Source organism: Vombatus ursinus, unplaced genomic scaffold (assembly GCF_900497805.2).
Source record: "Vombatus ursinus unplaced genomic scaffold, bare-nosed wombat genome assembly UNPS02014798.1, whole genome shotgun sequence".
Taxonomy (NCBI): domain Eukaryota; kingdom Metazoa; phylum Chordata; class Mammalia; order Diprotodontia; family Vombatidae; genus Vombatus; species Vombatus ursinus.
In genome coordinates, this window is record NW_020954576.1 from 79658264 (window position 1) to 79802442 (window position 144179).

The 144179-nt window shown below is 40.5% G+C and overlaps 1 protein-coding gene across 1 annotated transcript; it reads left to right on the top strand.

Annotated features, from left to right (window-relative positions):
* The first annotated feature begins 58735 nt into the window (after positions 1 to 58735).
* Positions 58736 to 100593, top strand: LOC114049695 (Golgi resident protein GCP60-like). The gene is made up of 8 exons (XM_027871030.1): positions 58736 to 59079; positions 78965 to 79106; positions 79926 to 80066; positions 86605 to 86763; positions 88484 to 88658; positions 93487 to 93673; positions 94817 to 95101; positions 98137 to 100593. Exons 1-8 carry the CDS (start codon positions 58767 to 58769, stop codon positions 98340 to 98342), a joined length of 1608 nt encoding a protein of 535 aa, XP_027726831.1. The 5' UTR covers positions 58736 to 58766; the 3' UTR covers positions 98343 to 100593.
* Positions 100594 to 144179: the final 43586 nt, after the last annotated feature.

The window sequence follows — 144179 nt, forward strand, 5'->3', positions numbered from 1 at the left end:
TTTTGTTTTCTCTTTCTTGTGGTTCCTCCTATTGGTTCTAATTCTTCCTTACAACATCACTAATGTAAAAATATGTTTAGTAGGAATGTATATGTATTGCCTATATCAGATTGTGGGCCATCTTGGGGAGGGAGGGGGAGAATAATTTAAAACTGAAAGCTTATGGACTGATTGTTGATAAATCAAAATAAATCAATAAAAAAATAATTAAAAAACCACTAGATTAAAAAAAAACCCACCAGATTCTAAGTTTGGGAAGAGTATTTCTTTGAAAATAAAGAAATCTCCTATTCTTGGAGTACACAAAGGCCACCTTGATGAATTCATTGGGAATGGCCCTCAAATTTAGGGAAATGAGATTTCCTCTGTAGCAGGGTAGGACAGGGCAGACATGGTGGTTAAGAGGATTCAAATGTGGTCCAAATTCACTGTGGTATAGACTAAAAATATACTATTTTAATGGCTGGAGTTTTTGTTTCTTTTTTAAATGAACTCTCCTGGGGTGACCCTAAAAAACTTGGACATTTCAATATATGAAAAGCAACAAAAAAGAGAATTATATATGAAACTGTGAATGCGTTAGTTTGATTTTTTAAATGAGTATATATTAAATTTAATAACCAATAGTAACATAACTGTCCTGTTTGACTACATCCCCTTATGAACTTCTGCTCTCTTCTGTGTATTTTTAAATGTTTCATTGGTTCATTTTTCTTTTTGTATCTTTGTCACTACCCACCAACTCCCCACTCCCACCCCAGATAGAAGTTTTCCTTTGTAACAAATAAACATAGCCAAGCAAAACAAATCAACACAGTGGCCGTGTCTGAATGTGTGTCTGTTGCTCTGGTCCAAGGGATTTTAACTTTTTTGTGTGTCATAAACTCTGGTGGCAATCCGCTGAAGCCCATGGACACTTCAGAATAATTTTTTAAATGCATAAAATAAAATATATGAGATTACAAAGGAAAACAATTATATTGAAATATAGTTATGAAAAAATGATCTTAAGTTATTGGATCTCAGGTTAAGATTTTCTGCTCCAGCCCATCATCTCTCTACCTGAATGTGGGAGGCATGCTTGAGCTTCTGTCGCCGAAGCCATGATTGATTGCTGCTTTGGTGGGAGCTCTGATGTAGAAATGAACTGTTCTGTTCCCCCTAGTATTAAGAATAATTTGAACTGTTTTGCGCTTTTAAGAGAGGCATGGGATTAGTAGAAAGAATTGTAGTCTTGGAGACCTGTAGCTCAGACTCTAAGAATTACTCTGTGTGGCCCTTGGCAATCCACTGCATCTCTCCCAGCCTTGGTCTCTTCATCTGTAGAACAACAGTGATAATACTTAGACTACTTACCATCATCAACCTTACCCCATCATTGTGAGGAAAGCCCTTTGTAAACCATAAAGGCATAGAAGGTGATGTCACTTAAAGATAGAAAAGAGAAGCAGTATTCCTATCTATGTCCAAGGATTCTGCTCAGTGCTCTGAAATGCTAGGAATATGCTTGTTCAGCTTTTAGGAACTTGCTGGGGCCAAACAGGTCTCTTTTTTTGAATTTTTAAAGCTTTTTTCTTTCTTTTTTTTTTTAACTAAGCTAATTATGTCAAACCCTTATTTTTAATTGCTTGTAGTTCTTGACTGTAATTGTTGTTTGGTTTTTTGTTTGTTTGGGGTTTTTCTAGGCACAATTCTCTTTTGCTATTTATAACCCAAAGCAAAGAATCAGAGATTTAGGACTTGAAGGGCTCAGTCTGGTCTGAGCTCTTCATTTTATAAACGAAGAAACTGAAGTCCAGACAGATTGGTTGATGTCCTTCATTCTCGAAGAAGACCAAAATGACATCACAACATAGGGGTCAAGATACGGTGTGTCTGACTGTGGCTGATTAGACCAATATGAGCTCAGAAGGCTCTACCATAGGTGGGGCATGAACATTTGGGGTGGAGAGGTCACTAAATTTGCACATCTCATGTGGTTTGTTTTTTTTTTTTTGAGCTACTGCAGTTCTGCTTTGCTCGTAGAATACAACTCTTTCTTTAATGGTGACACACTGTGATGGACAGTCCTGTGCCAGTGTCTCCCATGTTGTGCAGTTGATTCCAAAGCTCTTCAGGGAGATCTTGAGAGTGGGCTTGTATCACTTCTTCTGACCTCCATATAAGTTCCTGCCTTATATGAGTTCTCCATAAAATAATCTTTTCGGCAAACATATGTTTTGCATTTGAACAACGTGGCCAGCCCATTGGAGTTGTGCTCTCTGCTATAGAGTTTGAACGCTTGGCAGTTCATCTCAAGAAAGGGCCTCTGTGTCTAGTACCTTATCATGCCAGGTGATCTTCAGAATCTTCCTAAGACAATTCAAATGGAAGTGATTCAGTTTCCTGTCATGGCATTGATAGACTGGTGTACAACAATGAGGTCAGCACAACAGCTCTGTAGACCTTCAGTTTGGTATGCAGCCTAATATTTCTCTCCCACACTTTCCTTTGGAGCCTCCCTAACACTAAGCTAGCTCTGGCATCAACCTCATTATCTATCCCTGGAAAGTATTCTGCCAAGGTAAGTTAATTTATCTACAGCATTCAAAATTTTTCCGTAAGCTATAACTGATTGTTCCACATATGGATGGTGTGGTGCTGGTTGGTGGAGAACCTCTGTTTCCTTGGTGTTAATTGTCAGGCCAGAATTAGCACAAGCAACAGAGAGTTAATCCATGCTCTGTGGCACCTCAGTGTCAGAGGCTGCGTTGAGTACACAATCATCTGTGAACAAAAAGTCAGCACCAACTCTCCTTACACTTTAGTCGTGGCTTGTAGTCTTTTTAAATAATCTAAATAATTTACCATCAGTGGAGTAGCTGACCTTGATGCTGTTTTCATCCTCATTAAAGGCAACCAACAACATTGCTGAAAACCTCATACCAAGAAGCACAGGAGCAAGCACACAGCCCTGCTTCACTCCATTGGTGACTTGGAAATGCAAGAGTGTCATCCATTATCCAGAACCCAGGCGAGTATGCCTTTGTGAAACTCGTCCAATACTGATGGACTTCTCTGGGCAACCATATTTTGCTACTATCTTCCACAAGCCCTCAGAACTGACAGTATCAGACGCCTTGGTCAGATCCACAAACATTCTTTTCTTTCTCTTGTCTCTCATTTGGTGACCCTCAGCTCCCAATTGCCATCTCTATATAGATGACTCCCAGACCCATTTATCCAGCCCAAATCTCTCTCCTGAACTCCAGTCTTATGTCAAAAACTATCTACTGTACATTTTGAATTAAAGGTCCCATATGCATTTCAAACTCAACATGTTCAAAAGAGAACTTATTATCTTTTCCCCAAAACCCATCCGTCTTCCAAACTTCACTAATATTGTCATGGCCATAACCATCTTCCTAGTCACCCAGTCTCACAATCTAGGTGTCATTCTTCACTCCTTATACCCCACATATCCAATAACTTTCTATTTCTACCTCTATATCTCCCTGATTCCTTCCCTTCTTTCCACTTACATAACTACCACCCAAAGTCAAGACCTCAGTAACTCTCACCTGTACTATTCCAGTAGCCCCTAAATTGGTCTCCCCACTTTTAACCTTTCTTCACTAATTCATCTTCCACACAGCTGCCGAAGTGATTTTCCTCAAACACATGTTACTCTCCTGTTGTTTGCAAGAATGAACCCCAAAATCTGAAATAGTTTTAGAAAAAAATTTATTAGGTCATTTGGGAGAGAGGGAGTTGTAAAGAGGCTCTCTCCTGAGGTCTTTATGAAGTTATATTATACAGAATTCAGACAAGGTCATAAGGACATTTGCTTGACTGACCTCACATAGGCAGTAGGTAGTCTCCAAGAGAAGGACTGTTTGAGAGGTGTATCAGTCTACTCTGGGGAATCCAAAGCACATGCTTTGTTTTGTTTTTGTTTTGTTTTTGTTGTTTTGCTAGGCAATGGGGTTAAGTGACTTGCCCAGCGTCACACAGCTAGTAAGCGTCAAGTGTCTGAGGCTGGATTTGAACTCAGGTCCTCCTGACTCCAAGGCCAGAGCTCTATCCACTGTGCCACCTAGCTGCCCCCCAAAGCACATGCTTTGGATGGACCTAAAATAAGACCTGAAGGGACCCAGTACAAGCATTGGGTGGGATCTAAGCATTCCTCACAACCAACCACCTTCTGTAGAGCACGTCTGAAGTCAACCTGACCTGGACAGTAAGCTTTTTGGGTTAGACAATTTTCTAACCGCGTGAAGCTAGGTTCAAACAATATTAATATATGATAAATAATAATTCATACTCCTTACTCAGTAAATTCCAGTGGCTCTTTATTGCCTCCAGTAGTAGATAGAAACTTCTCTGTTTGGCATTTAAATCTCTTCACAACCTGTATCCTTCCTTCTTTTCCAGGTTTTTTTACCTGTTGCTCTCGTCCAGACACTCGATGGTCCATCCATCCTGGCCTATTTGCAGATCTGCATAAAGGATGCTCCATTTTCCATCATTGTTCTCCATTCTTGGAATTCATTCCTTCCTCACTTCTACTTTTGGGAAGCCCTGGTTTTCTTCAAGTGCCACGTTTTACATGAAACCTGTCCTGATCCTCCCAGTTCCTTGTGCAATTATTCCCCAGTCTCCTTTGAATTCATTTTTTTGGATATTCTGTTTATATATGTACATCTTGTCTGTCCCATTAGAATATATGATCCTTGAAGGCAGGTACTGTTTCATTTCTGTCTCCCTAGTACTTGGCACATGGTGTGTGCTTACTAAATATTCGTTGATTGATTCATTGACTGATTGAATGAAGACACAAGAGCTATAGTGCAGAAGAAGATATGCGATCCACCAACATGGGGGCCAAGGGACCAATAAGTGGATTGCTTTATTATCCCAAAACAGAAGTCCTTCAGTGCTGCATTGAGTGCCACTGAAATTGGCCAGGGAAGCTCAGCTCAACCCCATGCGTGCTCCAAAGGATGCCCCCCTCCCCCCAGCCCAGGCATATTCCCCTTTGTGCTTCCCAGTGTCTTCCAATACGACCCCTGCTACACAAAGATCAATAAGGCAAGGTGTCGTTCAGTGATGAAGGAGCTTACAATCTAGAAGATGGGAATCAACTGTAGCTCTACTCTTTACCTAAATGCCTTTCAGGTGGAAAGAGAAATGAAGCACAGGTTGGTATAGTAAAGAAGAAGGCAGACCATGAGCTTGTTTGATTGGTTGATTTGAGAGAGACTTTAGGAATGGAAAAAGAGCTGAAAGGACATTTTAGATGAAGGGTTGGAGGACAGCAAAAGTAGGAATTCTAAAGAAGTATGCATATGGGGGAATAGTTTCATAGATTTAGACGTGAAAGATCTCAGAGAACATCGTATCCAATCCCCTCAGAAACTGAGTCCCAGAGAAGAGAAGGGACTTGCTCAAGGTCACATAAGCACTAAACAAAAGAGTCAGCATTTGAATTCAAGTCCTCAGACCTGAGTTTCCTATCTTCCCCACTTCACCCAAGACTTTTCTCTCTATGCCATGCCACCCTTATATAATCTCTAGGTCATTTTGGTTGTACGTGTTTGGGTTATAATGTGAGATAAAAGAGAATGTTACAAGTTGGCCTGGACCATTGGACTAAGAAGTTTGCACTTTGTTCTATCAACAATGGAGAATCACTGGAACCTTTTGAGCAGGGGCACGGCCGATGAAAAGAGCATAATATTTTGTTTCCTCCTTTAGGAAGATTAATTGGATGGCAGCTTATAAGGTGGATTGGCAGAGAGAAAATCAGAAAGCAGTCAAGGGAAGATTTTTTTCCCCCACGCTGGAGGAGCTATCTGTATATTTGAAGGAAAGGGGGAGAGGAGCTAGTGAAGAAACCAAAGATTTTGGAGGATGAAGGAGCAAGTTTTCTCAAATTTCCTTTTTGATCATAGATTTAAGACTGGAAAGGACACTTAGCGCCCTTCCCCCCATTTTATAGATGAGGAAACTGAGACCTAGAGAAGTACCCAAGATAATAAGCAGCAGAGCTTCAAGGGCACCTAGATAGCCCAGGGAATACAGCGCCGGGCCTGGAGTCAGGAAACTTCATCTCCACGAGTTCAAATCCAGCCTCAGATACTTACTAGCTGTGTGACCCTGGGCAAGTCACTCAACCTATGTCTACCTCATTTTCCTCAACTGTCAAATGAGCTAGAGAAGGGAATGGCAAACCACTCCTCTCCAATATTTCTGCCAAGAAAACCTCAAATGGAGTCATGAAGAATTGGATATGACTGAAAATGACTGAACAACAACAAAAGTAGTAGAGCTGGGATTCAAACCTAGGTTTGAAGGTTCTCAAGTCTGGCACTTTTCCCACAATACCATGCTGCTGCCTCTGAGAAGGGGTGAGAGCCACTGGTGAAAGGGTTTTGGCTTTTTAAGGCTAATCCTCCAACTGGTCTTGACCTTCACCATCACCCCCAACCCACATAAAAATCCTTCATGGTTGTTCAGCTTTTCCTCTGCACTCTGTCTTCTGCAAAAGCTTTTCCTAATGGCTCCTCAGTACTTCCCTAGGGGCCTCATGCAACACTATCGCCTTTTGAGGTCTCTAGCTCTAGGTGGTACAGTGAATAGAATCACCGGGTCTGGAGTCAGAAAGACCTGAGTTCAAATTCAGCCTTAGATGCGTACTAGCTGTGTGACCCTGGGCAAGTCACTTAACCTCTATTGGCCTTAGTTTCCTCAACTGTAAAATGAGGATAGTAAAAGCACCTATCTCTCAGGGTTGTCATAAAGATAAAATGAGATCATATTGGTAAAGTTCTTAGCACAGTGCCTGACACACAGTAGGCGCTCCATAAATGCTTCTTCCTTTCCTTTCTTCCACTTGCTAGATCATGTTTATTGCTGAATTTCTTCTTAAAGAGGCATTGGGAAGTCCAGGGGCAGCAGGCTGTAGGAGAATCCAAGCAGGTAGACAAATGTGTTTCCAAGATTTGTCACCATCTTTGTTACCCTCTTTCATGTGCCTTCCACGTCCTTCCTAAAATACTGATCAAGCCACTGAAAAAAATGCAAATAGGGCCAAGGAAAGATCTCTAGGACACCCCACTAAAGAGCTCCTTCCCATCTGAACCATTCTGAGTCTGGCTAATCAACCAGTTTTGAATCTACTCAATTGTACTATCAGCTTCAACCTTTTTCTTCCCAAAGAAAGAAAGTTCCCTCTCTGTCTGTCTCTCTCTGTCTCTCTCTTTCCATGTATCTCTGTGTATGTATCTCGCAGTGTCTCTTTCCCTGTCTCTCTCCCTCCCTATAGACTCTGGAAAAACAGTAGGGAGTAGTGGATAGAGGACTGAACTTGAAATGAGGATGACCAGAGTTTGAATCTTACCTCAGGCACTTACTAGTTGTGTGACCCTGAGCAAGTCTGTGTTTGCCTCAGTTTCCTCATCTGTAAAATGGGGATCATAATAGCACCTACCTCCCAGGGTTATGATGAACAAATGAGATAATTGCAAAGTGCCTGGCAAGTAATATCAATGTTAGCTATTGTTATCTCAGGCATTTATTAGCTGGGTGACCCTCAGGAGACACTCACCCTCTCTGCTCCCAAGTTTGCTCATCTGTAGAACTGAGAGGGCTGGATTTGATCCTGTGGCCAAGATCCAACGGCCAAGGGGTTATGTTTAAGAAACAAGCCTCTCCTGTTTCCTCCTTTTCAAGAAACTGGGGGAATAAATTTCTTTCTCCCTTTATTCTTGGTGTCGAACAATGTGTTTGTGTGGGCACCCACTAAGACATTGCTCTCACCTGCCTGGTGGTCTCCCTACCCCCCTGGCCTTTTTTTCTAGACTATAATTTTAACTTTTTTCCCTTCCTGGTAATATACCTTAATTATCTCTTCATGCTCTGATGATGCTTTATCGGTTTTCAGGAAAGTCCCTCCACATCCCACCCAGAAAAACATGCACACGTGTGCACACACGCATACATACACATACACACACACACACACACACACACACACGAGTCCCTCTAGGTTTGTTTTTTTCAATCACTTGATTTCTTCCTCATCACTTTCATAATTTTCATGAAGAAGTTCTTGTAGGGGCAGAAAAGGAGAGTGGAAAAGAATTTGGGACTTGGGCAATGGTCCCTTAAATTAGAGAGCTCCTCTATTTGAAGCTATGGCAGTAACAAAGTCAAAGGTCATGGCTGATCTGGGCCAAGATAATAGCATGGAGAAGTAAGCATATCAAGAAAGGGTAAGCTGCCTTCTACCTCTCCTCTAACCCGAGGTATCTGGGCCACATCAGCAGATGCACCAGTCTCTAGGTAGAGGTGGAGGTCAGGGAACAGCTGCTGTCTCCCTCCTCAATTTTCCCATCAGTGAGGGGGCATAGACATCCCAGCCTCAGGGAAAGCTGAAGCATGTGGGTGGGCCACCTCTTGACTACAAAACTGAAAATGACATCTAGTCCAACACATACCTGAAAAAGAATCCTCTCTGCAATATCCCTGGCAAGTTACCATCTTGCATTTGCTTATATACCTCCAGTTACGGGGAACTCACTACCTCCAGGGGAAGCCCCTTCCACTTTTGAGCCGAGTCTTAAAAGAATGGAGAAATTCAGAAGGCAGAGATGAAAAGGGACAGCATTCCAGGCATGAGGAACAGCCAATGCAAAGGCATGGAGTCAGGAAATGGAATGTCATGTATGAAAAGCAGCAAGGAGGCCAATGTTAGCTAGATACTCAAAAAGGAGTGGAGTGTAAAAAAACTGGAAAGGCAGGAAGGGGCCAGATTTTGAAGGGCTTTAAAATCCAAGTAGGATTTTATGTGTAATAGGGAATCATCGGTGTTTATTGAGTAAAGGGGTGACATGGTCGGTCTTGTGCTTTAGGAAGATCACTTTGGCAGTTGAGTAGAGGTTGAACCAGAGTGGGGAGAGACTTGATGAAGACTTACCAGCAGGCTATTGGAATAGTCCAAGTGTGAGGTGATGAGGGCACCAGAGTGATGACTACGCAAATAGAAAGAAGGGGACATATACAAGAAATACCCTGAAGGTGGAAACAACAAGATGGCAACAGATTGGATATAGGGAGTGAGAGAGAATTAAAGAAGAGAATAACACTGAGGTTGTGAGCCTGGATGATTGGAGATGTGGTAATGTTCTCAACAGTGACAGGGAAGTTGAGAGGAAGGGAGGGTTTTGGGGAAAAGATTGTGAGTTCTGTTTTGGTCATGTTGAATTTGAAATGTCTACAAAATGGTGGAACTCTGAACTAGTCCAACCGGTCTGGAGAACAATATAGAACTATGCTCAAAAGACCATAAAACTGCAGACCCGTTGACCCAGCAAAGGTCCATGCTTCAAGGAGATCAAAGAAAAAGGAAAAGAACCTATATGTAAAAAAATATTTATAGCAGCCCTTTTCATGGTGGTGAAGAATTGGAAACTGAGAGGATGTTCATCAATTGGGGAATGGCTGAAAGAGTTATAGCACGTGAATGTGATGGAATACTATTGTGCTGTAAGACATGATGAAGGGAATGGTTTCAGAAAAAGGCCTGGGAAGACTTATGTGAACTGATGCTAAGTGCAGTGAGCAGAACCAGGAGAACAATGTACATGTTAACAGCAACAGTATAAAGATAACCGACTGTGAAAGATTTGGTAACTGACCAATACAATGATTCACCACAACTCCAAAGGACTCATGATGAAAAAATCCTATCCACCTCCAGATAGACGACTGAAGTACTCAGAATGCAGAATGAAGCACATTTTCCCCTTGATTTTTCTTGCTGTATTTCCCTAGAACATGACTAATGCAGAAATATTTTTGAGTGGATTCATATATATAATGGGTATGATATTTCTTGCCTTCTCAATGGGGAGAGGAAGGGATGAGGGAAAGAGAGAATTTGGAACTGAAAATAAAAATTTTAAAAATATTTATTGGGTATTTTTTTAAAAATGAGAGATATCTATAGGACATTCAGTTTGAGATGACCAGTAAATAATTGATAATATAAGACTAGGAAGTCAGGAGAGACGTTAGGGCTGGATAAATAGATTTGAAAATCTCTTGCATAGAAACAATAATTGAATCCATGGAAGCTGATAAGATCACCAAGCTAATATAAAGAGAGGAGAGGGCTAAAGGTAGATAATTGGAGGACAACCACAGTTAGTAGGATGACCCTGCAAAAAAGATTAAGAAGGAGCAGTCAGATGGGTAGGAGGAAAACCAAGAGAAAGCAATGTCACAAACACCTAGAGAGAAGAGAGAATCCAGGGTAAGAGGACAATCACTGTCAAAGACTGGAGAGGTCAAGAAGGATGAGAACTGAGAACATTAGATTTGGCCTTTTAAGATTAGATTAAGAGATCACTGGTAACTTTGGGGAGAACGACAAAACAGTTGAATGATGATGTTGGAAACCAGACCTACAGAGGGTTTAGAAAAAATTGAGAGGAAAGAAAATGGAGGCACTGATCACAGATGACTTTCTCCAGGAATTTAGCTATGAAAGAGAAGAGAGATACAGGACAATAGCTAGCAGACATGATGGGATCAAGTGATAGTTTTTTAAGTATAATGTCAGGTGTTATGTGGCTCATAATGAGACAAGAATATCTTCCTCCTCCCCTTCTCCAAGGGAGACTGATTCCTGCTAGGAAGGGAACAAGAGGTTGGGGTCAGAGGCTGAAAAGAGGAGGGTACTTGGGCTAGAATTATATCTATCTAATCCTCTAAATATTGTTAGTCTAAGGGAAATAACTTTAAGGTCCAAACCAAATTCTCAATAGTAATCTATCAATTATATTATATTATTATAATATGCTATATTATATTAAAAGTAATATCTATAGTATTCTTTAAAGGGGAAAGTTGGGCCCCATGCTTTAAATCCCAGGCTTGCCTCCCTTCCCACCAAATAGCAGTTCCATAATGAACACACATAACAAATAGCAAATAAACCCATTTATCTAAGTTGATAGCAAAACAGAAATTAGAGAAAGCATATATATGAGAATACACACCAGACCACATAGATTTAAGGACCTCTCTTCCATTGGGAATAAGGTAACAAAGCTCAACCAAGAGAGAGAGGGTCCCAGATCTCACCCAAAAGAAAAATTCTCCGGAGTCTCTAGTGTAGCAGTTGGTGACGGGGACATAAAAGAGATTGTCAGCTCCTCTCATGTTGGCTTCTTACCAGAGTCTTTCTCTCCTGTCAGTGATCTGAAGAGAGGTTGGCATCACAGGTCTGATGTCTTGAAGCTGGAAGCCAGAAGAAGCTAGGATCTCTTCTCTCTAGCTCTCACCAACTCTGCCTCACCTGTCACCCAGGGACATACCAAGCTCAGGTTACATAAAGATGAAGGAGACACGGATATGTTTACAGTCAACAGGTCAATCATTCACTAGATAGGGAGAGACTGAAGATTACTGAGAGAGGGGGAAAGACAGAGGGGACAATCTGCTGGAGGAGAAAGGATGGGATAGGATCATTTGTGTGCATAAGGGTTTGGCCTTGGCAAGGAGAAGGGCTGCCTCATTGTGAAAGTGGTGGAGGAGATAAGGAAGGAAAACATCTAAGTGATGAGAGACGAGGAGGGGAGAAGAGGGAGTTTTTGGTGAGTGGACTCAGTTTTTTGATAAAATACGAGACAAAGTTCTCAGATGAGAGGCTGGGAGAAGAGGTGTTATGGGAAGCTTAATGAGGGATGAAAAGATTTGGAAAAACTGCTGCGGGTGAGTGGGGTACTGAATTGATTTGGGAGGTATGAAAGGATTGCCTTGCTACAGTAAGGGGCCAATTGAGATTATGTAAACTTAATTTTTAGTGGACCTGGTTCACATAGTTTCATGATTTTTCAGTAACATATGAATAGGAATGAAAGCACTCTATCTTACTCTACAAAAACAATTAGATTTCTTCAGTTCCTTCTAGCTCTAAATCTAAAATCCTATGAATTCTGTCTTATTCCCTCCTTCCCCTATTTATGTCAGTCATTTTGTTCTTTCTTCAGAAAAGGGTCCCCTTCAGCATTCCCTTTATCTGGTACACCTAAGGTCTGATGTCTAAAGAAAAGTAGTTATGGTTCTTGGATCACGAAGTTTCATTTTGTTAGGTGACTGTGTCCATGGCGGGAAGGGAGGGATAGGGAAAGGAATGCCAGACAAAGTCGCAATAAGAAAATAAGGATAAGAGGAGAGTGGAGGTGAACATACAGATAAGTCATTACATCTGACCCTTGCCCTCAAGGAACTTATAATCTAGTTGTTAAGACAAAACTCTCACAATGGAAACAGTGGCAGGAAATCTAACTTGTGGCCAGTACTAAGGTTGAGACAAGCATTCAGATGCAGGGGAGCATGCAAGCTCTGGAAGGATTGTCTCACTTTTGTCTTTGTACCCTCATCACCAGCACAGTGCTTAGCATAGAGAAAACATTTAATTAAATGCTTGTAGATTGATTGATTGATTGATTCCACTAGTAACTCTTCTTGAACATAGTCAAGATTGCATTTGGTTCTGGTTCTATCTTCAATACAGAGAGGAACTTCCAGGTTGGGTCATAGGACAGGTGCTCACTGGCTTGCATCCTCACACTTTCCTCCTCCATGCATCAGCTGATTCTCATCCTGTCCAGAAAAGAAAATTGTTAGAAAGATTGCCTTTATGTCAAGGCTAAAATTGTCACTCTGTAACTTTCACCCAATTATTCCTCATTCTGCCCTCTGAAGACCAGTAGAACAAATTAATCCTTCTATATGACAGTCAAAATTTCTAAAACTTGAAGATAGATATCCTATCTCTCCTGTTCCCTCAGTCTCGAGGCTAAACATCCCCAGTTCCTTCAAAGGATTTTCCTATGGCATGTTATCGCATACTCTCATCCTCCTCTGCAAGAAATTCACACCAGTTTCTCAAAGCTAAATGAAGGGTTCCTTGAAGGGAGCCCAGATGCTCTGGGCATAGTCTGACCAGGGCAGAGTAGAGAGAGACCATCACCTCCCTCATCTTGCACTCCAGACTTTTATGAATGTTGCCTAAGACCACAGGCAAGAATCAGACAAGTCTATGACAATTCTTGTTCTTCTTTGGGGTGTTGAAACATTTCTAATTGGTGATAATAAATAAGTAAATAAAGTATATAAAGTAAATATATAAACATATCATTATTATATTACTATTAATATATATATTTATATATAAATATAGAATATTATAAATATATAAATATATATAAAATAAATAAGTAAATAAAGAAAATAAAGAAAAAGAAAAAGAAAAAATTTTTAATAGGAAAACATCAGTGGGATTTAATCTACATGGATGTATAATAGCTAGGTAGTACAATACACATAGAGTGTGGACTTGGAATCAAGAAGACTTGAGTTTGAATCTTGCCTCAGACACACATTAGCTGTGTGACTACAGGCAAGTCACTTAGATAGAAGTATCTGCCTCAGTTTCCTCAACTGTAAAATGGGGATAATAATAAATACTTTCTGATGGCTAGGTGGCTTAGTGGATAGTGGACCAAGCCTAGAGTCAGAAAGACCAGAGATCAAATCCGGCTTCAGAAACTTAATTCAGACTATTCACTGGAAGGTCAAATACTGAAGCTTAAATACATAAGGAGAAGATAGGACTCGCTGGACAAGACCCTGGTGCTGGGGAGGATTGAAGGCGAAAGCAGAAGAAGATGGCAGAGAATAAGATGAATAGTGTCACGGAAGCAACAAACATGAACCTGGACAGACTTCGAGAGGTAGTGGAAGAGAGAAGGGCCTGGCAGTCACAAAGACTCAGACATGACCCATTGACTGAACAACAACAGATAATTCCTATCTCTAAGGTTTTGTGAGGATCAAATGAGGTATTTGTAAAACTCTTTGCAAACCTGATTATTTTTATTATCAGTGAGATCCCACATCTGTTCAAGTACAAAAAGCTTAGGTGTTTTGGCTACCATGCTGCACGTTTAGAGATATAATCTGTACTTTCATCCGGAACGTTATTGTTTCTGTCCATACTATTATCTCTCCTTGCATTATGTTAGTCTCTTCTCCTCAAATCCTGCCTTTGACATTTATTAAATGTGCCACCTTAAACAAGTCACTTAAATTCTTTGGGCCTCACTTTCCTCAACTGTAAAATAAAGGGTTGGATTGGATCAGATACCTTCTAACTGAGGGCCCATTCCAGTTCTTTTTAAAGGAAGTTTTTGATTAACGCTTTTTTGGTTGTTTTTGGTTTTTTTTACACCTCAGCTATTTTCTGGTACCCCTCCCATCCCCCAACTACATCATCCTTTATAACAAAGAAAAAACATCAAGTAAAACCCAGGGTCAAAACTAGTCTTTGAAAAATACCTTCCCCACCTCTTTATTTTTATTTTATTTTATTTTTAATTTATGAAATAAAACAAACATTTCTATAACTCTCTCTCTCTCTATATATATATACATACATATATAAATAAAAGATTTTAGGAAGAAGAAAAAGCATTTCCATTGTCTGTTCTCAGGAACAGGATTGGTCATTGTATTTTGTGACACTTATGCAGAGAGGTGCTAGTAAATGTAAATTTACTAGTAAATTGGCTCTCTGGGGGAAGGGGGGAATACACGTGCACTTCATACTTTTAAGATTTCATCTGCATTATTAACATTTTCTGCATCACTTTCCTAGGTCTAGACAATCAACACAACAATCAAGCAGACTCTGATTGGTAGCGTCTGCTGAGGTAGAAATGTTCACCCTGAAAATTTAAGCCGAGGTTCGGACGGCTTCAGCATGATCACCTGCAGGCCATGTGTGTGTGGTGGGGATGTCACCGAAGTGACCCTTTGGGGCACTGTAGTGACGTGGTCTCTGCTCCTAGGGGAGAGTCGGTGCCAGGTCAAGTTTGGGAATGCCCACTAGGCCAGTTCTGTTAGAACACTTAAAAGGGAAGTATGTAAGGTCTAGAAAAGGATGCTGGAGCCCACTTGTGAAGGACCCGGAATGTCAGGCACAGAAAGTTGAGCTTTGTTTTATTCAGTCAGCGACAATAATGCCCTGAAGTTTTTTGAACAGAGTGAAATGACCAGTTGTTCACAAATAAAGATTATTCTGGTAGGGGTTGGAAGGATTGACTGGAAAGGGAGAGAGTAGAGGTGGAAAGATTGGTTGGTAATCTAATTCATATAGGAGTGTGTGACAGGAGTGACCTGGTCGGCTTAATAATAATGGCACTTATATATCGCTTTATGGATGGCAAAGTCCTTTACATGTGTTACTTAATAATAATAGCTAACATTTATATAGCGCCTAGTATGTGCCAGGCACTGTGCGAAGTGTTTTACAGTTACTATCTCATTTGAGCCTCACAACAACCCTGTGAGCTAGGTGCTATTAGTATCTCTATTTTACAGTTGGGGAAACTGAGGCAAACAGAGGTTAAGTGACTTGCCCAGGATCAGCTAGTACCTGAAGCAGGACTTGAAAACTCAGGTCTTCATGACTCCAATTACAGAACAATCCACTGAACCACCCATCTTCCTCCTTTACCAGGCAGATGATTCTAGGGATGGTGACAATGGGTGGGGGGAGGGGATGGGGAGAGAAGACATTCCAAAGCTATTGGAAATGAAAGGGAGTATGAAAACACATGAGAGTGGGGTGGGGAGGGGAAGGCAAGTTATAATAAAATGTGAGTGGGTGGTAGGGAGATAGTTAGGGTTGGGACAGATGATGGATCTGTCGCTAAGGGAAAACCAACAGTCACACCAGGGCTGAGGACTGTTGGACGTCAGCATATCAGAAAGGCAATGGGATATATATCCTGGAGTCAGGAGACCTGGGTTTGAATTCTTGCTCTATCACTCAACTAGCTGTGTGAGCACTTTAACTTCTCTGGGTTTGCTTCCTCATCTTTATTTGTTTTTGTTTTGGGGCTTTTTTTTGTTTTTTTTGTTTTTTTTTTTTTGCTTAGGCAATGGGGTTAAGTGACTTGTCTAGGGTCACACAGCTAGTAAGTGTTATGTGTCTGAGGCTGGATTTGAACTCAGGTCCTGCTGAATTCAGGGCCGGTGCTCTATCCACTGTGCCACCTAGCTGCCCGCTTCCTCATCTTTAAAAGGCAGCTGTCCTGCATACCTCACAGACTGTTACCCCCAGTGCCTTGAAGCCCTAAAGCCCTTTATGAGCTATTATTAAAGGGTGCCGACTTTCTGCTGAAGGGAAGAGAGAATGAAACCATCTTCCCCATGGTATTTTTGTGTTTTTCCCTCCCCAGTTGTCTCTAACCAAGCTACAGCACCAGGTCTTATGAGCATCAGGGTTTTGGGAGGGGTAGGAGTCACAGAAAGGAGTGCCCAGAGCCAAGACAGCATTTGAGTCAATGCTATCATTATTATTTTTATTATTTACCATAATTATTTTTAAGAGCCCAGATTGGAAATGCATTTGGGGGAGGGGATTGAGGGGACAGAAATGACAGGAAGGACAGAGGGACACAGGAAGTAAGATAACCCTGAAGGACCCAGCCATCACCTCCTCCATAAGGGTAAGAGAAAGGGAGGAAGGAAGCTCTTTCCTTCCCCAGATAGCCTACCACCAGGGATGTGCAGGAACCAGCTCACACTGGAAAGCCACTTGTTAAATCTTCAGTGTGAGCATTTACACTTCAGAAATCAGCAACCTATAAATCAGGGCTTGATCTGTTGTTTTGTTGATTGTCTAGAATGAAGAAAATGATGGAGAAATGTTAATAATGTAGATTAAACCTGAAAGTGTGTCATGCATACTTTTTTTCCCATGTGGAGCTGGTGAATAATCACCAGCACATCATCCGTCTCCTCTACACGGCACTCACAGACATGACATAGCCCCTCACATAAACACAGTAACACAGAGAATAGAGTACAGTCACGAGTCGATACACATAACTCAGAGCTGAATGATCATATAAACAGACTCAGCCTCTAGTCATCAAACTCAGCACCCACAAAGCTGCCAGTAATGGAGGAGGAAGGTGAGAGAAGAGAATGAAATATGATCATAATTCTATGCCTAGATACTTGGACCTTGGAAGACCTGGGTTTGAGTCCTATCTCATATAATACTGGGCAGCTAGTGGATACAGTGGATAGAGTGCTGGGCTTGGAGTCAGGGAGACTCATCTTCCTGAGTTCAAATACTGCCTCAGACACTTACTAGCTGTGTGACCCTGGGTAAGTCACTTAATCCCCATTTGCCTCAGTTTCCTCATCTGTAAAATGAGCTGAAAGAGAAAATGGCAAATCACTCCAGTATCTTTGCCAAGAAAACCCCAACTGGGGTCATGAAGAGTCCGACAAGACTGAAAAACTACTGAGCAACACCGTATAATACTTAACTCATATAATATAGCCTCATGTTAATACTTAACATGTATTAACTGTGTTGTTAATAGCATTAGTTACTATTAACTGTGTACTGTTAACTGTGTGTTAACAGTATTAGCTGTGTGAGCCAGGGTCAGCATAGAGTATCAGAAAGATGACTGTAATTAGAAGCAGGAAGAACTAGGTGCATATCCACCTTGGACACTTACTAGTTGTATGATCATGGGTAAGTCACTTAACCTGATGGAACCTCAGTTTTATCATCTATAAATGTTTTATCATCTATAAAATGGGGGTAATAATCATGCCCCCTCTATAGCTTATATCATCCTGCAACTTCTCTCAGCATCTGTATCCTACTCACCCTGGAATACACACTCTTCCCAGTGGTGAAGGAGCCACCATTTTACCAGGGAGCCTATATAACCTATAGAACTTGCCTCATTGGGTTGTGATAACCTTTCTTGGCCTCAATTTCCTCAACAGTAAAATGGGGAAGATGGAGGATTAGATGGTCTCTAAGATCCCTGCCATCTACAAATATATTATCCTATGAGAACCGAGAGTAAGGTAAAGTACAGTTGCCAAAGGAATGTGACAGATTAGTCATATTGAAGAACATACCCTCTTCATCCTGACCTCCAAAGCAAAACTATAGTTGGAGCACAAAAGAGGCCTGGATCGGCTTAAGGATGTTATTGGTTGGTTTTGCCATAAGACATTTCAGTTAATTGTTGGGCCTTAAAGAAGGAATGGTGCTTTTCTCCTAATGTGTCTCTTTGATTGAGATCATAGAACGTCAAAGTTAAGTGATACCTTTGAGGTCATCTAGTCCCTCAATGATATGTTTTCTAATTAGATCATTTTCCCACAAGGGGACAGAGAGGAAAGGAATCTCTTTGTTACATCAAAAAAGGAAAATCAGTGTTTGGGTTATCCATTTGGTCCAAAGAGACAGAAAACAAGAAAATGGAGGGTTTCACTTACCAGGCCTAGTGAGACATCATCCAGCCCAAACCTGGGCCAAGTCTGGTTAAAAAGTACGGAGACAGAGTGGAGGGAGAAAATAAACATGAATTTATTAAACACTTATTTGTGCTAGATACTGTGCCAAGGAAAAAGAAAGACAGTTTCTTCCCTCACTGAGCTTACTTTCTAATGGAGGATAATAGACAAAAGAGATCTGAAAAAGATGGGGAAATGAAGGGGCAGGAGGGTTGGGGCATGATTTTCAAGTCCAGAGAAACTCAGGGAAGGAAGGCAAGCTGAGCTAGGCTCCCTGGTAAAATGGTGGCTCCTTCCCCAATGGGAAGAGTGTGTATTCCAGAGTGAGTAGGATACAGATGCTGAGAGAAGTTGCAGGATGATATAAGCTATAGAGGGGACATGATTTTCAAGTCTAGAAAGATTCAGAAATAGGACCAGGAGGGGATGAGACGTTATCAACCAGGTAACTTCATAGCTCAGTATATACAAAGAGTTTAAAGATACACACAGAAAAGGGCTCCCTAGGGACTCCCAATGTTTCCCACACATGACTTTGAAGCTGGATATCACAGAATGAAGTGCAGAGTACAAGTTGAAGAGAGCTTCCTTCTAAGTAGAGCCCCTGCCTGTAGATAACTGAGCTGATTGAATCAAACCCTAGAACACTAAAAAGCCTTCTGGAAGTGATCTGTAATCACCCTCAAGAGTCTGACTTGACCATCCAAACTAGAACAAGTGGATGAAAAATGTTTAATGGTAAAGTTTTGACAAGTGTCTGAAATGGATGATCTCCAGAGTTTATCTGACAGTAAGTTAATCAGAATACACAGATGGACACTGAGAGGAGGCTAGATTTGAAAAGCTAAGGGGGCTGAAATTGCCTTCAGGAAAGAACAAAGTTCTTTTACAAATTTTGAGCTGCCTCTTGAACACAAAAGCTCTTCTTTTCAATGCCAACAATCCACTGATGTTGCCACATGGCTATGAGATATTGAACATGGCAATCTTATTAGAATGTAATTTGTCACCTTAATGTTGTTATTCAGCATTTCAGTCATGTCTGACTCTTCATGACCCCTTTTGGGATTGGCAAAGATACTAGAGTGGTTTTCTATTTCCTTCTCCAGCTCATTTTACAGATGAGGAACCGGGCAAACAGGGTTAAGGGATTTGCTCAGGGTCATACAGCTAGTAAGGGTCTGAGGCTGGATTTGAACTCAGGTCTTCCTGACTCCAAGCCCATTGCTCTATCCACTGTACCACCTAGCTGCCCCCTGTCACCTTAACACAGGACTCAAAATAAATACTAGGTAAATACAAAGTTAATTTAGGGGAACCCTAGCAGCTGAAGAGATGAGGTCTCTTTGGAACAATCAGGAGAACTCACAGGGAGGCCCCTAGCACTCTCCATGGTGAACTTGTGGGAGATGTTGAATAATAAGATAGGTAGCCATCTGTGCCATTGGAGGGAATAACCACACCAAGATCACAGAAATATTTTAGTATTTGAGTTAGATAACTCGTTGACACACTGCCTGCTTCACAAGGATGGGGAGATGACTTTTGAATCAATGTCTAAATGTGTTCTTTGCCCCTTGTAGATAGATGCAAGAGGTTATGATAAGAATATTAAATTTCGTACCTTATGAGTGGAGTCCAAGCATAGAAATAGAAGTTTGGGGTTCTGAGTCTTCAGCTTATTCTAGGGCCATGGCACCATAAAGAGTTTGGGAAGGGGGAACTTGGTGCAGCAGAACGGACTGAGAGCTTTGGAGTCCGAACACTTGGGCTTGACGCTCATCTCTGTCACTTATGAGCTATGCCACCTTGAGCAGCTCTCTTACCTTCCCTGGGCCTCATTGTTCTCATCTGTAAAACCAGCGGTTGGGATTACTGATGGTCTCAGACTGAAGCATATTTTTTCCTCTTTTTTTCAGAACGTGACTAATGAGGAAATATGTTTTACATGACTTTATATGTGTCATTAGTATTATATTTCTTACCTTCTCAATGAGTGGGGTACGGGTAGAAAGAGGGACAAAATTTGGAACTAAAAATAAAATAAAAATAGGAGTTAAATTAATCTCTAAAGTCCTTTCCAGCTCTGACTGTGAGGTTATGAAGTGTTTGTCTTTTGAAGAAATGGGGATGATACTTACAAACACTTTCACCCCATTGGTCAATGGAAATCCCTCTTCCCCATTTTGAAACTTAGTTTAACTCCCGCTACCTTGTCTAGACCCAGGGGAATGTAATGTGTTCTAAAGTATCTTTTGTAGCTTTTTTTCCCCTGGGGTTCATCTTGTCCCTACGATTAGACTGCAAGGTGCCAGAGGGCAGAGACCTTATCTTTGCTTTCTCCTAGTCTTCCCCTCCCCTCCCCTTGTCCCCAAGTGCTGAGCCCATAGCAGTGTTCTTGCTCAAAGGAGACAAAGATCCAAGGCTGGCTGTGTGCACACAAGGGCAATGTCAGATTTCCCAAAATTCTTTCTTTTTTGAAGAATACTTTTCCCTCCACCAATATCCCAGCTCCACCCTCTATCTCCCTCCCTCCTACTTTCCCTCCCAGAGATTTTTGTCAACTGTGCTGTATAACAAAAGAAGAAGCAGGCTGGCTTAGCGCCCAACCTGCTCAGAAGCCTGAGGCAACTCAACTGATAACTAATCTCCAAGTGCCTCAGTTTTGCCACCAGCATAATGGGGTCAGTAATGCCTACCTCCAGCCTTCTTCCTGGGGGTTCTTTGAAAGCTAATGCTCTTCCGTGCACTTTAAAAGCCCCAGATGAAAGATGGAGTTGGGATGAAAGCCTCTTTGGGACCTTGCTAAGCCCCTCAGAGGCTATGGAAAGGAGCAGAGGGTGCAGTCTGGAGGAAGTGGTCAGCTGGCAGGTACTTGTGAAACAGGTCAGAGGGCTGGCAAAGGCTGAACCAGGTGGGAAATTAGCTTGTTAATCAGCAACACCTAGGGAGGGAGGGCTAGTGGGAAGCTGGGGGGTGGTAAACCTTATCAGGGATGAAAATTTGTGATTTCACAGAGGAAAAGGCCACTTGGCTTGGTTGTGTAAGTGTACTGGGTGGATCTGGGCGTAGGGGGGATGGGGTTGCTGAGGAAACTGGGAAGTATTGATGGTGTTCAGGAATATAGGCCTAAAGTGTGACTTTTCAGTAAGTCTTTTTTTAAACCTCCCTGTGTCTCAGTTTCCTTCCCTATAAAATGAAGAGGTTTGCCTGAGCTGGAGAGCCTCCAGAGGAAGGACATCGTGTTGGTGAAGCACCCGGAGCTGTGGATTGACTGAAGGTACTGGGGATACAATGTACAGATGAGTTAAAAAGGACCAGTTAGCTGTCTTCAAATACATCTTCAAGAACTGGCTTGTGAAAAAGGAATAGCATTTGGTTTTCTAGGAACGCTGGGTAGAAGTTGCTGGGGCAGATTTAGACTTGATCTAAGGAAAAACATCCGAATGATTCTTTTTTTGTCAGAACCTGCGATTCCATAAGTTAAGGGAGTCTCCCAGCGTGGAAACTCCTTCCATCCATGCAGTTCATCTGTGTTTTTTTCCCCACCTGTAACTGTAATCTGTTTTCTTTTTCTTTTTTTTTAAGGAAGAGTGGAAGATTTTCTTTCATGGGTCCATTTTCATAAATTCTTCAAAAGGATCACTCACCATAAGGAGTCTACTGGCACTTGAGCTTCCAAAGGGTGTCCTGTTTCGCACATGCAAGTACCGTGGGGGGGGGGAGAGTTCCCACTCCAGGTGTGGCCGCCCAGGGCCTAGCTCTTGGTCTTCCACAGGTGACTCCCATGCCAGGTATAACCCTGGAGTGAGGTTCCAAATGGGAACAAATTGTTTGCTGATGGAATTGTCTCTGGGCCAGTAACTGGGGAGTATGGTCATGAAAAACACAACAAATCATCCCTTTACATATGTTACAGAGGAACGCATTGTCTGTTGTTAGAGGGGTGGACTCTCTTCCATTTCCAGAGCCCAGAGGTCAAAAGCTACCTCTCTCAAAATGTTCCTAAGGGTTTAGCATGGGGTCAGCTAAGGAAGGAAGAAGAGGGAAACTTCTCTTACTTATCATTAAATGTCAAGGGTCACATCTTCTTTGTGCATCCTGGGGCCCTACCAAGGTAAATGGTGCAGGGGAGGGAGCAGTGAGGGATAGTATTGTACAAATACCACCTCCCTGGAAGGTGATGGGGGGCATTTAGGGAAGGAGGGGGTTACCACTGCAACTGCAGGTGGGGGGCACCCTTGCCCTTTACCCTCCAGGATGGTCCCTCTGTCTTAGCCCTAAGTCTTCTCCGGGGGGGCCAGCAACATCTGAGCCTGCCCCCTCATTGCAGGAGGGATTAATTAGGTCAGCCTTTGAACATACTGCCCTGGCACTGAGGATTCAGTGAGTGAGTGGGTAGGTGGGGTAGGAACCTCACACCCAACACCACCTGATTTGCAGCAGACTTCATAGGGATGGCTAGAATATAATGAGGACTGTGAAGGGGGGGCCTTAGCCAAAGTTTCTGTCTTGTGGCCAATTAGGGGAGTGAGCTCGGAAGTCCGTCATTTCCAGCTATCCACGCATCTCCTAATTTGGAGAAGATATCATGGGAAAGTCAGGAATTTGGTGTTAGTAGCAAAGGGAGAAGACCCCGAGACTCTGAGGGGTTAAATGAATTTGTCCCTGGTCACTCTGCTTGTATGTGTCAAAGAAAAGTCTTGAACCCTGGTCTTCCAGATTACAAGGCCACCCCTCTACAATCCCTTCTAAGTCTGAAATTCTGAGTTTCTGTGCTGGATGATTCATTCTGGGATGCTATTCCCTCCCTCCACCCAATCTCCCTTGAAAGATCCCTATACACAAGGCTTTGATTAATTTACTGGATAGGGAGCCCAAGAAGAAACCACCAACTACCCAGCCCAAAGTGTGGCAGGGGAGGGGAGCTAGCCTGGTATTGCTGCTGCAGGCCCATCTAACTCAGATGGGGAAAGTCGGGGTGAAGCCAGAGGCCCCAAATGCTTGGAGATCTCTCTAGCTCCAACCACTCTTAAGCACTAGGAGACCAGCTCCTCTGTTCTCAACCTGGGGTCCATGAGCTTTTTTTTTTTTTTTTTTTTTTTAAGGTAGGCAATGGGGTTAAGTGACTTGCTCAGGGTCACACAACTAGTAAATATCATGTAACTGAGGCCGTATTTGAACTCGGGTCCTCCTGATTCCAGGGTCAATGCTCTATACACTGCGCCACCTAGCTGCCCCTATGAGCCTGGTTTTTAAAAAATGTTTCAATAACTATTTCAATATAATTGGCTTCCTTCGCAACTCCATGTATTTTATTTTATGCATTTAAAAACATTAATCTGAGAAGGGGTTCATAGGCTTCACCAGACTGCCAAAGGGGTATAGGACACCAAAAAAAGACTAAAATCCCTCGTTCTAGCCTCTCCCACCCTCTCAGAGCTTAGAGGTCCTTTCTAGCCTCTAATACCTTTGAACGCTTGGGGATCCTCATAATCCTAGCTTCCCCCTTCCAGCACTCTTTAAGCCCTTAGGAATCCCAATCCCTCACAATGGCAAACCTCCCATAACATTTAGCAATCCCTTCCCAATAAGTGCGTAGAGATCACTCTTAATTTGGAAAAATGTGGGAGAAGCCCAAGAGCCAAAAATGTGGGAGGAGCTTCTTGAGGCTGCTGGCAAAGCTATAGCCATCCCTGGCTCAGAGAATGAACTCCACTTTCACTGAAGCAAGGTCATGCTTTAGAGGCGCGGTACAGGAGCCCTACCAACTAGCTTCCCCTGGTCCTGGGCCGCATCATCGAGAAGATGGGGAAGCCAGGGAGGAAGAACACTACGGATGACGTGACCTATCCATGCTGTCCCTAGGGATGAAGGTGTGTGCCTCTCGGGTTAGCAGCAGGGACAGGCTGGCAGCAAGATCCTCCCCTTTGACTGTGACATGCTCATTCAAAGGCCTGGGCATTTGGGGAATTGGCACTTGAGGAAGGCGCCAGGCACTCCACAAAACCACAGAAAACCAGATGTGCTAAGGGCTCCACAGTGCTAGCCAGCTATGAAAACGCTCCTTCCTGTTCCATTAAAGACTTTTGGACAAAAAAAAAAAATTAATGTAATAACTTGTTTCCAAATTGAACATCTGTGGAATGAGAGCTAAGGAGAACTAAAATAGTTTTTAATTATTTTTTTTTCTCTCTTTTTTTTTTCTAGGCAATGGGGTTAAATGACTTGCCCAGGGTCACACTGCTAGTAAGTATCAAGTGTCTTCGGCTGGATTTGAACTCAGGTCCTCCTGACTCCAAGGCCTGAGCTCTATCCACTGTGCCATCTAGCGGCCCCATAATTATTTTTTTTCAATTAACAAGCATTTATTTGCTCTCTCCTACATCCTATGATCAAAAAAATAAAAATAAAATCCTTATAAGAAATATGCAAAAACAAATTCTTCCATTAGCCATGTTGAAAAATAAATGTATTTATGTGAAATGAAACCTATATGGTCTCCCAAACCTCTTTCTAGATAGTTTAACCATCTCTCCCTTTTCTACCAAACTTAAAAAATAAAATTAGGTCTTAGAGTAGCTAATCAGTGATAACAGGGAACTGATTAAAAAAAAAAGTCAGCAAGCATTCAAGTGTCTACTGTGTGCCAGGCACTGGAACTATTTTAAAGGAATGAGGGGAATAATCTGTAATTTTATTAAGTGTGGGGAATCTCCCTACCTTGGTAAGTCCTAAAGAGTGGCTAGAGGCACAGAGGCTAAGTGGAGAGTAAGGAGAGGGGAATAAGCATTTATATTAACACCTACTATGTACCAGGCACTGTGCTAAATGTGTTTTGTTTTGCTTTTTTAAACAAAAATCTCATTTGATCCTTACAACAACCCTGTAGGAGTTATTATTATCCCCATTTTACAGCTGAGGAAACTGAGACAGTGGTTAGGTGACTTACTCATAAATATCTGAAGCTGCATTTGAACTCAGGTCTTCCTCAAGGCTCAGGGTTCTATCCACTGCCACCAGTTGCCTCAAACACTAAGTGACTTGCCAAGGATCAAAGGGTTAGTAAGTGCCTGAGAAGGGGTTTAAACCCAGCTCTTCCTGACCCTCAGCCTAGTTCTCTATCCACTGCTGCTTTCTCTTATTTCTCCAACTCCACGGGAATAAAAGTGAATGACCTAGAAAACAGGAGAGAGCAGAAATAATCCACCAATGATCAAAAGATGGCAGGATGGTTCTAAATTCAAGTTCCTCCAAAATACTGCACATCCTCTTTCTCTGAAAGGTACAGGCAGCCTTATTCTTTGCTTCCTGGGGTACCTCCTGTTGAAGATCATTGCTAAAGTCCTGGGCCTCGGTGCCAAAGGCTCGAAAGTGGAGCCAATGAACGGCCAAGAGAGGATGCTGGAGGCAGCAAGAGCAGAGAAGGTAAAGGATGGGAGGGGCCGGTCCAGGGTGGAGCCAGAATCCTGGTCAATCCTCCTGGGCTGTGGTTAGAGTCCAACAACAAGCAGAGCTGGAAGGGACCTTAGAAGTTGTGGAGTTCAGCTCCTGTCTAGGTGAGTACGTCTCTCCTTCCTCTCTACCTTTTCCACCCCATTCTAGTGGCACAGTAGATAGAGCCCGACGTCTGGAGTCAGGAAGGCTCATCTTCCTGAGTTCAAATCTGACCTCAGATATTTACTAGCAGTGTGACCCTGGGCAAGTCGCTTCACCCTGTTTGCCTCGGTTTCCTCATCTGTAAAATGAGCTGGAGAAGGCGATGGCAAACTGCTCTAGTATCTTCACCAAGAAAACTCTATTTAGGGTCACAAAGTGTCAGACATGACTGAAAAACAACTGAACAATGACAAAATGGGAATAATAACAGCACTTACCTCAAACATTGAGTTGTTGTGAGAATCACGCTGCTTAGCACAGTGCCTGGCATACAGTATAGATGCTGTATAAATGCTTATTCCTCTTCCTTCCTCCTACCCCCACTCTACTGCTAATTGGGGAGGATCCAGAAGCAGATCAATTCTCCAAAGAACCAGCTTTAAAATGGTCACCTTTTCCTTCAACAAATTCCATCCAACTGACAGTTTTTCTTCCAATGCATTCGACAAGCATTTATTAGGCACTTTATTATTATTATTATTATTATTATCATTATTCAACAAAGCATTTATTAAGCACTTACTATGCCAAGCATTTATTAATCACTTGCTATATACCAAGTGCATGCTTAGATTCTGGAGATATGAAGAAAAAATGAGTCTGTCCTTGCCTTCCAGAAGTTTACCTTTGATCAAGGAGCCGCACAATGTGTACATAGATAAAGAAATACAAAATATAAATAAATAAAAGTAAAAAATAATTAAACAAATTAAATAAATAAATAAATGAAAGTAATTTGGGATGTGGTAGGACCCTAGCAACTGGGGATGGCAGGCATCAGAAAAGGAGATTGTTGCTCATGTTTTGTTTTAGAAGAGGACCAATGATGTCATGACTTGCAGGTGAATTGGATTTAAGTGAGGCAGAGCGGTACCGGGTCAATTTGAGCTTTAAAGGAGGCTTAGTCAGGATTGAGGAGGTAGTGCACTCCAGGCATAGAAGATAGCTCCTGACCACAAGCACAGGCAAAAGCACCAAGATGAGAGATAGAATGTCCAGTGGGGGAAGAACAAACAGCCCGATTTGGCTGGAACTTTGGGTGAGGGGCAGTCGTGTCTAATGAGTCTGGAAAGAAAAGGCTGGAGTGCTTTAAATGCCTACCAGAGTACTTTGTATTTTCTCCTGGAGACAATAGGAAGCCATCAGAATTTCTTGGCAGGGGAACAGCAGAGTCGGATCTGTGCTTTAGGAATATCTATTTGGCAGCTGGGGGAAGGATGGCTAGAGGAGGGGAGAGATGACTTTTGCAGTAGTCCTGGGGAGCAGTGATGACGCCTGAACTGAGGAGGTGGCTCGACATGTGTGTGATGCAGAAAAGAGGCTGGAAGAAGTAGATATTTTGGAGGCAAAATCATCATGGCTTAATAATTGATTGCACGTGGATGGAGAAGCAAGTGTCGGGTTCCTATGTCACAAGCCCAGCTAGTGGAAAGGATGGTGAAACACTCAACAGAAGAGGGAAGTTACGGTACTAGATGCAAATTGAAGTAAGTGATGATAAGAAAGCAAAATACACAATGACTCCAAACAATGTAAAAGGAAAGAACCATGACACAACAATTGAAAATGAATGTTGCAAAATTATGAAGAGTAAGCTTGACTCCCAAGGAAAGAGAGGAGAAAACACTTTTCCCTACTCCTTTGCAGAGGTGGGGATAGGAAATGTACAGGGAGGGGATCATTGCATAGACTGTCAATTTTTTTTAGATGCATTGATCAGTTTTGTGAAAAAGAAAATTTTTTTCTCTTCCTCTTTTTCAATTTTTGAAAAATTCTTTGTTAAAAAGGATGATGGCCCTCTGGGAGAGGGGGGAGAGATGGTGGGATGTAGGGGAAACTTAAGTGATATGAAACAAAATACATCAATAAAATTTATTTTAAAAAGAAATAAGGAACTTAGGAAGAATTATCAAGCACTTAGTTTGTTCAAGACACTGTGATAGCTCTGAGGTTACAAAACTGAAATCAGATATCATCCCTACCTTCCAAAAGTTTACCACTATAGTAGGGAAAATAAGCTATATACAGAAATTACTACAGGTTGGAAAAAAAAAACAAACAAGATTAGCGCAACATCCAAATACTCTGGAAAATTCAGGTACAGGGAAATTAGGATCCCCTCCACAGTGAGGCACAGAACTTGAGTCCCTCTCATCTTTCTCCTAGCTCATTAGGCCCCTAAATCTGCAACCCTGGCTGGCTTCTGTTCTCTCTGGGTGATGACTTGGTTACCGCAGATAAGACATCATTGTCTTGTCATCAAGCTGTATTTGCCTCCCAAAGCTCAACTTCTTCCTGTGCTGGGACTGTCTGTGTCATCATGGACCTACCAGCAAACTCAATGCAGTCCCTGAAATTACTGGGAGGTAAGGTGAGCCAGCTCCTACCTGATCTGGGAGAAGGAACTGAGCAAACAATGATAGTTTTCTGGGATATGGTGTTATTTACCATTTGCTCCACTGGGGGGCAGAAGGGATCCACATTTTCAGGGCATGTACTTATTTGATACATTTTCTCCCTTTCTTCTTCCCTGTGCCTGTCTTTCTGAAAGAAAGATAGGAAGAAGAAAAGAAAGAAAGGGAGGGAGGGAGAGAGAGAGGAGGAGGAAAAAGGGAGAGAGACAGAGACAGAGAGAGAAAGGTGGTCAGAAATTGTCTAGCAACATCATTTGGCTTTTGACCCTCAGTATGACCCCAGGTGACTCAAGCTTTCACCTGAGTCACCTTGAATGATTGGTAATTCCCATAAGCCCTTCTTTCCAAGGCAGCTGGCTAAATAGTTTGACAGGCAGTCCCCTGGGAGAATGATGGTGCTCAGGATTGCTATTTTTCTCCCTGCCCCTCCAAGCAGCTAAGTTTGGAAATAAAAACTGGTTTCAGCTAACTTTGCTGCCATCATATCAGAATCTAGCATGACTCACAGCTCAGGAGAGGGACATGATTGAGTCTTCAATACCTTATCTTGATAGTCTGATTGGGCCAGAATCTTGCTGTCCCTCAATGGTAGATGCAAATCACCTGGGTCCTTGGTACAGTAAGACAGGACTGCCCTTCTCAATGGAAATAGGCAGTATGAGTCAAACTAGAACTTGGGGTATTGCAACCCTGACTTTTGCATAATTTCCTGAAAGCTTTACATTGCATTGATGGGTAAATTTTGCATTTGTGTGCATGTGGGTTTGTTTACAAAAGAGGAAAGGCAAAAATAAATAAAAGCATCAATATGTAAAGAGGTTGTGGGGGCGGGGAGAAGAGTACAAATTATGTTTAAAATAATCTTTATTCTGATTTTGGGGAAAACCATCTAGAACAAATGAATGAATGAGAAAGCATATATTAAGCTCTTACTACTACAATATCAAATATTGTACTAAGTGCTAGGAATCCAAATAGAAAAACCAAGACAGCCTCTGCTTTCTTAGAGCTCACACTTCCATTGGGGGAGATGACTTATAAAAGCAATTTCAGCTGCAGAGCAGAGGGAAAGTCCCTAAATTCTAAGGATCCAGCAAAAGAGTAGACAGTAAGACCCAGGGGTCCCTCTGTTCCATCAACAGATCTGATGACAATGCCAGGAGTCTGCAGGACATAGAAGTAGGGCACATGCTAAAGCCATGAACATCTTCGAAGGTAGCGACAATGCTGATGGTGATGCTTGTTGGTACTCCATCTCAGTGGAAGGAACAGAGCTGATGACTCCTATCTCATCCAAGTGGTGTGAGCAGTCAATCAACCCAAAGGGCTTCTGGGCTTCTGAGAAAATGGAGTGAGAGGGAAAGGGAAAGGAAGGAAGGGGATCCCAAGGGATCAACGGGAGGGGATAGATGGAGAAAGAACAAAAATCAGGGAAAGCGGTTAGCTTAGAGGGAATGAAAGAAAGCCAAGTGGCAGAAGCAGGTACAATGTCCAAGGCTTTTTGGAGAACATCTACACCAAAAAGCATTTATTGAACTTCCTGATTAAGGGGCAATGAACTTAAGGTCAGAAATCCTGGGTTCTGATCCAGGCTTGACCATTTACTATTCTAAATTTTAATTTAATTTTTTCAATTAATGAAAATCAACTTTCTCTTCCTCCCACCTTTCCTCCTCTATTAAAAAAAAAAAAGAGAGAAAGAGAAAAAAAATCCCTGTAACAAATATGCATACTTAAATAAAACATTCCCAGACTGGCCCCTCCCACTCACCTCCAAATATTTCTCTATCTGTGCCCCAACTTCATCACCTTTCTGTCAGGAGGTGGGTAGCACACTTCATCATGGGGCCTCTGGAATCATAGTTGATCAGAGTTTTCTTTTAAATTTTATTTTTTCAATTAACAATTTTCTCTCCTATCTAACTTTGCTCATTGGAAAATAAAAACCCTTATATAAATACTCATTGTTAAAAACAACAACAATAACAACTAATTCCTGCATTGGCCATGTCTGTAAAAAATGTCTCAATCAGGACCTTTAGTCTATGACCTCTCTTAAAGCAGGTAGGTAGCATGTTTTGTCATGGGCCTCTGGAATCATGATTGATCATTGCATCGATAAAGGTTCTTAAATTTATCAAAGTTGCTTTCCTTTATAATGTTGTCATTATTAAATAAATTATTCTCCTGGTTCTTCTCTCTTTACTCTGCATCAGTTCATACAGGTCTTCCTAGATTTCCCTCACCATTTCTTATGGCACAATGGTATTCCATTACATTCTCATGCCATAAATCATTTAGTCATTCCCCAACTTATGGGTGTCTCCTGTTGGCCAGAGTTCTTAAGCTTTCTTCACCATTTACTGTTTACATGACCTTGGGCAAATCATTTAATAATTGATTTAAGCTTTAGTTTCCTCACTTTTAAAATGGAGATAATAATACTTATATTACCTCTCAAGGTTACTGTAAGGATTGACTGAGATAATATACGTATAACACTTTGTAAATTTCAAAGTGGTACGTAGATGTCATTTTTTTCTTTTTTTCTCCCTAGAGTTTTGTCTTTTTTACTTTTTTGAACTTTTAAACAATTTTAAAATTCTGAACTTAAGAAATAATACAAGTATTTACATAACAAAGTAGAATAGAAAAAAGAGGATGCTCATGAAATTGCAAATCTATTATGCATAACTTGCTTTTCCTTTTAAATATATAAAAAAGATATCATATAACTTTTTTCCTTTTTTTTCACTACCTCCCCCCTTCCTCACCTAGAGATGGCAACCATTAGACACAAATATACATATGTATGTAATATATATACATACATATATATGTAAATTCATACTATACATATTTCTATTTATCAGTTCTTTCTCTGGATGCAGATAGTATCTTCCTTCCTAAGTCTTTTGTAGTTATTTTGGGTATTTGTAATAGTCAAAATGACTTGGTCACTCTAAGTTGTTTTTAAAGCATTTTTTCACATGCCTGAAAATTGTTTTGATTTCTTCATCAGAAAACTGCCTGTTCATATCCTTTGACCATTTACCAATTGGGGAATGACTCATATTCTTATAGATTTACAAAAATTCTTCATATATTTGAGATACGAGGCCTTTATCTAAGGAGCTGTCTATAAAAATTTTCCCCAGTTTTCTGCCTTCCTTCTGATCTTGGCTACATTGGTTTTATTTGTATAAACCCTTTTTAATTTAATGTAACCAAAATCATTCATTTTATACTTCACAATGCTCTCTACCTCTTGTTTATTCATGAATTCTTCTCCTATCCATAAGTCTGATAAGTAATATGTTCCATGTTCTTCAAATTTTCTTGTAATATCTCCCTTTGTATCATGTATCATGTTGTATGTCATGTGTCAATTTTGACCTTATTTTGGTAAATGGCATAAGATTGGTCTATACCCAGTTTCTTCCAGACTACTTTCCAGCTCTCCCAACAATTTTTTTTTTACCAAATAATGAATTCTTATTCCAAAAATGTAAGTCTTTACACTTGTCAAACACAAGATTACTGTAGTTATTTGCTGGTTTAGATTGTATGTCTACTCTGTTCCACTGATTTACCTTTCTATATCTTAGTCAGAACAAGATAGTTTTGATAATTACTGCCTTATAAGATAGTTTAAGATCTGGTACTGCTAAACCTCCTTCCTTTCCATTTTGTTTTATTAGTTCCTTTGATATTCTTGACCTTTTGTCCTTCTAAATGAATTTTGTTATTATATTTGCTAACTCAGTAAAATAATTTTTTGGTAATTGGGAAGGCATTGAATATATAGATCAATTTAGGTAAAATGATCATTTTTATCATAGTGGCCCTGCCTACTCGTGAACAATTAATATTTCTCTAATTATTTAAATCTGATTTTATTTGTATAATTTAAAAAAAAATTTTGTTCATATAGTCCCTGTCTTAACAGGTATACTCCTAGGTATTTTATATTGCCTAGAGTTCTTTTAAATGGAGTATCTCTTACAATTTCTTCTTACAGGGTTTTTTTGGTGATATATAGGAATGCTGATGATTTATGTGGGTTTACTTTATATCCTGCCACTTTGCTAAAATTAATTGTTTCAACTAACTTTTTAGTTGAGTCTTTAGAATTTTTCAAGTATAAAGTAGTATATAGATATCATTTAAAGAGCCATAACCACTCTCATAGAGAATGCAGATATAACAATACCCTTCAAGTAGGCACTAGCTATTTGCAATTCATAGGATCCTAAAATATTAGTACTCCTAGGGACCTTGGATCATCTCTTCTATCCCCCTCATTGTACAAAGTACCCAAATAAGTAAATTGACCTACTTGCCCAAAGTTCCCCAGATAATAAATAGCAAAGCTAGAATTCAAGCTGAGGTCCTCTGCCTCCAGAGCTGGTGTACTATTCTGTACTCCAGAAAGAGGGTGGAGTGAGAGGTTACAAAAGAATCAATTCTCTTTCAGAAACAACAGATTCATGCACACACACACACACACACACACACACACACACACACACACACACCCCTCTACTAGAAATCCTTAAAAGAAAAAAAAAAGCCCTCAAAGATAAGAACAGAGAAAATGAGTGGAAGATATACTCTCCAGTGTACCCACCCCAGGTAGGGTGGAACATAAAGTGATGACCAGCCAACATTTCCTGCACCAATTTAATTTCTGGGGATGGCATAGCCAATAGATGAGTCATTCCCTTGCTTGCAGGATATATATCTTGGCAGCCCAATGAGTTCATTGCTGAGCTGAGTCAGGTCATCTCTTAGGACTGAATTTTCACCAGCTTCAGTTGCTATGGCTACCAACAAACTCACCTACAGACCCCCATTGCCTTCTCCATTCTTTAGATGTTCACAAGGCCATAACCTGGTCCATCTGTCTATAAAGCTCCAACTCTAGTAGTAGGCAGCTACCCTTACCCCTACCTCTTCCCCAACCCAGACAGCCACATCATTTCTTCCTTCTCTTCATTCAAAAACCACCAGGGAAGAGAGGAGATTTTTGCCTCTTTGAGACTGTTATTTGTACACTCAGTTTTAGTTCGCTAGCCAATTAATAGGTTCTTTTAATAGCATTACAGAGTAAGCCATCTGACAAAGGATAACAATATGTGTTCGAACTGAGGAGGTCCACTCCATCACAAATTTCCAGGGGCAGCTAGATGGTGCAGAGGAAGGAGCATCAGGCCTAGAGTCAGGAGGACCTGAGTTCAGATCTGGCCTTAGACACTTAGCTGTGTGGCCCTGAGCAAATCACTTAATCCCGATTTCCTCCCACCCCCCAAAAAAATTTCCAGAAGCAAGCTACCAAATTTCCATGTAATTGTTTTTTGTTGTTATCGTTCAGTCATTTACAATTGTGTCTGACTGTTCTTTACCTCATTTGGAGTTTTCTTGGCAAAGATACTGTAAAGGGTTGTCATTTCTTTCTCCAGCTCATTTTACAGATGAGGAAACTGAGGCAGCAAACAGGGTTAAGTGACTTGCTTAGGGTCACCCAGCTAGTAAGTGTCTGAGGCCAAATTTGAACTTGGGAAGATGAGTCTTCTTGACTTTAGGCCCAGTACTCTATCCACTGTACCGCCTAGCTGCCCATGTAAATGGTAGCAGGCATTTATTGTGTATGTGGTGAGGACTGGGCCTCCACTGACTAGTGTCCTCATTATGCTCATATGGATAAATTATATGTGTGTGTATGTATATATATGTATGTATATCTATATATATCTGTATCTGTATATGTGTATATATATACAGTGCTTCATTTTTGCATATTTCCAGCATCTAGCACAGTGCCTAGTATATAAAAGGTGCTTAATAAAAGCTTTTTCATTGATAAATTGAAAATGTATATCTAAATTTTTGTCCTTGGAAGAGTCTATAGAGAGCACAATATTTTCACCTGGTGCTGGTGTTAGAGTTATCACCTTGGATTGGAAGTTAGCTTAGACAAATGTCTTAAGAGCAGAGGCATCTAGGAAAGGGCAACCACTTTTGTAGCCTTCCTCTGCAGCCATCCATTCCACCTCCTTACTTGGGGAGCACTCTTGGAGTGACGTGGATCCAAAGACAGAAGCTGCCAATACCAGTGCTGTATTTCTAAAAGTTAAGTATCCTAAAGGGGGGTTACTTTGGGTTCCTTGGGCATTAGGCATATATTCAATGAACGTTTGTTTATTTATTACCTACTCTGTGCACTGTGTAAGGCACTACCAACTGGATGAAAATTGGGTGATATTATGCATCTCTAAATATTCATATCCTCCGAGGAGAAAGCCTTAGGGATAGACGATTTTGACAGGACTTGCCTGAGGTGATGCAGGAGAGGCAGGACAAATCCCAGCTCTTGCAAGGTCTCAGCCAAGCACTTAGCTCACCAGATGGAAATTTCTCCACCTGCTTGGGCCTCCCAGTCCTTTCTCCTGTTCTGCTTTCTGTCCAACTAATGAGATCCTAGTCAACTATTTGCAAAGCAACCAGTGCTGGACTGGGTTTCAGAAGCTGCCACTTGCACCTTCTGGGTTCTACCCTCCCTTCCTCCTCAGCAGGACAGGTGAGAGACCATCCCTGCACCAGACTGGGCACATGTAATTGGCTATGAAATTCCTTAGGTCCTCTGCCCTTGCTTTTGTCTTTGAATGTCTCCTCTGTTACAATGAACATTCTTCCGGGAGAATTCCAGGGTCTATTATGCATGGGTTATGTGGAAGCCGTAGGATGGAGTCATGTTTTCTGTATTTTAGAAATGTGTATCCAATGGGGCAGCTTGATGGCTCAGTGGATAGAGTACCAGCCCTGGAGTCAGGAAGACCCGAGTTCAAATGTGGCCTCAGACACTTACTTGCTATGTGACCCTAGGCAAGTCACTTAACCCCAATTGCCTTAAAAAAAAAGAAAGAAATATGTATCCAACTTCATATAACTTCAAATCCAATGCCTATAATTGTTATGACAAATGTGAGAACATTCTTGTCTAAAATGAATGGATAGAAGAAAAGGTATTAAAGTATTCTCTCTGTCTCTGTCTCTCATTATATGTGTCTCTGTCTCTTATATTGCCAACAGAACAAAAAGAGTCAGACCCCAAGTGCTTGGATAATCTTCCATCAGCATGAATACCTAAATCTAGGATTAAAATAAGTCTCATAATAACAGCTTACAGGGGGCAGCTAGGTGGTGTAGTGGATAGAGCACTGGCCCTGGAGTCAGGAGGCCCCGAGTTCAAATCCGACCTCAGACACATAACACTCACTAGCAAGTCACTTAGCCCCAATTGCCTCACAAAAAAAAAGAAAAAAAAAAGAGCTTACATATGCAAAAAGTCTGTAATTTCATGGGGGTGGGGGTGGGGGTGGGGGTGGGGGTGGGAGGGGGAGAACTCTTTTCCTGTATCAGGTAGCTCACCAATCTTGAACTAGTGTTATTTTTCAGAGTTGCAGCAGTTTTTCCATAAAATGGGGAAGAAAAATTAAGGAAATTCTCCACCCATTTTATTTCTTCCATTGGGTGGCTTCTGCCAATGAATGATTTTGTGGCAAGTGTATATGCTTCTAATGGAAGAGGAGAGAGAGAACCAAAACACAAAATAGCTATCCACAGGAGATTTACTGAAGGATCTTCTTTACCAAGGCCTCTGTGGGGCTCCAGATGGAGATGCTGCAAATCTCCAAGTGTCCTTCAGATCATTGGGGCTGGGGGTGGAGGGCAGGGAGCAATTCCAAAGGTGGCTTCTCAGCTTTCTCCTTTTTGACAGGAAAGGTCTCATCTCTGACCTTTATCAGGGATGTTTCCCCTGCTTCCCAGGGGCTCTAAGGAGGCAATTGGTAGAGAAGCAAGGTGTTATCTTTTACCTCTGCTCCCAGATCTATGCTTTGGGATCCTTGAGCACAGCAATTGGTTGAAGAGGTAAATCAGGGAGAAAAGGAAAGTGGGGGGCAGGGGAGAGAGTCTAACTTTTGGCCTGTTCTTTATGGCCTTGGCTCGATAAACTCTGGAAACCTTCCCAGAGCCCAGGGGCCCACTCCCCTGCACAGGTGGTCGTGAGTTCATAAGGGGATGCACAGACAAAGAAAAGAACAAAGATGCCAAGGTTTGCTCATGGCCTGAATTTCTCATTTAACTCTTAAATCCCCTGAGTCGGTTTCCAGAATGCCATTATGGCACCCTACAGGTATAGGGAACAGATGAACATTCATCCAGGGTCTTTTGTTCATTATGTTATATATTTAGGTATAAGCTCCTTGAGAGCAGGGATCATTTTTTTTCTTTCTTTCTTTCTTTTTGTCTTTGTATTGCTAGGGGGCAGTTGGTGGCAGAGTGGGTAGGGTGGAGGGGGGAAATGGAGTCAGGTCTTCCTGAGTTCAGATCTGGCCTTAGACACTTACTAGCTATGTGACCCTGGGCAAGTCACTTAGCCCTGTTTGCCTCAGTTTCCTGATCTGTAAAATGAGCTGGAGAAGGAAACGACAAACCACTCCAGTATCTTTGCCAAGGAAACCCCAAATGGGGTCATGAGGCATCAGACACAACTGCATAAGTACTTACTAAATGATTGTTGATCGTGGCATCTTGCATCTATGAGATGGGCTTGCAGACCATTTTCTAGGGCCTTGAAGAATTTTTTTTTTAAGGCAATTGGGGTTAAGTGACTTGCCCAGGGTCACACAGCTAGTGAGTGTCAAGTGTTTGGCCGCATTTGAACTCAGGTCCTCCTGACTTCAGGGCCGGTACTCTATCCACTGCGCCACCTAGCTACCCCATGGAAGAATTCTTAACATGCCCCTAAAATGTCTCAGTAAAAGGGAAGTCTTAGGGAGTTACCTGAAACAAATAGAAGTAAAATGTTTGCTAACAAAACTCTAACAGAACAAAAAGAGTCAGATTCCAATTGCTTTGATAATCTTCCATCAGCATGAGAACCTAAATTTAGGATTAAAATAAATCTCTTTAGCCATGTCATAGAGCTAGTAAGTGTCAGAGGAGGGATTTGAATACAAGTGTCATCCAAGCTCATCACTCCATCTTACAGATAAACACCTCTATAGCAGCCACTATACTCTTTTTTTGGGGGGGGGCATGCTAGTAGTAACACATTTCAGTTTTATTGACACATTTTGTTTTTACCTTACAAACATTTACAGATTACTCCCACTTTTGGAGAGGCTCTTGTGACAAAGTAAAACAGTTTAATTAAAACTAAAAATACATCTGAAAGTGCACGCAACATTTCACATCTGTAGCACCACCCTTCCCCTATACTTTTCTATTAAAAAAAAAAGTGGAAATCTATTTTCTCTTCCTCCCATCTTCCACCTCATTGAAAAAGAAAAAAGAAAAACAAATTTCTTGTAACAAATATGCGTAGTTGAGCAAACCAAATTCCCTCAATGGCTATACATAATAATGTCCATGCCTCATTCTGCACCCTACATCAATTACCTCTCTGTAACGGATATGGAGAAGTGTATCAGCCACGTACTGTGAATTTGAGGGGGAAACATCTGTTCCCTGCAAGAGAGGCCTCTGCAACTGAGGAAAGAGAAGTATGGGGCTGGGTGGGTAGAGGCAGACCCACAGCATGTATTCTATTCCCTTCCACTCTGGCAATGATTTTATCTTGAAGGATGCCTCCCACTGGAACAAAACTGAGTTTTGGCCACCTCTTTGACCCCCCAAGGCTAACATTCTAACCCCCAAGGTTAATGCTATCCACCTGGCAGCTGCCCATCAACTGATGCTAATTAATTTTAAAAAAATATTCTAACTCTGCCTCCTGGTTTATCCACCTCCAGTCCAATGGACCACAGTGGGAGGAATTACTCTCTGGAAGGATTTTAGGACATCTGGACTGAGGAATTCCCCAACCAATAGTATGCGTTATCATCAGTCCTCTAGAATCCTGAATGGTCATTGTATTTATCACAGTTTTTACACTTTCAGAGTTTTTGTTTCTACAGTGTGGTTATTGAATAGATTGTTCTGAGTGTGTTCAAATTCATTTATAAAATAATTTTTATTTATAAAACACACTCAAAATTGTTCATTTTTATAATATTGATGTTATAGAACAAATTGTTCTGGTTGTGCTCACTTCATTCTGTATTAAATCATATAAGTCTTTCCATAACTTTATTTGATATCATTCTTCTTAATTTCTTGCAGCACAAGACTACTCCTATATTACAACTTATTCAGCCATTCTTCCATTTTGATGGATATCCCGTTAATTTCTAGTGTTTTTTTTTGCTACCACAAAATGAGATGCTATAAATATTTTTGTGCATAAAAGATTTTTTCCGCTTTCTTTGATCTCTTTTGAGTATAGGTCTAGCAGCAGTATAACTGGGTCAAAGGGCACACACAGTTTAGTAACTTTTTGTGTGTAATTGCAAATTGCTTTCAGGAATGGTTGTATCAAGTCAAATCTGTCAGCAATAAATCAATGTGCCTCTTTTCCCACAACCCCTCCAACATTTAGCATTTTTTCTTTGTGTCATTTTTGTAATTGTGATAGCTGTGAGGCAAAATCTCAGAATTGCTTTAATTCATATTTCTCAAATTAGTACTGATTTGAAGCATTTTTTTCAAATGGCTATAAATAACCTGAATTTCTTCCTTTGACAGCAATCTGTTTATATCCTTAGACCATTTATCAATTAGGGAATGGCCCATTTCCTTGTAAACTAGAATCCATTACTTATATATCTTAGAAATGAAATCTTTACCCAACTGATAATCAAAGGGTATGAATAGGTGGTGTTCAGATGAAGAAATCAAAGCTATCTACAGTCCTACTAAGAAATACTTTAAATCACTATTGATTAGAGAAATGCAAATTATAATAATTCTGAGGTACCACCTCACACTTATCAGATTGGCTAATATGGCAGAAAAGAAAAATTATCAATGTTGGAGAGGATGTGGGAAAATTGGGACACTCATGCACTGTTGGTGGGGTTGTGAACTGATCCAACCATTCTGGAGAGCAATTTGGAACTATGCCCAAAGGGCTATAAAGCTCTGCATACCCTTTGATCCATCAATACCACTTTTAGGTCTGCATCCCAAAGAGATTACCAAAAAGGGGGAAAGACTTACATGCACAAACATTTATCACAGCTCTTTGTGTGGTGGCAAAGAATTGGAAATTGAGGGGATGCCTATCAATAGGGGAATAGATGAACAAGTTGTGGTATGTGAATGTAATAGAATACTATTGTACTGTAAGAAATGATGAGCAGGCAGATTTCAGAAAAACCTGGAAAGACTTAAATGAATTGATGCAAAGTGAAGTGAGCAGAACTAGGAGAACATTATACACAATAACAGCAATATTGTACAATGAACAACTGTGAATGACTTGGCAATTCTCAGCAATAAAATGATTCAAGACAAATCCAAAAGACCCATGATGGAAAATGCTACCCACATTGAGAGAAAGAACTGCTGAGTCTGAATGCAGATTGAAACATATTATTTTCTGATTCAACCATTTTGGAGAACAATTTGGAACTATGCCCAAAGGGCTATAAAAATGTGCACACCCTTTGACCCAGCAATAGCACTTCTAAGGCTGTATCCCAAAGAGATCATACAAATGGGAAAAAGACCCACATGTACAAAAATATTTATAGCTGTTCTTTTTGTGGTGGCAAAGAGTTGGAAATTGAGGGGATGTTTATCAATTGGGGAATGGCTGAACAAGTTGTGGTATATGAATGTAATGGAATATTATTGTGCTACAAGAAATGATGAGCAGGCAGACTTCAGAAAAACCTGAAAAGACTTGTATGGACTGATGCTGAGTGAAGTGAGCAGAACCAGGAGAACATTGTACATAACAGCCACGTTGTGCAATGACTAACTTTGATAGACTTAACTCTTCTCAGCAATGCAAGGATCTAAGACATCTCCAAAGGCCTCATGCTGGAAAATTCTATCCACATCCAAAGAAAGAACTGGAGAGTTTGCATGCAGATCAAAGCATACTATTTACTCTTTTTTTCCTTCTGTTTTGTTTTGTTTCTTCTTTCTTGTGGTTCCTTCTATTGGTTCTAATTCTTCCTTACAACATGAGTAATGTGAAAATATGTTTAATAGGAATGTATATGTATAGCCTATACCAGATTATGGAGGGAGGAGGAGAAAAATTTAAAACTCAAAAGTTTATGGAAATGACTGTTGATAGGGGCAGCTAGATGGCTCAGTGGATAGAACTCTGACCTTGGAGTCAGGAGGACCTGAGTTCAAATCTGGCCTCAGACCAAACGCTTGACACTTACTAGCTGTGTGACCCTGGGCAAGTCATTTAACCCAATTGCCTTAAAAAAAAATGATTGTTGATAAATCAAAATAAATTAATTAAAAATTAAAAACATAGTATTTTCACTTTATTATTTTTCATAGTCCTTTTCTTTTGGCCTGTTTCTTCTTTCACAACATGACTAATATGAAAATATGTTTTACATGATTACATATACATAACTTATATAAAATGGGAGTCAGGAGGGAGGGAGAAAATTTGGAAATCAAAATTAAAAGAAAAAGAATGTTAAGAATGAGACCTTTATCTTGCTGCAAAGATTTTTCCCAGTCAGTTCCCTCCTGTTTAATCTTAGTTTGACTAGATGTATTTGTGCAAAATCTTTGTAATTTAATGTAATCAAAATTATCCATTTTATCTTCCATGATCTTCCCTATCCCTTGTTTGGACATGAACATTCCTCCTATCAATAGATCTGAGAGGTAGTTGTTTTTATGCTTCTCTGATTTGTGAGGTGACCTTTTATATGTAAGTCATATGTCCATTTGGAGCTTATCTTGGGATAAGGTGTGAAGTACAGATCTAACCCTAATTTCTTCCCTACGGCTGTCCAATTTTCCCAAAAGTGTTTTTTGTTTCTTTCTCAAAAGACTCAAATACTGAGTCCTTATCCAAGTACTTGGGGTCTTTATGTCTATCATACACTCTATAGTCTTGTAAATGGGGTATAGGGACATTCAGGGAGGACTAGCCCCTCTGGTGTGAGGGCTGCCGAGCCCTTTTCAGGGCTGCTTTCCACCTTTGGAGGCCACCTTTCACCTAACTCTCACCTGTGGCTCCGAGAAGTTGCCCACACTGAGGGTAACTGAGGGGCCTCAAACCCATTGGTGAGTTGGGAATGTGTCTACCCCAAGAACATGAAGATTTCCCCCAGTGGAATGAGCGGATGAGAACAATTTGTTCCAACGGCCATGAAGGCAGCTGAAACAGGCGCTGTGGAGCGCTTAGAGCTTGGTTAGACGCGGAAGATGCCAAGGTCATCCACTGCATCCTGAACCTTCATGACTCTGGAAGAGAGAGTGAGGACAATGACTTCATGCAACTCTGAATCACCTAAATCCAATCTGTGTGCAAGTCAGAAGATATCACACATACCATTTTACCATTTTTATCTACCTCCAAGTCCTGTAGTGATATGAGGAGCTGTAATCACAACGCTGCACACCAGCAGCCTAAGCCATAGGGTCATCTTCTCATTGGACTGAAGCAGCAGTGGGATTCAGCAGCCCCCTGGGTATCTGAGCAGCTTTTTTGAAAGACTGCACTGCTTACCTCCTGGCATGAGGAAGGGGCTAGAAAAGGTACCCTAAAAAGTGTCTGCTTCACTCAACTCTGGCCTGCTTACCACACCAGATGGGGATCCCACCCTGTGGTTGAAACACCAAAAACATGTACAAAAACTTTTGAGAAGATGATTCCACCTACCATTGGCACATGGAATGTGTGCACAGTTACGGACAACATGAAGTCCAGTAGACCTGAAAGATGAACAGCTCTTGTTGTGAGAGAACTCAGCAGGCAACACATCCAGATAACAGCTCTGAGTGAAACAAAGCTGGCAAATGAAGGCCAACTTCCTGAAGTTGGAGCTGGACACACATTTTTCCAGAGTGGCCACAGTGATGTGGAGCACTGATTTCACAATCAAAACTAATCTAGCCAACAAGCTTGTATGCCTCCCAAAAGGAGTGAACAACAGGCTTATGACAATGTGATTGCCACTTGCAGAAAAGCACCATCATGAGTGCATGTGTTCCCACCATGACAAACCCTGATGAGGTCAAAGAAAAATTATGTCAAGACCTAGAAGTCCTCATTATCAATGCACCAAAAGAAAACAAGCTTGTAATTCTGGGTGACTTTACTGCTAGAGTAGGCTCAGATTACCAGATGTAGCAGGAAGTCCTTGGGAGGAATAGAGTTGGAAACAGCAACAGCAATGGTCACTTACTATTGAAGACTTATATGTCTCATGATCTTCTCATGACCAAAATTGTGTCATTGTAAGGAGAAGAGACAGGATGTGGGAGGGACAAAGGTTACGTGTGACACAGAGTGCTGGCCAAATCATAGACTTATCTTCCCCAAGCTAAACATTCACATTCAACAAAAGGAGTGGCAAGACAGCTACCAGAAGACTTAATGTCAACAGATTAGAGGGCTTCCCTCTGCGTGAGCAGTTTGCTGCTAACTTGGAAGGAAAGTTGAGCCAATACACAGTTGGCCACAGTGGAGCAGAAAAGGAGTGGGTAGCTTTCAGAGATTTGGTGTACAGCATTGTATTTACTCACCTGGTTTAGAACACTCACGTACATCAAGATTTATTTGATGAAAATGGTGGGGAAATTCAGAAACTGCTAAGCAAAAAATGAGAACTTCACAGGGTTTATTTACCAGCAGGACAATTCATTCATCTCTTAAGAAGGCAGCATTTAACTCCGTCAAAAGTAAAGTACAAGTGAAACTTAGAGAGATGCAGGATTCTTGGCTCAGAAAGCAGGCAGATGAAATTCAGTTTGACACTGATAGTAATAATCCAAAGTGCTTTTATGATGTCTGGAAGGCTATTTATGGACTGAAGACCTACCGTGCATCTCAACTACTCAGTGTTGATGGAGCCACATTGATTAGTGATAAATGGAGAGATGGCCAAATACTTCCATAGTGTTCTCCACAGGCTGTCATCAACCAGTGCTGAAGCCATTGACCGTATACCTTTCTAGCTGAACTTCCAATTGAAGAAGTTTTGAATGCCATTAGGCTCCTCTCATAAAGCAAAGCACCTGGTGCTGATTCTATTCCAGCTGAGATTTACAAGCACTGGTTCCAGTGCTCACACAAAAGTTGACTGAAATCTTCTGGGTTATATGGCAAGAGGAGGTTATCCCCCAGGAGTTCAAGGATGCCTCCATTGTCCGATTCTATAAAGGACAAGAAAATAGGTTGTCCTGTGACAGTCATGGCAGGGGTGGGGAGCATAGAGGAAGGAGGGGTTCTCTCTCTTAATCATTACCAGAGTCCTCCTTAATAGGCTGACCCTTCATCTCAAAGATGGTCATCTACCCAGGAGCCAGTGTGGCTTGGGAAAGGGCAAAGAACAGTTGATATGGGATTTGCTGCCTGACAACTCCATAAGAAATGCCAGGAGCAGAATAGAGGTCTGTACAAAATGTTTGTTGATCTGACCAAGGCCTTTGATACTGTCAGTGGTAGAAGATCATAGCAAAATCTGGTTGCCCAGAGAAGTGCATCAGTATTGTATGCCAGTTTCACAACAGCATGCTTGTACAGGTTCTAGATAATGGAAAATACTCTCAAGCTTTCCCAGTCACCAATAGAGTAAAGCAAGGCTGTGTGCTCTCTCCCTTTCTTTTTAGCATGATGTTTTCAGTGTTGTCGCTGAACACCTTCAACAAGGACAAAAATGGCATCAAAGTCAGCTAAAACATGGTAAATTATTTAACTTGAAAAGGCTACAAACCAAGAGTAAAGTGGAGGAAGAATTAGTGCATAACTTTTTGTTCACAGATGGTTGTGCTTTCAATGCAGCCTTTGAGGCTGAGATGCAGCAGTGTGGATCAATTCTCTGCCACTTGTGCAAATTTTGGCCTGACAATTAACACCAAGAAAACAGGTTTTCCACCAGTCAGTACCACACCATCCGTATGTGGAACCATTGGTTACAGCAAATGGAGAAAATTTGAGTGCTGTGGATAAGTCCACTTACCTTGGCAGTATACTTTCCAGGGATGTACACATAGATGATGAGATCAGTGTTTGGGAGGCTCTAAAGGTTCTGAAGGAAAAGTGTGGGAGAGAAGAAATATTAGGCTGCCTACCAAACTGAAGGTCTGCAGAATTGTTGTGCTGACCTTATTGTTGTATGTCAGTGAAACCTTTTATAGATAAGGAAACTGAGGTACAGAGAGGTTGAGTGATTTGCCCAAGGTCACATAGGTAGAACGTGTCTGAGAATGGATTTTAACTCAGATCTTCCTGACTACAGGTCTAACCCTATCTACCGAACTATCTATTTGCTTCCTCAGAAAGGCAGATGATGCTAGGATGATGATGATGGGGGAAGAAGTGGGAAATAGGGCGAAGATGTTTGAGATAAAAGGAAAAATGAAAAGAGATGTCTGGGAAAGTAAGCTGTTACAGAATGTGAATGAGTAAGGATGGGATGGATGAGGAATCTGTAGCCAAGGCCAGAAGGAAGAACCAACATAAATCACAGCAGGGCTGAGAATCATTATACCACAGCATCTTGAAAGGCAATGTGGTATAGATCCTGGAATCAGGAGGCCTGGGTTCAAGTCCTTGCCCTATCACTTACTAGCTAACATTTCTGGGCCTTAGTTCTCTCTCTTGTTTTTTTTTTTTTTGGTGAGGCAATTGGGGTTAAGTGACTTGCCCAGAGTCACACAGCTAGTAAGTGTTAAGTGTCTGAGGTTGGATTTGAACTCAGGTCCTTCTGATTCCAGGGCTGGTGCTCTATCCACTGCGCCACCTAGCTGCCCCTAGTTTTCTCATTTTTAAAGGCATCTAATAACTGCCCTCCATAACTCACAGGTTGTTGTTACTCACAATGCTTAGTAACCCTAAAGTTCTTTATAAGCTATTATTACGGGGTAGGAATGCCAACTTTTTACTGAAGAGTAGAAAGAATGAAATCATTTTCCTTAGGATATTTTTTGCTTTCCCCCAAATGTCCCTAACCCAGCTATAACAATTCAAGTCAATTCAATAAACATTTATTATTATTACTATTTGATCTCTTTGGGATATAGACCTAATAGTGGTATTTCTGGGCTCATGGGTATGCAGGGTTTGTAGCTTTTTGGGCATACTTCCAAATTGCTCTCCAGAATGGATCAGTTCACAACTCCACCAATGATATATTAATGTCCCAATTTTTCCATATCCCCTCCAATATTTGTCATTTTCCTCTTCTGTCATAGTAGCCATTCTGATAGGTGTGGGTGGTACTTCAGAGTTGTTTTAATTTGCATTTCTCTAATCAGTAGTGATTTAGAGCATTTTTTCATATGATTATAGATAACTTTGGTTTCTTTATCTGAAAACTTCTGTTCATATCCTTTGACCATTTATCATTTGGGAAATAACTTGCATTTGTATAAATTTGACTCAGTTCTCTGTGTATTTGACAAATGAGGCCTGAGATGAAGGATTCTCTTAAAAAAAAATAAAAGATGATGGTTTTCAAAAATTTTCCTATTTGTATGTTTAACCACCAGATGGCAGCAATAACCACTCACTAGGCCTTTCTGCTTTACCTAGTAGTTTGGCTATGCCCAGCAGGGCAGAAGTACTGAATAAGAACATATACTTTATGGTTGACAGAGAGAGGCAAGGGCCTTCTTCTATGGGACAACATTGATTCGTTATCAAGGGGTGTGTGGATCTGTGGAATTACCCAGTCAAAATTAGCCCCTGAGCCCCTACCCACTGGCTCACCCTCCCCCTTCTTGTGACCTGGTTATAATACAATGAGCAACAATCATCTGACTTTGACATACTAGCATTGACTTTATAGCTAGGTGGTGCAGAGGATAGAACACTGGGACTGGAGTCAGGAAGAGCTGAGTTCAAATCTTGCCTCAGATACTCATTAGCCCTGTGACTTTGAGAAAGTCATTTAACTCCTCTTTGCCTCAATTTCCTCATTTGTAAAAAGGGCATCATAATAGCACCTACCTTGCAGGAATGTTGGGAGGATAAAATGAGATAATATTTGTGAAGCACTTAGCACAGTGCCTGGCACATAGTAGGTACAAGATTTAGATATTATTAGTATTAGAAGCAGAAATGCTTAATTAGATACCGTCTACAATATTTACTTAGCATAGATTCAGTAAGCAAATAAACATTACATGATAACCAGAGAATACTATATAATAAATGTATAAAACATATACCAAGAAGTTGTAAGCCCACTGCTTTCCTAAACCCCAGAAATTTCCCAAAACATTGGATTGACCCAAGGACATGAATTTTTTTTTTTAAAGTTCCTTACTCCTGCTTCCCTGCTGGCAGAGGAGTATTCTTTTAAATCTAACTTGGAATTTAAAATATATATATATATATGTGTATATATATATATATATATATTTGAACAAAGCCATTGAGGTCAATTATTACGCAATGCTCCGAAGATTTCTTACAAGGAATTTGTTTTTCTTTGCCCCTTTCATCCAAACACACTATGGGGTAGGGGAGGTGGGAGGGCAAGAATATCTATTTCTGTTAATTTTAAAAAGAGAGATATTAAGGGAGCTGCAGATATGAATGGCATATGCACTTTCAGATGAGATCACTATATTTTTAACTTTACTTCATTGTTTTACTGTGTCACCAGAGACATCTTAGAGGGGGGCAATCTGTAAATACCTATCATAATATAAAAACAAAACACATCCATAAAACTTAAAAAAAAAACCCCAAAAAACTAACTCACTGGATTATGAGGCAGAAATCTTGAGGGCCTCTCGTCCTGAGATTCAAAGCCAGGGAATGGATTCAGGTTCTTGGCTCAGCCCAGGGTAAGAGACTCAGCATCTGGTGCCACCTGGACCAGAGGATTTGTGCTTTCCAGAACTTGGGCTGTGTGGGGCCTCTAACTGCTTCTGGCCTTGACTAGCCCATCAAAGAACAAAGCTCTGTGATTCAGCTGCCAGCCGCAGGAAGGAGCTGCATCACCATCACAGGGTTCTTTGTCCCTTTCTCCTTTCTACCTTGTTGGGGAGAGAGAAAAGGCTCTTTGACATGGCTATTTCACGTGACCTCACTTCCTATGGCTACCTAGCCCCAATCCCTACTGCTTCTGAGGTGAGGCAGATAGAATGTGGGGGTGCTACATGTCAGTGACTAAAACCCTATTATGGATAATGGTTATATGATATGATCTCAAAAAATCACAAAAATATTTTCTATGATTATCCTATAGGATCATGTCAGTTTTACTGTTATAAAAAGGTTCAAATAAATTCACCATGTGCCCTAACCAAGAGAGTAATTAAATTCTAAGCTTACTCCATTGGAAGAGTTTCAGGATTAATTAACACAAACAAACACTGTATCTATTTTAATTGCAAGAAACCTTATCTAATGTATTTGCTGCACCATGCATGTTTCATCAAATCCATCATGTTAATAATTTTCTTAAGCCCTAAATAGATTTTTAAGAAAATCAAAAAGTTACTTAAAAGGAAATATAGGCAATACTGATTAAATACAGGAAAATTAGACCAGGAAGAACAATAACTTTGGAATAACAGATTTTTATCATTTTAGCTCCTAATTTAAAACAGAACAATGAGTTTATTTTCAAATTAAATATGATCATTTCACTCCCCTTCTTCAAAATCTCTATTGGCTCCCTATAACCTCCAGGATAAAATACAAATTCCTTAGGCTGGCATTTAAAGCCCTCCACGATTTGACTTCTATCTACCAAAGAGTCTCATTTCATTTTACTCCCTGTTGGAATCAGTTGCTAGTATGAATAGGGCTTTCAAGAATTGCATGAGTGAGTAAATGCTGAAAGTAAGAGGCCCTTTTATTTGCTGTGTTTTAGAAAGGGCTGAATTTCTTTAACTGGAGTTACCCTAGTGAATACAGAAGTTAGTAGAGAAAACATGAAGAGTAAACTTAGAAGGCATGTACTGTCCAAATTGGGCCAGCAACTGACACTTAAAAAAGTAGGGTAGCCCAAAGACTTCCCAAGCTGAGACCAGAACTGACGCTACCTGAGCAGAAAGTTGTGGAAGGGATGTCGCTGACGACGTGGCTGGGGAGTCTTGGCCATGATGATTCTTGAGATATGGCCAGAGAGGCCAGACGCCAGTGGTTTTTTGAGGGGCTATTTCCAGAATGAGTCTTCAATCTTGCTGGGACCCTTGGGGGTCACCTTCACTCAGTCAACTGAGAGATCAGGGCTGTTTGAAGTGTTTTAGAGGGAGGGTAGTTTGATTGGTTTGCTATTTCCAGGGTCACAGGTAGGGAGCTGCCAGTTAGCCAGGAAACTGGAAAGTTTCTGGGCATAGAGATGCTGACATAAGCTGTTGTAGAAGACAGGTAGGGTAAGAGGGAAGGGGTACCGTGGATGAGGATTCCGAGTTAAGCTACAAACACCTGGGTTTTTTCCAAATTAAACAATCTCCTTCAATAATTCTCCATTTCAGTCAAACTGTCTCACTAATCCTTTCTCGATTTCTGTGCCTTTGCATGTGTGGATCCCACAGTCTAGAATGCACTTCCTTTTCCCTCGGCTTCTAAGAATGCCTCGCTTTGCTGCCTGCTGTATGGGGCCTCTCCTGATCCCCTCTGTTGTTTGGGCCCTGTTCTTGCAATTATTTTTTAGAACTTTGGATATAGTTTGTAATTACTTATTTGTTTCTATCTTGTATCCGACTAGTATAATTTAGATTCTTTGAGATCAGAGATTATTTCTTTTTCTTTTCTCTTTTTTTTGTATCCCCAGTTCTTGTTGTATAGTAGTTGATCAATAAATGTTTGTCTAGTTGGATAGAAATGAATTTTGAAATCTTCTTGAAGTATATTTGTAGGTACATGGATAGGCATGTTATTCTTGTAAAATAATAAAAATAAAGGTAAATTACTAAGTGAAAAAGTGGAATATTCTAAAGGATTAATTTGACCAGGAATTATAACATCTGAATTTCCAAGACATTTTCACTGACTGTCCTCTGTGCCTTTATCCATTCCATCTAGTTCAATCCCTAATCTTAGAGATGAGGAAACTGAAAGACCCAGGGAGTTTAAGTGATTTGCCCAAGGTCACCAAATCCCAGAGGTGGGATTTGAACCCAGGTCTTTTGACTCTGACAGCTAGGTGGTACAGTGGATAGAGCCCTGGGCCTAGAATCAGGAAAACTCATTTTTCCTGTGTTCAAATCCAGCCTCAGACACTTACAAGCTGTGTGACCCTGGGCAAGTAACTTAACCCTGTTTGCCTCAGTTTCCTCATCTGTAAGACAAGCTGGAGAAGGAATTGGCAAAGCACTCCAGTATCTTTGCTAAGCCCCAAATGGGTCACAAAGAGTTGGATGTGACTGAAAAATGATTCACCAACAACTTCTGACTCCAGAGCCAGTGTTTTTTTCACTACAATAATTTATTAAGGTAAAACTATTTTTACACGTAGCAGAAGATGAACCCATTCACAAAGTACATTAGCATGCTTGGCTGATGAGATCCCTGCTTCTGAGAGAGTTGTAATATTGTATAATGGAAGTATCTTAGAAAGTCTCCGGGGCATGCTTACACATTTTATAGCTGGTTCTGGTCTGCCAGGTGGTAGACAGTGGCAGAGTTGCATTTGCCTTCAAACAACCATAGTTAGCCTTGGCCCTCTCTATTGATGGACACCTGGTCTTGGTTTGACTCCATGGCTGACAAAGTCTACTGAGAATCAATAATATAAGGGGAGAAGTGTGGGCCCTGTCCCTCAGGGCTGACATATGGCCCTGTGAAAATGGGCTGCAGTCCTTTTGCCCCAGAGTTTGCTCTTCCATTTGATGTGGAGGAATTGGAGGCTATCGTCTTGCAAATGAAATGAAAGATGTGATGTCGGGTTCAGGAAACTACCTTGTAAGTTTTGAAAGGTCAGAAGAGCAGGCTACCCAGGCGTCAACGCCATTCTAGGTTTTGCAGCTGAAGGGTGTCCTACCCAGACAAAGCAAGGACTCATGTGGCAGTCATTCCACCCTGGATGTGAACTTGGTAGGACCACTGCTATGTAGAAACTGTGCTAAGTCTGAGCCAGCTCACCCCAATCACCAAGGTGGTGTAAGGGAGAGGGTGCCCCCAAAGTGTTTGGGGAAAATGTTTGTACTTTTGTTATCATTGTATCTTTGAAGTAAATATTTCTTTGTTAAAGAAAATTGATATTAGGTGATCATTACCTGGGGCGGGGCAGCTAGGTGGCACGGTGGATAGAGTGCTCATCTTCCTGAGTTCAAATCTGTCCTCAGATGCTTACTAGCTGTGTAACCCTGGGTAAGTCACTTAACCCTGCTTGCCTCTGTTTCTTCATCTGTAAAATGAGCTGGAGAAGGAAATGAAAACCACACCAGTATCTTTTGCCAAAAAAAAACCCAAATGGGGTCACAAAGTGTCTAAAACAATTGAAAGTTCTGAACAACAACAAAGATCAAACAGAATAGAGACACTAGTCACTGGTGGCTAACAATAGGGGGAATATAACCGAGCCAATAGCATCAGAGAGGCACTGCATTCCCTCAGCCTCAACATAGTTAGCCTGGCTTTGGGAAAGTGAGCAAGAGCTCTATAACAGAAGAAGAGTCAATTCTGTTAGGACAACCGAAGGAACTTGACTTTCTCTCTAGACCTAGGCTCTTTTGAAGGGTTTGGCAAACCTGACAATCATGGACAGCTCCTTTGTAAGGAACAGTTGGGTAAATAGCACTTGGAGGGGCAGCTAGGTGGCGCAGTGGATACAGCACCAGCCCTGAAGTCAGGAGGACCTGAGTTTAAATCCCGCCTCAGACCAAACACTTGACACTTACTAGCTGTGTGACCCTGGGCAAGTCACTTAACCCCAATTGCCTAAAAAAAAATAAATAGCACTTGCAAATTACAGTTATCCCTTCCACATCTCAGGTGTTAGCGATATGGCGCCTGCTGGATCTGGAAAATCTGCATAAAATTTTTTGGCCCTCCATTTGTACCAGAGAAGTCTGAATTTTTTCTTTTGCTTTTATGGGGTGTTACAGTACCTTATTGTAAGTTTGGGTTAAGTATTTGGTCTCAGGATCTGTGTCGTCTGTTGGCCTTAGTTTCTGCAAAACTCCCCCAAAATTTCCATTTAATTTTTTATGTTGAGCCATGATATATTGAAACCAAGATGGGGAAAGTCAATATGTGGAAGGAATAACTATAGTACTAAGTGCTAAAATACCTCCAGGCCTGTTCCCCAGATCCCACTCATTATTCATGGTTCTAAATCAGATAGTTTTGATAAGAGTATTCCCTTCCCTCTTAAAATGCTTTTGTTGCTGACATATAAATGCACATTCCCCAAAATCTTCTTGACCACAACTCAATTCAATTTGCCAAATGTTTATTAAGTGTCTACTCTGTGCAAGGTACTATAGTAAATGAAAAATATACAAAGATTAATGATTGATGTTGAGTACTATGTCTTGTATATTTCAGGAAATGCTTTTAATTTAATTATTTAAATTTAATTATTTAAATAATTGATTATGCATGGAACATCAAATAACAATCAACACATTTATTAATTGTGTTGGTTTTGTTCAGTTGTTTCAGTTGTGTCCAACTTTTTGTGACCCCATTTTGAGGTTTTCTTGGTAAAGGTATTAGAGTGGTTTGCCATTTCCTTCTCTAGTTCATTTTACAGATGAGGAAATTGAGGCAAATGGGGTCAAGTGACTTGGCCAGGGTCATGCAGCTACTAAGTGTCTGAGGCCAAATTTGAATTCAGGAGGATGACTCCAGGACCTGGCACTATGCCACCTAGCTGATATGTATACAGTACTTTAAAAATGCTATCTCATTTGATTCTCACAACAAACTTATTAAGGGGTGTATCATTCTTAATCTTATCAATCCTATCATTAAAATCTCCATTTTGTAAATGAGGAAACTGAGATTTAGAGACATTAAGTGAATCATTCAGAGTCATATAGCTAATAAGTGCCTGAGGCAGGATTTGAATTCAGATCTTTCTGACTTCAAATTCAGTGCTCTGTCCACTGCACCATCTAGCTGCATCAACTGTGTGTATTACCATTGTGCTATATGCTCGGGCAACAAGGAAAAAAAATTGGTCCTTGCCTTTAATTAGTTTATCGGGGAGACAATCTAAAAATAACAGTGGTGGAGGCAGGGTAGTGAGCTGTTTTATTAAATCATTCCTTTTTACTCTCCATCCTAATATTAACTCAGTAAATCAATTAGCAATATTAATCCCTTTTATGTAACAGGCATTGTGCAAAGTATGAAGTGTACAAAGAAAGGCAAAAGAAGGTTTCACAGTACAATATACAACTTCTCTGCTCCGGATAGTTGAATTGAAGGATCAGTAATTCTATTTTTTGTGATTCAGAGCCCCCAGCCAGAGACAGGAATCTGGCAAAACATCTCAAAGTTACACCTCTCTCTTCTCTATGGACGTTTCTCTTTATTGTCAGCTTGCAAACATATTTCCAATAAACACACCCCAACTTATAAAAGCCTGTGATCATCGCTGTTTATAAAGAGAAAGTATACATTTAAAACAAAGAAAGGTACAGATTTTCTTGTACCCAGGAAAGGTTTCAGGCTTCCATAAGGGAACCTGAAGGAGGGAGGGAGCAGGGAGGAAGGAAGATTATCAACTTGAGGTCTGTAGTTGGGGGAAGGAGACTGTTTCATCAGTATACTGTCTGTCCTAACAATCCTCCTGCCCAATAAGCCCAAGCAACCTTCTTCCCAGAGTCCTGGGAACTCTATTCCTTTTCTATGGTGGCTGCTATTGTCTGTACTTCTGCTCTCCCATCTCGAGCTCGTAGTCTATTTTTTTCCACCTCCAGGCACAGCTTCAGTATTCACCTGGGGTAGTATTATTTCTTTTCAGAAAAAATAGAGACCCTTACTCTGTGACTGGCAAAAAGCCTCTCTATTTCTACTTCCTTGGGTCTTTGGTTCTGGGCCTGATGTAACATGAACAGGAGATGGAGAGTAAGGTCATCCCAGCAAGTTTGTGCCTTTTTAATCTTGGTCTTGACTTTTGACCCTCTTCCTGGTACAGAGTTGGGTTTCCTCAGTCGAAGACCTCACCTTAACTTTGAGTAACAGCAACAGGTATGTAGCACAACTTTAATATTCTTCCTTTGGGCTGGCTTGCTCACTTCAACCTACTTTCATGCTTTAGGTCTCAGACCACCACTGGGCAGCTACACCCAAATTCAGAGTTCTAGAGATAACCCTGTTGTGAGGAATGATATTCCTACTCATTGCTATAGCTTTCAAGAAACCCCACTAGTAAGCTTCAATTTACACAATCCTAGTCATTCAAAAAGATGATACATTTGATCATAAATATAACCGCTTATTTAACAATAAGGCAAAAGCAATAATATCATAGGCACTTATAAGGCAAATGCAAGATTAATAAATATATCACAGTCCACACATATACCTGAGTCACACTCTCCCACCAATGTACTTGGTGTCTGTGGGGAAGAGTGGGCATACAGAAACCCATCAGAAAAGCACATAAATAAGGAAAACCCATACGTCCAGGAAAACTCACAACTCTGACCTAGAAACTTTATTGTCCTCTTTCTGTCTTAGGAACTGTACATAAAAATTCTTTAATGAATTTGAATGTATTTCTGTGTTGAACAGATGCTTCTGTTGCTAAGCTGAGTTGATTCAGTGATTCATAATGTACTTGGCTAGCAACTCATTGGGCATGACATACAGTACTGGGTGAGTTCTCTGATTCCAAGCTGTCCCTCTGGTCTGCTGGACATACCCCCTTAACAGCAACTGTAATATCCATCACTTCAGCTTTAGACTTAGCTGATGCATTTGATGCTGTAGATGTCTTGGACATTTTCTCCTCTCTCGGTTTTCACAATATTGCTCTCCTCTGGTTTTCCTGCTACCTCTTCTCTGTCTCAATTGCAGGTTTTTTATCCATATTATAGCCACTAATCATAGGTGTCCTCCAAGGCTCTGTCCAGGGTCTTCTCTTTTTGTTAAACTATCTTACTTGATGATCTCATCACTCCCATAGGTTCAATTGTCATCTCTATGAAGATGATTCCCAGATCTACATGGAGCCCTTTCTCTCTCCTGAGTTACAGTGCTGATATGTATACAGCACTGTACCTTTCGGACATCTTGAAGTGGTTGTCCAATAGGCATCTCAAACTCAATATGTTCAAAACAGGGTTTATTATCTTTCCCTCAAAACCTTCCCCTTTTGTTAACTGCCCTAAGAGCACCACTATCCTCCCAGAAGCCTAGGCTTGAAACCTCAGTTTATTTTCAAATGCTCTATGGCACTGATTAAACACATCTAAGCTGTTTGTTTAAGTCTGCAAGTCTTTTTGTTTCTACCTTCACACCATCTCTTGTATATATCCACTTCTTTTTATTTACACAGCCACAGCCTTAAGTCAGGCCCTTTGCCCTTCTCTCCTGGACTATGGCACTAGCTTTCTAACTGATCTTTCTGCCTTAAGTCTTTCCTCACTCTAATTCACCTTTCACTCAACCACCACTGTGATTTTTCTAAAGCATGTCATTGCTCTGCTCAATTTTTAATATATTTTATTTTTCCCCAATTACATGTTAAAATAATTTTAAAACATTTTTTTAAGTTTTGAATCTCAAATTCCATCCCTCCTTCAGTCCTTCCTCTCCCCTCTCCCTGAGACAGTAAGCAATCAGATATGGGTTATACATGGGCAATCATATAAAACATTTCCATATTAGTCATTTTGTACAAGAAGACTTGAATAAAAAAAAGAATGAATAAAAAAAGAAAGTGAAAAATAACATACTTCAGTCTATATTCAGACAGCATCAGTTCTTTCTCTGGAGGCAGATAGCCTGCTTCTTCATGAATCCTTTGAGATTGTCTTGGATCATTGTATTGCTGAGAAGAGCTAAGTCATTCACAGTTGACCATTGTACAATATTGCTGTTACTGTGCACAACATTCTCCTGGCTCTGCTTACTTCACTTTGCATCAGTTCATATAAGTCTTTCCAGGTTTTTCTGAAATCATCCTGCTTGTCATTTCTTATAGCACAATAATATTCCATCACAATTATATACCACAGCTTGCTTAGGCATTCCTCAATTGATGAGCATCCTCTCCATTTCCAATTCTTAGCCACCACAACAAGAGTTGCTATAAACATTTTTATACAAATAGGTCCTTTTCCCCTTTTATTGATGTCTTGGGAGTATAGAATGAGAAAGGAATTTAAAATTTTCATATTATTTGATATGCTATGTGTAATGAATTTACTAATAATTTAGTTTTCTCATGAGCTGCCTTTTCTAGCTTGTGAGACAGACTCACAATGCAGCTTGAACTGATCAATCAAACCTTGACAAGGCTCACAATCACTGGCATCCTTCTGCCTTCGTACCTGAAGTGAAGCGAATCAAAGATTGTAGAACCTGTTCTCATCACAGAACTCTGGTTCTGTACTTTAGGGGAGGTAGTCACAACCCCCAAAGACTTGACTCCAGAATTGTTGCACTGTGGGACTCAGGGGTTTCTTGTGGGAAACCACTAAATGATTGTTTGTAATCCACTTTCCTCCATTCTTCCCCAGTTGTGATTTAAATACATAACCTGTGCTTTTACTTAAGCAAAGGGGACATTCCTCACTCTGAAACTGATTAATTAAACTCCTTGGTTACTGGCACTCCCACCTCTAGGCCTGCTTTGTGCGGCTCTCAGGTTAGAGACTGGTTCCAGTAAAAATCTTGTTAACAAGACCTATCAGTTCACCCCGCTCAATTAGCTCCAGTAGTTTCCTATTACCTCAATGATCAAATATAAACTCCTATCTTTGGCATTTAAAGCTCTTCATAACCTGGCCTCTTACTACTTTTCCAGTCTTCTTACACTTCCCTTCTGTGTACTCTTCAATTTAGTCGCATTATCCTATTTGCTGTTCCTTGCACAAGACTCTTTATTTTTGGTTTCTGTATCTTTGCATTGGTTGTCCCTTATGCTGGAATGCTTTGTTCTCTCACCTCCACCATTCTCCCCTTCACACTTCAGCTCAAGTCCCACCATCTACAGGCCTTTCCCAATCTCTTTGCCTTCCTATCTCTCAGTCCTGTCCTCTTTCAGATTCCATTCCATCCACTCTTTTTATATCTTGCATGTGCCTAGTTATTCACATATTGTTTCCCTCATTAGAATGTGAGTTCCTTGAGAGTGAGGACTGTTTCATTTTTGTTCTTGTATCCCTGGTGCCTTGTACATTATTAGGCACTTAATAAATGCTTACTGATTGATCCATAATTCAGGTCAGATATAATGAGGTTCAGTTTCAGGGTACTAGTAGAAATGGAAAAATGGAAGGATACAAGAGGTAAAATTGGAAGTAGAATCAACAAAGATTTGACCATTGATCAGTTATGGCACTGAGCCAAGGTTATGCTACATTTGAATATTATACTCTGGTGGGTTACTGCTCCATAGAAGCTTTTAAACAATCATAGCAACACATTCAATTTGACTTATTATAGAATATCTGTGTCAATGAACAATAGTTGATAAACATTTATTAAGTACTTACTATATGCCAGGCACTGTGCTAAGAGCTGGAAATATAGATACAAAAAAGACTGTCATTGCCCTCAAGGAGCTTACAATCTAATGGAGGAAGAAAACACACAAAAGAAAAGGTGAGGGCAGGAGGGAAGGTACCCCTGTAGAAGCACGATGAAGAAGTCTAAACGAGACAGCAGAATAGAAAATGATGCGATAGATGGCCCGGGCATCCTCCTTAAATGAAGGTTCTGAGAGGGGCTTTCTACCTTCCATTTAGTGTGATGGACTCCAAGGCAGAGGGTACTGACGAAGTGTGTATTCCAAGGCTGAAGCATTCTTGGGGGATGTACCACAAAGATCTGAATTTTCTGTCATTAAGAATAGGTGCATTATTAAAAGTATCCTTTTTTTCATCCCTGCTCCCAGTTTGTTTTGTGCCTTCCTTGCTCACCCCTAGTCTTGGCTCTGTTGTGAAGAAGGTGGGGGAGAAGGAAGAATCGAAAATGACTCTGAATTTCTTAGTCTCAGTGACCAGGATAGCAATGCCATTAAAAGAATTAGGAAACTTAAGGAGATGAAAAGGTTTAGAAGAAATAAGCTCAGTTTGGACATGTTTATTTTGAAGTGAAGCCAGGACAACAAGGACAAGCCCTGTATGCAGTTAGAGGTCCTAGTATCACAGGTCTAGAGTTGGACCAGCTGAAACCTCATTTTACAAATGAAATGGCTTTGGAGCTCAGAACAGAGGGTAGAGCCAAAAATATAGATTTGGGAGACATCTACTTAGAAGAGGAAGCCAAGTCATCAAAATGGGTGAGTTTGCCAAAGGACAGAAGGTAGGAAGAAATGGAAAATGGTCAGACTCTGCACACAATAGATACTACAGGAAGAAATGCCTGTTGACGAAGTGCAAGGATTCACAGGGTCGAAGGCAAAGCATGGGGTAGAGAAATGAGGGTGGTCCCAGAGGAGACGGAATGCCGCTTTCTGAGTCTGGTGGCAATTCAAATCAACAAGCATTTATTAATGTTCCTGGCACTAGGGAAAGATAAAAAATTAAAAGTCACGAAGGATACAGTTTACTGGGCTGGGTGGGGACACTGTGTACACAGCCAATAAAGTAAATAGAAAGTAATTTCCTGTAGGCTAATGTGGGGTGTAACTAAATTAGGGGGATCAGAAAGAGCCTAATTGAGGCTGGCAGTCTTGGCATCTTGGTAGGCCTTGAATGGAGTTGGGGATTTCAAGAGCCAGAAGGAAGGAAAAGCACCCTATATACGGAGGGTGAGCCTGTGCAAAGGCCTGCTGGAACGGGTTGGGACCCGGTTCTGCAGGGCTTTAAATACCAAGCATCAGAATCAGTTGCAGTCACGCGGAAAGAACCTAAACAGAGAGTTGCCACGTGAGACTACGGGTCGCCATCAGGGATATTCCTGGGCGTTCTGCCCTCCCAAAGTGACTGGAGAGGAGAGGCCGAAGGGGCGGAGCCTGGGCGGGGCAACGCAGACTTGTCCTTCCTACCACTTCCCCTCCCGGAAGTTCCGCTTTGGGCCGGCGGAGGTTAGAGGGCAGCAGGAAGTAGATACGTGGCCGCCGCCTGTCCGCAGCAGAGGAGGCGCAGCCCGAGATGGCGGGTGTGCTGAGCGCGGAGCGGCTCGAAGTCTCCATCGACGGCCTCACTCTGAGCCCGGACCCGGAGGAGCGGCCTAGCGCCGAGGGGGCTCCGCTGGTGCCGCAGCCTCCGGCGGGGTCTGAGCCTGAGTCGGCGTCGGAGAGGCGGCGGGAGGCCGGGGAGAAGGAGGCGGCGGCCGAGGGCCCGGCCCTGGTGGCGCCCCCGGCCCCGACCCGAGTGACAGCAGCGGACGACTCTCTGTGCCTGGAGGAGTTCTGGGGCTTCGGCCTGGAGGAGCTGTACACCCTCGCGCTCCGCTTCTTTAAAGGTGAGCCGGGCCCTTGGCTGCCCCGCCTACCTCTCAGTCAATCGGAGCCCGGCGCTCGGGCAGCCTCTGGCCTCCGAGGCTGGCCCCCGCCTTCCCCCTAGGGCTTGTCCCGGGGCTCCTCGGGCCACTGACCGAACTTCTGCCCCGTGGACCAGCTTCGCCTTCTCAGGTTTCTCCGGGCCGCTGTTGCTGCGCACTTTCTAATACTCGGGTCTCCCATTCTCTTCCTAGGGTTCTGTTCTAGGTTTGATTTCTACCCCAGTCAAAAAACAAACAAAAAACACAAAAAACTTTGTTCACTTCATTTGGCAATACTCTAGGCACACCGTTTTGTTCCTTTTTTGGGGGGGGGAGGGGAGAAGCTTTTTCCTGAACTTATTTCTAACTCCCGGGAATTCGGAGATTCCTAACCTGGAATTGCATTTGATTACCTGGTGGTTTATGAGTGTCTTTAGGGCACCCTGGAGGAAGCACCTGAGTAAACTTCTTGTAGCCCCTCCTGTTTGTCACACCCAGAGGTAAAGGAATGTTCTGCTTAAGGCCTTTGTGACTTCTGGACTATTAAAAATATTTTTCCCCCAACTTGAAAGTATGTGGATTCCATTTGTTTTACTGTGCTTGAAATTACTTCTGTTTTTCCACCCCAACCAACAACTAGTTGTTCATTGTCTGCCTGTCGTGGATTTCTGCTGGGTAGGGGAAAATTGAATGATAGAGCTAGTCTGTTGGTGGTGACATCCTTTCCTCTGACAAAGTCATGTGGTTGATACGGTAAGGAGCTGTGTATAACATTGTTAAAGGTAAAACAGCAAACTTGATTTATTTGTGAAAATCTGGTTTAAAATATTTTGATGTAAGACTTGATTATTGCTAGTTAGGGTAATAACTTAAAAGTGCTTTCCTCACAACAGCCCTTTAAAAAAGAAAGAGTAGGAAACGGAGGCTCAGAGAGAGAGGTTGTTAACTTCCTCATGATTATTACACAGTTACTTACACATTTGAGTTGAAAGGGATCTCTTGGCCATGTTTCACCTATACTTGAAAATCTCTTCCATAATGTATAGGACAGTTGTGGAATTCAGACTCGGGTCTCTTGACTGGTTTCCCATGTATGTGTTTTAGTAAATACTTTAAAAGAAGTTTCTGAAGAATGTGCCTTGCAGATTATGTATGTTTAATAGAAGTGAAGGAGATCTTGTGTCATTAAACTGCCTATGACTTTAACTGTGCAAACTAGTTCAGACATTTCTTATCTTATTAACTAACTTGGTTGCTAGTTAGATCAAGCTATTTAAAATTCATTGGACCTTTATGTCTCTACTTTATTCACAGTAATAGTTAACTGAGGTCAGTGCTTTGAGGATCACACAACTTAGAGAAATTTAAATGGAAAATAGGTTTAGCCCATTTGACTTAAGTGATCAGTGTTCCATGGCTTCATTTTTTAGTGTTTTTGCATGTAATAAGGCCCTAATAAATGTCAGTCAGCAAGCATCTCTTAAGTTTTTATTATGTACCAGACACTGTCTTGAGGTGTGTAAATTGAATTATGGAGTAAACTGATAAGGATGGCTAGGCACTTCTTTGATCTGGGACCAGTGATTTTGTCAGTATATAGAAATGCACATAGAAGAGCCCTCCACCAAAGCAGATTAGGCACTTCTCTAATTTATAACCCTAGTTGCCTAGGAGCCTTGAGAGGTTAAATGACTTGTCTAGGGTCATACAATTAGTTTGTATCAGAGTCAGAATTTGAGCTCACATTTTCCTAAAGCCTTCTATCCACTGTGCCTTGCTCTCTCTTTGTAAACCTCATTTACATAAAGCTCTGTTGGTCTCAGTATAGTTCAAAATGCTATTGCCTGCTATCTTAAGTTTTCAGCCTCCATAGAATATGACAAGATTGGAATAAAATTGGTAGAATAATTTCCCCTTGTATTAAGTAATGCCATGCTTGGATAACACATGGATGGATAATTAACCTTGGATAGTAGAGCTGTCTTCTGAAAGTATGAACCTTTATTCTTGGTGCTAGAAATCTCATACCTTGAAATAAAAGGTACCCGATATATGTAGAGTTCATTTAGTTCCTAGTTTAAGCCACCTCAAGCTGATGCCAAGTATTTTTATTAAGAAATCAGTGTAGTAGTGATTAAAGGCCTCCATTTCTGGATCATTTGGCTACAAAGATGCTTACAATAGCAAATGCTTAATTGAAAAATAAAAGGGAGGGACCAAAAGTGGTCAGAAGAAATGTACATTGGATTAATGGAAAAGTAGAATAATGGAATCACTGCCTTCCTTGTCACCAAGCATAGTTTGTTTTTTTCCCTGGCTTGCTGACCTAGTAAACTATTTGGGCTTTGATTCATTTTTCTAAAATAGTATTGCAGGGTGAAATTTCCCTCAGGATTTGTGACAAGATCATTGTTATATGAATTTTGCTCCGAAAAGTTTAGCTGTTCCTCAATGGATTTGAGATATGAAATACTTCCCTTTACTTGACAGAATGAAAATAGACCTTGAAAATTATGATTGCTTAGCCTATTTGAAAAATTGTGTACAGTCATCTGAGTTCTACTCCAGGTTCTCCTGCCACTGTTGGGAGTTAGCTTTATAATCCTGTTAATCCTCTGTGTTTTTGCATATCTGTCCACTGAGGGGGATTATACCTTATTGTACCACAAATTAGCATGAAGATGAAATGAGTACAGATGAAAGAAGATTTGAAAAAGTTAAATGTAAGCAAAAGATGTTTTCTTTTTAAAACAAATTTCAATTAAATAGAGTAGGGAGACACAGAATGTAGAGTTGAATTAGCTTTTTTTTTTTCCCCTGTTATTTGGATCAAGATGAACAGGGGGAGTAAAAGTTGTGATCTTTAAGAGTTATAGACTAATTAGGTAGATTGTAGTTATGGGATGGCAGTAGGATAAAGTAATTATACTAAATCATTTCTAGGTGGACAAGAAATAGACTACATGGATTGAAAATTAAATATTTTTGAATAATTTTTAACAGTTCAGAAGCTATAACTGTCTAAAGGGAAGGTTTAGAGGATGGAGGGATAGATGAAGGTCACCAGGGAATTATAGCCGGGTCCAATTTTAGAGTTGAATGTCACTTGTCTGAAATATCTGTTTTTTTCCCTCTTTTAAAAAAAAAGTTCCACTTTAAAAATTTTGAATTTGACAAAGAACATTCTATATGCAAAGTAGAATAGAAAAAGAGAGGAAAATCTAAAATATCTTAAATTCAGAATAATTAAAAACTAATAGGAACCATCTGGGTTGATGTCAGACTTTGCTGGACAATTTCTCAAATGGCAATAAGAAAATGTGAGTAGTGGAGCATCCTTTTTAGGATTCCTACTTAAGGATGTGTTTTAAAATGTGTTGCTAAGCATTTGAAATTTTTCTATGACTAAGAAACCTTCAGAGTTTTAAAAGCCTGTGCAACCAGCAAAAAACTGAAGTATAGAATCTTGTTACTGGTTAGACATTAGTTTGCCAGGCCATTTTCTTATCCCTGGAACAAATTAATTTAATCCTCTGGGATGTTTCGTTTTCAATTAATACAATGTTTGACTAGGTATCATACTTTTACAGACTGATTCTTTTAACTAAGGGCACTGGGAATTATAATTCTCAAGGAAACAAAAGGCTGTTTTAATGCCGTTGTTTGCTGTGGAGCAGTGATCCGGAAGTTGCTTTGCTTTTTTTTTTTTTTTTGTGATCCTTTTTCATATAACTCATTTGCACTTGCTTTTTACCCCTTGCCTACTAAATTGTAAGCTTCTTGAAAATAAGGGCTCTCTTGTTTATCTGTCCTCTTCTCTGCTTCTACCCTCTCCTGCATAGTATGGGTCTTTGCTTAATAAATGTTAGAATGACTATTTTTCTAGATGAAATCACAGAGAAATATACACACAAAAAAATCCCGGATTCCAAGCAAGAGTTTGATACTGCTATTTTGCCTAAACTTCTATTCTTGATTTCCTATAAATTTTTATTTAATATATTAGAGGCAGCTGAATTTGGAAAAACTTTTTTACCTTGAACTTACATTGTATATATCTTATATAACTGTTTGTACTACATTAGAATATGAATTCCTTGAGAGCAAGGATTGTTTTTGCCTTTTTGTGTGACCCATCCCTTACTTAGCACAATGCCTAGCACATAATAAACACTTAGTAAATGTTTGTTGACTTGATCAGTTGAACTGAATCATTTAAAATTTATTAAACTCAGAAATTATATGGATTTTTCTATCATATTGAGGATAGTTGCTGTTAACTGATCGAATTATTAAGAATTATTATTACCAATAGAGAATAGATAGTTTTGTGGAAATCCTAAGGTTTTTATTTTCCTTTGACTTTCCTTAAACATCTGTAAGAATTTATTTTTTTAACCAAAGACTTCATTAGAGAATAGGAAATTGGGTTGTGATGGGGGGGTTGAGGAAGAGAGTATGTGTGTAGGCAAATTCTTTAAGTAATTTTTCTTTCCCAAGGTCAGATGCTGTTTGAAACTGTTACTTGAGGTTTTCATTTTCTTGCACTTATTTTTCTCCCTTCAGACACAACTATACAGCTAGCTAAATGAGTGGGTATTAAGAGGGCCAAGGGAGAGGTGTAGATCACCAGAAAACTTAGCTAGGCCTCTGGCCAGTTCTGCCTTAAATAATTGTTCCAATTTGATAGTTCTTATCTAATTCGTTTGAAACCAGGATTTTTCTTATTTGGAGGTTATCTCAAGTCTATTTCCAAAATATGGCTGCTTTGTGAATGAACCAGCACAAGTTAATATTCTCATAAATCATAAAGATTCTATTAATCTTGATTTGTTTATAGAGTTTAGTATCTGCTTTAGAGGTATTTTGATTGCTAGTAGTGAGAATTTAGTATCACCCTTAATTTTTAGCTATAATTTTTCTAAAAATGGAATCTTTCACCAAATCCAATTGTAGTTTTTCATATCAGTGCAGTATTAGGGCGCTTTTAGTTTTTATTTTATTTAATTTTAAATTTCTTTTTGGGGGGGTTAACTCAATTTTTCTAGACATTATTGAAGTTTCAAGGAATTTTAAAAGCCCTTTGTTCCATTCCCTTTGGCAGTACTGTCCTTAAACTATCTCAGAAATAGTTGTATATTTTATTCTTAATCTTGGTACACATTGTTTTAAGAGAGAAGAGGCTTCAAAAACTTTTTTGTAATACTCACATATGTGTGGTGGTTTAAGGTTTGTAAAACATCTTCACAACAGCCCTTTGAGGCTGGCAGTATAAGTGTTTACTCTTATCATTTTTAAGATGAAAAAACTGAGGCTCAGTGAGGTATCATGACTTGCCCAAGGTCACACAGTTAATTAGTTATCAAAATTTGAACCCAAGTTCCTTCCATGTCCTGTGCTGCTCCTTAGGTAGGAGCAGATCACTGGATTCTAGACTTGAACAATTTTGGCTGGGTAACTATAATTACATAACTACTGTCAAATTCTTGAAATAGAAGATGTTTCAGAAATTTTATTGTAAGTGTAAAGTCATTACACTAACAAATTAATGAAGAATATAACCTAGAAACTCTCTCTTGAATCATTTAGGACACTATTGCATGCTGTCGGCCTCATTTACCATATGAATAGGTCATTGAATAAATGACAGTGTATATTCTCCCCCCCCCATTTATATTTACATTTTCTCTAAAACTGCCTAAAATTTGACATATTTGTCATTTGCCCTGTTTGCTGTTTCCAAGCCCTTTTAGGCTTGTTTTTTTATTTTTTAAGGTAAAACAATCTGAATTAAATCTCAGTATTGATCATCATTTTTGCTGAAAATTTACTTCTTACTCTGAAGCCCTCATTTCTTCTTTACTATTCCCACTGCCATCATCTTAATTCAGGGTCACATGGATGGGGGTAAGGAAGGAGTGCTTTTGTTAATTAAACTACTGGACGTATTTTCCTGTTCACGACCACAAAGGTATATTTTTATCCTTTGGAAAAATATTCCTTGGTGAGTAGCTGGTATATACCTAACTTAGGATAAAAAAGAAAAAAATCTGTTAATGTTTCTAGAAAACAAAAGTGTTGCCTTCTGATTCTTTTTATGTTCCTACTTTTTCTTAAAGAACTCCAGGTTAGCCTTAAGAACTTGCTAAAGGGGCAGCTAAGTGGCACGGTGGATAGAGCTCTGGCCTTGGAGTCAGGAGAACCTGAGTTCAAATCCAACCTCAGACACTTGACACTTACTAGCTGTGTGACCCTGGGCAAGTCACTTAACCCTGATTGCCTCACCCCCTCCCCCAAAAAAAGAACTTGCTCAAGCGTCCTTATAATTTTATTTATTATTTAAATTAGCTAAAAGTTTAGATTCAGGTTTGTAACCTGATTTTAAAGTCTCTGAATTTGGTTTTAAAAATATTTTGATAATTGTAATTCAGTAGAGTTTCCTTTGTAAATCTTGTGTACTTTATTTTATGCATTTAAAACATTATTCTGAAAAAGGGTTCATAGGCTTCACAAACTGCCAAAGGATATATGACATAAAAAAGGAGTAAGAACTCCTGATTTAGAAGATATTTTAAGCAGGCATGGAAACACTTTAATTTTTCTTCATACCCCACTCCATTTTTGTTGTTGTTCAGTTGTGTCTTCATGACCCCCTGGACTATTTCACACATGGAATTTTCATGGTAAAAATACTGGAGTGGTTTGCCATTTCTTTCTCCAGTGGATTAAGGCAAACGGGTTAAGCGACTTACCCGGGGGCACATAACTACTAAGTATCTGAAGTCAGTTTTGAACTCCCGTCTTCCAGCAGTCTATTTACTGAGCCACCTCACTACCTCCCTTATTCCATTGTCCTATCCTTAAGTTCGTTCTTTCAGTTGTGGAACATGGATTCTTTTTTTTTTTCCCAGCCAAAAACAAGGTTTATTGAAGATTCGCCATATTAGCTAGACTCTTAAGGAATCTGAGCATCTGTGGGCTATTGGCTAGATTGTGAAAATCTCAGCAGTGGCAAGATTATAAGAATCCCAGCATCTTAATGGATACAAAATGGACCTTATACAGAAAGACTATGGGAGAGATCTAGGAGTGACCAAGTAATCTATGAGGCAGTGAGGCAGTTGGGTTTAAATGACTTGCCCAGAGTCACACAGCTAGTGAGTGTTATGTGTCTGAGGCCGGATTTGAACTCAGGTACTCCTGACTTCAGGGCTGGTGCTCTATCCACTGCACCACCTAGCTGCCCCTGGAACATGGATTCTTAAAAGCCGTTGTGTGTTATTTTGGCAGTTTGGTATCAAGACTGTAGTATTTGATATTATTGTGTTGCAGGATAAACAAGAGTAAGTTTTCATTTTAAAGACTGAGTCAATGAAAGTTTTCATTTTTTCCTCTGTGTATAAGTCAGAGTAGGCTTTGTATACTTTCATAAATCTTTTTCTTAGATTTTAAAATCAAGAGACTAAAAATGATTAAGGAAAATTTTCCCTTTGCTTATGAATTACATCTCATTTCTAATGTTAATAATGACTTTCTCAAATCTCCAGCAGCATAATTTTGTTTGTGTGAGGCTAAAAGATAATAATAGTTAAGTGCCTGTGTTCAGATTATTTTTTTTATTAATTTATTTTGATTTATCAGCAATCACTTCCATAAGCTTTTAGGTTTTAAATTTTTCTCCCCCTTTCTCCCCACTTCTCTCCCCAAGATGGCTCGCAATCTGATATCGGCTTTATGTATATACCTACTAAACATATTTTCACGTTACTCATGTTGTAAGGAAGAATTAGAACCAATAGAAGGAACCACAGGAAAGAGGAAAAAAAACAAAACAGAAGAAGAAAAGAAAGCAAATAGTATGCTTCGATCTGCATTCAAACTCCATAGTTCTTTCTTTGGATGTGGATAGCATTTTCCATCTTGAGACTTTTAGAGATGTCTTAGATCCTTGCATTCCTGAGAAGGGCTAAGTCTATCAAAGTTAGTTATCGAACAGCATGGCTGCTACTGTGTACAACATTTTCCTGGTTCTGCTCACTTCACCCAGCATCAGTCCATACAAATTTTTCCAGATTTTTCTGAAGTCTGCCTGCTCATCGTTTCTTACAGCACAATAATATTCCATTACATTCATATACCACAACTTGTTTAGTCATTCCCCAATTGATGGATATCTTTTCAATTTCCATTTCTTTGCCACCACAGAAAGAGCTGCTATAAATATTTTTTATACACTTGGGCCCTTTTCCCATTTGTATGATCTCTTTGGGATACTGCCCTAGAAATGCTATTGCTGGGTCAAAAGATCTGCGTTCAGATTCTTTATGAAAACAACAACAAATCTTTTAAAGAGTGATTATTTTTTCAGTCATGAAGTTGAGACCCAGAAAATTGTTGCTGTTTTGGTTGTATTTCATAATAAAACAGTCAATTTTGTATTTTTGAAATCTTTGACCTATTCTGCAGTAATTTTTTCTAGTGGTTCTGTAAAATAGCAAGACATCTTGTCAGTAGGGTTAATTAAGGTAAAAGGCAAAGTGAAGTTATTCATAACATTCAATAAAAATGAGAGGAAAGTCTTTTTAGGAAGCTACATATTAACAAAAAGTAACTACACTAGTTTTGCTTTGCTCGTAAGACAAATCTACCCAGTGTCAAAAATTATAGTAATAACTTGATTTTTAACTTGGGAATATATAGTGAGGAAGTATATTGGAAAGCATAGGATGGGAGTAAGGAATGAGAGAGGTCAAAGACTTACAGGGTTTATAGAAGTCTCATATCCCTACATCATGAATACTTTCTTTGAGAAAACAAGAAGGCATGGCGAGCAATCTATACCATCACAGACAATGAAATTCATTGTATTTTAACGGACTAGAAAAGACTCATCATTGATGTGGGAGTCATTGCTTGAGCCAACTGTCTATGTACATAGATTAGATCCTTGACTTGTTAGAGTAGAAATCAAAATTGGGGAAAAGCCAGAAGAAAGAATAATAATCCATGATAGCCTCCCTTTCCAGTACTGGCTCACTTTCACTCATTCTTCTCAGATCAATGCTTCAGGCTGCGCAAATTGAAATACTCCTTGCTCCCCACCGCCCCTTCCAGGTTTTCCCCCTTTCTCCATTGTTCACTAACCTCTCCTCCTCTGAGGTTCATGCTATTCATATCTACCACCCTATCAAAATTCTAGTTGCTATTGTCTATAGATCCCTCAATGAATTTGATACCTGGCTTACAGTTTTTCTCTCCTCTTCAGTGCCTGCCTTCATACTAGGGGACTTCAGCATACATATTGATTCTCCCTCAAGTACCCTAACCACTGAGTTCTTCAATCTACTCACTTCCCATGAGTTACTCTTTTGTCCCACCTCAGACACACACCATTATGGTCACACTCTTGATCTTGACATCCACATATGTACCATACCCATGTTCAAGAATTTTGAAATTCACTTATCCAGCCATTTACATATTGTCTTTTCATCTCTCCCTCTGCCTTGCCTTACATAAACCTACTCTTCATCCTCACAGTGACCTACAATCCCTTAACTCCTCAGTTTTCCTGTCTGCACTGGCCACTTTTCCTCTTCTGTTTGTCTTAACTCTTAGGTCAACCAATTCAGCTCTATATGGTATCCCTCATTGAATCCCTATCCCCCTTATGTCACTGATTAAACCCAGCCAAGCCTCACCCTTGGAGCATTTTCACCATTCATCACCTTCACACCTACATGTGTGCTACTGAATGAAGATGGAGAAAATCACACAACTTCTGACTGGGTCCACTACAAATTTATATTCCATAACTTCAATTTGAGTTTATTTGTTAAGCAGATATAAATGGCAGCCGTTGGGTAATACTGGTTTAGAACATAAACTCATTTGTAAAATCATAGGGAGATGGTAATGGAAGATTATGAGTAGTATACCCTTATAAAGCAGAGACAAGCAATGGTGGAGCAAAACTAGTTTAAAAAAAATTGATGTTGTCCTCAATTAAGCAAAATCAGAATGAGAATGGAAAGAGGACAATAAGAGAAATGGAAAAGGATTTATGACAAAATTTTCACCTTTGATGATGTTTCAAGCCACAACACTAAACACTGTAACATCACGGGCCTAGGTATACTTAGCTTCTGAATTTAGAAATGGTATTGAAGGCAGTAAGGACCAGAAAAGCGTATGGATTAATCCTAGTATATGTAGAAAATCCATTTTGGAGATTACATAATTTTGAGTATTGATTCTATAGCTGTCTGAAAGAGAAGACACCAAAGATGTGGAAAAAAAAATATTGGACAGCTGAGAAAAAACCATTAATCATATATGTATATATGTATATATATAATATAGATATATATAATATAGATATATATATATCTTCTATGCAAAATTTTTGAGGTTCATCTATGCATTTATCAATGGTATCTTCCATGAGAGGATTAGTAGGAAACAGATTTTTGAATGTGCATAATGATAAAAGATGTTCACCACAGTGATGGTGCATTAAAAGGAGAGAGTGGGGTGTTTCATCTCTAGGAAATAGCAAACACTTTAACTGATCTCAAACTTCTATAAAGGCCTCTATTTTTAGTATTATTCTGTCTGTATTTTATGGCTGAAAGATGTGGGACTCTACAGTTGTTGAAGAAATAAAAATAGTGACCGGCACACAAATGACAGTAAACATGGCAGGCACAAGCAGGGCACAACATATATGGGGAAGTTAATAGAACTATCAAAGTAAATGAAGGATGTCTTCAGGAAAATGTATGATCAGAAAAGGAGGTGATGTGGTCACATTGGGAGGGTGAGGGATGATGAGTGAACAGCACTAGTGCTTCACTGACATCTTTGTGTAGGATGTCAGGAGAGATTGAGGAAGGCTTTTAGTTGATTGGGTGGGCTCCCACACAATGAACTTAACGGGAGAGCAATGCAACATCATTGGAGGGAACATCCAAATTATTGAGATCACAGGTGCACTTTATTATTTTGAGAGGAATCTTTAGTGTGATTGTGTTAAGATAAATTTTTAAATTTTATTTTTTATTCTGAATTTGACGCTTCCTAGAGAGAACATTTCCACGTATGAAATCACAAATATTTAATATGTGTAGCTTGCTTTATTTTTCTTAAAGTATGTAATATATTCAGTAGATTACTTTCAAGATCTTGGAGATACCGAAAAGGACAAACAACAGTCCCTACTCTCAAGGAGCTCATGGTCTAATGGAGGGAGATAACATACACACAGTTATGTACAAACAAGATGTGTGTGCGTGTGTGTGTAATAAAATAGGGTGTAGTTTTAGAGGGAAGTCACTAAAATTAAGGAGGACTGGGAAGGATGAAGTAAAGGAGAGTGAGTTTTCTTTACATTTTGTAACTTAGACCTAAGAAAGAATTTTAAAATGCTGTATTTTTGTGTTTCGGAGGCAGTTTACTCATCCTTGAATTCCTGTGCCAGTGAAAAGAACAAGTCAGGGTTAAGCTAGATGGTGCAGTAGATGGAGTGCTGGACCTGGAATCAGGAAGATCTGAGTTCAAATGCAGCCTGACATTTAGTAGCTTTGTGACCCTGGACAAGTCACTTAACCTCTGTTTGCCTCAGTTTCCTCACATGTAAAATGAGATTAATAATAGCACCTATTTCTTAGAGTTTTTGTGAGGATCAAAAGAGATAGTAAAGTGCTTAGCATAGTACCTGGCACATAGTTGGTGCTATATAAAAGTTGTTGTTATTGTTATTGTTATTTCCAGTCCCAATCCCTCTGAGTAGTAAATTTGTATGACACTATTTTTTTTTCTAGTTCAATTTCAGTAACAATAAGTATCTATGTTCATGGCATGGTGGTAGGGTTATAATAACATATATTTCTGTTTTCTTTGAGGTTTACAAAGCGTTAGGTATTATGCTCAGCAGTAATTGAAAGCACTGTAATTGGATGGGCTTTTCAGGGATCTGATCTGTTAGAGCCATCTCATCAATAATTTTCACTTTAAAAAAATTGAATCGAAATTTTACCTGTTTTTGGCCCTTCAAGTTTTGTGCACTAAGTAATAGAGATCATTTGCTTGGTGCTTTGAGGTTTGCAAGACACTTCATCTACGTGGAGCTTTTCTTTTCATTTCATTTTCACAGCAGCCTTATGGAATAAACATCGATCTAGATCTGGAAAGGACTCAAAGGTTATCTGGCCCAGTGCCTTCATTTTACAGATGAGGAAACTGAGGTCCAGGGATGTGAAGTGATTTGCTTGAAGTCACCTAGGTACTAAGTGTTAGAGGCAAGTAAGTAGCTGCTGCAGCTTGGATTGTCCTCATTTTATAGATGAGGAAAAGGAGGCTCAAATAAGATGAAAATTGCCCACGAACCCCTAAGTGTCTGAGGTGGAATGTGAACCCAGACGACTCTTTTTGACTGTCCCTCACTGCCTCTCCTGTTACTTTTATGGTAATAGGGAACGAAGTGTTAAAATGTCAACCTCTCCCTAAAAGAAAGAATATCTGGATCTTGTAAGTTAATCATTTTTAGTGGCAGATTCATTTAGTTTTTCATGAAATTACCTTGACATCAAATATCAAAACTATTGATAGGTTTCTGTGAGTGTTGCCTTTGTTACATGCTTCTATAGTTTTATATTCTTAAACTAATGCCATTCTCATTAAGCTAAGGTTTTGTTTCAGTTTTAGGCAGTATCCCAGTACTAAGATGGCGTTCATGTTGTTGTCTTTGCAGGATTACCAACAGGGCTTCCTTTGGGTGTTTTCAGAGTTGTGCTACATTCTTACCCATATCCTGTTACTCATTTTCCTGTTTTGTTTTTTGGTAGTGTCTAATTTAGTGCAGATGATTGTTGGGGTCTGTAGTGCTGAGTTCAGTGCTTTATGTTGTACTCTTCTGTGGTTTTATCATTAGAAATATTGATCTTTAAAATACCTTTTAAATATTTTAATGCTATCAAGCCTCTTTATAGAAACATAAGCATATGTACATTATAGGTGGATGTGAGAAAGTGACATTGTCAGCCACTTTACTATGTGAGACTTTAGAGAATTGTTTTGAAAATTCACATGTTCACAGCCTCTCAGTTCCTTCATTTATAAAATGGGAGGATTAGATTAGATGAGTTCAAAGGTCCCATCCAACTCTAATTTTATTAGTGTTTCTCTCCATCTTTCAAGGTAGCATAGTATAGTGCAAAGAGCCTGGAAGCTGAAAGGTCAAGGAGGGGGCCTCATCCTGGCTTTCTAGGCTCTCAATGAGCTTTTATAAGTGCAAACAATGCCCATCAGTATGAAAATCTTAAATGAGATCATGGTTGGGAAAAACTTTTGAAAACTATAACATGCTGCATATGACTATAAGGTGTAGCTTTCATCCTTCCTGTTGACTGTGGAAGTATAAAGTAGGAAAGTTAATCCTAGCTGTAATACAACAACTGAAGTTTTGACTTGCCAGTTTTCTTTTCAGTATGAATAAGATGACCAATTAGAGACCACCATTGTAATCTGAGGCTAATAGAGATTTTAAAGTAGTTCTTCATGCATAAAATTGTGTCCTGGAGTTGTTTTACATGAACATTTTCTTTTGCCATTAAATTTTTTTAGGTACATTTTGCATGTGGGTGAAATAAACAAAAATATATATAGTACTTTTTTCCCCTTTGAACATTTTAGGGAAAAAATAAAAATTTAATGTAATAGAATGTGCCATTGAAACTTGCTGGTAATTAGTATTCCTTACTTATTTGCTTAAAGTACACATTGGTTTGGTAAAGATTGCCTCTGCGTCCCTTTCACAGAATAGAAAGAGGTTGGTTAGGATTTCTTTGGTCCAGTTTTGGTTTTACTTTTAATTGACAGAATAGAAAAAATAGTTAAAGGTAACTGTAATGGTTGGAATGAGTAAGTTTTGAGTATAGCAGTTCATGATACTTAATATTGTATCAAGTATTTTATCTTGTCTTTGCAAGCTGGATGCCCTCTTAAAGCTGTAAAAAGCTGAAACTACCATATTAGTTTAGTTTATTCTTATATCCACATGTCAAGTAAGGCCTTTTAACTGTCACGTTTGCAAATGGGTGTTGTTGTTGTTTAGTTGTGTCCGACTCTTTGTGACCCCATTTGGGCTTTTCTTGGCAAAGATACTGGAGTGGTTTGCTATTTCCTTCTCCAGCTCATCTTACAGATGATGAAGCTGAGGCTGACAGGGTTAAGTTAAGCCCAGGGTCACACAGCTGGTACATATCTGAGGTTGGATTTGGACTCAGATCCTCCTGACTCCGGGGCCAGCACTCTATCCATCCACTGTGCCGCCTAACTGGGTTTATACATGGGCAGGTGAGGACTGCCTCAAGTGTAGAGAAATTCTTGATTCAAGACATAAGCTATTAAATAGTCAGATTTTGACTATTAACTTGAAAAATAGTCAGCTTTTTAGAAATGTGACATGTAAACTCTGAAGTTTCATTCATTACATTTTAAAATTCATGTAATCATGGGATCCCTAGAATTACAAGGGTCTTCAGTGGTGTTCATCCTGTACCGAGGATATGAATCAGCGGCATGATATAGTGGGAAGAGCTCTGGGACTGGAGTCAGTAGAGACTTGAGTTTGAATCCTGGCCCACTAATTTGTGACCTTGGGCAAGTCATTTAATTTCTTTAAGTCTCAATTTTCTTATCTGTAAGATGGGGATAAGAATGCTTTTAGTAAGTACCTTATGGGGTTATGAGGGAAAGGCTTTTATATAAAATGTGAGTTATTAATATGTTGGACAGATGATCATTCCACTGCTAAATAACTTTAGTGACAAGAAGCTTACTACCTCATCAGACAGTAATTTCATTTTTGACTAGCTTAAGCATTAGAATATTTTTCCTTAATATTAGTTAAAGCCTTTATGTAACACATTGATATAAATTTTACCACACAGCATATCTAATCTTTTGTCCATGTTAACCCTTCAGATATTTGAAGATAATGATGATATCATATCTATCATATCTTTTACCCTACAAATGAAATCTCTAGTTTCTTCAACTGTTACTCATGTGATAATACTTTGAGGCCTCTTAAAATTGCAGTCACCCTTCTGGTTCTACTTCCATTGTTAGTGTTCCTTTTAAAATGTGACTTCCAGAACTAAGGACATTATTTCAGATGTGGTTTGAATAAAACGGGGAATAGAGAGATTGTTATAGCCTTTATGCTTCCATTAATGCAGCCAAAATGAAGATCATCCTTTTTGGCAGCCATAATGCACTATTAACTTCTGCCATATTGGGCTAATAGCCTGTTTTAAATTTCCAAGTCTTTCTCTCCAACAGTTGTCGAGTTTACTTTGTCCTGTACTTGGGCAGTTGAGTTGAGGGTAGAGAGGAGTCCAAAAGTGGAATATAAAAATTTATGACTTTTTATTCCTGTTTGTTTGGTTTATTTCCATTTAAAATCTAGTTACTCCCTACATTTTTCCAGCCTGTCATTTTGTGTGTGGGGTGGGGGGGGGGTCAGGATGTTAATTGAATTGAAATATATTCCAAATATAGTTTCAGCCTCAGTACAATATATACAAATCTATGCACTGATATATAGTGTTATTAAAATACTCTTCAGAATTTTGAATTGTCATTAACGAATAAAGTCCCCATTTGAGGCTTGACTGTGTCAGAGGTGATTTTTTAAAAAAAAAATTATTTAATTTTTAGTTTTCAGCATTTACTTTTATAAGATTTTGAGTTCTAAATTTTCTTCCCCTCTTCTCCCCCCTCCCCAAGATGCCATGCAGTCTGATATAAGCTATACATAGACATTCATATTAAACATATTTCTTGTAAAGAAGAGTTAGACAAAGGGAAAAATCACAAAAAAGAAGAAACAAACAAAATAGAAAAAGAGAAAATAGTATGCTTCGATCTGCATTCAAACTCCATATTTCTTTCACTGAGTATGGTTAGTATTTTCCGTTATGAGTCTTTTGGAATTGTTTTAGATCCTTGCATTGCTGAGAAGAGCCAAATTTATCAGAGTTGGTCATCCAACAGCGTTTCTGTTACTGTGTGCAATGTCCTCCTGGTTCTGCTCACTTCACTCAGCATGACTTCATATAAATCTTTCCAGGTTTTTCTGAAATCCACTTGCTAATCATTTCTTATAGCACAGTACTATTCCATTACATTCATATATCAGAACTTGTTCAGCCATTCCCTAGTTGAAGGTGATCCCCTCAATTTCCAATTCTTTGCCATCACAAAAAGAGCTGCTACAAATATTTTTGTACATATGGATCCTTTTCCTATTTTTATGATCTCTTTGGGATATAACCCTATTTCTGGGTCAAAGGGTTTGCATGGTTTTATAGCCCTTTGGGTGTAGTTCCAAATTGCTCTCCAGAATGGTTAGATCAGTTCGCAACTCCACCAACAATGCATTAGTGTTCCATTTTTCCCACCTCTTCTCCAACATTTATAATTTTCCTGTTTTGTCATGTTAGCCAATCTGATAGGTGTGATGTGGTATCTCAGAGTTGTTTTGATTTCCATTTCTCTAATCAATAGTGATTTAGAGCATTTTTTTCGTATGGCTATAGATAGCTTTAATTTCTTTATCTGAAAACTGCCTGTTCATATCCTTTGACCATTTATCTATTGGGGAATGACTTGTATTCTTATAAATTTGACTCAGCTACTTGTATTCTTATAAATTTGATTCAGTTAAGCCTGTTGTCTTTTGGAACCCAGTAGCTATCCTTCCCAGAATATCACTGCCTTCTAATGATGTTTCTGTCTAAGCCTTTGAAAAAATAATTGTTCACCAGAAAAGAGTGAAATATAGAACTGTGCTGCAGACCATTGAAAAAATTCTCCAAGCTTAATATAGATCAATCTATGAATACTTAGTGTACTGGTCATCCAGTCCATACTAATTATCTGGCCACATTTCCTTATTTTGTCCTTATGAAATTTCTTGAGAGACTTCATCGTGTGATAAAGTCTCAGTTTTCTCTTCTTTAAAATGAAGATAAGAACGCTTTTGGTTGAAATCCAAATCTACTACATGGCCAGCTTTTCCTTAATCTTTCAATTTAGTAAGCCTGCAAGGAGGAAATTTGGCTAATTTGGCATCGTCTGTTTTTAGTGAACCCATGCAGCTTTGTAGTTATTGCTCTTTCCCTTTTTAGTACTTATAAGCCAGCCATTTAATATGCTTTAGGATATTGCCTGGGATCGAAATTAAGTTTACCAGCCTGTATATTGTGGAATATGTTGGCCCAACTCGTCTTCTAGCATGCCTTGTCTTCTTTAGGATGCCTGACAATGTATTTTCTTCTGATCATTGACAGTCAGCAATTCAGCTATCACACCTGCAAGTTCTTTTTAGCAGCCTGAGGTATCTGTCATTCATTCATTCTTGCCAAGTGTTTTGAATTTATTTAAAGCATTTCAGTGTTCTTGTTCTCCTTACCTGTATTTGATTCCAGTGTTCCTTTAATCATTTTCTTTTACCCATTGTGTCAAGAACATCATTCTTGAAAAAGAAAATCAGTCAATACAAAAGCATTTATTAAGCTTTTACTATGTGCTGTAGAGTAGCATGGTGGATATAGGGTCTAAGAGTAAGGAAGACCTGGGCCTCTGACATATACTGGCATTGTGACCTTGCCAAATTATTTAACCTTTCTGTGTCCCTAGCCAGCTCTTTGAGACTTTAAATTGCAGAGTACCATATGAAGTTTGAATTTGGGATGCCTTGAATGGAAGCAAAATAGTATTTGAGTCATTCCACTTTATCTTTGTTAACTGTTATCATTTACCATCCATCCCAGTCAGCAGGCCTCTTCAGTAATCATTTCCCTGTTTATCCTGATGTAGGTTTTTTTTTTTTCATGGTATACAGTGAAGACAGTAGCTTAAACCTATTTTCTTTTAAGAATTTTTTTAAATGTTTTCATCTTTTGTTTTTACATTACTTATATTTTCCATTTTGGATCCCTCTCTTTATAAAAAGATATCTTAAAGACTAATTAAGATTTCCTAAGGACTTCCAGAAAACCATCTCTTATAACAAAAAATAGGGGGAAAATTTTCAAGCAAACTAACCAGCATGTCGGAAAAGTCTAATAATATGCAGTATTCCAAATTCACAACTCTACGAAGAAGAGAGATGTAGATACATTTTCGTTTTTCTTATTTAGGAGCAAGTTTGGTCATTATAATTTCACATCATTCAGTTTTGTTTTGTTGTTCATTCCACATACAATATAATAGCTATTACGTATATTGTTTTCCTGGTTTTTATTTCACTTTGTATCTGTTTATGTTAAGTCTTCTATACTTCTTGTCATTCATTTCTTATAGCACAGTAATATTCAGATATATTCATGTGACACAAATCTGTTTATCCACTGCCCAGTTGTATGGATACATACTTTTATTTTCAGTTCCCTATTACTACAGAAAATGCTGCTGTAAATCTTGATGTGATTTTTAAAGCCCTTTTTTGTTCTTGTCTTTTTTTATGGTCTTCATGCTTTCTTGGTTACGTAACTCTGCTCCTATCTTTTACATGTCTTTAATAAACCATAAATTAATAACCTCTTAAAAGATAGCTTTTTATGAAGCCATTTTTAAAATCCAATTTCCTTGTTTTATTAACATAATGTGCTATTATGTGACCAGAATTTTTTTTTTACTAGGTATATTCCCTCTTGAACTGTCATCTTAAAATTTCTAGTTTGGGGATCATGCTTGTCTTTTCCCTGAACTTTTAAAAATTGGCTTCCCCGAAGTCTAGGAGGGATGTTGTTTGGACATGTCTTTTATTTCCATCTTTGCGAGGTCTGGGCGAAGATGATATTCTGATTCCCTTCTTCAGCCAGTCCTTCTCTCGTTGCAAGTTAGTTCTAATGAGACAGTTTATATCATTGCTTCTGCTGCCTTTTAAGTGAGGGAGCCATCAAAAGTCAAGTCAAGGGTCTATCAGATTCTTTTCTTTGAGTGGACAGGGAGCTTCAGAAGATATAGAGAGCTCCATCACAGCTATATCCTACCTCTGTGTCAGGAACACATCCCTTTCTTGCTTATATTATTTAACATAATCTCATCACATTACCATGTGTGTCTACCTTTTTTGTCCTAACCCATATGTGCTCCCTGCTGCTTTTCCTTCTCATTTAGGTGTATTTCCACACAGTTCTATATCTTACAGACATAACAGTATTAATTCATTTAACTCAGAAGTGGTGTTTTGAAAGTAATCTTTGAATTCTGTTTTGTTTTAAAGGCCTCAGTCAAGCTTCTTTCAACTTTATAGGTTCTATTTTGCTGGTCGGCTGCTCCATTGGCTAATAGATTGCTTTCAGTGTAAAGGCCTTAGCCACATATACTGCCACAAGCTGTGACAGTATTCTCTAGAGTAGAGAATTGTATTAGGGAGTAGAGGTGAGTGGGAATCTGTTTTAGGTTTTATCTATTAGTATTTATTTACTAAAGTTAAAGCAAAACCCTGTTTTGTTAGCTACAATAAGATGATTTTGTGGCATAGTTCCTATAGAGAGATTTTAGTGCAGGTTGCTGAACGTAATGGATACTATTATCATAAATCACAGTTTCTTTTTAAAAATAATTTATTATGAATTTCAAACAATGACAAATCAATTAAGCTTATATTTACAACTAATTGAACTTAGACCTTCAGCAGGTAGCTATGTATTACTTAGAAACTACTTTCCATGTCCCCCTTCCGTTGTCTTTGTCCATTTGCCTCTCTGTTGAAGTATGTATATTGTCCTTTATGTAGTTACAATCTAGGATCATATTTTGTGTGTGTGTGTGTGTGTGTGCTTTTTTGCAGATAAGGATGGCAAAGCATTTCATCCAACTTACGAAGAAAAACTCAAACTTGTGGCACTGTACAAGCAGGTTCTTTGGGGTCCATGTAATCCAGACACTTATCCTGAGGTTGGATTTTTTGATGTCTTGGGAAATGACAGAAGGTAACGTGGATTTGCTGCTTGAGGAATTTAATGAAAATCACAGTGAGGGCTCCAAGATAATCTGATTAGGAGAAGAATTTGACTTATGCTCAGTAGCTGAGAAGATGTATTGGAGTCAACTCGTTTTTACTTCTGTTTTCTGGAGTCTTCAAATATTTGGCTTGGAGAAGTTTTGGGCCAGATATTATAGCAGAATCATTCATTTAATTAGGAATATAAGACAAGTATAATTTCATTTGATTTCTCCTGACCGAGAGTTAGGGAACGAACTTTTAAAAATTACTTTCATTTTAATAACTTAATATCATTGTTGGATGTCAAAGATCTCATCCAACTCTTAGACCCTGATTTTCTTAAACCCTGATTTTCTTAACCAGGTTATGACAGAAGGGAAATGCATTGAGCATTCTATTTTTTTTTTTAAGTCCAAGGATATTAAAATTACTGATACAAGAATGAGAAAAATCAAATCTGGTAACTTTTTTTTGCCTTTGAAAAACTGATGTTTAAGATATACCATAGGGTTGCTCTCAGGACTAAAGCAGCTTGATCCATGAAGTGTACTCTTCTGCCTAGGGTATGTGCAATATGATGATCTAGCAAATTTAGTAAATAATAAATTATTTTAGTAAATAGATGTAAGATCTTATTGGGGGGAGGAGTTGAGGTTCTCATGACAAAACAAAGTATTTCATTTTATTACTCCATGAGATTCATTTTAGTGATAGTTGGGAATTGTTCATCTTAGGATTATATGTTTAAATTAAATAAAATTAACTTTAAGGAAGGATGGTGATTGTTGTTGTTTAATTTTTACAGGAAAGAATGGGCAGCCCTGGGAAATCTGTCTAAAGAGGATGCTATGCTAGAGTTCGTCAAGCTGCTAAATAGATGTTGCTATCTTTTTTCAACGTATGTCACATCCCATAAAATAGAGAAGCAAGAACAAGAAAAAAGAAGGTGAAATTTAAGGGCACAGAGTTCTTTTCCAGTCCTGTATATTGATGATTTGCTCTGAGGCACATTGGTTTTATATTAGATAAGTTTTTCTTTCAGATCTCACTGTGTTGCAATTGTTTCTTTTTCCCAGAATGAACTATTGTTTTGTAATTTCTGGTTTTCCCTAACTATAGGTACAGAGGTGACAGCATTCTTTTTCTGACATAAATGTCAGTAATTTTTTAGTAATTTCATTATAAGCCTTTATCTCATGAAGACTTTCATTTGGATCTGTACACCACCTTCCTCATACAACCCAACTACACTTTTCATCAAAACTGTTGAATATTTAAATTCTGTTTCACAGCATTGGCTGTGCTGAATACTTGATTTGGTTAATGTTGAAGATCTTGACGACTTAAACAAAAAGTGTGTTAAGTGACTACTATGTTCAAGGGCTAGGGATATAAAAATAAAATTGAAAAAGTCTCTGACCTCAGGGAGTTCATAGTCTACTAAATGACATGTATAAATAAAATACAGAAAAATAACAAGATAATTTTAAGAAGGAAAAGCAATAACAATGGGGGAATCAGGAAAGACCTTGTATGTAAGGTAACCCCTGAGCTGTACTAGGAGGTGAAAATAGTACATTCTAGATATGAGGGGCCATAGTTTCCTCAGCTATAAAATAAGTGAGTTGAATTAGTTAGCCCTGAGGCTTCTTCTAGCTCTAGATCTCTGATCTTATCATTTTCTGACTAATTAGGCAAAGGCTAATATGGAAGTCTGGATATAGAATGCTTCATATAGGAAGTACCTAGTAGATTGGTTTGATTAGTAATATGAAATAAGATTGGAAAGGCAGTTGGGAGCCATATTTTAGAGAGTTTGCAATTCCAGGCTGAGGATTTTATGTTTTATTTCAGAGGCAATACAGAGCTAGTGAATATTTTTGAGTATGAGAGTAACAAAGATTTTTGTTTTATGAATATCAGTTTGTCAGGAGAATAGATTAGAGAGGTGGGACAGACTAGATGTAGAGAGACAAACTAGGAGGCTTTTACAGTTATTTCAGTGAAAAGTGAACTAAAGTAGAGATTGTGTGACTGGAGAGAATGGGACAGATACAAGAGATACAGAGGTTGAATTGATAAGACTTCATCTTCGAATGTATGTGGAAGGTAAGGGAGAAGGAAGTCGTGGATGACCCCAAAGTTGGGAACTTGGCTGACTAGAAAGATCCCCTGAAAGGAAGTTGGGAAATTTGAAGAAAGGTTGGATTTGGGGGGGAAATATGAGTATTCTTGTAGATATGTTGATTTTGATACGCTTTCAGGACATTAGGTGGAGCTCTCTAGCAAGTAGTTGGTAATGCAGAGAGATTAGGGCTTGTCTATAGATTTGGGAGTCATCTAGTAGGTGCTGATGAGACCACAAGGGGAAAAGGTATGTAGAAAGAAGTATAATATGGATGGAGGGGTATAATAATATACATGGTGAGTAGATAAGTACTAGATTATGATCCAGCAAAGAAGACGCTGAGAAAGAGGCCAGACAGGGATAGGGGAGAGTGTCCAGGAGGAAGGGTAGGGAGTGTGTATGTGGAGGTGATTAACAGTGTCAGAGGCAGTAGAAATATCAAGTAGAATGAAGACTGAGAAAAGGCCTTTGGATATAGCAGGAAAGAATTCTTTGGTGGCCTTGCGCAGGGCAGGTTCAAGTAAGGGTAGAGGTAGAAGACAGATACAGTAATTTAAGAAGAGAGCTTAGGGTGAGAGGAAATAGAGGGAATTAATTTACATGTTCTTTTTTGGGAGTTTGGTTGTGAAAGGGGGAAGGGATATAGGATGATAGCTTGGGGAGATGGCTAAGTTAAGTGAATGGGGTTTTTTTTTAGGGAGGAGGGACTCCTAGACATTTGCAGATGGTGGGGAAAGAACCATTTGCCAAGGAGAGATTGAAGGCACTTAATATTTAAAATGTTTGTTGAACTTAAGGTGAAGAAAAGAATGATTTAGGGGCAAACTCCTGGAGAAGACTGGATCCAAGAACATGAGTGAAGGGGTTAGTAAGAAGAAAAACTTCTGTTTATCAGAGACTCCAGTAATGGAGGAGAAGATGAAGTTGATACTGAGAGATTTGTAGGTGTTGTGAAGTAGAAGAAGGAGCTTGCATTGATGGCCTCTATTTTTGGTGAGACAGTTGGGGTTAAGTGACTTGCCCAGGGTCACACAGCTAATAAGTGTCAAGTGTCTGAGATTTGAACTCGGGTCCTCCTGACTCTAGGGTCAGTGCTGTATTCACTGTGCCACCTAGCTGCCCCTGGCCTTTATTTTTTTAAGGAGGTGGCAAAATCCTGTGCTAAGAGCTTAGAGCGGGGAACAGTGAGAGAGAGCAGATGTTGTTAGAGGTTTGAGAGTCAGAAAAGGTTTGAAATTCATGCTATTTAGAGTGTTATTCAGTTAATGAGGGAAGAATAGAAAGACTGCTTTGTAACAGGGAAGGCTTGGTTGATATTAGGTACATACAGTGTAGTAACCCTGGTGGTCACAAATGCCTAACTTTCTCTAGTGCTGTTTGCAGCACATGAATAGGAGTGAAGAAGGAAAATGGTGGGGATAAAACTGAGGTGGGGGTTTGTTTGTTTTGTTTTAGTGAGGCAATTGGGGTTAAGTGACTTGCCCAGAGTCACACAGCTAGTGAGTGTTGTGTGTCTGAGGCTGGATTTGAACTCAGGTCCTCCTGACTCCAGGGCTGGTGCTCTATCCACTGTGCCACCTAGCTGCCCTTGGGGTTGGGGTTTGACAGGGTGTGACTGGTGAAAAGACAAGAGGCAGGTGATTCAAGGGTAGCTGATAGTGTGTGGTTGAATTACTTCACCATAAGGTGGAGTGTCCAGGGAGGGAAGTGAGACTAGAATAGTGGTACTGGACTAGTGAAACAGAAGAGTGGGGAAGTTGGAAGCCGTGGGTGAGGACAGAGAATATTTTAGAAATGAGGCTGATGGAGAGATTAAAGAACAGGAGATGGTGGTAAGAAAGGGGTATAGTTAGAAGTCATGGCAGAAAGTTGCTTGATTTTTTTTTTCAGGTTAGTAATTTTTTTTTTTTTTGCTAAAATGCCCCATTCATGTTATATGTTTGTATGTGTATGTATACATATATACATGTACATACATACATATATACATAAATATAAAAAGATAGTAACATCCATTCCATAATTTGAGTTATCCAAAACATAGGTAAACCCTACCATCTAAGCAAAAGAGGTCAGTGAATGGCCCAAGTTTATGAGAAGTCCAAATATTCTACTTAGAGAGGGAGGCAGCATGGTAGAGCAGAAGGAGCTCTGGATCTGAAGTCAGAGGACTCGGGCTCACCACTCTGCTTTGACTGCCTCTGACACCATGGACAAATCAGATACTCTGTCTGGACTTGTGTTTGGTCATCTGTAAAAGGAGAGAATAGGCCAAATGGCCTCTGAGGGCCTTTCCATTCCAGATGTGTGATAGTAGAGCCACTTTACTCCTAGTCTAGGTACTTTTATTTTGTATAATTATTTGGTTTTACAGCCAGTTGGAAAGGGATAGAACTCTTAGAGGCAAGCACACCAAAAGCAAGGGTCAAGACAAGGCACATGGCAGCATACAATTCAGAGTGAAAATCTGACATCATTTAGGGTAGGGGCAGAGGCTTTACACCTTTTATAAGTCAGAGATCGTAGGATCACAGGTTTGGACATGGAAGGGATCTTAGAGGTCTGGAAGTCCAGGGAGGTTGTTTGCTCAAAATCATACAAGTAGTAAATGGCAGAGTCAGGATTTGAATCTAGATTCTTTGACTCCAAATCCAGTACTCTTTGTCTTGCAGTGATTGAAATTTATGATAAATAAAAACATTTTTATTGCACTTTAAGGTTTGCAGTGCAAACTTGTACTTTAAGGTTTATGTACTTCATTACATTTGATCTTGTCAGCTTTCATGGGGTAAGTGCTAATTATTATGGTCATTTTACACATAATGAAAGCTGAATCTCAAGAGAGGTTCAGTAATTTGCCCAGGGTCACACAGCTAGTTAATGAGGCAGATTTTGAACCCAAGTCAATGATGAGTCCCCAAAATCAGGTTAAATTATGTTCAGCATACTACATATTAGAATGCCAGAGGAGGTTGTGGTACATTTTGGATTTTATCCCAGATAGTTCAAAATAGAAAATGTTTTAGCACTTGTGAAGATAAGTTTCATGTATCTGGAAAAACTAACTTAGGCAGGACAGCTCATTGCTTGATGATTTGGGGCAAATGAGGTGCTACTATAATAGGTTTACGAATATACATAATTACATTTTGATGTTAAATGATTCACTGTACAAACTTCATTTGGTAAAATAATAAGCTTTTTCTTTGTTAAATCTAACACCTATCTCCCAGTGCTGTCGTGAGGCTTAGTTAAGATGACATGCTTTGCAAACCTTGAAGCACTAAGTAAATACTATGATGATAATGGAGGTGGTGGGGATTGTATTATGCCAGAGGTATGTTGAACATAGTAGTCTCTGTGGACAAATGTCTTATCATACTACCTTTTCTGTTCTTAGGTTTGAATTCACCAGAAACATATTGCCTAATATTACAACTAGCTGTACAGAACATAACTTCCAAGTTGTAGAACCTGAAATCTCAGTTGTCTCTTTTAAAAAAGAGGGGGTGGAGTAAGGAATAGTTTACCTATGAGATTTATGGAGAACAGAAGGATTCATGACCAAATTGGAGGTAGAGAACATTATGAAATGCAAAATGGATAACTTTGATTATATTAAATTGAAAAGTTTTTGCACAAACAAAACCAATGCAACCAAAATTAGAAGGAAAGTTGAAAATTAGGAAAGAATTTTTACAGCCGGTCTCTCTGATAAGGGCCTCGTTTCTAAAATATACAGAGAATTAAGTCAAATTTATAAGAATACAAGTCATTTCCCAATTGATAAATGGTCAAAGGGTATGAACAGGCAGTTCTGAGATGAAAAAATGAAAGCCATCTATAGTTATATGAAAAAAAGCTCTAAATCACTATCGATTAGAGAAATGCAAATCAAAACAGCTCTGAGGTACCACATCACACCTATCAGATTGGCTAACGTGACAAAACAGGAAAATGAAAAATGTTGGAGAAGATGTGGGAAAATTGGAACACTAATGCATTGTTGGTGGAGTTGTGAAATGATCCAACCATTTTGGAGAGCAATTTGGAACTATGCCAAAGGGCTATAAAAATGTGCATGCCCTTTGACCCAGCTAATAGCACTTGTAGGGCTAGATCCCAAAGAGATCATACAAATGAGAAAAGGACCCACATGTACAAAAATATTTATAGCAGCTCTTTTTGTGGTGGCAAAGAATTGGAAATTGAGAGGATGCCCATCAATTGGGGAATGACTGAACAAGTTGTGGTATATGAATGTAATGGAATACTACTGGGCTATAAGAAATGATGAGCAGGCAGACTTCAGAAAAACCTAGAAAGACTTGTATGGACTGATGCTGAGTGAAGTGAGCAGAACCAGGAGAATGTTGTACACAGAAACAGCCACATTGTGCAATGCCTAACTTTGATAGACTTAGCTCTTCTCAGCAATGCAAGGATCAAAGACATCTCCAAAAGTCTCATGATATAAAATGCTATCCACATCCAGAGAAAGAACTATGGAGTTTGAATGCAGATCAAAGCATACTATTTGCTATTTTTTTCTTCTGTTGTGTTTTGTTTCCTCTTTCTGGTGGTTCCTCCTATTGGTTCTAATTCTTCCTTACAACATCGCTAGGGTGAAAATATGTTTAATAGGAATATATATGTATAGCCTGTATCGGATTGCACACCAGCTTGGGGAGGGAGGGGGAGAAAAAATTAAAACTCAAAAGTTTATGGAAGTGATTGTTGATAATTCAAAATAAATTGATTAAAAAAAAAGAAATGATGAACAGGCTGACTTCAGAAAAACCTGGAAAGACTTGTATGGTCTGACGCTGAGTGAAGTGAGCAGAACCAGGAGAATGTTGTACACAGTAACAGCCATGTTGTACGATGATTGAAGTTGATTGACTTAGCCCTTCTCAGCAATGCAAGGATGTAAGACATCTCCAAAGGCCTCATTATGGAAAATGCTATCCACAAAGAAGAAAGAACTATGGAGTTTGAATACAGATCGAAGCATACTGTTTGCTTTTTTTTTTTCTTTTGTTATGTTTTGTTTCCTCTTTCTGGTGGTTCCTCCTGTTGGTTCTAATTCTTCCTTATAACATGACTAATGTGAAAATATGTTTAATAGAAATGTATATGTATAGCCTGTATTAGATTGTGCATTGTCTTAGGGAGGGAGGTGGGGAAGGAGGGGGAGAAAAATTTGAAACTCAAAAGCTTATGGAAGTGATTGTTGATAATTCAAAACAAATTAATTAAAAAATAAGATAAAAAGGTTTTGAAAGACAGAAAAAAGAGGGAGTGGGTTTCGTTTTAATATACTCATTCTATCTGTTTTGTTTTTTTTACCTTGTAGGAAGGAAGAGGAGGAGCAAAGGCGTCGGGAAAAGGAAGAAAGAGAACGTTTGCAAAGGGAGGAAGAAAAACGTATTCAGGAAGAATCTGAAAGGTTGAAAAGGGAAGCAGAGGAAAGGAGACGAATAGAGGAGGAGAAGCTGCGGCTGGAACAGCAGAAGTAAGCCTCCTCCCTAGATGGCACTTACAAATGGGTTACTAAGTCAGTCATTGGAGCCTTGTTCTTCATTATGTGCTTTGGAGCAGTGCTGTTATTGTAGCTTGATGGAAATTTGTACCAGTGATAACTTAACGATTGAAAAAGAGCCTCCTCTCTAAAGCCTTGGCCTTGAAGGGGTGCAGTGACCTCTGTCTCAACGTCTGCCTCTAGGCATTGGTGGCATTCTCTTCATAGAGAGCTACTGGGATTTCTCCTACCTTACTTCTGGCCCTTCTGGATACTTCCATTCAGCGTTGAGTAAATGCCTGCTATGTGCAGTAAACTTGGCTAATTGCTGGGAGAAATGCAAAGATAAGTAAGATAGTCGTAGGATCATAAAATTGGAGCTCAGAGAGGCCATTTTGCAGATGAAGTAACTGAAGCTGACAGAGGTTGTGTGCCTTGCCCAAGGTCACAAAAATAAGAAGTGACAGAGCTGGGATTCAAAACCCAGTTCTCGGGTTTCCCATCCAGTGTTCTTAACTACCCTGCCACCCTGAGTCCCTGTCTTCAAGTACCTGAAAATATAATGGGGAGAAATAAGGCATGGACGGTTGTTTTCACTAGTATTATAAGAAAACTGTTGAGTTACTTTGAGATCAGAGGACCTGGGGAAAATCCCATATCTGGACATCATTCATTTCTATGCTTATATTAGTGAAGTGTAGGGAGCATTGACACTGTCTGTCATAGCATCTGTGACTGCCCTGGTGTGCCTGGGTGGCTTCTGGGTTTCTAGGGAATTGACCACGTAGCTCTCAGTTCATGAGAACATTCTGGATAACTTTTTGCAAGGTTCTAAATAGCATGATAGTGGAAAGGTGAAATCAGAGGTCCTTGGTTTGAATCCTTACTGTTAATTTATTATTCTTGTGACCTGGGGCAAGTCGCTTAAGCTTTCTAGGTTTCCGTTTCCTCATCTGTAAAAGAAGGAAGTTGGATTAGATGACCTGTGTGGTGTCTTCCAACTCTAAATCTATGTGCTTGTGAACAAGATGAGAAAGAATTTTACATTTTTTATAAAAAGTTTTACATGAAACGAAGTGCAGTGAGGTCTTTTTAAGGTAGGCCTAAAAATCCTATGATACCACAAAATTTCACTGATTTTACCTGTACTTAATAATCCTAACCACAATTATCTAATAATGAATCACATCCTCTCATGCTGCCTTCTGTCTTATATAAAAGCACCCACAAAAGGCAGCATGCAGCGTAGTGGATAGAGAGTTGGCCTTGGAGGCACAAAGGCTTGAGGTCAAGCCCTGTCTCTGGCACAGACTGGTGGTGTAATCCGGGGCAAGTCATTTCCCCTCTTGGTTCCCCAGGCAACTCTCAGAGTCTATCAAAGACTACAAGTTTTAGAGCAGTGCACAGTCTGTATTGATAGAGGGAGTTCTTCACCCTTAAGAGTTCCTTAAACCGATGAAATTGCAGTCTCTGTTGAAAAAGAAATCCCTCCAAGACATACTTCTTTGAAAAGTTAACTAAAGTTGAATAGAAACAGTGTTCATTACAACTGTAGATTCAGTGCCTTATTTCTTCTAGGCCAGAGGCACATGTTAATGAGCATAACTGGCCTAGTCATTTCAAAGGGTTTGTACAATTTAATATATATCAATGACTTGCCTTTCATAGTAAATAGTCCTTTGTAGTCAGCCTGGTCTATTTTTAACATTTTTAGGCAACAGATAATGGCAGCACTAAACTCCCAGACTGCTGTGCAGTTCCAGCAGTACGCGGCCCAGCAGTATCCAGGGAACTATGAGCAGCAGCAGATTCTCATTCGGCAGCTGCAAGAGCAGCATTATCAGCAGTACATGCAGCAGTTGTATCAAGTCCAGCTTTCGCAGCAACAGGTATGATAGACTCAGACTGCAGCATTAGCGAAGGTATTCAGTTTGGTTGGAATGGAGATTCATTTTAGCAAGTGGTAGTTGAGAGACAATACGCTGTAGTAAGATGAGTTTTTCACTTGGAGTCAGGAGAGACCTGAGTTCCACTCCAGCCTCTGATCTCAGTAGTTCTGTGAGCATGGGTACTGGCGTAAGCTTTTTGAGTCTTCGTTTCCTCTTTTGTAAAAGGGAGATAATCCCTATAGTGTAGTATATCTTTCATAGGATTGTTGAAAGGAACATATGAGATAATCTGTGTAAAGCACTTTGTAAACTTTAAGGCACCATAGAATGGCCATTATAATTTTAATGGCGTAGAGGGTAGAGAGAATAGAGAGCTTGCTTTACATCAAGGAAGGTTTGACTTCAAGTCTTCCTCTGACTCAGGCTAGCTGTGTGACCCTGAGGCAGGTCCCTGACCCTCTTGGTACCCCTGGCGACTCTCTCAAGACTCCCAGCTTGCAGAGAAGCTGCTGATCTGCCATCGTAGAGGGCATTTCCTCATCTGGAGCTCACCCGCCAGTGAAATCATAGGGCCAGGCCCTGTCTCTAGAGCAATACTAGTGAACTTTAAACTGTGATCCAAGGTAAAAGAGAGCTTTAGTTCTACCTTGAGGAGAAAGGGTCTATTTTGGTTAGGTCATAGATGTGATTTCATGGACAGTTACAAACCAAATATGCTTGAAGTAGCATGTTTTGACAGTTTTTTTAAAATGAGTGTTTGGTTGACAAGAGTGCCTCCAGAAGCTGCTTTATCATCTCTTACAACCTGGAAAAAATGGCAGTAGATATTGATATGGGAGTATAAATTGGAATCAGCATAGGCCAGTAAACTGTGTTGTCTGAAGCTGCCACAGAGTGTGGATGAGTCCTCGATCTCCTGAGGATCCCAGCAAGCCCAGGACCTGCCTACCGGTCAAGGCAACCTACCTGATGAGGTGGGAAGAATGTCGTAGAGCAGGTGTGAGACGACCCGGCCTTTGCTGGTTGTTCCCTGTATGTTTTCAGACAGATCATTGAATAATAACTAGCTAACATTTATATAGTATTTTAAAGTTTGCAAAGCTATTTGATTGTCACAGCAGCCCTATGAGGTAGGTGTTACTGTTATCCCCATTTTACAGATGAGGATGCTGAAGCTGAGAGAGGGTAAATGGCTTACCTAAAGTCCCTTAGCTCTTTGTTGTCTTAGGGAGAATCTGACGCTAGGCCCCCATCTATCCATTATGCCAGGCTGCTTCTGTGTTTCATCTGGGAGTTCCTCTTCTTTTAAGTGAGGAAGGTTGGAATCTGTTCCAAGAGTGTAGATCCCCTGATCCTGCATCTCCTTCACTTGAGTTTAAAGCAGAAATTGCCTTTCCCTCTGAGTGGCTGTAAGTGTGAATGATGCTGCCTGGGGGCCTGATTTGGCCTTGACTTGTGGGCCGGAAGGCCCCTCTGGCCTGATAGCTGTGCTTAGCTCTTGAGGCGGTATTCCCTGGAACCATTGAGCATCACGGTATAGTATATCATAAGAGCACTGGGCTAGAAATCAGCTAGCTCTTAGTTGTACTCTTGCGGAAGGAGCCCTGGACTACAAGCCAGTGTTACTGTACTGGTTCTGACAGAATCTCTGGGAACTTAAGCAGGTAGTTTAAACTTCAAGTGATTCTCTCTGCCTCAGTTTCCCAGGCTACAAAATGGTGATAACAGAACCCTTCCTTTCCTCATACCATCCTGATTAGAGGCATAAGATAAAGCCCCAGCCCCGAGGCCTCGTTGTGATAAGTTGATTGCACTAGGTTCTTGAAAGGCATGCTTGTGGAGATCAGATTCTTGACTGCTCCTCCCAACCCTGTGAGGCTTTGCCCTTTTTGTCTTTTCATCTATAGGTTAAGTTTTATTTATTTAGCTGTGATAGAGCGATTATGAGCAAAGAATCTGAGTGAAGCAAGAGAAGCTGTATTCCTCCTATTTATTAAAATAACACAAAAGCCATTCCATATAAATAGAGTTAGGGTTATACAAATATACAAATGTATAGCATATTCTTTGGAACATAGAATTTGTGAATTTTCTACTTCTGACATATTTAAGTCTTGACAGCAAGAGTATAGAGGACAGTATAAAGTAGGCTGGCATGTTCTTTGAGTCCTTGTAAAATCATATAGTGTATCAGAAACCTAGTTTTATTTATGATTCACATATTTGATATCTGTGAAATCCACAAGACATCACCACTTTCTCTTGAAAAGTGGTGATGCAAAATGAAAATTCATTCCAATTCCAAGTTGTGTTTTTGGAGAAATATGCATGCAAAATATGTTCCCCCAAACCACCTAGCTCTGCAAAATCATGCAGTGAAAACCACAGGACTTGTGGGAGAAATACGGTTAGGGACATAATACAGATATTTTGTTAGTGACATGTATAAAAAAGATAGGAACCTAATAAAAAATACTAGCATGGTTTTGTACATGTTAAATGGTTAAGAAATGCATCAATACTACAATAAATAGTGACTGCATCTATAGCCATGGACCTGGGCTGCTCAAACAACTTGGACAGGATCCTAATTCTGGGCCTTGGGGCTGAAGTATGGCAGAAAAGGTAGGGGTGTGGACCAGCCCTCCTCTGTCCATAGTTCTTATTGCATTGGAAGATGTACATAAATATGGGACTTGATCTTCAAAAAGACCTGAAATTTCCTTGTAGAAATGGGCATTGTTGGAAGGGTTGCATTTTTTGAGTAATTGTGAAATGGTACAGTTTTTCTGCATTGTTCGCTTTTTGTTGTAGAGGAAATCTTGTAGAAGCAAACTCAAAATTTGCATTATGTTCAATTTATTCATTAATGTATTAGTTGTGCTGGAACAAATTTACATTTTCAAACAAGTGTTACAGCTGAAGGGACTGTATATTTTTATACACACACTTTAATGGCTATATGAGAAAAAAAATTTCTTGAGCAGTTTTCTTTCATTTATAGTTTCCATCCTTTATAGCTTTCTTTTTTTTAATTGGCATTAAGATAAATTGTGTGTGTGTGTGTGCGCGCACATGTGCACATGCACTCTACGTACATTATCTCATTTGATTCAACATTTGTGTGAGGTAGATATGACTGATTATTATCTCCATTTTATAGTTGAGGAAATTTGGCCTTGTTCAGATACAGGTTAGACTAAATTGACACCTAAGAAGAGCCTTTTCAAATTCTTGTATTCTGCAACTTGCTAAAAAGTGTCAGTCATTTCATTCATGGTTCCTCTTTAATTTTAAGTCAGATGTTCCTTCCATCATCTTATGTTGCAAAAGACTTATTTTTTTTAAAGTCATATTACGGTTTGTAAAATTGCTCATGCTGGTATAAATTTTTGTAAACAGTTTCTCGGGTAATGAGTAGAAAGCCTTGCTGAATATAGAAAAAAACAAAATCCTGGAGGAGAATGCTAGAGCATACTAGAATAACATACTGGAAAACACTGATAAACTCCTGGTAAGTCATTTGAAGAGAGTCATTTAACTGGGTTTCAGTTTCCTTATGTATAAAATGAGAGGTTAGATATGTGCAAAAATATTTTCAGTAGCTCTTTTTTTGGCAGCAAAGAATCAGAATTGGGGATTTAGAAGTGGTGGAATACTATTGTGCTGTAAGAAAGGATGAAGGGGACAGGAAGGAACTCTGGTCGTGATGGCCAGCCATCATTCTAGAGGACTCCTGATGAAACGTGCTTCATGTCTCCAAATAGAGATGTGCTGGACTCAAGAGTGCAGATGGAGACCATTTTTTTGGACCTGGCCAGTGAGAGAATTTGTTTCGCCTGTTTATTCATTGTTTGTAAAAGGAATTTTATTTTTCATACTTCCTCAGTGAGGAAAGAGGGTGAGGAGAAGGGAGAGAAGTCAAATCTTTGTGAAAATAAAATTTAAATTTAAAAAATCAAATGAGGGATTAAGAGTAGATCTCTGAGATTTTTTACCTATTGAAACCAAATTGAAAATCTGTCACTCCTTTGTCTACCTTCTTATTCCTGGCTCTTGAAGGCAATACACATTCTGTAGATATTGTAGTGTATTGAATAGGCATTGAGTCAGGAAGACCTGGGTTCAAATCCTGTCTCAGACCTTTACTGGCTGTATTATTTTGGATATGTCACTTCAGCTCTTTGTGCCTCACTTTGTTAATTTGTAAAATAAGAGGGTTGGATTTGATAGCCTCCATGGTCTCTTCAAGCTCCAGATCTGTGATACTAATAATCCTTGAATGTCATAGCTTTCCTGATACTTCCAGTTGAGATTGTTAGATGATCTCTAAAAACTAAATATTTTATTTGTTGAAGTGATATATTTTTTTTGTATCCCGTAATTGTTACTGGTGGTGGCAGTTTCCTATTAATATGGAATAATATAGTTCTTCAACAACAACAACAAAACTTTAATTTAAAAAATTTCCTAACATATAGTTGATACATTGTTTTATGTGCTTTTGGGCGGAGTGTGAAACTTGCACTCTTTACAAACTTAACATAGTAATAACTATTTTGGATAGATATTTGCCTCTGGAAAGAAAAATTTTGAAAGAAAAAAACCCATTCCCCAAGTGTGCAAGTGCTGGTAGGCTCAAGCAACTTTTATCAATCAGGTGTTTTGTGTAGTCTCTACTAACTGCTATTGGTTCAGGTGATTTCAAAATAATACATAGCTGTTTCAGGTTTTTCTACATTTTTCCCTTTTGGTGAAAGGGCAGCATCATATCCTAAAATAGTCATTCTTCACATCCAGTACATTTTATGTTTTTCTTGGATTATAGGCAGCATTACAGAAGCAGCAAGAAGCAGCAGCAACTGGAGCATCTTTGCCTGCAGCATCAAAGGTGAATGCAGCCACACCTGGTGAAATGCTCTCAGTCAATGGACAGGCCAGACCTCACCCAGACAGCTCTGCAAAAGAACTGGAACCAGAAATTTCAGAAGAAGTCCAAGAGAATGGACCAAAAGGTATTATTAGGAATTTGTGTACATTAGTCTTCCTATTAAAGACTCTAAAAATGAGAAATCCAGGAGGGTGAGTTGAGCATATTTGAATATTACTCATGAGAGCATTAAGAATTGTCAATTGAGCAACATTTTTTGCCCTTATAGACTAAACATACTGCATCTGGTAGACTTATCTCTAGAATTTTGAAATAAATTAGAATTAATCTCTTCTGTGTACTCTTGATTCTGTTATTTATTCAGTAGATTTAAAGGTAAAAACAGTACATTGTGTGATAGACATCTCATACTAGGCATATACCTCTCTTGAATGATGGGGACAGCCACAGAAATAGTGGCATATAGCAACTGTAATGGAAAGAACTAAATCATACTTTGTGGCTTCTCTCTGGAACATTTCACAGAAAGTAGCATCAGAAAGAACCTTAGAGATGCACTGGCGTGCCCTTCTGCTTACCATCAGGAGCTATCAGTATCTTCAAAAGGGAAATTCAGGGTAAAATCTAAGTCTTTCGAATATTCCAGGGTATATGTCTGCTTCTTAGTATCCATTGTTCTCCCATTCACTTCAGTCTTTAAGAAGTTTAAGTCAGTTTCCTTCTGAGTTTTATTTGTTTCACCGTCTTGGGGTGTTTCTAAAACTTTTTAGAGATAGATTTATTTTCTTGCTTTATGCAAACTAAAATCAGATACAAATTTCCTTAGGCTATCACCTAAATCCTAATAAGTTTACCTCTGTATCTTTAGTTTCCTTTATTTGTTGAAATGCCTCTTCAGTTATTTACGGGAATTCAAGAATTACCCCAGAGACACTATTGCTGAAGTCCCTTTTATAAGTGAAGTATAAAAAGCAGTTGTAAATAAGATTATGAATTGTATTTGATAAGGTGGGATCGATGAGAATTGAGATATTGCATGACTTCTTCCATATGCCCATAATATTGAGATACTGCCATATGTTGGGCCTACAGTTCCATGGGATTGTTTTCTTCATAAATCCAGAGGGGAAGTAGCATCTGAGCCTTATCACTAGGTTAGTAGCTGGACCCAGGTTGTCAAAGTAATATAAATGGTTTTTTAACTCATATTATCATATAAATGCAGATGGTAGACCTGTTTAACTTTTATGAGTCCTCTTGTTGCTAGAATCTGTTCCTGTAATAGCTGCACCTTCCATGTGGACAAGACCTCAGATCAAAGACTTTAAAGAGAAGATTCGGCAGGATGCAGATTCAGTGATCACAGTGGGCAGAGGAGAAGTAGTCACTGTTCGAGTACCTACACATGAGGAAGGATCTTATCTCTTCTGGGAGTTTGCAACAGACAGTTATGACATTGGGTTTGGGGTATTTTTTGAATGGACAGAGTCTCCCAATACTAATGTCAGTGTGCATGTCAGTGAATCCAGTGATGATGACGAAGAAGATGAAGGTAGAGCAGCTTTTTCATAACTATATTTAAAAATAAAAGTCTATGTATGTTATAAAAATCTTTGGCATAATGACAGAAAGAGATATGGCATTTGAGATGAATTTTGACTGGCAGAGGTTGGTGGGGAGGGGGGATGGGATTCCAGGTATAAAGAACAGCATGAGCAGAAGGCATTGGAGGGGAGGGATAGTACAGGACATAATGTGGGCGAAAATGACTACCCCCGTTTGATGGGAGCACAGTGTACTTGGAGGGGAGTAGTATGAGAAAAGACGAAAAAGTTAGGGTGAAATCACATTGTAGAGGACCTGGAATGCTAGGGGCAGGGATTTCAGCTTTATTACATAGCCATCAGGGAGCCATTTAAGGGTTTTGTGCATGGGAGTGACGTATTCAGATATGTGTACTTAGAAGATTAATGTGGCATCGGCATGAGGGGTGTTTAGACAGCAGAAAGTAATGAAGAGGAGTTTTGTTTTAAATATGTAAAGCTGCAGGTGCCACTGGCATATCCGTATGGAGACATCCTTTGGGTATTTTAAGTTAAATGCATGATTCTTAGACTTGAATTCTCTTCTGGAGATTAATATGCAGGAGTCCTCTGTAGAGGAAAGGGAAGCCTTGAGAGTGAGTAGTAGTGCTGAAGGAGAGAGTGGAGAAAGGGAGGAGAGAGATCTGAACACTGAAGCTGGTGGAGTCTGTAGCTAGAGCTGGCAGAGGAACCATGAAGGAGGCACACATTTTGGTTCAGTAGATTCTTTAATCAGTATGTTGTATGTGCTTTGCTAAAATAATTAACAAGTTGGTTTCATCACTTCCTTTTCCCAGAAAAGCTCAATTCCACTCGTTTCTGAATACCATGTAGGCATGTTAGTGTTTGCTCATTTGAATGGCAACTGCATTTTAAACTTTTTAGTGTTACCATTTCTGCTTCCCTTTAGCATCTCATGAATCACCAGATATAATGGGTATTCTGTAAAGTGTGTATTGAGTTGGTTAACATTTCTATAGAACATTAAAAGTTTAAAGAACACTTCTTGAGGCAAAGTGTAAAGCAAATAAAGTATTTATTACTCTTTCACTTAATTATATAGTTTCATAAGGGAATAGGTTGTTGTACTTTAGGTACTCCTTCACAGAATCCTAGGATTTGCAGTTGTAGGGGGCCTTAGAGATTATCTAGGCCAGTTTCCCCATTTTCTCCCCATTTCACAAAGGAGTGAGATACCTGGCTTGGGATCATACAGGGAGTAAATGATAGTTAGGATTTGAACCTAGGTCCCCGGACTCTTAAGTCCATTGCTAGTTGTATTATCTCATGCTGGCTGTCTTTCACCAAAATTAATTTGCCATATGCATGATCATAAAGTCTTTAGCAAAAAAAGCTGCCTTTTAAATAACTGCTTAATAACTTGTTGATTAAATTGTCTGTATCATGGTGGTGGATTTTTTTTTAAACCTTTAAGTATGTCTGTTGCTCCTTATAATCTGGGTACATACATACATATGGCTGAAAGGACAAAGAAATCACCAAATCCTTACCTCCATGGTATACTTTTTTTTTTTTTTTTTTTTGGCGAGACCATTGGGATTAAGTGACTTGCCCAGGGTCATACAGCTAGTATCAGGTGTCTGGTCTGAGACTGGATTTGAACTCAGGTCCTACTGACGCCAGGGCCAGTGCCACTGCGCCACCTAGCTGCCCCCATGGTATACTTTTAAAGAAGACTTAAAATTTGGATTAATACAAGAGCTATTCAGGCAGGAGTGAAAGGGAGGGAGAGTGTGGTAGGAGGTGTTTCTTTCAAAAAAAAAAACAAAAAACAGATACATTTCAGCCTCGGAGACCATTCTCCTGTATTACTTTGCACTTTTGTCTCTTGTTCTGAATGGTTTTTATACTGATTAAAAGGTGTTTTCTTACTTATTTTGGTGATGTATAGTCTAAAGCCTCTAGCCTAAACCCAGATCTTGACTTAATGGACCTGTGTCTTGCATACAGGAACATAGAAAATTTCTCATCTGCAAATGAGCCCAATTTTAGTTTAGGTTTTTTTTTCTCTTCAGTAAAGCAAATTTGATAATGTTTTGGAGACTTCAGGTTTTACAGATATGCTAGTTGATCCTCATGCTTTTAAAAACCTGCTTTATATTGGTATCATAAAAAAACAATTGCCCTCTCAGTTCAGGTTCCTTTATTTTTTTAGATATATACACTGAATTCATAGGTGCTGGGAGGAACCTTAGGGATCAACTAGTCTCACCCTCCTGGGTTGGTTTAAAAAAAAAAAAGACTAGCTCTCCCTATGTCACACCTCAGCTGCAAGTAGAGGGGCCCAGGCATACTGTTGATCAACAACAGTAGTCTTGATCTGTCCAATGTCCTTCCTGGGCTGGTTTATCCCTCCTTAGGCAACCTGGTGATTCCCTTCCCCTTGTATTGAGAGTAGCTAACATTTATTTAGCACTTAAAGGTTTATACAGCTTTTTACAAACATGATTTTATACTCTCAACAATCCCAGGAGGTAGGTGCTCTTATCTCAGTTTTACAGTTGAGGAAACTGATGCACAGAGAGATTAAGTGACTTGTCCAGGTCACAAGTTAATTAAGTATCTATGCCAAGACTTGAATTTAGGACTTCTTGACCTCAAGTCCAACATTGTCACTATGCCACCTAGCTGCCATGTTCATGGCTCAAACATCTGATTGGAGTAGCCCCCTGCAGCTTAGAATCCCAGGCTTAGGAGGTCTGTCAGTCCCAGGCTGTTATTTGGGCCCAGATAATTAAAATGATTTTCCCAGGGTCACTAACCTGTGTGCTTTTATTTTCTATTATTTAAGTAGATCAGACTTGGGTAAAGAGGGAAGGAAGGGCATAAAAACACAGAAACTACTAATGTGCTGCCCAGTTCCATAGTTCTAGTATGGATTGAAGCAAATCATTACCATTCTGAGAATCCACGTTAGTTGAATTGTTTGAAGGACCAGTGATGATTTTCTATCTTCATTCTTTTTTTTTTTTTTTTTTAACAGAAAACAGTGAAGAAAAAGCCAAAAGGAAGTCCAGCAAGCCTCAGCTAGATGAAATTGTACCTGTGTACCGACGAGACTGTCATGAAGAAGTATATGCTGGCAGCCATCAGTACCCAGGGAAAGGAGTCTATCTACTTAAATTTGACAACTCATATTCTTTATGGAGATCAAAAGTAGTCTACTACAGAGTGTATTATACTAGATAAAAATGGTGTTACAATATCAATTGAGGCTTGGGCTGGGCAGAAGATGGCCTTTTATTTGGGAATCTCTTCTAACATAACAGAGCGTTAGAGTCAGGTTTTACCCCATTTGGTTTTGGTCTGACGGTATATGAACTCTTAAAGAGTCAAGATTATCCCCAAGACTCCCTATTATTATTACAAGAATTCTTTGGTGTTGAAAAGGGATCTCCAGACTTATCCAGCACTTAGGGGTTAACCAAGAGAGTCACTGATGGATGGTGCTTAAGCTGAAATTACGTGAGTTACATATGTTAAATCCCTTGAATCCTACAAAATGAAATGCCGCAGTGTGAACCCTGTTTGGCTGATGGTTAGTTCACTGTGCCTGCTTCATGTGCTTTGTGATTGCTAACAGTTGAATTGCCTTTTAATTTGAAGTCCCTCTGTTAATGGACTATAGCTATGTTTTGAAATGTCTGGGGTTTTTTTTGGTACAATTAGAAATTCAAAATTGTTACCTAAAGCAGTTTTTAAAAACAGTTGTCTCTCTTTGTCCTGCATAGCCCCAAATGGCAAGACTTAAATTGCCTTTATTTTTGGTTAGTCCAAGGTAATACAAAGAAGGATTCTCTGGACGAATTGGATGCCTAGAATTTGTTAAACCAGGATGATGAATGAATTACAATACCAACATGGGTAGTACTAGTGAGTCAACTGTCTTAGCTGACCAGCCTCCCATTTCTGCCCGAGGTTGACTACCAGTAGCAAAAACAAAGTTAATAAATTATTGGCTTGATTGGCTTTTTATGTCATATCAAACCCAGTTTTCTACCCAATTCAGTAATCTTGGCTTTGTATTTTATAAATGCAAATTGGTACTTGGGGCATTTAAATATTTTAAATCATTTTAGTATATAATTCAGTGTGTGGGGATTCATGTTGTTGCACTGATAAATCACTGCCACTCCATTTTCTCATGTTTGGTACCACTTGTGCACAAATCCTATGTAATTCTTCTTTAGAATTAAGTATTGTGGAAAGTTGAAATGTCCCATCACATACCTAAATTTTAAAGTCTTCTAGCTTTAATCTGCATTATGTCTGTCATGGATGATGTTGGAGCATCTTGTGGTTCTGTTCAGTTCAAACAAATATGGGTTTGTCTGGCCCATATTTGTGAAAGCAGTTGGCCAGTATAGGAAGCCTTGGAGGAATGTCATGTAGACAGATGTTAATGTACATTTAACACTGTTAATGTATGTTACTGAAATATATGGATTTTTAAAAACCACAAAATCACTTCTTGAAGAAGGATTTCCATTAATTAGCTATAGTTTGTACAGTTCACTACCTAATGGGGGCACTTGAGTTTTGCATATATTGGGTTTGTTTCTGTTTGAGCTTCGGTTTTGTGTGTGTGGGTGTTTATATGTTATATACACACACACACACACACACACACACACACACACACACACACGTATATATCTAACTTTTTTCTCTCCTCATTCACAAATTGGGTTTTTTCTCCTAAGTAGCTCCACAGTGCTTAATTTGAGGTTTTTAAATTTGGTTCAGAAACGTAGTGCCAGCTAAATGGCTATCAGTGCTGTTACACCCAGAACATTTTTAAGGCAGTCTGCTGTCTTGTACATACAGAATGTAAAACCATGGGGTTAGGCAGTTTCTTGCTTTTTTTTTTTTCAGTGAGAAGAATTCTGTATTTAAAAATGTAAAATAAACATATAAAAAAGCAGACATTAATATATTTCTTCCAGGATTTGATTACAGATTTTGACCTTGCCCATACTGAGGTTATCTCACTCATAGAATGTCATTGTTCTTGGAAGCAGCATATCGCTTTAGATGACAACAATTCATCAAGTGTTCACATCAAAACTTTTTGGATTTAAACTTTTTTTATTCCCTTTGGCTGTTGATTAGAACAGTGAAAATACAATTTTAAAAATACTTTAAAATAATATATTTAATCAATTAAAATACATTTACTTATAACTGCTTGCCTTTTTTTTTTTAATATGGTTGTTTTCTGAAGTATTAGTACTGTACTTCCCTATTCAGGTATGACAAAAAGAAATGTATTAAAGGGCCTTTTCTGTTTTTAAGAAGGCCTAGTTTTTTAGAAAAAGCAACACACAAAAAACCTCTTTTCTGACCATTTCTTTTTCTTTCTGCTGTAAATTATGCTTGTGTGTTCAAATAGATTTAATTTTTTTCAAACTTATTGATTAAAAGCACTGCCTTTGTTCAACGTTTTGTCCTAAAACAGTTTTTTCCTCCTTCACAATTGTGCACACATATTGTTACCTGAGACATGTGTTCTGAAATAGAACATGAAATGAGGCAGCCAACTTGCCGATCCTGAAAGTTGATGTTTCAGAAGCAGTGGGGTCACACCTTATTGGTGTTATCTGGAATACCAGGAATTAACCCATTTAAAGTAGGCCTTACTTGGTTCTAGTGGTTGCAGAGTAACTTTTTTTTAAAAGAGATACTTGGACACCTTAACCTACTTCCATTTGTTACATGGAGTTTCAGCAAAATAAAATGATTAGGTTGGCATACCTGTTTCTGAGACCCCATGCAGCCAGTTCAGGGGCTAGTTGAGACTATTGGTTTGGCATTTATAGAGGACCTGTTGGTAGCTGTCATTTTATGAGACAAGCAATTCTTTTGTCTTGGAGCCTGAGAATACACTTATTGAAAGTAATTTGTAATGCAATAATAAACATATGCCTATTGTGCCAGCCCCCTCACTATTTCAGAGCAACACTTTGGTTAGCAACCAGGCACCCAGTGGAATGTCAGAGGACTGAAAGGTACAGAAGAACTTGATCACCAACAAAGACATGATCTGCTTAAGAACTGAAATTGGGGTGGTAGAAGAGAGCTCATCTCTCAGAAGCAGGACAACTGGGAACAGTCACTCTGTTGAATGTGTTTCCAGTCTTTGGTGTTAGAATCTGGTTCTCGACTTCACATCTGTTGCTTCGTATTCTTTGACTTAGTTTGTGGTAGGTTTTTTCCAAAGTTTAATTGGTTATTGTCTCTCTCATTTCCTACCTGGAATGTTAGAGTAGTGGTCTTTCTGATTAGAGAGACAGGGAAGAAGCATCTGCTATCCTTACAGACCACACTGTAATTTATAATTATTACACATTTAACAACATAAAATTCTGCCTTTGCTTGTGAGCTTTTCAAGTAGACCGATTGTAATCAAGATTAACATTAACACTGTTAATTCATATGTAGTAATTATATTAGAAGTATAAAACCTAGCCCTTATTCAGCCACTTGACACGCTGTTGGAGAAAGTTTAAATAGTTTCACACATTCATGGGAGAATAAAATTTAGAGCTGAAGGTACCTTAGATCTAGTCCAACCCCCTCATTTTATGGAAAATGAACGTAAGGAAATGCCCCAGAGAAATTAAGTGGCTTGTCCGAAGTGACCTGCTTGCAACAGGCAGTCATTTGGTTTCTTGCCTTTACATTTGCACATACATGTGCGCACGAGCTCACTTTAAAAAGATGACTTCTTTATCCACCATCAAATAGAGTATGAACTATGCTTAATTAGTACAGATTGTGCCAAGTTTCCGTTTTCCCAAGAGCACATTTATGAAATGTGATTGGGGGTTTATGAATGGTCTTAAAATCATTTTCTGCCCATGTTAAGTGAAGAGATCAACCGGGGGGGGGTTGGTTCAGATGGACAGCTCTGTCCTCTGTTCGCATACACATTTATAACTGGCAGAGCTGAAAGTCCAGATTCTCCTAGATTATTTGGGAATGTTGGGTGGGTGTGATGTGGATTTGTGCAGTCCTCTGGTATTTTTTGCCTAAGTAGCAGCAGAGCCATTGGCTGTACACATATAGAACATGACCCAAACAGGCATCTCTACCTGAAAAAGCACTTTTTTGGGGAAAGGTTATGTTCCGTAGTCATGAAAACACTGGTCGTATGCTTGCTGCCATTCAGTAATAGGCAGAGATTCCTAGGAGAACAGACTTCCTCTAGCTTTCCATTCCAACTTGAACTTTATGTTCCACATCTTCTCTGTTTCAGTGGCTCAGGCTCCGGATCATCTGCAGATTTGGGTGGCACTTCGGGCCTAAATGGCACTACTTTGCCAAAAGCTATAAATTTTTGTGAATGGAATTATCAGTTGTTGGATCCAGTGACCTTTTCTGATGTGCCCCTAGACCACTTCTGTCTCTCTGAGACACCTCAGCTGCTTCCATTCAACCTCTCAATTGTATTTCCTTCAGTAGAAGACTTAGGTATGAGATGGCCTGTTTTGCCCTGTGCATTGATTGAGTGAAGTTTTGAAATAATTGTTTAATGGTTGCCTTTTTCCGCCTGAGTGTTTTTATTGCTTAGAATCTGAAGCTCTCTTGTTAGAGACGTCTTGCCTGTCTCTCTCCTCTAGTCTTTAAAACAATATCCCCTGCCATGTTCTTTAAGAAGCCTGGTGGTTGGGCCAACCTAGATGGTGGCTTTTGAGGTGTGATGCTTTTCACACTCTAGCAGCTGAGTCAGAATTTCTGGCTCTTTTTAAACATTGAATAAAATCCTGGAGAGGGATTTGATCAGTCTAGGGAAGATAGATTATACTATCCCCATAGCAAGATTTATACAGCTACCAAAGGAAACAATGAAGCATAGATCTAGCCATGTCATTTCACTGCTCAGTAAACTCCAGTGGCTCACTGTTACCTCTGGGATCAAATGAAAACTGTTACTATTTAAAAACCCTGGTTTCAACCAGCTTTTTTGACTTACATTATTCCCATTCATGTACTCTGTGGTCCAGCCCACCTGGCTTTCTTGACATTCTTCACAGTACTCCATGTCCCGTTTGTGCCTTTGTCCAGGCTATCCCCCATGCCTGGAATATACTGTTGTCACACCTCTGCCTGATTTCTTTCAAAGCTCAGCTCAAGTGCCACCTTCTACAATAAGCCTTTCACCTGTTCCTCAGCTGCTAGTGCCTCACTCCTCAAATTATCTTGTATTTATGTATTTATTTTGTATATACTTAGATGTATACACGGCATTCCCCCATTATAGAATGTAAGCTCCTTGGGGGCAGTGACTGTATTCTCAGTGCTTGGCACACAGTAGGCACTTAATAAATACTTATTGTTTAACATAGTCCTGGAAGGGATTGGTATAGATCTCTCATTGTATAGTTGAGGGTTTGGAGAGGACCGATAACTTGCTCAGAGTCATGTAGGTGATAAGTAGCAAAGATAACCTGAGTCCTTTGACTTGAGTCATGTGCTTTTGCCACTGCTCTACGATTGCCTTCAGAGGGGTTTGAGATTGTGCCAGAAAACCACTCCGGGGCCAGGATCTGGATAAAATAAAGCCTTGCACTCCCCTGGGTGTCCCTAAAATGTGTTTGTGGTTAATTCACCTGAGATCTCTTCATTTCAAGGCTGCCTCCTCCTGTGCTACAAAAGACCTTTTCGATGTTTTACAGTTTATCTTTTAAGGACTTTTGTCCTATGGGGGAAAAAAAACAAACAAATCAAACAACAGGAAAAGAAATAGAACAAGGCCCAGCTTTAAACACAGGGAGTGTAAGCCTTAATTCTTAACTATTCTCCTACTTGTGGCTATCAGGGGTCACCCATTTCTGAGTTATGCAAACTGTAATATCCCTGAAGTTGCAATTAATGTTCCTTGGGCAAAACACCTTTTGGAATCACCTGCAAACTGTGCCTTTGCTCATACGAGTATAATGTCTGGGATATCAGGTAAATAACATTTCCACAAATAGTTGGAAGATTTCATCACCCTTCAGACATAAATGTTCCTTTGGAGAGGATACAAATGATTTTTTCCATAAAATTAAATCACTAAATAGACTACCAGCACTGAGAATTAACTAGATATGCTCTCTGTTTGTTTTGTTTTGTTTTAGGCAATTGAGGTTAAGTGACTTGCCCAGGGTCACACAGCTAGTAAGTGTCAAGTATTTGGTCTGAGGCCGTATTTGAACTCGGGTCCTCCTGACCGGTGCTCTATCCACTGCACCACCTAGCTGCCCCTAGATATGCTCTCTGAACACAACTTTTATATACTTGATGTATGTAGTAAACAAGTTTTGCCCGAGTGACTGACTATATATACTTTCAGAGTCTTGGGAAAATGTGTATTCCTTAAAGCAGAATATTGACTATCCATACAGCTAAGACAATGTCCAGTGCTATCCAGCTCAGTGGGTGTTACCTATATAAAATAGCTTGATGATTACTTTATCTCTGACCCAAAATTGCAGATCTATCAGATGGATGCTGTCTCCTTTCTGAACCCTAGGGCTAGTAGCAGGAGTCAAAGTACTCTTGCCACTTAATCTTCCTTTTTCACTTGTTCCTTTTGAGATTTTTAAGGTTATTAAGGTATAGAGCAGGGGTCTGCTGTCGACAGCCTGCATGATCTGAGAGCTGAGAATGGTTTTTACATTTTTAAATTATGAAGTTTGTATTTAAAAATGTAAAAACCATTCTTAGTTCTGAGGAAGTATGAAAAACAAGTGTCAGGGCAGGTTCTAAGAATTTGCCAAAACCACTGGTAGGGGAAGGCATGCTGAAATGGGCTTCTGGAGGTTAATATCCTTCCTCCATTGCCATAGCTGACTAGCTTCTGCTGCACCCTCTCTGGCCCTCAGTTTAGTCATATGTAGAATGGGAGTAAGATTGGACTGGATTTCTAAGGTACCTTTCTGCTCCTTCACATGTATTCCAACATTAAAAGTCATTCTTGACCCTTTTGCTTTTGGTGCTGATATTCTCAGCCTTTGCTGTGTGATGTCCAGGAGTGTCATGAAAGTCTCAAAGAGAATTTCAACTTGAGGAGGTGGATGATAAAAATACCACAGGATGGGTTGGCCAAAAAGGTGGTCTTGCTGCCCTCAGGATTGCCAGGCTTTTTTGCAGCTGCTTTCTGTTGCCAGGCAACAGACCTGGGGCACAGCAGGTTTTTGGCATTCCAGATTGAGTCTTTTTGTGGGCCTCATTATTACTGCTACTGCAGCACACGAAAACAACTCAAGTTTGTAGCAGACCAGTCATTCTCATTTAGTAATTTTTTTTAAAGATCTTGAACGTCTCAAATCTTTGTAGGAATTTAACTATATAACTCTCAGACTTACTGGAATTGGACTGTTTGAACCATGAGTTAATTTTGCTCCATTTTTGCCAGTAACCTGTTCAATGCATTTTTAAAATGCTTAAATTTATTAATCCTTTTTTAAAATTTTGGTACAAGTTAGTAATGATCTTCATAACAAACACTGAAACACACCTTTACAAAGTTGCTTTCCTGCAAAATGGTTAACTTATTATTAAGAAAGGAGGGCCATCATTTTAACTCAAACATTGCAGCATTAACCATAACTCAGTTATTTGACCAGAATTTTCTTGCCCCTCCATGTTGACTTGATTTATGTTCTTGCAATCATTGCAGTATTATTCTTTTCCATCTGATTTCTTCCCCCTCCATTACTTCATACAAATCTTCCCATGTTTCTTTGGAACATTTTGGACAAAACACTTTTCCTGAAGCATCCATTTATTGTGACTACATTATGTTCTTAAGAGGGAGCTTGCATGATGGGGACCTTTGAGACTTGTCCTTACCTTCCCAGCAAGGAAGATAAAGAATATGGCCAGGCTTGGCTTCAGGAAGGAGGCAAGGAATTTGCACAAATGGAGGAAACAAGTAAAGTTATTTTTTGACTCCTACTAGAAAGAACTGCTTGAAGGAGGAGTTTACTGGTAGAGAGATGTAAGGCATCCTTCTGTGAAAAGAAAAGAACTCAGAACAAGAGGAATGTTCCCACAGCAAGATTTTTAAGGTAACAGATCCTCAAAAATAATCATAATTGGTTTGATCATTTTTCAGATGATATTTTCCTTCCTGCCTTTTTTCTAATTAGGAATGAGTTTTGAGGAAGGCAGTGGTTTAAAAAAAAAAAAACAGCTGGGGGAAATCACCCCTCTTATGCCAACATCTGTATGCAGTGTTGTCCTTCACCTCTGGCACACTTTAGCTCATCTGTTATGGTAGGTCTCTATATCTGTCACCCTAGGGAAGGGAGAAGCTAACACCTTTTCTAGGACTAAGCAGGCTTTCTTTGGCATAATCCCCAGACTAGGTGAAGAAACAGGTTTAAGACAGCTGTCAAAGTTTCATTTCTTCCTTCCAGGTTGCCTGCAAGTGGATTGGTATTGTTTGCCCAACTGCCCTACGTGCAGTGGCAGGTGTCCTTCCAGGATTAGGTAGCTCTCCATTCCTCCCCTCCCTTCCCCTTCCCCTGGTTTGTACCAGTGAAGCTTTTTAAGGAAATAGGAGGAAAGAGTGGAAGATGTGGAAAAGAGAGAGAGCTAGCTGAGCACTAGTCCCCACAGCCTTACATTTGAAATGCACAGATGAACTTGAGAGGACTGAAAATGAGAAGGAAAATTGGGGCTGGTTCTGGGCTTACACACTTACCAGTGAGTCAGCCCTCTATGACCGTTATGTGGAAGGGCACAAATGAAAAGCAAGAAAATCCCTTGCAGAATGAAACATTAGACCGATAACCAGATATTTACATAATCTGTATGTCAAGGGCAGGTTTGAGATGGAGAGTAACCAAGGGACTTACTCGGTGACTGAATGAATTTGGATCTTGTATTGGTGCCAAGGTTTATAAAGGGATTTTCCTTATAGTGAGTCTGTGAAGCTGTATTGCAAAATTGTATCATCCCGTTTTGCTGATGAAGAAACTGAGGCCCAATGTTATACCACGTTTACTGCCGTAGTCTTTAACTCCAAATCTAGAGCTTTCTCTACTTTGCTAAGCTGAGGAAAATACTGGCCTCCATCCCTTGTAGGGCAAGGTAAGATGAGGGGAGATTGTCTTGCTTTTGCAAAACTCTTTTACCAGAACTAATAGATAACAGCTGCTCCTTTTGATGGCCCACCAATGAGTTGAGATTAATTTCTATTAAATATCATAAGGAAATGAGTCCTTACTAGAAATGAAAATATAGATATAGCCATACTTTTTAACATGAGTGAAAAACGATCTAAATTCAGTTCAAGCACTTGTTTGCAGAGCACTGTGCTAGGGGCTGAGAAACCATACAGAGTTTAGCTCTTTCCTCTGAGTAAGCTTTCAGTTTGGTAGAAGTTTACAAATTGTATGTGGATAACTGCAGTACATAAATGTGTAACTATAATATGTGTCATATACCTAGAGGTTTCCTGGTAATTTTTAACGATCTGCTGTCTGGGAAAAAAATAACATGCACAGTTAAGTTTAATACATTATTATTAATCACTATTGATCATTAATCACTTTCTTAAGTTTAGGCCAGCAACAAAACAAATTAAAACCCTGATTTGTAATGTTTGCACAATTCCCAAGATACAAAATTTAACAGTCTCCTCTGGGAGCCAGTGTAAGCTGGCTCCAGCACACTCTTGCTAAACCTCTCTTAAGACATATGAAAATATTTATATAGAATTTTCGTTTTTGTTTTTTGGAGGGAAAGGTAACTGAGGGTAGGTATCAGGGAAGGCTTCAGGGAAATGTCATTTGAGTTGGATTATAAGGAATGGGTAATGAGTGAACAGGCCAGAGTGGGGTGGGGTGTGCATTAGGAGAAGGGAGGACAGAAGCCAGGAAGGCACTAGATGTATTAAAGGGGACAATATTGCATTTTGACTGGAGCAGAGAGTGCATGAAGACTAAGTAGGTCTGGTGGTCCTGCTTTTTGGAGGCCCTTGAATTCTAGGCAAAAGAATTTGACTTCAGAAGGTAAGAGGGAGTGACCAAAGATTTCCGAGCAAAGGAGCAACATGGCCAGATTTATCTTTACTGCCATTTTTTATATTGGACAAGTTAGTTTTCCTACCTCTGCCTCCGTTTGCTTGTAAAATATGAGTACCCTACCTTACAGTGTTGTTGTAAGGAGCACTTTATAAGATTGCTGTATAAATGAGCTGTTCATGAGTAAGATTGGTCTGGCGGTAGTGTGAGAGAAAAGTTGGAGGAGGAAGATAATGGAAGCCTGAAGACCCCATAGGAGACTTGTTACATTAAGCTAGGTTGGTTGTGATGAGGTCCTGTATTGGAGTTTTGGCAGGGAATAGAGAGAAAATAGAATTGATAGGATTTGGTGTTCTGTTGGATGTAAGAGGTGACGGAGAGGAAGAGGTCAAGAACACCCTGAAAGTGCCTGTGAACAACAAACACCACCATCATTTAAATAAGCACCTCTAGTGTGCAAAACCCACATCAGACTTAGGAGCTTTATAAAAGGCACTATTGGCCAGACTTCCCTATGAGGATCAAGGGATAACTGCCTTATCACACACGTTCTCTCTCATCATGTCAGTGCTGATGGGAGGGGTGGGATTCATTAGAACCTCTTGCCCTGTGAACTCATCCTTCTGTCTCCATTCCTTCCTATTCAAGGAATCGAATGGAGGAATGGTTGAACTAGGTGGTCCCTTCTAACTCTCTTGCTCTGGTCTCGTTGATTGGCTAAGAGTAGGTGCCAACCCAAGCCTCACTTGGTCATTGCTTGGATTCTGATGGCTCAGAATGTCAGAGAAAGAGCCATTATTTCTGTTTTGGCCAGAAACCCTGAAGGTCTTCCCCTCCCAGATTGATTTTATTTTTTTGACTAGGAAAAAGAGGCCTTTTTTCCCCTCATTTTTACCTAGCCTTAGTCACAGAATGGGTGTTGCCTCCAGCCTTGGAAAGGACCTTGACTTAAAAAGGTTAAGGTCTCCCACTGCATCCAGGGCTGCCTCTAGTCCTGATCTGTATCTGGCCACTGGACCCAGATCGCTCCAGAGGAGAGAGTAAGGCTGGTGACTTTGCACAGCCCTGCCTCACTTAAATCCGCTTCACTTGCACATCATGGCATCACTTCCCTGATGTCATGGTTCTCGTGAGAACAAAGGGTAAAACAACAACAATTGCTATGATATGCTTATGGCTGCACTCCTTCTATTCACCCTGTAGTCCAAAACTACCCAACACACTATCTACAGCTTTCTTGGTTGAATGTAAGTAGCAGGAATGGGAGCAGATCTTAAATGTTTCTTCCCATTTAGCCCAAAGAAGGTGGTGGTGAAATGGGAGCAGGCTAGACTGTGTCCTCCCTTCTCCCCCTCCCCCCAGTCCCTCTTGGTTGTTTCCCCCTCCCTGTGGCCTCCAGCCCTTGCATCATAGGACCTAGGTTAATTTGCGGCAAGAAAAAAAGTCAGGAAAGATTGTGATACCACTTTCTTATTCAGTCTGTCTCAATGTGGTGAAGTTCAACAGAATGTATTTCCTCTTTATCAGTCAACAACTATGTATGTTGTGCCAAGCACTGTGCTAGCTAGGTACTGGATGTAGTAACACAAAGTCCCTCTCCTCCAGGAGTTTACATTCTCTTGTTGGAGACGTACAAATCCAAACTATGCAAAAAGTAAATATAAGATAATTTCATTGTGCCTGGGTGAGGGGGAAGAGCAGGAAAGGCCTCATACAGGAGTCAGTGTTTGAGCTGAAATTTATCCTCTTCACCACTGAAGAGACTGTGGAGGCAGAGTGAAAGTCATACTAGACTTGAAGTGAGAAGACTGGGTTCTGGCTCTTGCTAGCTGTGTAACCTTGGACAAGTCACATAACCTTGCTTTCCATCAGTTTCTCAAAAGCTCTGACTTCTGATCTTTTGAAAACAGCTTACTGAGTTACCAGAGGGTTGGGATCTGTAAGGGCAGGAGAAACTATGGGCACAGTTAAGCATTGACATAATGTCATTAGTACCTGAGAAAAACCCAAACAAAGCTCCTCAACAGTTCCAGGGAGGAGTTTCCTTGATAGGGGGTTTGGGGAGGAGGATTGGCAAAAAGCTTCCCGGAGGAGGTGACTTTAATAGAGCCCCATTCTAACACTGGGGCGGATGTGGGAGGAGGGGGAAGGAGACCCAGATTCTGGCCTTGCTATGTCAGAAGTTGGGTAGCAGCCTTCTGTGGCCAAATAGGATTGGACTTGGGGTAACCTAACTTGATGTGGCAAATGACAGTACTTAACACAGGCAAGGATATTCTGTCAAGAGTAAAGTGTATTTGTGGGCTGACGTTGGAAAAGAGGGACCATAGGTTGTTTAAAAGTTTTAGTTTTTATTAGTATAGTTTGCTTTTACATAACCTTCATTTCTAAATGTATTTGTCCCCTACCTAGTAAACCACCCTTTGTACAGAGAGAGGGAGGAGAGGAGGAGGAGGAGGAGGAGGAGGAAAAATTTTCCAAAACTGACCAGCACAAGTCTGACAGCTTGTGCTGGGTTCCACACCCATTGAGACGAGCGATTTAAACCTGGAAGGGGTGGTCTTGTGCAGCCCCATCATTATACTGTTGAACAGATGAACTCAAAGAGGCCGTATAATTTATATAGTACTTTCAGTGCAAGGCCTTCTCCTCATTTAACTTGAGCTCAAGATCGCAGATGTGGTACCCAAGGTGAGGTGGGTTAAATGCCTTGTCCCTAGGCAGCCAGCAGGTGCTCAAGAGGTGGGCTTTGAGCCCAGCTCTGCCTGCTTCCACATCACTACCCCTCCCACCACTGCACATTTCCTCTTTTCCTATGCTGGGACAGGAGAAAGGCTGTTACCTCTTTTACCCAGGGGACTTCTTAGAGTTGAGAGTGAAGGAGAGAACATTTTGTAGCAGGGAGTAAAGGAGACAGGGATGGGGTGGTGTTCATGATACTGCAGAGGCTGCCCAGGGGAGGTTGGTGATGCTGTTTCCCAGAAAACTCGGCCTAGAGAAGCAGCTGGAGTCCAGGAAGCCTCCTCCCCTCCCTGGAGTTTACCCTGGCTTTGGTTGTTTGCTCACTGCTCCTTTGGGTGTGGCAGCCCTCTCCGCAGGGAGGCTGTACCTATGGGAGCTAGACTGGGCTTGGCTGGCCTGAGCCACCTAGGCCTTCCAGAGAAACTGGTTTTTCCTGCTGAGCCACAGTTCTGGGTAAGGCAGCTTCTGTGTTACCACTTTCCTTAATGGCTGCCAGCCCTTTTGTTCTGAGCAAGGTGAGGAGTGACCTGATTTGAAGGGTGTTGGGAAGGTTCTCCTTATTCCTCTCCATCACCGTTACTATTCAGGTTTAAGGCCTTGGCTCCTGTTAAGGTGTAAACACCTCGGGGGGAGGAGTAAACAAGCTGCAAACACCTCAGTGTATTCTTAATTAATGGTAACAATTCTCAAAACTAGAGGCAGCCTGGCATGGATAGAGGCCTTTGGAATTAGAAAGATCTGGGATCCAGTCCTGCCCCTCTTTGTCAGGAAACAGTGTGACCTTGCACAAGTCACTTATCTCTTGGGGTCCCTGGTAGCATTCAAGTCCATCTGCATTCGTGGAGTTTCCATACCAGGTGTCCTTTCCACCCCTCTGCTCTCTCTCTCTCTATCTCCTGCCCCAATAACAACACAACAGGTTACAAAGTACTGTACTTATAACAGTTCTTTGAGGTAGGCTGTGCAAATATCTTCATTTTACAGGTGAGTTAGTGGAGACTTAGAGAAGGTAAGTGATTTGCCCTCAATTACACAGACATTGATGCCAGGGCTGGAACAGGTCTGGTTTTTTTGTTTTTTTTTCCCCTAGCTAGATGCTTTTTCCACTCTATCACATCACCTTTCTTGTTAAGTGCAGATCATGGAATAATAATAGAATAAGCCTTAGCCATCGTCTAGTCCATTTTATACATTATTAGCCTGTAAGTTCCTTGAACACAGGTTATAAAATAAAACAACATGTCTTTAGTCCCTTTCGGTAAGAAATAGGAAAGGAAAGTTATGAAACAGGTAAATTTGACTTTGGACCTCTTTATCTCACATGTGAGAAGTGCCAAGTTTCTCCTGCACACCTTCTGGTCACCATGATTATGTCCTGCCCAGACCTGCTTTGGTCTGTTGGGGAAAGGCATCATCCGTGCTCCTGTGGACATTTCCCTTTCCCTCATCAAAACATCTGTTTGAACATTGGACATGGAGTCAGAAGATTTGGATTTTGATCCTTTGGGGCAAGTCATTTCATTTGTCCAGGCTTGGGTTTCCTCATTTCAGTTCAACCCATTCATTAGGCATCTCATGAGTTCATTGTATTTTGTGGGGCTCTAATATTCTATTAGATTCTTTGCCATTGTTTGTTTAGTCATTTCATGACCAATGGCCCCCACTTTGATTCTAGTTGTTTACTAAGATAAAAAGTGCTGCTGTGAATATTTTAAAATCTATGGGATCTCCTTGGAATATTATGTGACTCAGGGCACATAAGCTGAACTGAGGAATGGAAAGAAATCCTGGTCCTTTCAATTTCTCAGGCCTATGTTTCACCTCCAACCTCTGGAGGACTCAAACCAAATAGGAGACTTTGAAGATGTTGTCTAAGTTAGTGGGCCCCAAAGGTGGGAGGGAGCCTGTGGTGTGACCCCAAGGGGTGTGTGATTGACCAATTGGAAGATGGAAAGATAGGAAGATAGGTCATGTCATATTCTTTCCCCTTAGTAGGTAGGTGGGGCTCAACTCTAGGACAACCCTTCGTGTGTTGTAACCAAGCCTTCTCCTACTGCACCCCCATGTGCCAACTCCCAACCATCCCTCTTCTGTGCCAGATGTTTACTCTCAGGGCATTTATGACCTAGCCCAATCTGGGCATGGATAGCAATGGAAGATGTGTAGATGCCATAAAGAAAATTCCCTTTACTTCCCAACAGGCCCGTTACCCACTGGCCCCCGGAGTGTGTGTGACTACCTTAGGCACCCCTTGCAGGGCAGACTTTGCCCTTGGGACAGTGACTGATAAGAACCCTGTTCCACCCCCTTTTGTGCTGGGAAGTACAAGTGATCACAATCTGTCATCATTCTGTTGAGAGCAACATTATCCTTCTAGGCTCCCAGGCTTTTAACCTTGGTGTCATTCTCAGCTTTTCCCTTTCACTCAGCCTACCTAGCCAAGCAGTTGTCAAATGTTGTAGTGTCTGGTTCCACAGCATCTCATATCCATTCCCTTCCCTCCATGACACAGCCATTACCTTAGTTCGGGCCCCCTCACCTCTTACTTACACTTGCAGTGGACTCCTAATTGATTGCCTGCCTCAGGCTTCTCTCCTCTCCAGTCCATTCTCCAGTGCACACACCTGCCAAAGTGTTTTTTTCTAAAGTGTAGTTCTAACCATGTCACTGTTTCTCGTTAAACTCCTATTGCTCCCTGATAATATAATGGAGACTCAAATGTAAACTGTTCTGGGTTTTGAAGCCGTTCGTCATCTGGACCCAGCCTGCCTGTCCAGCCTTATTATATACCTGGCTCTCTCCCTGCCCTCTACAATCCAGCCATATTGGTGTTGCTGTTCACACTTAAACAAAAACACAAAATATCCAAAAGTGAATAAGAATTTGAAGTGTGACATGATTAAGCAGAATCATGTAGAGAAGGACATGGGTTTACATGGAAAACTTTCTGCTGAGTCGAAGTCAGAGACAATTTGTTTTGTTTCTTTTTTCATTGTATGAGGTGAATATCTATAGGCAGAAATACATGACTCCTGCTGAAAAGCTGTTATGTTCACTGACTGTTATGACTTATTTGATTTTTGTATTGTCTATCTTTCAATAAAAAAGTATCCAAAACCAACTTGAGATATTGGCTAACTACATTGACCAAATATAGGCCCACTCTGTCTCACCAGCACATACATAGGGATTTTTTTTCAGAAATAAGGATGCAAATTCAGTTATATTGCTTTCAAAGGCAAAAATGTTTTTTAAATAACATTAAAAATGAAAATGAAAGAATATTTAAAATGATGTCACCTTTAGCTTATCTTTGTAATTTCTGTTTTTTGTATCTTAATAGTGTACATAGTATATTAGTATTAATAGTATTAGGGCAGCTAGGTGGCGCAGTACATAGAGTGCCATGTCTGGAGTCAGGAAGACTCATCTTCCTGAGTCCAAATCTGGCCTCAGACACTAGGTGTGTGACCCTGGGCAAGTCACTTAACCCTGTTTGCCTCAGTTTCCTCATCTGTAAAATGAGCTGGAGAAGGAAATGGCAAAATCATTCCGGTTTCTCTGCCAAGAAAACCCCAATGGGGTCATGAAGAGTCAGACATGACCAAAAAACAACTAAACAACAATCAATAGTATTAATATATAATTTTTATCTTTATTTATTTATTTTTTTTTTCAGTTGGGGTTAAGTAACTTGCCCAGGGTCACACAGCTAGTAAGTGTCGAGTGTTTGGTCTGAGGCCAGATTTGAACTCGGGTCCTCCTGACTTCAGGGCTGGTATTCTATCCTCTGCACCACCTAGCTGTCCCAGTATATAATTTTTAAACAGATCCATCAGTGTTGTACACATGGATGAGGGCTGCACACTCCATGTGTCCACATGGAGTGCGCGATAAAAATATTTGAAGATAACTTTATTAGGCTGCACTGTCCTTTTGCTTACTTAAGTCCACCTACCTGCACATTAGCTTTCCTTATGGAATAACATGACTGTCAAAAGCTTGTTGGAAACTTAGGTAGACTGCATCAGCAGCATCCCCCTGATCTACCAGTTTCTTGGCCCTGTCAAAAAAGAGAACAAGTGAGTTTCCCATGACCTTCTTGAGGAGCCTGCCGTGTTGGCTCTTTGGAATTGTAGCTTCTTTGTCTAGACATTCATCAAGAACCTTTTTGATAATTTGTTCTAAGATTTTGCTAGTAATTGAAGTTTGCTGGGCTTTAATTTATGGAATCTTCTCATCCCTTTTTTTTTCCTCATTTTTTTAAAATAATATTTTCGCCAATTACATGTAAAAACAAGTTTAACATTTATTTTGTTTTTTAATTTTGAGTTCGAAGTTCTGTCCCTCCCTTCCCCCCTCCCTGAGACAGTAAGCAATTTTATATAGGTTGTACATGTGTAGTCATACAAAATATTTCCATACTGGTCATGTGAAAAAAAATGGACCCAAAAAAAGAGCCCAATGTGAAAAAAGTCTCATTTTTTGAAATTGGAGACAATATTTGCTCTCCTCCAGTCAATCCCAGGGTGCCCCTCTGGCTCTTTGATGTCCTTCAGTAGTCCTTGACAGTGTCTCAGCAATCACCTCTGCCAATGTAGACAGTGTCCTAGGATATAGCTTATTCAGACTGGTGACTTGAACTCATTAAGAGCAGCTAGGTAGGTACTCTTGTTACCTCCCTGTCTATGGTGCATCAGCTCCCTATTCAATTCCCCATCCCCTACTCGGAGCTGGGGTGGGAAATGATCAAGATGAGTTCCTCGATCAATGTCATAAGTTTATAGATATGAGCCTTTGGAAGCATCTGAATAGTATCTCCCCATGTAGAGTATGGCCATGCTCTCTGTCACCATGTTTAGAGGTCATGGATGCTCCTGATTGGTTTTCAGGGAGTTGGGATGCCTCCAAGCTGATTGGCTGACTGACACTCTTATTGGAGGCATTGCCTCTCCCCCTGGTCAAGTCAACTTGCAGTAGAGTGGGCATGGCCGTAGCGGGTGTAAATCTGTACTCACCAAAAGCCTCCCCCCAGGAGTTTGGAGTCAAGAATCATAGGAGGGTTGTGCGAACTTACATTCATGCTGAAGGAAGAGCTGGGAGTGGACCTTCGTAGAGAGAGAGAGAGCTGGCCTTAGAGTCAGGAGGATCTGGGTTCAAATGCTACTTTTAATCTATACTGGCTGTGTGACCTTGGGCAAAATCACAGCCTCTTAGTGCTCTAGGTTAGTAAGCTAAAACTACTGGGTCTGGAATCAGGAAGTTCTGAGTTCAAATCTGGCCTCAAACATGTAACTAGCTTATGACTCTAGCTAAGTCAGCTGACCTCTGTGTGTGCCTCAGTTTCCTCAATGGTAAAATGGGAATAATAACAGCACTTACCTTCCAGTGTTGTGAGGATCAAGTGAGATAATATTTGTAAACTGCTTAGCACAGTGCCAGGCACATGGTAGGTGCTATATAAGTATTTATTCCATTCTTCCCTTCCAAGGCCCGTTTACATTCTTAAAAATTATTGAGGATTATCCCTAAAGAGCTTTTCTGTATGTGAGCTATATTGATTTTTTCTGTATTAGAAATGAAAGATCTTTGCATTAATATGAAAATAGTTTTGACCTTACAGACCCCAAAAGGGTCTTGAGGCCCATTAGAGGTTTCTGGACCACACCTCCACTGAATGGAGGATAGACTAGAATAGGGAAAGATTTGTGGGAGGGAGGCCAACCATGAGGCAGCTGTAGTGGCCTTGGTGCGAGGCTATGAGGGACTAAACCAAGATGGTAGCAGTGTCAGAAGAGAGGAGACATATTACAAAGGTAGAAACAACTAGTTGGATATGGAAGAGTAAGAAGAGTTGAAGATGACAGTGGTGATCCTGGGTGACTGGGATGATGTTGGTATCAACAGTAATAGAGAATTTAGGAAGAGGAGAGGATTTGGTGGGGGGAACATAATGAGTTTAGTTTTGAACGTATTGAGTTTAAGATGTCTCAGGGACATTCAGTTCTAGATGTCCAATAAGCAGTTGGAGATAGTAGTAGAAGATGAGGTGAGTTTAGGGCTGGATAAGTAGACTTGCAAATCTTAGAGGTGACAATTGAATCCATGGGAGGGTCTTTTGAGGACGGAGAAGACAGGACATGTTGGCAAGGTAGGCAGGGAAGCAGTTGCTGGACAGGGAAAATTTGAAAATAAATGAGACAATGAGGATGATGGGGGCAGCAGTCTACTAGAGAAGTCAGAATGGCAGCATGTGGAGAGGTTTACTCCGGCAAGGAGAAGGGCTACTTCTTCCTGTGAGATGGGTTAAGGAGATAGTGGGAAAGGCATCTGAATGAGATGAAGTGGGGAAGAAGGGAGAGTAGGGAGCTCTTGGAGCAGTAAGAGATTTGGGGAGGGGATGAAAAGGTTTGTAAAAGCTGTTGTCAGAAGTGGGGATAGTGCGTAACTCAGCGACATAGTGCCACAGTGACAACCCAGTGGAGATTATACAACATAAATTTGTAGTAGACTCAGTCATCATAGTTTCGTGATTCCCTCCAGCTCTGTTGTTCAATGTACACAGGTTTGGCAATATGAAGGCATAAGGGACCAAAGAGAAGAGAGGGGTGTAAAATGTTTCACCCCCCCAGGTCAAGATGGGGAAAGGAGGGGAGTGTAGCCAATGTAGGGGATGGCCTGGGGGAGAGCCGAGGGGCCAAGGGATTGAAGGTCACGTTGTGAGGAGTTGCAAGGGAGAGGGAAAGGTGGAATGATGACAAATTGTGATCACTTGAAGGAATTTCAAAGTTCATGAACAATGAAGTAGTGCCTTTGTGGGTGATGTCAAGATCAAGGGATGCCCATCTCTGCATGTAGTTTAAGTGGGGTAGAGTAGCAGGTTGTGTGATATGAATAAGTTGATGAACTGGAAGGTTAGGGTTTTTGAGGGAGTAGAGAAAGAAAGAAAGAAGGAAATACACACACATACAATATATAATACACATACATGTATATATACCCATAATATATACATATATTGAAGCTTGCTGGTCTATAATTTATGGAATCTTCTCATCTCTTTTCCCCCTCTTTTTATTTTTTAAATAATATTTTCCTCAAATACATGTAAAAATAAGTTTAACATTTGTTTTTTAAAGTTGAGTTCCAAATTCTCTCCCTCCCTTCCCCCCTACTTGAGATGGTAAGCAATTTTATATAGGTTATAGGTGTGCAATCATGCAAAACATTTCCATATTAATCATGTTGTGAAAGAAAAGAGACCAAAAATAAAAGCCTATATACGCTTACATAATGTACGCATATGTGTGTACATACATACACATACACACGTGCACATTATATATGTATGTATTGTGTGGATATATACACATTTTTCTACATGTGTGTATGTGTGAGTGTGTATGTCGATGTTCCCTAGTACAAAACCAGGAGTTGGAGAAGGGAGAAGGACTGGGAGCCTGGCACCGAGCTTGTCACTGAAAGGAGGATTATTTCCAAGGTCAGTAAATGACAGCTGCGAGAATTTGATTGGACGGTAGCTCTGGCTTGAGTGAACCTCAGAGGAGAGAATGGCGGTGGTACGGAGTGAGCTTGGAAGGAGCCATGGGGAGCTAGAGGCAGCCAGATGGTGCAGCTGATAGAATGCTGAGTCTGAAGTCAGGAAGAGCTGAACTTAAATTTGACCGCCGAACACAGCTGTGTGACCCTAGGCTAGTCACTTAACCTCTGCCTCAATTTCTTCCTCTGTTAAGTGGGGATCATGATGGATCCTCTGAGGGCTGTGAGGATCAAATGAGATAATTATAAAGGACTTAGCATGGTGTCTTGCACACAGCGGGGGCTTAATAAATCCTCATTTCCCCCTCCCCGCTAGTGAGTTGGAAGGGGGAATGAATGAAAGCACAACCAGTGATAGAAAAGGTAGCCAGGATAGTGAATAATGAATAAAGAGCCCCCCTCCCTTGGAGATACGAAGACCTGGGTTCTAGCCTCACCTCTGACACATACTGTCTGTGTGGCCCTTGGCATGTCACTCAACCCCTCTGTGCTTCTGGTGACTCAATGTCTATAAGCTGCAGAAAAGCTGCAGACCTTCATTAGTAAAGCGAGCTTGGACCCACCTGCACAGGGCCTCTGCAATAGGTTAGGGATGCAAAGATGGGAAGAAGACCCTCCCTGCCCCCAGGGAGCTGACCACATTCTTCTAGGGGGATCTATTATATACAGATATAAGTAAATGCAAAATATGGACAAAGCAATACAAGGTATTTTCTTTCTTTTTTATTTTCTTTTTTAATTCATGGAATAAAACAATCATTTCCATAATACAATAAAAATGATGACTGTACATGAAACTGCAAATCTACTATGCACAACTTGCTATTCCTTTCAATTATACAACAAAATTATTGTGTAAATTTCTTTTTTTCTTCCCTCCCCCACAGAGATGTCTACCATTAGACACAAATAGGCATATATATGTAAAATTATTCTATATATACTTCTATTTATCAGTTCTTTCTCTGGATGCAGATAGCATCTTTTTTTCATATGTCCTTTATAGCTAATTTGGGTATTTCTAATAGACAAATAACATATTTGCTCAAAGTCCTTCTTAAAACAATATTTTTGTTACTGTATACAATGTTCTCTCAGTTCTGCTCATTTTGCTCTTCATTATTTTGTGCAAGTCCATCCATGTTTTTCTATTTATTATTATTATTATTTTTTGGTGAGGCAATTGGGGTTCAGTGACTTGCCCAGGGTCACACAGCTAGTGAGTGTTATGTGTCTGAGGCTGGATTTGAACTCAGGTCCTCCTGACTCTAGGGCCAGCGCTCTATCCACAGTGCCACCTAGCTGCCCTAAGCTCATTATTTCTTACAGCACCATAATGTTCCATCACCACCATATACCACAGCTTGTTTAGCCATTCCCCAATTGGTGGGCATCCCTGCAATTTCCAGTTCTTTGGCTCTAGAAATCAATCCATCAAGCAGATACTATCCATTAAGCACCTACTATGTGCCAAGCAAAGAAGTACGAAGAATGCAACAGTCCTGACTTGCAAAGGGTCTACACTTTTAAAGGGGGAGACAAGTGAGTCAATACAGCACTCGAATTGTGCTTTGAAGAAAGATGGGGGGCAGCTAAGTGGCACAGTGGGCACAGCACCGGCCCTGAAGTCAGGAGGACCTGAGTTCAAATCCGGCCTCAGACCAAACACTTGACACTTACTAGCTGTGTGAACCTGGGCAAGTCACTTAACCCCAATTGCCTTTAAACAAAAAAAGAAAAAGAAGAAAGACGGGCTTACTTCTTGGAAGTAAGGAGAGGGGAGGAGAGAGAGAGAGAGCGTTGTAAAGACATGTTGGTGGGAGATGGAGGCTAGAATGAGGAGCCCTCCTGGACCAGTTTGACTGGAGTGGAGAGTCAACAAGCATTATTAACACTTACCATGGGCCAGACACTGTGCTAAGTGCTGGGGATGCAAAGAAAGAAAAGCCAAGCTGCAGTCCCTGCCCTCAGGGAGTTCACATTCTAATTAGAGAGGCTACAGGCAAACAGCTAGGTACACACAATATACATTCAGTGTAAATGAGAGGGCAGCTCAGAGGGGGAGCATTAGTGGGGTGAGGAGGGAGAAGTGGACGGAGAAGGAAGAGGACCGAGGTACCCGAACCAGATTGCGATGGGCTGTCGTTGCTAGTTATTTGTATTTTGTCTCAGAGGCAGTAGGGATCCACTAAAGATTTTTGAGTAGGGGTGTAGCACGCGCAGATCTATGTTTTGGAACTCTGTTTTGTAGTTGTGAGTAGTTGCGTATCAGTTTGTGTAGTTGTGTAGATCTGCAAGGGACAAGCTTGGAGGCAAAGGGGACCAGTTAGGAAGCTGTCATAATAGTCCAAATGAGGAGCCACGAAGTCTGAACTTGGGTCACGGCTACGTAAGTGTGGAGAAGGGGACGGGGAGAGATGCTGCAGAAGTGCGGCAGGCTTAGCCACTGATCGAATTTGGGGGATGAAGGAGAGAAGAGTCAACAATAACTCCAGCGTTGTGAAGTGGAGGACTCGAAGGATGGTCTCAGCTGAATCCCACTTCCGCCATTTTCCTCGATGGTTGTGGGTGCAATCCCAGGATGTCATTAAATGTTATCTATTCTTACACATTTTGAATGAATCTTTCTGACTCGTCCCTCCAAATAATGACAAATGGCCTGTATGCGAGGGAGTCCTGGAGATTTGCTGGTGGTTTAAAATTTAAAAAAAGCTTAAGTCACATGGTGGGACAACCTTTATTGAAGGCATTCCTGCTTGGAGTTCTCATCTTTCTCTCTCAATGAGCACTCTAGGTAGGGGTGCTTTCTGTACAACCTCCCAAGTGCTCCTGCCTCTTGTTCTCTGGACTAAAAATATTATATTTTAAAAGGGTTTTGCTGTTGTCATTTAGATGGTGTTTTTAGTCTCCAGACCTAGTTTCCAGAAGCATTTGCCTTTGGACAGTGTGCTTTATTTAGCAAGCTTTCTTTCTTTCTTTCTTTCTTTCTTTCTTTCTTTCTTTCTTTCTTTCTTTCTTTCTTTCTTTCTTTCTTTCTTTCTTTCTTTCTTTCTTTCTTTCTTTCTTTCTTCATTCATTCATTCATTCATTTATTATTATAAGAGCATCCTTGGGAAGGTGAAGGTAAGATATCTGCTGGATCAGGTGATCTCTGGGCAGAGCCGCCTGGCCTGGCTGGGAATGTGGAAAGCGCCAGTGAATGTGTATTGGGATCTACTCTTTCCTGGGCTTCTGCCATGATACTAAAGCTGAGGCCAACCCAGGTCGCATACCTAGTTGTCTGTCCTGGGGAAACCTGACTCTAAGCAGGAGATCTTCATCGGTGACACCAAGCTGAGGCCGTGTTTGGAAAGAATGAGAAGACAGTGAAGGGGGCCAACAAGTCTTACACAAATGGAAGGTGACAGCACTGAGGTGACCTTCTACAGGGGCCGTATCTGGCCAGTTTTTTAATAATGATGATTGCTAGCATTCATGTAACACTAAAGCTGGCAAAACGCCTTACAAATAGTACCTCATTTTGTCACCACAACAACTCTGGGAAGTAGGTGCTATTATTATCCCCTGCAGATGGGGAAGGGGACAGCGAGGTGGCATGGTGAACAGAGGGCCTGGAGTCAAGAAGACTCATCTCTTGAGTTCAGATCTGGCCTCAGACACTTACTAGCTGTGTGACCCTGGGCAAGTCACTTACCCCTGTTTACCTCAGTTTCCTCATCTGTAAAATGAGCTGGAGAAGGAAATGAGTACCTTCTAGTACCTTTGCCAAGAAAACCCCAGATGGGATCATGAAGCATCAGACATGACTGAAACAATTGAACAGAAAGAAACTGAGACTGACAGAGGTTGAGGGACTTGCCCAGGGTCACACAGCTAGTTGGTGTCTGAGGCTGGATTTGAACACAGGTCTTTCTGATTCTGGGTGCAGTGCTCTATCCACTGTACCATGGGTTGGTCTGTCAGGACATCTTCTGTTTGGGCCAGAAATCCAGAGGATCTTCCCCTCCCAAGTTGTTTTTTTTTTTTTTTAACCAGGTAAACAAGACCATTCTTTGCCTCATTTCTTACCTAGCCTTGATCCCTGAATGGGTGTTGCCTCAGTCAAACTGAAACCTGGGAAAGACCTTAGCTTAAAAAAAGCCAAGGTCTCCCTTTGCATCCAGGGTCATCTCCAATTGTCCTGATCGATGTCTTCTTGCCACTGGACCCAGATGGCTGCAGAGGAGAAAGTGAGGCTGGTGACTTTGCCCAGCCCTGCCTCATTTAAATCCAATTCACTCAAAAGTCATGGTATCACCTCCCTGATGTCATGATTCTCTTAATCTGTTGGTTATGTCCAGTTTATCCTGTTTCCAACTTGTCTGTACATGTTGTCTCCCCCATTAGACTGGGAGCTCCCTGAGGACTCATTTTTGCCTTTTTTAGATGAGAATGAAGAACAAACAACAATAATAATACTTGTATTCTCTTCCCCACAGGGTGATTGTGGAGAAAACACTGTCAACCTTTTTTAAAGGTGTCATTCTCTTAAACAAGTCACTTCATTTCCCCAGATCGGTTCCCCCGCTTCACATTTGCAGTGACAATCACCATTTCTGATTCATCTTCCTCTTGTATATCGGGATCAGAGGAGCCACTCGGTGCAGCAGAGAGGGGCTGAACATGGAATCTTGGCTCCTACTTTGAAGCAGCTGTGCTGCTGACCACCTGGGTGAAGTCTCTTGCCTCTCTAGGCCTCAGTTTCTTTATATAGAATAAAGGAGTTGAAATAGATGACCTCTAAGGACCCTCACAGCTCTGGATCTTCCAGCAGGGGACCCTTCCCCCTCACCTTCCCTTTGTGCTTTTCCCAAAGGGATTTTCCTAAAGTGCAGATCCTACTTGACCATGTCACCACCGGCTCCCTATCACCTCCAGGATCAAACACAACATCCTCTACTTGGTGTCTAAAGGCCTTCATTAACTACCCCCCCTCACCTTTCCGGTTTTCTTACACTTTACACCCCACCCTTTACCCCCACATGCTCTTCTCTTCAGTGACCCAGGCCTCCTTGACCTTCGGGCCGTTTTCTCTGGCTTCCTCCATGCCTGGAAGGCTCTCTCTTCTCATCACCACCTCCTACCTGCCCTTGACTTTCTTCAAGCTCCAACCAGAATCCTGCCTCCTATAAGAAGCCTTTCCCATTCCTCTTGTTTTAGCGCTGGGGTGGGGAGCCTGCAGCCTCTAGGCCACATGTGGCCCTCTAGGTCCTCAAGTGTGGCCCTTTGACTGAATCCACTTTGGAATCCACTTTGGATTTGGTCAAAAGGCTGCACTTGAGGACCTAGAGGGCCACAGGCTCCCCACCCCTATTTTACTTCCTTCCTTCCATTAATTATTTCCAGTTTATCATATATATATATATATATATAGTACTTCCTCCACTAGGTCATGCCTCCTGGGTTATGTAGACAGTCTCAAGTACAGAACACGCAGAGAAACAAAAGATTACAACCAAGCCCCTGAATGAGTAGGGTTTTGAAACAGGATTTTATAGAATGAGGGAGGTGAACTCCCTGAGAACTGGAATTGTCTTTTACCTTTCTTTGTATACCCAGCGCTTAGCACAGTGCCTGTCCTGTAGCAGGTACTTAATAAATGCTTATTAACAAACTGAATGCTATGTATTATTATCATGGTGGGGTTTGGGTGTTTGGATCATGGAAAGTAGCCCGAGCCCTTGGAATCTGGAGACTTGGCTTCAGGTCCCTGACCGACATTCTAACTCGTTGGATGGCTTTGGGCAAGGCACAATCTCTTGGAGTTCCCTTCTCTATGCAATAGTAATGATAATACTTGCACTACTTACCTCATAAGGCAGTTGTCTGGAAGGTGCTTTGTAACATCAAAATAACTCTATAAACATGAGATATTGTTAATATTACTCAATACTAACATTTTTGCAAAACAGTTCTGTCGGAGGCAACATTACCTGAGTACATCTGTATGTAAAAGTGCTTAAGAACTATAAGGGGATGTCATTAATACTGCAGGTCTCATGACACGTGGCTCTGTGCTGGGGATCGTATGAAGAGAACGCTGGGCACCTGATTCTTGCCATCTGGGAGCTCAGTCAGAGGATCAGCTGATAGGACCCAGAGCTGGAAGGGACCTTACAAACAATCTCATACAAGATCATGGGCCGGCAGGGACCTGTGACTTGTAAGTCACCTCGTTCAACCCCCTCCATTTACAAGTCAGCAAACATGACCCACCATGTTCCTGGAACTGTGCTAAGCTCTGGCCTTAGATCTTAACTAAGAAAGGCAAAAACAGTCCCTGCCCTCAGGAAGCTCCCAATCTAATGGGGGAGACAACATGGAACTGGACATAACCAACAGATTAAGAAGGACTGGGAAAAGCTTCTTCTATAAAGTGAGATTTCAGCTGAGACTTGAAGGAAGCCAGGACACAGAGATGAGGAGGAAGAGCATTCCAGTCATGTCCAGGGGGACAGCTGGTGAAGGTACGATCTGGGAGATAGAGTGTCCTGTGTTCGAGGAGGGCAGTGTCATTGGATCGTAGAGTGTGTAGTGAGGAGAATGGTAAAAGAAGACCTGAAAGTTAGGAAGGGGCCAGTTATGAAGGGTTTTGAAACAGGATTTTATATTCTGTCCTGCAGGTAATGGGGAGCTACTGGAGTTTATAGAATGAGGGAGGTGAAATGGTCAGACCTGCGCTTTAGAAAGATCAATTTGACAGTGAAGTGGAGGGTGGACTGGCGTGGGGAGACGAGGTAGGAAGACCAACCAGAAAGCTATTCCAACAGTGCAGGATGAGGTGATAAGGGCCTGTACCAGGGCGGTGTGCAGTGGCAAAGGAGAGAAGGGGAGATATTCAAACCTGACGACTTTTTGGATATGAGGGTTGAGAGAGGGTGAGGAATTGAGGATGAGTCCTAGGTTGAGAGCCTGGGTGCCTGGGAGGATGGTGGAAGCAAGGAAACTTTGGCATGGAGTGGTACTTGTCCGTGGCCACAAAGCGAGTAAATAAATAGATGACCACTTGTCAGATATGTCACAATAGAGATTCCTTTAGGATTTGGGTCGGATTTGATGGTCATGTCTTCTAAGTGTCAAATTCCAATATTCTATGGCGGCTCAGTGGTGACATTTGAACACAGGTCTTCTTGACTGCAATCCCAGTACTCCCTCCACTAGGTCATGCCTCCTGAGATATACAGACAGCCTCAAGTGCTGAACATGCAGAGAAACAAAAGATTATGACCAAGCCCCTGAATGAGTAGGTAAGGGTGTTCAAGAGGTGGGTCAGAGGTCCAGGCACTGGAGGATGGGGGGAGGCAGGGAGGAAGAGCACGTTCCTAGGGGCAGGGGACTAGGAAACCACAGAAAGATGTCTTGGGTCTCAATCCACTTTGTCATTCATTCAAACACGGCAGCTTCAGATCTTTATCAAGATTGATTTAGGGGACCTTGATTTTAACCCCTCCCCTTTGACCTTAATATGGGGAGGTGGCAGCTGCAGTAGGAACATGGACACCTCCGCACACCTGACCCCCTCCAACTCTCCTCACATACACACTGTAGTGGGTTGAGGTAGAAGGAAAAAGGGGGAAAGTAATGGCAGCTAGGGCTGGGCATCCATTACAGTTGTCCTGGCGGTCAGAGATGAAGGTAATTCAGGATCAAAGGCAGCAGATCCAAACAGACTTGGGTACCAAGGAGGGTGGGGAGGCCTTTTGATGGCCTAGGGTTGCATCAGTGAAGGTTTAGAAAACAGAAAGGTGAAAGCCTTGAGGCCAAGGCTCCCTGAACTACTATTAAGGAGCTGGAAGACCTAGGAAGGCAGTGAGATCCAGGGCAGCATAAGGCCTGAGGCCGGTGCCCGGAAACGTCCACTACGCCCTTCACAAGCCTCTGCTCAGAATAGGCAGAACAAGGAATGCCATTAGGTTACTTTAAGGCAATATTCTCCCTCCTCCACCAGCCTGAGCAGGGGTGGGCAGGCTGATCAGTATGGCGGGAGCCCACATCCCCATAGCTGGGGAGTGTGTGTGTGTGTGTGCGTGTGTGTGTGTGTATGCACAGAGCGGGGAGAGGTGGAATAAAAGAGTAAAGAAGACCCAGGAAAAGGGGCCCCCAATAGAATGTAAGCTCCTTGAGGGCAGGGACTACCTAATTTTTGTTTTTGTAGCCCCAGCACCTAGCATAGAGCTCGGCCTGGATTAGGCGCTAGATAAATGGTTGTTGATTGACCGATTGATGTTTGATGAAAAAGAAATGCTGACAAGGAAGGACTTAAGAAGGGGGGTTCCTGCAGCTAGTGAGTGATGCTGATCGGTGGTCTGTAAAACGGGGGGGTTGGGTTAGATGATCTCTTCCACCCCATGTGATTCGAGGGCCAGCTTTGTTTCTTCACATACGCACACACACAAGCGCACACATATGAATACGTGCAGACATACACACACGCAGGAAAGGTGAGCACAGAGGCCGAGGGTCACCTAGAGAGGGAGGGAATAGCTCCCACGCGAATAATTGAGAACCTACAGACTGGCGAGAGGCAGTGCTGCATTCTGGCCACCAGAGGGCAGGCGGGGTCCACTCTGCAGGCCTGTCTGGCTCCGCACAAACCCTTGGCTGGGCTAGTGTTGCTTTATTGGAGAAAGGAGAGGAGAAGGATGGCTTCTCATTAGCACAAGTCCTAAGCCATCACCTACCACCGCCAGTGTCGTCCCCCTGCCCCCAAATCTGCTCCTGTAAATCTTGCCTGCCTTGCGTCCACCGAGGCACCACCGTTCTTGGAGCTGTTGAAGTTTGAAGCCCGGGGTTGTTCTCAACTACCTGCTTGCTTTTATAAGCAGCCAGTCGCCCGGTCTTGTCAATTCAGCCTCCCCAAAATCTCTTGGCTCTGTCTCCTTCCCTCTCCTCATGCCACAGCCATCTAAAGCAAGCCCTCACATCTTGCCTGCACTCCTGCGGTACCGTCTCAGTTACTGTCCCAGCGTTCTCCATTTCGTCCTACAGAGCTGCCAAATTAATATTTCTAAAACACAAGTCTGGCCATGTCACTGGCTCCCTTTTACCTCTGGGCAATAGAGACTCTGCTATTCAGAGTTTAAAGCCCTTCATAATCTGGCCCAAATCCATTTTCCCAGGCTGGTTATATGCTATTCTCCTTCATATATTCCATAGTCCACCCAAACTGGCCTATTTTATGTTCCCCATGCTTAACAGTCTTTTTCTTGGCTGCCCTCCCTGCGTGGAATGTCATTCTTCCTCACCTCTTCAAACTCCTAACTCCCGTCGAAGCTCAGATCAAATGCCCCCTCCTCCAGGGAACTTTTCTTGAATCTCACATTTATTAGTGGATCTCCCCAAAGTTACTTCGTACATATTTTGCATTGAATTCTTTGGGTACTTCTTGTTTCTCTTCTAGTAGAATGTTAGCTCCTTGAGGGAGAGGACCAGTTCATTTTTGTCTCTGTATGCACAGTGCCTAGCACGTAGTAGGGGCTTAATAAATGCTCCCAATGAATTATATGATAGCCAAGGGCCACACGGGATTGAAATATAAACAAATTTGTTTGCAAAATCCTGTTCATGAGGATGATAAGACTACTGTATCATCTCACAAAATCACACACACAGGTATGTGATTTGTAATGGAACACTATTGTGCTACAAGAAATGATGAGCAAAATGGTTTCAGAAAAACCTGGAAAGACATGAACTGACTCGAAGTGAAGTGAACAGAACCAGGAGAGCGTTGTACACAGTAACAGCAATCTTGTACAATGAACAACTGTGAATAATTTGGCTATTCTCAGCAATACAATGATCCAAAACAATTCCATGAAACTCACGATGAAAAATGCAATCCACCTCCAGAGAGAGAACTGATGGAGTCTGAATGCAGATCAAAGCATACTGTTTTCCACTTTTTTTTTCATAGTTTTCCTTTTTTGATCTGTGCTTTCTTTCACAACATGACTAATATGGAAATATGTTTTGCATAATTGCACATGTATAACCTTTATCAAATTGTTTACCATCTTGGGGGAGAGAAGGGAGAAAGTTAGGAACTTAAAATTTTTAAAAATGAATGTTAAAAATTGCTTTTATATGTAATTGGGGAAAAAATAAAATATTCAAAAAAATCTCTCTCACACACAAACCACTGAGAAGACAAATCTGCCCGGGGCTTGCTGGGATAGGTAATTCATTTTAATTAAGTGCAGTAAGTTGCTTTTACTGTACGTTGCCATATTGCTTTCCAAAATGTTTGCTCCCCTCTGCCTCCCTCCCAGTAGAGTATCTGTTTCCCCAAGGACTTGCCATCCTTGAACTTTTTAATTTTAAAAATATTGTTGCTATTCTAGTGGGCTTAAGGGGGGTAAACTAAGGTCATCTTAATTTGCATTTGCACTTTAGACAACAATAAAACCAATTAAACATAGACTTGCAACCATTTATGAATTTCTATAAATATGTCCATAAAAGCTCATTAGTCATTCTCTCTTTCTAGTCTTTGTCTACCTCTGTATTTTGTTATGCATTTTAATGTCATGTAACCAGCATGTATATTTCATTCTTCTAGTTCCACTGTCTTTGTTTCATTTTGCTTCATGTAAATCTTTCCACATTTCTTTGTATTCCTCATATTTTTCATTGTTAATGGCAAGGTAGTATTCCATTCAGTTGATTAGAGGCAATAGTCTCACTGCAATCTGTCCTTGAGAGATCACAGCTAGAGTAATGTGGTCAGTTCTGAGCATCCCGTTTTAGGGAGGACATTGACAAGCTGGACACAAGGATTGGTTCATGGAATGCTTAGCCTGGAAAGGATATCTGGGGAGATTGTAATCTCTGTCCTAAGTATCTGAAGAGTTATTATGGGGGAATTAATCAATCAATAAACAATTATTAAGTGCTTACTACATGCCAGGCACTCTGCTAAGCACTGGGGAAAAGAGATTAGATGTTTTTCTCCGAGTGCCCTGCCATCTACCACTTCTATTCTGAAGATCAAGCCTTTGTTTCCTCAGCCACCTCTGAGCTTTGAACATGCTGTCCCTTATGCCTGGAATGTTCTCCCTGTTCACAGTAACCTTTTGGAATCCCTAATGCCCTTTAAGGCTCAGCTCAAGCATAACATGTCGTGAAAGGCCTCCCATGATCACTCGCAGCTGTTAAGTGCTCACCACCAAAATAATTACATTTTCTCTATTTTGCATTGATTTATCTATAGATCAATCGTTCATACTCAGAACGGAAGCTACTTGACATCAGGACTGTCTTGTTTATGTCTGTACCAATAGTACCAGCCACACAGAAGGTGCTTAATAAATGCTTGTTGAATTGAACCACTTGGACTCTGAGGGCAGAGATAGAAACAATGAGTACAAGTTGCAAAGGATCAGATTTAAGCTTGATTGAGGGAAATTTCTCTAATAATCCAAGCTAGCCAAGAGAGGAATAGTTGCCTGCCTTCCCCCTCCAAGAACTGACAACCACTGGGATGTGTCGTGGGACGGATTCCTGGTCAGGTTCAGGTTGGTCCAGATGGCCTCTTAGGTCCCTTCCAACTCTGAGATTCTGTGTGTAATGTTTATTAAGCATCTACTGTGTTCAAAGGTACTGGGCTACAAAATTTAAAATGAAACAGTTGACCTCAAAGAGCTTATATTTTACTTGTGTGTCAGGGGGAAGGAACAAGTATTTATTAAGCACCTAATATGTACCGGCCAGTGTGTTAAGTGCTTTATAGACATTGTTTCATTTGATCCTCAGAACAACCCTGTGAAGCAGGTGCTATTATTGTCCCTATTTTGCAATTGAGTAAACTGAGGCAGACAGTGGCTAAGTGACTCACCCAGAATCACATAGCTACTAAGTGTCCAAGGGTGTATTTGAACTCAGGTCTTCCTGACTCTAGGCCCAGCACACAGCAATATCTAGCTGGGGGAGGGTGGGAAGTGGGGGCAGGAAGAGGGGCCACAACAGAACATGTGCAAATACAAAGTTATTACAAGAGGGAGAAAGCACTGGCCATTGGGAGCGGGGGTGGAGGGGTCAAGAAAGCCTTCCCATATGAAATGGCTAAGGAGGAGGGAGATTTGATTTTCTTCCTCCACGTTCAGTTGATGTAGTCACCTGAGGTCATCACAGATGATGAGGGAGGTGTTAATGTGTCAACAAGGTGTTAACACTCTTGTCATCCCTTTAAGAAGAATGAACACCTCTGTCTGAGTCAGAAGGGAGCAACAACTTGGAGAAATAACAATTGGCCATGACCCTAAAAAGATCCAGTCTGAACAAGGCAGTTGAGGCAGGAGCCAACAGGGAAAAAAAACCTAGCTCTTGACCTCTTGGGGTGGAGGAGGGGACTTCTTCTCTTTCTCTATCCCCCCACCCCACATTGACCATGATATCTGGCAGCTGAGCAAGTAGCCCAGAAGGAGAAACCCCACCCAGTGGTCTGAGAGATTCCAGGCAGGAGCAAATAGCTGGACAGACACATGCTTTCTAGATAGACATGAATACAGGGCGCATTTTCTTGAAGCCAGAACCAGCTTCAAGAAGCACGACCCCTGGCAGCAAAGAAGAGAGCCAGCTATGGACTCCGCAGAAAGTTAGCCATTGGTCGAGGAGCAGGGACAACAAAAAAGAGCAGAGAAAGGATATGACTCACTAGAGTTGTGCCTCACTACTATTATATTGTGGGTTTAGTCTGTTCTTTTGTTGCTTTCCATGTGTGTGTAGTTTTGGGCAAGTGTGACCCAGGTTTATGGGGTGAATGTTTGATAGCTACTGTTCTTACTCTGACATTTTAGTAAAGGCCTTTTTCTTTGAGCCAGTGGTGTCTGCTGGCTGAGGGTTACTGGGCAGCATACCAGGGGAAGAGTGTGAGCTATGGTTTTAGGGTACCCCTAAAACCCCAAATAGCACCTGCCCTTTGAGAAACTCAGTATGCCGAGGCAAGTGAGAGTTAGGGGTGCTGCAGAAACTAGAGATTCTAGGAGGGATGAAGGGATGAAGGGATGAAGAAGCAGTACATTCAGTGCATGGTGGGAGGACAGTTTGTACAAAGGCGTGGAGGTGGGAGAAGAATTCTGAGTGAATTGGCTGGAACATAGAATAAATGGAGGGGAGTAGATCTGCTAAAACAACAGGAAACAAATTAGTTGCCCATTAGATGGCTAAACAAGTTGTGGCACTTTCGTATAATGGAATATTACTATGTTGTAAAAAAAAAGATGAATATAGAGAAGCATGGAAAAGCTTATACACAATACTATATACACAATGACTGCAACGGTGTAAATGGAAAGAACCACCACACAATGAAGCTGAATGATGTGAGGTTCTAATGACCAAACTTTGCCCCGATAAGAGACACAAGAAGGCACTTTCTCCCCACTTTGAAGAGATGAGGGACTGTGAGTGTGGCACACTGCATATGATGCCAGAGTTTTTGATACATTGGTTAGTTTTTCTTAACTATTTTCCCTTATTTTTATTTTCTGTTATAAAGGATGGTTCTCTGGGAAGAGGAATGTTGGGGAAAACAGGTGGTATAAAAACAAATATCAATAAAATATTTTAAAGATAAAAACAAATAACATCAAATGAAGCATAAAGCAGGAAGGCATATATGCCTTCCTACGGTGCTGTCCAGGATGGCTTGAGTAGAGTCTAAACAAAAGGATTCTCTATTAATAACAGGACTTTCTTTATATAACAATGTATTAAATGCACTGAGGCCAGAATACTCCCAGTTCTCCTCCATGAAATCCGTAGCAGTGTGAAATTGCTCTAATTATTCCCACTAAAATGGATGAAAAACACCTAATGCCCAGACTATGATATACAGGTAGATGGCAGCCCATTGAGTTAATCCATCGACTTATACTTCTTAAACAGGCACCGCAGATGAGCAGTGAGCTGGACCCAGGAGTGAAGAAGGGGAAGGGAAAGGGGAGAAGGAAAGGGAAAGGGGAAGGGGAATGAAACAAGCATTTATGCAATGCCCATTATGTGCCAGGAAATATGCTAAGCACTTTATAAATATACCTTTTGATCCTCACAACAATTCTGGAGATAGGTGCTATTATGACCCCCCATTTTATAGTTGAGGAAACTGAGACAGATAAATATCAAGTGACTTGCCCAGAGTAACTTATCTAGTAGGTATATGAGGCTGGATTTGAACTCAGATCTTCCTGACTCCAGGCTCAGTGCTCTCTCCATTTCACCACTTAGAGTAAGAAGATAGCAGTCTGAATTACCTTTGGGAAATTGTTCAGTACTTTCACTTACTGACAAAAAAAAAAGTCCATTTCTTTAACACCAGTATTCTCCTATTGATACAATCTAAATGGCTAAGAATCGTCTTGGAAGACCTCAGAAGAACACATATTACAGAATCACAAAGAGTAATAGAAAGATAGATGCATAATAAGGAAAAGTAAGTTGCAGCAGTGACTTATGGATAAAAAATGATATAAAAGATATTGTTGAGTATGTATGTGACTGAAAAAGCTGGTATGTTGGTCACAAATCAGTAATGAAAGACAACAGATGGACAGTTCAGATGGCACAATGATACCCCCAATGGATTTTTTAAAAAAAAGAGTAAAATTTCAGTTTTAATTGATTCTTCCATAGATACCACAGATACTATTATTATGTCTTAAAGAGACTTTGGAATCTTGAGCAGGCCAATTTAACTGCCATCGATTGATGAGTCTGTGAGGAGACTGGCAGCTTAACTATTACCCTGACGAAACTGATAACAGTGGTGGTTTAAGAGAAAATGTGAGAAGATAGAGCAAAAGAGAACGAAGAAAACGTCTTTTATCTTACTAAGAAACTTTATTTAAACAATTCTTGAAGAGTATATGAGGAGACTGGAAACTTTCGTCTCTTGCTTTGGAGAATGACCTGTCACTCCTGGAGAGACAAGAGAGAAAGAACTTATTCCCTTAGAGAAATAAATTTAACTTTTGTTGTTGTTCAGTCTTTTCAGTCATGTCTGACTCTCCCTAACCACATTTGGGGTTTTCTTGGCAGAGATACTGGAGTGGTTTGCCATTTCCTTCTCCAACTCATTTAATAGATGAGGAAACTGAGGCAAACAAGCTTAAGTGACTTGCCCAGGGTCACACAGCGAGTAAGTGTCTGAGGCCATATTTCAACTCAGAAAGGTGAGTCTTCCTGGTTTCCAGCCCAGAGCTTTATCTACTTTTGATTATATAAAATTAGAAAAAAGTACTGAACTACTTACTTGCCCCAAATTTAACCTTTATGTTCTGAATAAATAAAAAGAAGATACTTGAGACACTTTGATTGCAATTTTGAGAGCTAAATGGTTGGACTGTGTTCTGAAAGTTGGGAGAAGTAAAGAGTAAAAGTGATTATCAGAGTGATGGAGGTGACTAATTGTTTTTCATACAGATAAAATATTGTAAAATTGTGTGTTGAATGATCATTGGTTTCATTTTTAATAAATTATGTAGCTAGTAATTTTGATACTAGGAGATTCAAGGTTTTGTTGCATGCAGAGAGATGAACGACAGCTTATAGGAAAAGAGATTTGTCTAGCTTATTGATAAATAAATGATAATAAACAACCCACAGTGGGGGCCTCAGACAATTGATTAACTAATGAGAAGGAACAAGAGATGGGGCAGTTCACAGGAGGCAAAATGGACAATTTTGATTATACAAAATTAGGAAAACATTTTTTGCACAAAACAAAAAAATGCAGATATAATTACAAGAGAAGTGAGAAACTGGGTATGTTTGAATATTGTCTTATTAATTACTAAAAATTGCAATATCCTTTTTATTAATTCATCATTAAAATGAAATAAAATTGAATTTTAAAAGATTAATAAGACAATATTCAAACATACCCATGGATTTACCTTATAATTCATGATAATGAGAATGAATATGGTAATGAGTCAAGTAACTGGTTGAGGTGGATTATTCTGTCTACACATGAGCTACATGTGAGAGTAGTTGATCTTGAAATCATATTCCAAGGGAATTGATATGTTAGTATTTCTAGATGCTCTATGGGGGATTTATAAAAAGTTGCATGAGATAAGACACTATATAGAGCAGTAGCATCAAAATGAAATAGCAATGGGGGTCAGTAAACTAACTATACATAAGGATTCCTCTGGGCTGCAAACTGACTGAGCAAACTACATATTAACATTATCTATGTTCTATTGTAGTTTTACTTATTTTGTTAAGTATTTCTCAATTACATTTTAATCTGGCTTAGATGGCACTCAGAAGTATTGCAGGCCTAATGAGACCCGTGGACTGTGTTTTTGATACCTGTACAATAGGGGAATTTCAACTTGCATTAATGGGGGAAGTATCCATAGCAAAGAAATTGTGAATTCAATATCAAAATAAGATATAAGTATAAATTTGAATTTGCGCAAAAGATACGTTTATTTATCAGATTACTGGACACAACTGTGATCTATATCTATAGACATATAAATATAGAAACAGAAGGGCTCACTAGAGATCATCTAGTCCAAGCCAAGATTTTACGTATGAGGAAATAAAAGTCCAAAGTGCTTTTTTTTAAGTGACTTTAAGTCACACAGGTAGTAGATATCAGGGCTAGGATTCAAACAACTTAGGTCTTCTGAATCCAAATCCAGTGTTCTTTCAACTGCTGTGCAAAAGGGTTCTTTGCCAAATGAAGGAATTTACAGTAAGACTTTATTCACAAAGTAGTTTCATACACCCACTCCTACCCAGGCAAGGTGACAGAGAGCTAGCCTGTGCTGTATGCTGTGTACATGTAGAGAGATATGGCTCCTGACTGGCTGAGAGAATGCTGAATACAATGCTATGTACCTGCTATGAGGGACTTCAGTTTGTTTCAGAGACACTTCAAGAGAAGAGCTTAAGGGAAGTGTGTGTGTGTGTGTGTGTGTGTGTGTGTGTGTGTGTGTGTGTGTGTGTGTGTGTGTGAGAGAGAGAGAGAGAGAGAGAGAGAGAGAGATTGAAATTATAAACTCCTTTGAGGGCAGGGATTGTCTTTTGCCTTTTTTTTATCCCCAGCACTTGGCATAATGCCTGGTGCATAGTAGGCACTTAATGTTTATTGAATTGAATTGAAGAGAGGGAGGGAGAGAGAGAGAAAAAGAGAGAGAGAAGGGGAGGGGCATGGAGAGGGTTGCACTTTTGAAAGGTGGACTTGAGCCCTTGTAGCCACAAACATATACAGGAAACTGACCCCATCATACCCTCTTGACCTCCAGGGCTTGCAACTCTAGAAACTACTGACAGTGGACCTCCAGTGGGTAAAATCATTCTCTCCCTACTGGTCTAAGCAGAGATCTTATCTTGCTCCCTGCTGAAGAGCTCATTTGCTCTTGTGCATTCTTTGGTATATTTTAACCTGTTGAGTTTCTCTGGTTTCTATGTTTTTGTTTTGCTTGGATAAATGAGGTTGCTCACTATTCATTATTCATGATGGTCTTTTGTGTAACCAACATTTGGTGGAAAGGAGTTAGGCTAATGAGTGTAAGCTAAAGGCTACTATCCCCTTTAAGAGTGATTGGGGAAGTAGCTTTCCAGATTCATACCCTTGGACTAGAGATTTTTCAAGGGGTGCTAGATAGATTTAGTTTTCGCCCAACACTTCTATTGGATAGTGAAGGAAAAATCACCCAATCTCAGTCACCAGCTGGCTGCTGGTGGTGCTGGTATGGAGCATGTACGAGTACTTCCCTCTCCTTGGAGACAGAGCGGACAAGATTGGATCTCAAATTATATCTATCTCTGCTCCCCTAAAGCCACATCTATATATTTAGACAGTTCCATACACATGTCCTACACATAAACTATATTTTTGTAAATGGAATTATTTTTAAATGAACTCAGTGAGTTGATAGCCAATCCATTTGTAAAGTGAAGAAGCTTTTTGGTGAAGTGAATAATCTATTTTGTAAATCCAGACTTTCAGACATGAGGCTTGTGTGAAAGTAGTACAAAAGTGCAAAGTGCTTTAAGCTCTTCTGGCTGAAGAACCCAGGAAATATAAAGTCCCTTTTATTGCCTGTTAAGTGTGGGGATGGCACATGTGAGTGTAAGTGGAGAGAGTCTGTTCCAATACCGTGTAGTGAAAAGAGGCTCTGGACAAGACAGAATAGACAAGAGATGAGCCAAGGCAGGGTGCCAAAAGCCAGCAATGGTCAGAGGCACAAGGAACAGGGTCCAGCTTTGGAAAGACGAGTCACGGCTTTACCGCTTCTGCTTTCTCCCCTCGCTGATCTGCCTTTCATCCAGCTGCCAAATAAATAAGAAGCAGGGTTGACCATATTACTCCCCTATTCTAGAAGTTTAGTGTCTCTCTGTTCCCTCTAGGATAATTATGTAAACGCCTCAACCTCCCCTCTAAACTTCCCAAAAAGATCTGGCCCCGATCTATCTTTTTTAGATGGAGCAAGGTGGTACGGTGGGCAGAATATGAGCCCTGGAGTCAGGAAGACCTGAGTTCAAATCTAGCCTCAGTTCAAATCTAGCTATGTGTTCCTAAGCAAGTCACTTCACCTCTGTCTGCCTCAGTTTCTTCAACTGCAAAATGTGGATACCTTCCAACATTGTTGGGAGGAACAAATGAGATAATAGTTGTAAAGCACTTAGCATGGCGCCCCGCATGTAGTAGGCACTTAATAAATGTTTATTTCCTTCCTTTCTATACCTTAATGACAGACAGTGAGATCCACAGGTTTCTTTTTAATGGGGAATTTGGATGATTGGTCACATATACTTTCATGTCTTAAGGTAGATATCACATCATGATAGAACATGGAAATTGGGCATATCCCCAACCAGGAGCTAAAGGATAAGCGGGTGGTTAATGTCTTATATATGACAGCTAGATGGCTCAGTAGATAGAGCACCAGGCCTGGAGTTAGGAAGCCCTGAGATCAAATGTGGCCTCAGGTGCTTACTAGCTGTGGGACACCGGGTAAGTTACCGAACCCTATCTGCCTCAGTTTCCTCATCTGTAAAATGAGCTGGAGAAGGAACTGGCAAACCACTCCAGAAATTTTGCCAAGAAATAGGGTTACGAAGAGTTAGATATGACCGAACAACAATGTCTTGTTGGGGGACCAATAGTCGACAATAAAACACAGGCCACTGTGCCCAGGCACTGGACCCCCTTCCTACCTCTCAGATTTATCTGTATCAGCCTACCTTCCCCTCAGTTGCATACATTCTTGAATACTTGTTTATATGTCTCCCTTCTGTGTGATTTCTTCACCACTGTGTGCATGTTCACTTTCTCTACCTTGATAAGCTCCCAGAAGACTTCGTCACCCATATTCGTTGAGTCCAGTCCCAGGTCCCAGTGCCTAGCACAGGGTTCCATTGTGCCCGGTGGGTGTTCATTAAATATTGAGGGAGGTGCTGCTATTAGTGCTGGGATGAATGAATCCCTTCTGCCCGTCGTTTACACCTCAGATCTCCATCTTGAGCTCAGCCCTTCCTGATGGAGCTCACCTGCTCCTCACTTCTACTCCCATCTGGGCCCTCTCCCCACACGGTTAAAACAGGTTATTCCCCAGACAAAGAGTCACTCACCAGGGGAGTCCAACTAGACTTTGATGGATCTGCAGAGACAGTTTGTCTTGCTCTCCTGGTCTCTGTATGGACACAGTGCTGCTTCACATCTGTATGGGGCCTTACATTTCAAAGTTTACCAAGTTCACTCACAGACATTATGTCATTCAGTCTTCATAATAACTCTCTAAGGCAGACAGGGTAGGTATGTGTATGACCATTTTTCAGATGAGGAAGCTGAGTTTCAGAAAGGGTAAGTGATTTGTCCAAAGCCACACAACTCATAGGTGGTAGAGCTGAGACTCAAACCCAGCTCTTCAGAATCCAAGAGTAGCATGCTTTCTATTACGAAGCGGCTACCTCTCACCACCCAATCATTCAGTCAACTCAAGGTGTCCAAAATGGAGCTCATGATCTCTCCTGTGGCATTCTGGAGCCAGCTCCTACAGCTCCTTAGAGCTGGTTGTTACATTTTCAGTGTGAGCATTCACATCTTGGAAACCAGCAAATGCCACAAGTCAGTGTTTGATTGTTTTGTTGATTATTTGGAGTCTAGGCTCTAGACTTAAGGAAGCAATGGAGAAAATGTTAATAATTGCGAATTAAACTTAAAAGTACACCATCCATAAAAAGGCAGCTAGGTGGCCCAATGGATAGAGTGCTGAGTTTGGAGTCAGGAGGATCTGAGTTCAAATCTGGCCTTAGACACTTACTAGCTATGTGACCCTGAGCAAGTCACTTAACCCTATCTGCCTCAGTTTCCTTATCTGTAAAATGAGCTGGAGAAGGAAATGGCAAACCATTCCAGTATCTTTGCCAAGAAAACTCCAACTGGGGTCATGAAGAGTCGAACATGATGGAAAGACTCAACAACAATACTCACAAAAATTTTTTTTCATAGAATTAATTGTTAAACATTTACCAGCATGCTCCTATTTCTACCCTGCCCCAACCCTCTTCACAACTTCACGTTACTTATTATCCTCCGGTCACTGAGGTTTAAAACCTTGGAATCCTCCTTGACTCTTCCCTCCCCCCACCCCCTACATCTCCTCAGACCCCAAGCCCTCTCTGATCTACCTCTATGCAGCTGCCAAGTAAATATCCCTAAGAAACAGATGCGACCGTATTGCTTCTCTTCTCCAAAAGCTTCCGGCTCTCCTGATTGCCTCTAGGATGAAACGGAGACGTCTCAGCCCAGCATTTAAGACGTTCCGAAAACCTGACCCCAATCTACTTTTATATTCTTATTTTCTGTCGTTTCCCTTTGCTTTCTCTGCAGTCCAGCCAAACTGCCCTACCTGCTGTGCTCTGAGAGACTTGACTTTGCCTCTCTTATTTCCAGGCCTGTTTCCTATTCGTGGAATGCATTGCCTTCTGCCTCTTAGAATACCTAGCTTCTGGAAAGGCCCGGCACACTCCCCGTAGGAAGCCAGTCCAGATTCCCTCCCCCTCCCCCATGTATTAGTGTTTTCTCCTTCCTCGAAGTAGCATCTTATATTTATTCACCAACGTATATGTTTTGTTCTCCATTTAAGTTCTTCAAGGGTGGGGATTATTTCATTTTCTTCTTCCTATTCCCAGAGTCTAGTACAATGTCTTGCACATAGAAGCCATTTTAATCAATGTTTGTTGAATTGAAGAGTATTGATTGAATGTCTGTTTCGTGTCATCACTAGGCTGGGTACACAGGTAGGTGTCTGGACTGGGGACACAGTGAAAATAACCTTATTAAAAGGGGGTCCTATATTAAGGACATAATCAACCTGAACTTTAAGGACAACCATGCCTGAAGGCATGATGGAGGAGATGACCTCTTAGGGTCCAGGACCCCATGATGAGGGTTCTTTTTTTTTTTAATTTTTAATTTATGGAATAAAACAAGCATTTCCATATCACAGTATAATAAAAAGATGAGATTTCACATGAAACTGCAAATCTATTATGTATAACTTCCTTTTAAATATATAATAAAGTTATCATATAAATTTCCTTTTTTCCTGTTTTTTTTCTTCCCTGCCTCCCCATCTCCCCCAGAGATGGCTACCATTAGACACAAATATGTGTATGTATGTATGTGTATATATATATATACATATATATAAAATCATTCTGTACACTTATCTATCAGTTCTTTCTCTGGATGCAGATAGCGTCTTCCTTCATATGTCCTTTGTAGTTAATTTGGCTATTTACAATAGTCAAAATGACTTATTCACTCAACGTTATTCTTAAAATACTATTGCCCTTCACCGTATACAGCGTTTTTTGGTTCTGCTTGTTTTGCTACTGGGCTGTAAGAAATGAGGAGCTCAATGAAAGTTTTTAATACCCATTGAGATACGGCACCAGTTACGTGTTCCTCTACCTGCACCTGCCACTCCTGTTTAACCAGGGAGTCTGGAGGCAGCAGAACCATGGAAGCACAGGCCATCAGACCTGGAAGCGATGGGAGAGGTCACCTGGTTCAACTCCTGAGGTTCAATGACCCGGCCAAAGTTTCCGGGGCAGTAAGCAGAGTTCGTCTTCAACCCCAGGTTTCTGGATTCTAGATCCATTGTTCTTTTTTACGACACCAGAGTGGAAATCTGCTCTGCCTTGGCCTTGGTCACAAGCTAGGGGACTGCTCCTCCAGGAGATGGGCAGTAGGCAAGAACCCATCCCTCCCCACTCCCTCCCATCCCATAAATCAACAGTGCCGCCGCTCACAAATGTAAAGCCATCGGAATGCCCTGAATTTTTCGTTAAATCCCAAAAGCCGGTTGAATAAGCTCCGGCTCATTCCCTTCTGGGCCCAAGCAGAGGCAGATGCTGACTTTGGGACTGAGGGACTTTGGGGTTTCTTTGGCCTCATTTGGATGGGAAGAGTTCGCCTCTGCTCAGCTAGTGAGGCAAAAGGGAGGCCCAGCCAAGCTCCTATTGGCGGTGGAGGGCAGCAGCGAGAGTACGCCCCTTCCCAGCCTGGATCCCCAGCCTCGGAAGTGAGTCAGACCAGATGGCAGGCAGGAGGGGGATGCTAAAATCCACACCTGCATGCAAAAGGGTGTGCGTGGACAGAAAGCATCTCGGCTAGCCAAAGAGCCTATATTTTGATCCTATAACCAAATTAGAGGGTGCCGGATTTTGGCCTTCATTTGTTGTTGTTCAGTTGTGTCAAACTCTTCGTGACCCCATTTTTGGGGTTTTCTTGGCAAAGATACTCCAGTGGTTTTCCACTTCCTTCTCCAGCTCATTTGCAGATGAGGAAACTGAGGCAAATAGGGTTAAGTGACTTGCCCAGGATCCCACAGCTAGTAAGTGTCTGAGGCTTGCTTTTAACTCAAAAGAGGAGTCTTCCTGACTTCAGGGCTGGCGTTCTATCCACTGTACCACCTAGCTGCCCTTGATCTTCGTGGACCATTCTATGTGGTGTGATGGTTAGACCAAGGACTAACCATCACAAAGACCTGTGATTTAATAATCTTTATCTTTATATTGTTCATATTTATATACAATACATTTATATTATTTTATATTATATAACTATTAGATCATTCATATTATATATTATATAACAATATATTGTTCATCTCATAGTTATATATTGATATTATATTATTCATATCATATATATTATGTATACATATACATTATATTGTATATTTGTGTTATTAATTATATGGTTATTAATATATTGTATATACAATTATATTGTTCATCTTTACATTGTACCTTTTTGTTTGTGTGTTTGTTTGTTTTGTTGGCTAGGCAATGGGGGTAAGTGACTTGCCCAGGTCACACAGCTAGTAAGTGTTATGTGTCAGGCTGGATTTGAACTCAGGTCCTCCTGAATCCAGGGCTGGTTTTCTATCCACTTTGCCACCTAGCTGCCCCTACATTGAACTTTTAGGTTTATAAAGCAGTTTCCTAAAAACCAAAAACAAACAACCCCCACCCTCACCATAAACTGTATAAATTTTTACCTTTATTGAAGATAGGGAAACTGAGGCTCAGAGGAATTAAGCTTCTTGTCCATGGTGACCAGTGTTGGAGGTCTTGTCTGGAGAATTAGAACTCGGGTTTTCTGAGTATCTGACAGACTAGCTTCTGTTGGTTTCAGAAACTTCAGCTTTGGCTCCTCAACACCCTTCCCACTGGCTGGTTTGTTGCACGATAGCTATTGGATTGATGTTCTAGGTTGAAAGGTAACGACCACTTTGGAATTCTCTAAATCACTTGGTTATCCAGCTAATCATAACAGAAGTTCTCAAAGAGTATTAGAGCTGAAAGGGACCTTGGACATAATCTAGTTGTTCAACCCCATGAATGAAGAAATGAGGAAAACATTGATTAGGCATTTACTGTATGCCAGGTGCTGTGCTATACAAATACAAAAAGGAGACAGTCCCTTCCCTCAAGAAGGATACATTCTTGATACCGGTTAGCCTGAGTACTTCCAGGGGAGCTGATAGGTAATGCTTGGGAAAGCGCCAGATTCCATCAAGGTTTCACTTAGATAATCAAGATAGAGAAGGGAGCGCCCATCTTCACTCTCAAAAGGCACGTCACATCAGGGGGAACCCTTTGACGCAGAAGTAACCTAAAGATGAGTTATTATAGAATTTAAAGTGGCTGTAGAAAAGCTTTACACTTCCAGTGCCTCCATCCCAACAATCTCCTCCTTTGATTGCTGAGTTCATCCTCCATCTGAGGAAGGACCCATGCCAACTGTGTTCAAATCTGCCTTCAGACACTCACTAGCTGTGTGCCCCTGGGTAAGTCACTTAACTTCTGTTTTCCTTAATCCACTGGAGAAGGAAATGGCAAACACCCCAGTATCTTTGCCAAGAAAACCCCGTGGACAGAGGTCCCAGAATCACATTGAACAACCACAGCAACAAAGGTTTATAAAAGCACCTATCTTACAGGTTGTTGTGAGGATCTAAAGGCGGCATACTTTATGTAAAGCCCTTTGAAAACACTAAAATAAATTTTAAACACTAAATAGAATTTAAAACACCAAATTAGCCACTAAAATAAATTTAAAGCACTAGATAAATGTTAGCAATTGTTTGTTATTATTATCATTATTGTTATTGCCTTCTGCTTCGCACGGTGCCTGGCACATCATTGGTGCTTAATAAATGCTGATTGACTGACTAAGGACCTCTGGACCCTCCCAACTGCCTTGCAGCTGCCATCTCTTACATGAATTGTCTCCCCTGTTAGAATGTGAGTTCTGAGAGAGCAGGGACTGACTATCTTTGCTTTTCTCTTTGTATTCCCATCACTTCACCAAGTGGTTATTTTGCTCTTGTTGTCGTCGTTCAGTTGGTTCAGTCATGTCCAACTTTTCGTGGCCCCATTTGGGAGCAAAGATCCTGCGGTGGTTTGCCATTTCCTTCTCTAGCTCATTTTACAGATGAGGAAACTGAGGCAAACAAGGTTAAGTGACTCGCCCAGGCTCACACAGCTAGTAAGCGTCTGAGGCCAGATTCGAACTCAGGAAGAGAAGTCTTCCTGACATCAGGCTGGGCACTCTATCTACTGCACCACCTATTTGCCACCTGACACATGGTAGGTGCTTAGTAAATGCTTCTTGATCAGTTGAGTCTTGGCTTATTGTTGTAAGGACTGTGGTCTGGAGGAGTGGCTTACTGGCCTGGGCCTACAGGGATTCACTAGAGAGTTCCTCCTACAGTAAGACCTGATTTTTAGCAAGCAGCTCCTGACCCTGGGAAGAAGACGCATCCTCAGTCCCTTTGACCACGCTGATGCTGATGAAGAGGTCCAGGCTAGGGCTGATGCAACTCAGGTTGAGATTGTAGAGTATGTGTACATGCCCCAGCACACTTCAGAGACCTAACCAGTGACATCATCCCAGGGCTGGGGTGTGCAGCCCCCTGCTGCCAAGCCAGGGCTGGCCTCATGTTTGCCTCTGGCAGCGAAGCCCCTCTGGCACAAGTGACTGTAGCCCAGGAGACGTGCAGTGGCAGCAGAGGAAAGCATGGGGGAGAAACAGACATGTTTCTGAAGCCTTGGAGTTTGCAAAGGGCATGCACTGTCTCATTCAGTCCTACAGCAACCTGGTGACATGGGTACTGCAAGGATTTTT

Excerpts from the sequence above, each read along its gene's own strand:
- LOC114049695 (XM_027871030.1), top strand. The coding sequence starts at position 58,767 with ATGGCGGGTGTGCTGAGCGCGGAGCGGCTCGAAGTCTCCATCGACGGC. Across the intron at positions 79,107-79,925 it reads GTCTTGGGAAATGACAGAAG|GAAAGAATGGGCAGCCCTGG; the intron begins GTAACGTGGATT and ends TAATTTTTACAG. Across the intron at positions 80,067-86,604 it reads CAAGAACAAGAAAAAAGAAG|GAAGGAAGAGGAGGAGCAAA; the intron begins GTGAAATTTAAG and ends TTTACCTTGTAG.